This window comes from Eutrigla gurnardus (genome assembly GCF_963514095.1).
Source record: "Eutrigla gurnardus genome assembly, chromosome: 7".
NCBI lineage: Eukaryota > Metazoa > Chordata > Actinopteri > Perciformes > Triglidae > Eutrigla > Eutrigla gurnardus.
This window is the reverse complement of record NC_139921.1, coordinates 20,649,953-20,761,177: the sequence shown is the minus strand read 5'-3', so window position 1 is coordinate 20,761,177 and position 111,225 is coordinate 20,649,953. Positions and strand designations below refer to the sequence as shown.

The following is a 111,225-nucleotide window of genomic DNA, read 5'->3' as shown; positions in this document are numbered from 1 at the left end:
CCGTGCCTTCACTCTGTCCTCGGGCTGAGAGTACGGCTGGCTAAATGCAGTGGGGGGGGTGGTGCACCATTATGGCGAGTCCTCATCCTGTATGCACACATATCGTCGTGTGTTACGGCACGCTCGCACGCACACGTACACAAGCAAAGCGTTTCATTTTTACGTGCGCCTGCCTAATTCCACATGTATCCTAAAGAGCAAGACAATGCAACAAAAAGACATCTCGCATCTCTTCACCGACATAGCTTGGGGGACGGGTTCAGACACTGGGTCTGTTCAAGGATTGTCTGACGATGTGGTGCGGGAGGGAAAAGTTGCAGTTGGCAGCAGGGCGGAAAGACACTGCAAGGGGGGGGGGGGGGGGGGGGGGGGGGGGGCTCACAATAAAGGATTTCAAACCAAAGCCTCTTTGGTAAAGAGGAGGGAGGGAGGAAAAGAATGGGGCTGTGGGGGTGGGTGATAGATACAGGATGACACAAGGTCCAGATTAACCCTAATCTCAGGCCTGGTGGTTTAGGTGAGGCTGAGGGACTGGAGGAAGCTATCCCATGCCAGGTGGCCAGGAGGAGGTTAAAACTGGGAGAAGGTGGGGGTGCACTGGGAGGATGAGGGACGGGACAGGGTGTTGCTAGGGAAGACAGGGAGAGAGAAAGAGATGCCCGGAGACTAAAGTATCGCAGTATCTCCGTTTACAGCGTGCTTTATTCGGATAGAAATAAAAATGGAAAAATCTGAAATGGCTGACTGAAAAACAGAAATGAGGATGGTGTTAGGGATTGAGGCGGGGGAGGGGGGGGGGGGGGGTGCACAGCTAGCACAACAGCAGGCAGTGCGACGGTGGCTGCCGGGTGATTGGGTGGTTGGTGCATGGTGACAGTGGCACATGCCCTGGTGCATGGGATTAGAGGGACAGTCAGTAATCTGCTGTTTAGGCTGTATGTAGGGCAAGAGTGGCTTAGCCCAGCCACTCTTAGCACGGGTGGAGCACTAGAGCGAGAGGGAGAGGAAGTGGACCGGCGTTATATAGCTGCACTCAGCTCGCTCGAATCACCTCCTTTCTTTGTGCCCATCTTTGTCTCTCCCTCTACTTGTATCTAGAGCTTCCTACGCTCTAAAAAAGTTGTACTCGGCATTCTGAAATGTATAAAAATGCAACAACTGAGAGATGATGATGATTCGGAAGGACAGCCAAGGAGAAGTCAGACTAAGGTTATTTAGAAATCACTTAAAAGTTTAGGGGACGGGATATATTTCTACTATATACAATGATACAACCTTCTGTCAGTGGTGCAGTGTAACTATGTACTCAGGTACTGTGCAGTATTTTATTTGAGAATTTCCATCGTATGTATCCTTGTACTTCTTCTCCATTTCAGAGGGAAACGACTTTTCACGCAAACCTATAATCAGTGTCAGATAATTGAGGGTTGTACCCAACGGCAATATAATGTAAAGCTGTTAACATTGCCCCCATCATAACCAAATAAAACTTCAAATGAAAGCATATACCTGTAAACGAGTTGATGATTACGATCTTATAACATGGTATTATAATAATGACGGGGCAATAAAGCAAGTACATTATGTCGCTAATACAGTTACATGAGTTAAGGGCTTTTATTGATTTCACAGTAAATAATCAAAAATACTTCTTCCGCTTTCGCCTGCTGTTTACTGTTTAGAATATCTTCAGAGTTTCTGTTGGAAGAAAAAAAAAAGTAGTTTGAAAGCGAACGCTCCCAGAGAAAATGTGTCTGACATTTGAGTAAATTAGACAAAATTGGGTAATACAAAAAAATGGTGTAATTTTCCCATCTAACTCTATGGGGAGCTGGAAAGTAGGACTCTAAAAAGTTTATTACATTTTAATGAAGGGGCAAACATCCAGTAGAGATCTAATATAATACAGTCTGAAGAGTGCAGGTGAGGATTCGTGAGAAAGACTCCCAAACAATTCGTGTAAAAGCAGAGCTTCTATTATTCTGGGAAAAAAGAGCTATTACACTTGAAACTTAGTCCCTAACAATCCCTGCGATAGAAGCCCTCAGGAGTGAGAGCAGATTTACAACATAAGCACCCCTCGCAAACATCGTACAATGAACCAAAATCACTGAACAAATTAAATCTAATTATTTGAACCGCTGAAATAACGAACCAGAAGACCCACAGAAAACGATGCGCTATAAAGCTCTGAGGAGAGACTACAAATTGGCAGACGTTGTCTTCAGAAGCAGAGGTGAATGCAGACTCGCCGATCATCAAAAAGAAATGGCTACACAAACCGAACATGCATAAAATGTGTAATTGCTGCTGAAAAGGAAAGGCTTGAGACAGAGATGCACTTCTTCCATTGAAAGAACACAATTTACTGTCGTCCAGCATGACTGAGAATATTGATTATGATCGTGGGTTATAAGATGAGGTGCATATTTAGGCTACTAGAGCTTAAAGGATTAATCAACAGAAAATTCATCTGCAACATTTTTTAATAATCGCATGGTCAGTTTGGAGCAAAAAGGCCCAAAAATGCATAAGGTTCAGATTTCAAATATGAATATTTGTTGATTTATTTGGTCTTCTAGGATAGAAAACGGAATATCTTTGGACAGATTTGGCCAGCTGGTCGGACACACACACACACACACACATACACACACACACACACACACACACACACACACACACACACACACACAAATACAGTATGTGTGTGTGCCATTAAAGCTGATTCCGATGGTCTAAGCAGAACGTGTATTTATTTCTCTGCAGAAATCAACTGAAAGACACAACCATCTCAGAGAGGTATGCAATCTCGCCTCGGCCTTTCATGTCATTCAAACAACCCCCCCCCCCCCCCCCCCCACCATCTCCTCTCTCCATTTACCAATGAGCCAAGTGATTTATGTCAAGTGAAGTCAAGCATGGGCCAGCATATGAATCAAAATTTGTCAAGTTGGCTTTTCCTACTCAGGCCTATGAATTGATACGGCTTAGTTTGGAATACCAATCCCCCGGAGAGCGGCCGCCGTTGCTTTTAACTGACTGTAGCTTCAGCCGAGCAATCAAACCCTTTTGTTTTTTTTTTTTCTTCACACCATCCCACAATCCCACCTGCTTCGGCGAGACGATGGAGGGCCCTTTTGAAAACAACGAGGCGGCATGATTTATTATTCTAATTAGGCGAAGTGAGACTTTAGCGAAGCCACAATTACACTAAATCACCAAAACAGTTTTCTGGTTGGCCGGCTCCTGTTTTGTTCAGATGTTAATCAGATGCCGCTATTGAGTCAAGGTGCAAACTGCTTGTGAGTCACACTATTGCCTCGGTATTATCTTCCGCTAACAAACAAACACAAACAAACAAACGCCTGTATTGAATTACAAATAGATGTTTTGGCTCATTAAATGAAACTGCATTTAACCGCCTAAACCAACATAAACACGCGGTCGTTTTCCAACTGCGTCTCGATCGCACAGAGGGGGCTTAACGTGCTGCGATTTCCCCGGTTCAAATCCACTGCGGTGTTTAATTCCAGGTCATTTCATAATCTCTTTGATACTCACTCACATCTGCACATCTCTTCGCTCTCACTCACTGACAATCAAGCAGCTGCTGGCTGGCATACTCACTAAATCCTCCGCTACAGCACACCACACACACACGCACACATTCCATCGCCCTGCCACGTGCACACCGCGTACACACCCCATGCACATGTGCCCATTAGAGAGCACGCACACAATGGCGCGCACAAGTTCATGTACCCACATGCCTACGTGCACACGGGCGCAAACGCTTAATGCATGCAAGTGCACGCACACTCAAACTGCTACTGCAAAAAAAAAAAGGGTTTACTTGGCGCTGATAGTCTCCTGAATAAAAATCCTCGGTCACAGTGTACGCCGAAGACTCTGGGAAAATACTATGTATTGATTATGTTTTAAAGGAAGGCACACATTCATTCACACACACACACACACGGGGAAACGAACGCACACCGTGTAGCTATCCATCACCTTTTTGTCCCCTCCTCTCTCCCCTTTCCTCTTCCTACATCCCCCCAAAACACCCCCAATCATCCTGCATCAACAGGCATGTGAACCCAGTGTTTGGTTCGTCTCTCTCTCTCTCTCTCTCTGGCTCTATTTTCATCCGTGTGCTTCCACTCTCCTAGCTTTCGGGTAATTACCTGGCATTTGCATTGCAAAGTCCCCCGTGCCGCCCTCAGCTCCTCCGCAGGTGATTGAGCTTCATTTCCCCGGCAGATAAGAGAGGGAGAAAAGGGGAAGAGAGGGGGGAGAAAGGAGGTATTGCAGCAGGGTGTGATGTTATTCTGGCTCGCATGGATATAGGAACAATGCCCTGGATTCTTTGTGACTGGTAAATTGGCTCTGCTCAAAGCATGCACAAGAAGTTCCCACACGTACATAATCGCCCCCGTTGCACTCGCGTCGCCGGTCCGGCTCACCTGTAACAGAATGTAAAAGCACATCTGGCTTTCTGACCACTGACTGATCAACATTCAGCGTTTGCACAGTCGTCCAGGTGACTGTATACGGACTCGCTTGAAAATCTCTGGGACTGCAATTTGCAACTTTTTTTTTGCACGTTCACAGCAAAGGTGACACAGCACAGTGTTGTGGTTATTGACCTTTATGCTGTTGGCGTGCCGTGAATGACGAGGTCAGTCGAGGGCAAATTTTATGTTATATTGTTTATTGAAGCAATAAGGTTTTATGACTTTGGCATTCGTCAACAAATAAGACTCATACTGGCAATCATTTGTATAAATGTACATATTATTATTATTATTATTATTATTATTATTATTATTATTATTATTATTATTATTATTATTTATCATCTGAGTTTAAGATTCAAAATGAATCCCCCATAAGGTAAAGAGACAAATGAAAATAAATGGTATATAGTCACTTTAAATGGAGAATACAGTTCAATCTTTCTAGAAATCCTAGTGATGCTCTTTAAAAAGAAAACATATGGTGAGTGTGAGCGAAAGCTAGAATCTACAGAGATGTTAGCCGTTTGTTTTGTTTGTTTGTACATTTGAACACCTTCGGGGGGGGGAGGCTGGTGGACTCCTGGAGATGGATGAACTACATTCCTTGGCGTACCCACACGTCCGCGCGCCCCACCTGACTCACCGCGAGCCCCTCCCACCGAGCGGGGAGGCTGATAATTGGCGCGAGCTCATTTGCATGCGGAACGGCCGTGGATATTTATTTCAATTTAATTTCGCCGCCGCACACGACGCAACCGTAGGCTTTTGTGCCAAAGTCATATTAACCCCTTGATTAGTTAATATGCAGTGCACGACGCTGCCCACGCACGATGAATATTCATATTGATGGCGCTTTCGCCGCTGCATGTCTCCCCCTCCATCCTCCACCCTGCTCCGCTCCCCTCCCTCCCTCCCGTCCCTATCGTAAAACCAAACGGTGTGTCGTTATGAAATCATCTGGGGAGATTCGGCCGTTTGTACAGTCGTCCTCACAAATACCTGCTTGGCTCCTTGCAGTTTGCGTGTCGCTCGCTGCCGTCGACGCAATGGCAGATAAGAGTCAGCTGCCGAGCAGAGAGCGCGCTCTGAGGGGAAGGGAGGAGAACATGGTCGTGGCAGGTAAATAACACGCGCTTCACAAGTTGTATCCAAAGTGACGTGAGTCCATAAACTAAGCTGTGCACGTGGCATGACGTGGACACACTGGCAAGAGCTGGTGAACCCCCAAAATTTTCAGTGTTATGGATATGGAAGGATATGAAATAGACTACTCATTACATGGAAACCACACACTGTACTAATCTACTTTCTGTGTGTGGGCTATTAAAATGTTTATACATCATATTTATTTTTATCATAATAATAATAATACACATAGAACATTAATTGCATTCATGACACTTTCTTCCAAAAGTGTTGGCTGCACATTCTGCATCTGCCCCTGTTTTCTTAAGCCCCTTTTACGCTGCCTTTTCCTTGCGGGATTAGCACTCCTTTTTTTTCTTTCTGCAATGTCACTAGTGTAAAAGTTTCAGAGACGGAATGGGGCGTTGGTGAAACGAGGCGAGGCGACCTCGGATAGAAATCCAGTAGTTGCGAGCAAAAGAAACTCTAATTTCACCAGGCATTCTTGTTGTGGTATGTTGGGGTCATCGTATTTCCGACGGTTATTTAATAGGTCACACGTGCCATCTCTGCTTCTGCAATGTGGCGTAAACCAAAGATTGAGGAATGAGGGGTCTTCTTTCTGTGATCTCTGTGTAAAAAACGCCTTTTAGAGTGTGTTTAACCCACAGACGATTCCATTCTGCATAAAAGACACACACAATAAAGCCTTTTTTCAAGTGTGTCTGCAGTTTTCAAGGGTTTTTTTCAAGGAGTCCTTGACATGAGATTTATTTAATATATTTATTTGCAAATCTGAGATTATATCTTTGTAGAACATTAGCCTTTTTTTATTGCATCACTACTGTTTCTTTGGCCTGGTGCTTGAGGGTCACTGTTCTGCTGAATGGTGAACATTCTCCAAAGCTTCAGTTTTTTTAGCAGACTGAAGCAGATTGTCTTGCTGCATCCATCCATCCTTCAATTCTAACAAGATGCCCTGTCCATTATAAGGAAACGCATGCCCACAGCCTAATGTGTCTACTATCATACTTCCCTCTGTGGAGGGTGCTTTTTGAAGCGTGGGCCACACATAGCATTTTAAATTGTGGCCCACAACCTTAATCTGACCACCAAGCCATATCCCATATCTAGCCGGTTCACTCTCATGCTTTCTGGAAAACTCCAAACATACTCTGATATAACTTTGTTTTGAGTAGTGGCTGCTCTCCAGCCACCCTCCCAGTCAGACCAGTTTTATGTTAAGCTGTCGACATGGTTGACTGGTGCATCTGCTCTCTGCTGAGCTCCTTCCTGTCGGCGGCTTCCTTCACCATTCTCCTTCTTAGTTGAATGCTGAGTTTTGAGGAAAGGCCTTGTCCAGGAGGTGACCGGTTGGTGTGATGCAGCATCCATTCCCTCTTACGTCCTTAGAATGCTCTTTGGCTTTCCTTTTCACACCTATTACTAATACTTTTGCAAGCTTGTTGCAAACTGCATCACTCATATTACAAAAAAAAATTAGTTATACAGTGCATGTGTCGTAACGTCTCCTGACTCTGTAGAAAAGTTGGTCGAAGCAACAAATAAAAGTGGAAACTGAGGGACATCCGCTAGCACACACATTTGGGTTTCGCAGTTAATATTTCTTTCAGTTTTCAGATCAAGTAACACATACTCTTTTGCAATTCTTGGCAGAACGTTTTCACACACTTCACTTCCTTTTTATGAACAGCCATTTCTCCCATTGAGTTATGGCCACGGGAACCTAATCAAGCGTACTTAACCTTTTTAAAGCAAGCATGCCCAAGGTAGTTCTCGGCGCTGTCAGAGACACATGGTGTTCCCAGGAAACATGATTCAGTAACTTGTGTTTCTGAAAGTTTTTATCACCATTTCCTTGGTTTTCGGTGAATGTGACATGTATGCCCTGTGACAACGTGCAAGGGGGGCTTGTCACATGTGACAATGGCGAAACATGGCGATTTGAACCGGGCCCCTGCCTCCACCTACTCGGACTGAGGCGTCCACAAAGTGCATTGGTGGAGCTGGGTGTGAGTTGCACGGGAGGAAACGGTGCCGCAGCGTCCAGGGGCCCATCTGGGCATTATGCGCATGAAGGCTCCGCCCCGTCGTAAGTTCCTGCTCCGTCTGTCGAAGCAGCTCGGAGACGCCGCATGGCAGAAATCTGTTCCTCCCCTTTCACCGTGGGGGGCAGCTTAGGTGGGGACAGGGTTGTTGGTGTGTGTGTGTGTGTGCGTGCGTGCTGGAATAAGCATGAGTAATTTAGGGATTGCAAGGACTGTCTCCACATATGCCCTGTACAATCCCAGCCGTGTGTGTGAGAGAGAGAGAGTGCACACACTTGTCCTCTCTCTACAGTGAAGACCTCTAATTTTTGAAAGTTGCTTCTGCCCCTCCAGCCTCTTTTAAAGAAGCTCCTTGTTGAGACTTTCTGGTGTCCTGCGTTCCCTCCCTCGCTCCACGCTGTATAATGTCCTCTGTGACCTTGGCGAGAATGATCCAGTGGCAGATTGCTACATGGTAGGGGCACAGTAGCTATTATTTTGAGTCAGTGCAGGATAGACTGCCAATATTTCTTCGAAACAGGATGGGGGAGGTCAGCTGACCAAAATCAATCTCTGTTACATGCTTCACTATAACTCTTCAAAGCAGGTTCATGGCAAAGATATATTTCTGGTATTAATGCGCCGTTGTTTTACCATCCCTGCCGTCTCCACATACCCTTGATTTTTTGGGGGGGAGGGGGGGATTTAGCAAAAACCTCAGAGGGGAAGAAAATAATATGTAAGTAATTTTAAAAGTATACAAATGGTAGATGAATAAATGAGTGATTTGCTCATGGGCAGAGCTGTGGCTCAATGATAGGACTGTTCAATGGAAGAGCATGACCCAACCTGAAACAAGGATCGTTCTGGGATTTGGTCCATGAACGTTCTTGCATCTCGCCTAGTGCGACACTGAAGAGTATAAGCAATATCAACCATTTGATCTATCTGCAGAGTGTTAAGACAGTTGTATGATTTCCCTTTTTCTAACTAAGTAGTTAAAAAGAATAAGCATTTCCACATTTGCGCCGACCACTTGGATGTCGTCCCACCTCTTTCCTGGATGTTTGTGCAAGGCCCCGACAGGATGTGCCTCCATCTTGCTGGAGGGGGTACTGGAGCCAGTGCTATAGTAGGTAGTCTTCTCCATAGCAACGGTTTGTGTTGCTAGGATACAGTATGTATGGAATGCGTGGACGGCTTCAAACTTCTACTCTTCAGAGTCTAGAAGGCTTCCCCACACTGAACACTGGCAGGGAACGTAACGGCTGCATTCCTGACTTGGGTTGATTGTTTTAGGCCACAGCAGAATCATTTATTGTAGTTACCTCCTTATTGTTTTTTGCTCTCTTTTTTTAAATCACCCACCAGTCTTGCCTCTTTCCTCCCCTCCCCTCCTTTGCCCCACTCGTTCTCGCCCCTACCCATCCTCCCATACAGCAGAGGGTAGTTGGCACCAGTATAAAGCTTCAGCCTCCTCCGACGACTCGTGCCTGACTCGCTGCCAACCTGTGTGAAGCTAGAAAGAGGAATAGCGAGAGGGAGGGAAGAGGGAGAGAGTGAGAGGGGGAAAGGGAGAAAATTGATTTTTTTTTTTTTTTTGGAAGGAAACAGAGCAGCCTGGAAATCGACCTTTCCGTTACCAGTTTTGGCATCCAGGGATAGTACCTCTCCTGCGTCTCTGCATGAGGGGGCAGCAGCGCTTGGACTTCAGTTTTACGGGTGAGACACACAGGACCACGGGTAGAATCGAAGGCTAACAAAGACTAAACGCCAATCCGAAACAACTCAGAGTGGATGTTATTATCTGCTAAACAGACAGATTGTTGCACCCTTGACTGATGGTAACCATGATACAAGCACAGGAGCAGCAGTGGTCCGATGTTTTGGTTCTGGTCCAGCTGCCTACTACCACCAAAGCAACAAAAGGTGGCCAAAGTCTGCTTCAGCCCCGCTGTACTGTATAGCCTGCACTGCGCTCTCCAGATATCCTTGAAAACGAAAGGTGCACAAAAGAAATTACGCCCATATCTCATCCAAGTTGGGGAGGAGAAAAAAATCCTTTCTTCATGAATCCTTCCCCCATATTCAGCCTGTTTTTCTTCCTTTTTAAAACTCAGTCAGTCACCCTCCCTGCTTGTTTTTGTCGTCCTCTGTTCTTTTTTTTGCTGGCATAGTGAGGCAGCGTAGTGAGGGTATTCAGCCAGTTCTTTCTCTGTAAGGTGGGGTAATTCTGGCAGAATGGGGTGTGGGCGCTGGGCTGGCAGGGAGGGGGGGATGCTAGGCTAGGGACAGTGAAAGGAACCAGCCTGGCACCACCTGGATCTCTGCCAGCTGCTCCATGGGAGAAATACCCACAGCAGAGGTTGGTGTGCGAGCGATTTGTGCGGCTGATCGCATGCTTATGTGCGCGCAGGAGGGTGTGCATGTGTTTGTAAGTGGAGAGAGTGAGGGATGATGGGAAGGTGTTGCGAGGAAGGGAGTGTGAAGCGAAGATGGAGAGCAGCTGAGATAGATGAGAGGGCGGGGTGGCGGGTGGGGGGGAGTTGGCTTCTCTGGACAGTGCTGTGTCGGCGTTCTTGGCCATCTTCGCGTTTACCTCTCTTTTGTTTGTTTGTTTATTTGTTTGCTTGTTTGTTTTCTCTGTGTCCTCTCTTGGATGGAGCGCCCAGTCTTTTTATGTAGCGCCCAAAGGCACGGTGGTCTGAAAGCCAAAAGAATTCTTCAAACTGCCTCTCTGCTCCCCTCATCTGTTGCTTCTCACTGGCTATTTACTCCTTTTTTATTGTTTTGGCCGTGCTGATCTCTCCTCCTCCCACTCCTCCTCCTCTATCGCACACTTGTCTTTCTCTCACATTCTCTCTCGCTCTCGCCGTCATTTGGCAACTTCAGTACTTTTTTTTATATCTGTGGTCAGATAATGCAGGACAAGAGGGCGAGAGCGAGCAGGGGATGGAGGATGAAGATCTCTTCTGTCCACCTTCCACCTTAAGTCACCCATATGGACTGAGCATAATAAGCCAGTGTTCTCACCGACACAGATTTGCTTTGATTGACCTGGCGGTGCCAAACAAACCTGGTGCTAAAAGACAGACGTGTCGCGCAGCAGGAGGGCAGGAAGGGAGTGCCTGAAGGCAGTGCGGGCCTCTGTGGCATCACAGAAGTCCTTCACGAGTCTGCGATCTTTTACTGCAAAGAAAAAACAGTTCTGTCTAATATCAAGAAAGTGCCCTTAAGGTGGCACTCCGAGACAGGTGTTATCAGCTCAAGTCTTTTTTTTTCTGCAAATGCTTCCGTACTATCGGGCTTTGTGGTAACACACTGCAGGTACCTGGTCTTTAGCCTGTTGTCACAGTAAGAGATCGTCCAGGGCCTGTTAGGGAAATGAACTCTCTCAGATTAGAGATAGTTTATACTCCGGTCGCTGTCACGCATCACATCTCTTGAGCGATCACACGTTGAAATTACAGCAAACGTCCATTATAAGTATGTGCCTAAGCTCTTAGTGTACCCTGTGACCTGTTTATCTGCAGACTAATATTAGTGGTTGCAGTACAAACCAGCCTTGCTTAGTGGAGATTTGTTCGGCTAAGTCACCTCAGTCTCCTTAAACCCTAATCCTCCTCACACATCTGTGGGCTACACACACACACACACACACTTCCTATTGAGCGCTCCACTTCCATGCAGCACAGTTGGCAGTAGAGTGCCGCCCCCTGCCAACCTCTCAGCACTCCAGTTTGTTTTACTTATCAGGTATTTTAGCGTGGCGGAGATTAGGACGGCGTCGCCTCTGCTTGTGAGGCCCTCCCCTGCCTGCGAGGTTATGCCCCCGAAGCGTCGTCATCGGTTCGCTTTGCGGTTCGCCCCGACGGTGCCAAGCCTAGCACTTAATACGCTCACATTTGGAGGCGCGTATAGCAGAGCGAGGGAGAGATCAGGAAATAACTGTGTGATAGTGTTTAATTGTGGGTATTGAGGAGAGGACAGCGGGGATAGAATTGCGGTCAAAGCCGTGTAATCTCTTAAATGTCTTCCAGCGCAGAAAGCCTCCGCGTCTGATCCGCTGGCTCGGGTCAGCCTGTAACGAAGTGTAGACATATGAGGCCCCTTTTACACACACACACTGCAATTTGTGCTGCTGAAACACGGTTTTATTTCATATCTGCACACTGTTCCACTTTCCAGACAAGCATGCAGTCAATGGGAATCCCACCGTGGAGCCTTTCCCAGAAGGCATGGAGACCATCATGTTTGGTGAGACTGCACAATCACACATTTTTGGTAATCAGAATTAAACCAATATGGAATCTTGTCTCCAGTTTGTAGTCATTGACACGTTTTGAATGAAATGTGTGAAGGGTATGGTAGCACAGAAGCACTAATGCGAGTGTGTGTGTGTGTGTGTGTGTGTGTGTGTGTGTGTGTGTGTTTTGTCTCTATATCCAGGTTTAGGCTGTTTCTGGGGAGCCGAGAGACTTTTCTGGCGCCTTCCAGGGGTCTTCTCCACACAGGTGGGCTACGCCAGCGGCTTTACGCCCAACCCCAATTACGAGGAGGTCTGCTCAGGTAATGCACTCGTGTTTGCACATTTCCACATATGCATGCGTCTATGCTTTGATGTATCTTACCTGATTGTAGGAGGAGGGTTGGCAGGAGACTTCTCCCTGCTAAAATCAAGTCAGGGTTCAAGAGACGGAAGAAATGCAAAGGGGGGAAAAGAAGAAGATACAGAGTCGTGTTTTAAGTACAGCGCTCTCATCCTCTCGCCGCCTTCCCTTCATCTGCAGTCAACTACTCAGAATGCACTGCTCCAGATGGGCTGCGCCCACCGTCCCCACCCCCCCATGACCTACTTGTAAGGATTGGGCTCTGTACTGTGCTGTACTGCGGCGTTTTTTGCCAACAGAGGTTACTGTGTATGAATCGCTATAAATGGGCTTCTTTTCCCAAGATATGTTGTCCAACATGCAAGTATGAATTCTGTGTTTTTTGATATGAAAGCCCCTTAAAAATCGTCCTGTTTTTCCTTATATGAGATTCACACGGATTCGTGTAGGGCGTGATATAATTCAAATGCAGATGTGGAGCTCCGTCTTCTTTCGTGTCCTTCTCTGGTGTTTTTGGAGTCATGAGCTGTTAGTTTGGTGCTCCTCCATCTCCGAGGGGTGCATCAACACAGGCATGGCATGGCGTCTAGGTGCAGGCGCAGCATGGGGGGGGACACGGAGAGGAGGGGAAAGAGACGCTCCGGGTTTGGCTGGCAGACTTTCTGAGCGGAGCCCTTCAAGGGATTGTATGTTTCCCATCTTTCTGCCTCTCCCAGTCTCCCTTCCTGCCAGCTTCCCAGCAACAAGATGGTCAGCTATGAAAGAGGCTGGAGATGGAGACAGATGACAGGGAAAAAAATCGAGAGAAACTGCGGCAAGTGAGGAAACGGGTAAAATAAACTTTTGAGAGGGGGGAAAAGAAAATTTGAGGAAACAAAGTGCAAGAGAGAATGGTTGCCTGTCCATCGGCTGAGAGAGTGCAGGCGTCGCTCCAGTGGCCATGACGGAGCAGAACACTGCGACGGCATGAGACCGAGGAGCTGTCAACACAGCCGGGGCGGGACAGACAGCTGGACGGACAGACAGGCGGACAGAAAGAAGGGGCTGATGGAACTGTCAGCTGAACCAGGGAAGGATGGAAGGACAGGCGGATGGACAGGTTGATGGTCTGACAGACGGAGACGGGAGAGGTGGAGGAGCAGTCAAATATGTCTTTTGGAGGACAGACAGCTGAGAGACGGCAGGAAGGGGATGGTTTTACCAATTAGCATTATTCTATCTCTACTAATTCACAGTGCCGGGTTTGCAATACAGAATACGCAACACCTTCTGCGCTTCAGCTCCACGGTGTTGCAAATCCGACAATCCTCACACCTCCATGACAAAACAGGATGCAGAGGGTCACGCCATCTTCCCGAAACGCTCCATAAAAGATCAATATTCTGGTCTGCCGAAGTTTATAGGCATCTAAAACTATTCTGTAAGATTAGGAAAAACATTGTGGTTGTTGTTAAAAGAAAGTAAAACAAATGTAGGACTATCCTTCAGCCAAACAAGGAATATAATGGTGTATATTCATGTTAATGCTTGTTTCCCCACGAAGGCGTGACGGCTCATCTTTCCGCATTTTCCTGTTTCACCATTTGCTACCGTTGTTGTTGACTTTCTTGACCGCAGGCCAACTGACTGTCGACTGTAAACACAGCAGAATGCATGCAAATGGTGAGAGTGTGTATGTTATTGTGAAGGCTGTCTTTGCCGACGTCACCTGGGCCTTCGGCTGTATGAAGTGGCACATGCTCTTCCTCTTGCCTCTCCCCCTCCTACAGCTGATGTCCACCCTGCAGCCTCCTTTTTTTTTGCACATTCTGCACCTCCACTGCACACGTGCAGAGGTTAACATTATGTTCATGCTAGGTTGCCGTTTTATTAGTAAAGAGTGGTTCAGAAAACACTGTATATTCCTTGCCAGCTGCTACAGACAGACTGCTTGTATCTGCTTGTAAAAATGTGTCCTCCCGTTCTTAATTTTAGGTTACGACTAAACAAGTGAAGTCTTCCGCGTTCATTTAGCATTAGATGATCCTTTTGTTGGTGCCAAGTGTTATTTAGAGACAGAAAGTGGTTCTCGGGGCCAGATGCATCCATTTGCAATACACCTGGTGCTTATGTGTGTGTGTGTCCGTGTGTAAAATACCGTATGTGTGTGTACACATGTCTGTGTAATGTGTGAGAAAAGGGAAATGGCTACTACTGATACAATGCTATTCTATCCCCTCTGTATTTACATTTAGCAAAGGTATGTTTGTGTTGAAGTGTGTGTGTGAGAATACCTTTTTTGCTGTGTGTGTGTGTGTGTGTACCTGCATGTGAGACCTTAAGCCTTCCCCAGTTTGAGAATGCCTGCAGGCAGCTTGTTCAAGCTTTGGGGTCTTGGCAGCTGCACACAAGAGCGAGTATCTGTGCTCTTTTTTTTTTTTTTTGCAACTTTCACCAAAAGCCTTAACCTTTGCTGTGCCCTCTCTCCCTCCCTCTATCTCTGTCTGCACCTCTCTTTATCAGTCTCTCTCATTCTCATCCATTGTGCCGTACGTGTGCATTCAACCTGGATGCCTTCTACCTGTGCCACTTGAACTCAATGACACGTACACAAAACACACAAAGATGTCTTTCACAACATCTCCATTTTGCAACATTTGTATTAACCCAACTTTGTGATCTCCCTTTAGGTCTGACGGGCCACACTGAGGTGGTGAGGGTGGTCTTCTCCCCGAAAGACGTCAGCCTCGAGGAACTGCTCAAGCCCTTCTGGGAACGCCACGATCCCACTCAAGGTACACTCGCATGCACACAAACCCAAAATTCACCCTGAAATAAGTCGTGTCCCGAGGGTCGCGGGGTGTATTAGAGCAGAAGGATGATGCCCAGACGTGTGATTGCGTGTACGTTGTAATGGGGGGGTGGGGGGGGGCGGTCTCATGGGTGTAAGTCAACGCCAGACAGTGTTAATGTGTCTGAAATCCAGCCATCCATGGAGGGACACACCAGTGTGGTGCACGTTCAAGCCCTAAAAAAAACCCTCTCTGCGCATGGCATCCACACAACGGCTTTTGACTGATGCAATACTAAATTTGGTCTTTTCTGAGTATTTGTGCATTTTTTGTGTTATTGTGCATAGTGTGTTTCAAATCACGAGTCATTTCCAAATGCTTTTTGACCAGGTTAAGTGAAGCACCACACACTCGGTTCCCATTAACTTCATATGAATCCTGGTCCCCTCACCTCTCTCCTCCTTTTAATGACACATGTCTCTTCCCCGCCCATCTCTCAAAACCCCCTTCCTCCCTCCAGTCGCGACACGAGCCCCATCCCCCCATAAACTCCTCTCTCCATCTCTTTCTTGCTCACCTTGTTTCCTCTGCTCACTGGAGGAGGTGATGTAAGAACATTAATGCATCAGGAGGGCCCAGGGAGTGCGTGTGTGTGTGTTCATGTGTGTGTGTGAAAGGACAGGCAAAGGAGGCACTCTGTTCACTCATATTGAATGAAGGGAGGGGCACGACAAGTTGGGAAGAGATGGATCAACCGACCTTCAGGTTTAAAAACGAGCTCACACATGCACACGCGTCCCGTCGTCTCTTTCGCAATCTGTCACAGTTTGTTTTCTCCCACGCCGTGTAACTTTTAATAAACTAAAATGTCCTCCGTGTTTGTGCATCTACCAGGAAGAGAGGGAAAAAAAAAAAACCGCTGACAGAACAGCTGTACGTTCTTCACATTCCACTTCACCCGGTCGACTAGAAGTGGGGTGACAACGGGAAAAAAAAGAAAGAGGCGGCGGGTGTGGAAGGAACCGCTGAGGTCCGTCTGAGAACCGCATCAATCCCGATCAGAGGAGATTCTCCAGTTGACCGTGGCCGAGGGCAGGGACGAGTCTCACTACGGGCGAAGGTACAGGACGGAGTCAAGCCGACACGCCACGGGGCAAAGGCAGTGAGGCCAGAAGAGTAGTCATGCATTTCCCCTGACTCACTCCCCTTGTCTCATCTCATGTTTTATTAATAGCATGCAGCTTACTGACTATGAACGGTAGTTTGTTTAGTTTTTTTTTTTTACATTTTTTGTTACATTTAAGACCAGGCGACATATTCTGAAATAACCACAAACTCAAATACACTTCTTTTTTATTTCTCCTCGCGTGACTTAAATGCGAATCCCTGCCGTTTTTTTTCCTCTCTCCTCCGATTCCGAGTTCACGTGTAGCAGAAATTCCTCTGATTTGACAAATGTGGCGTGGAAAGGGGCCCGCTGGCTGTGCCTTCACGCATGCTTAAGCTCCAATTTATTCTGTCCACCTTCAAGCCGGGCTTAAAAGAGAATGGAGAAATTAAGGAAGTTCGCCCTTTTCCCCCCCTTTCAACTGCACAGATTCACCAGAGATCATCCTATGTGGAGACGAGCCCGGCAACATTACGGATTCTGTTTTCTCCCGACGCCATCCACACACAGTCCCCGTCCTCGGTTTACATATGTTGGAGCGCATGTGGAATTATTATGTACGGATGCACATTCGCTCGCGTGTAACATTTCCTTTTTAATGCATGTGCGTGGGTGTGCGTCTGAAAGTGTGTACCCGCGTATGTGTGTGTGTGTGTGTGTTTTGTGATCTGTGCCTCTCTGCTTTGCCTCAGTTCAAAAGGGTTTAGTCCCGACAACGTGATGTCGGGCTGCGTCGGCTCCACCAATCCCAGCCTGGATAGCAACATTAGCAGCCAATCAGAAACTCCCAGCAGCCTTTGCTGTGTGCCCTCTTTTCATATTCACCAACGCTAGTCTCAATCTGCTGGCTTCCCTGGGATGTTGCATAAAGACCCCCCATACGACGCGCTCCCATATTCTAAGTTTCTCATGTGTGCAACTCTTTAGCAACATAGGGAAACGATTGGAACGCGGATGAAAACTCTCGACTCTCAAAGTCACGTCTCCGTGTCGGCGGGCGGCCGAGGCTCGCGTTTTCCTCCGTGGGGCTCGAACGCATGATTCGATGATGATCACTTGTGCGACGCCTTGTTGTTCTTTCATACGCTGCGGATGAGTTGTGCACGCAGACATACGCTTCACTTTGCATCACGCACGAGTGCTCGCATGCCTACTCATAGGCAGCTTTACTCCATTTGTGCGTGCATGCGGATAGGCAGAACACATTGCAACACATTGCGGAGCGTGCACACGACACCAGTGGCGCGTCGGTTAGTTTACTGGAATACTTCCTTGTTCGAGAATATAGGCCCTGATTCACTTCCTGGATCCCCTCATCTCCCAGTAGAGGAAGGAAGCATCTCATCCAACCGGCCAACTCATCCCTACATTTCACTCTACTGCTCCCGTATTCCAGCTACCATCCTTTCCCCCCCAAACATAAGGTCACCTCCGTCCCCTTTTTTTCCTATGATTTCTTACGCCTCTTTTCTCTTTCACCTTTCAGTTCTGCCCCCCCCCCCATCCATTTTGCACATTCTTTCCCAACCCCGCCGCCTCACCTGCAGCCCCACCCCCACCCCTTGTCCTCTTTGCAGCGTGCAGAGCGAGAAGGGGCGAGTGAGTGAGCAAACGGCCCCGGAGCCCGTCAGCACATCCGCAGAGCTGCGCAGTGAGTCGACCGCTCCCAGAGGCCATCCGCTCATCACACAAACACACTCGCATCCACTCACTCCACTTTTATCTCTTAGTCACTCCCCCCCCCCCTTTCCCCCCGTTCTCCCATCTCTTCCAGCATTCCCCTCCCCGCCGCCCTTCTTCTTAACAAGCTAGGCTTTTCTTCCCCCCCTCCTCCTCTTTGTTTCCTCATCATCTCTTTTTCCTCTCCTTACCTTCCTCCTTCCCAACGTTCCCTCCATCCCCTCTTATTTTTTGAGGCCATGCAGTATTTATGGTGTGGGCTGCCGATGCTGCGTCAGTGAACAGCGATAGACACAAATGCACAGCTAAGATGGCCGAGGCGGCTGTCCTCATTTGATAGCATCTGCACGTACACGCACGCTCGCCCTTGTAGGTAGACGGAGGAGTCACGCGGCAGAAAATAGATGTATTACAGGGTTTTTTTTTTAGTGCGATTCAAAAATGATACATTTTAGCTTTTGTGCGTTACTTTGTGTAGACGCTGCATAGGATATATACTCTGTATAATATGCATTTTTTGTAGCTTAAGTATAAAATGACTTATCACACACACACACACACACAGGTCTGGATAGGGTCCGATCACAAAATGGACATAAATCAAGCTGTCTTCCATCTGCCAAGTAACGCTGGTGGCAGTTACTTTCTGACGATTTGAATTAGCATGAATATTCCCCTTATATAATATCTTCACCCCAGCTGCTTTGCGACACACGCCAATTCCCAGTTGGGGTACCCCCATGTCCCCCCCCTGTGTCACCACATCCCTCAATTTAGGGATGCCCCAGCCATCTAAAGCCAAACCCCACAGGAGGGGACCTTGGACCCCTGACCTGTGACCTCTGCCACCCCCCACACTTCTTACGCAAACCCCTTCCCTCTTCACCGGTTGGCTGAAAATGGCGTGCTCATTACCAGGTGTCAGTTATTACACCCTCACACACACTGACAGCCCTAATTTATGGAAATTGCGGCACGTGTGTGTGTACAATGTGGGGGTCGAATTCTGTTTGTCTGTTTGATTATGCTGGCATATATTCCGTTTTATTGATGTAGGCCCATAAAACAAATCACACATTTACCTCCTGTCCCTCTTAAAAGGGAGTAAGTCTGTTTAGTTTTGTTGGACAATATACATTTTTTGTGCACTTGTGAAAATACTCTCATGAAAGAATAAAGGAAGGTGTGAAGAAATTGTCACTGGAGTGTTAGGCAAATTGATTTGACATGCAAAATCATATAAACTGTAATTAACTTGTGTGCTAAAATAAGATGTTTAGCACCTTTTTTGTTACCTACAGGGAAGGAAACTGACTCTGGACAGAAGTTATTGTATTATTATTATTATTACATTTGCACCAATGCTTGTTGGATAATTGTTGTTGTTAATTACATTAATTAAAATGTTTATATATTTATTTGATATAATATCAGAACATATTGATAAAAAAATGTAAGCACAATATATTTGCCTCGTTTGCTGAAACCGTTAAACCATTTTTTTTTTTTTTTCATGGCCAAACTTCAACATGCAGATTTAAAATCCGGGGAATTGTACTCGTGCTCTCATCTGGAGGGATACGAGTACAACAGCAGAACGAGTTCTACTTGTTAGATTGAGAACGGGCTAAAAATAAACAGCGTAAGGGCCGGAGTCACAGTGCACTGACAACATGCCCAGAACTAAGAAGTGATCACGTTAGAGAGCGCTGCTCCAGGAGGAATCAAATGGAAGAGATAGATAAGATGATTTAAAAGACATGGCGATAGTTACTGCGGTACAAGATGTACATGTGCACCTTGGAGCCATGTGTACACACACACACACACACACACACACACACATGCACATGAATTGTACTATTGCCAAGGCACACTCCTCTGTGTAGTCGCCATCTGACAGCCGACAGAGCATTGCTTTCTGTTTTGCTCTGTATGTTTTCATTTGTCACTATTCAATCCCCTTAGTGTGTGTGTGTGTGTGTGTCTGTGTGTGTGTGTGTGTGTTTAGGCATGTATGTGTGTGTATATATATATATATATATACACTTATTCTGTTTTTTTTGCACGTGCAGGCGTGTGTGTGTGTGTGTGTGTGTGTGTTCATGTATGTATATGTGTATATGCACATATTCTGTGTGTGTGACTGTGTGTTCTTTGCACGTGCAGGCGTGTGTGTGTGTGTGTGTGTGTGTGTGTGTCCACTGGGGATGCTCTCACCATCCCAACTCCGTACTCTGCCTCTGTCTCCAGCGCGTCAGGAGCGGCTTACATAAGAACAGGGCAAAAATAGCAGCTGAGAGGGGAGAGGAGGAGAGGGCTCTGCTGGCACGCACGCTAGTCGTAGCGGGACCGCAGGGCAAGGCACAACTCTGAGTACTAACACACACACACACACACACACACAGGGAAGACTGCAGTTTTCTGGGATTATAGTTCCTTTTTTTTTATTTGCGCTGTTTTTCCCAACAGAGCTGTAGAAATAATGATAGCATAATCCTCCAGGTTTCAGCTTGGGCAGTGTTTGGGGGTTCTCTCTCTAGACCTGAAGTGCGTGACCAAGCATTCCATTGTGTGACCGTGTAGGGAAGTGCAGGTATAGGGGAAGGCATAACGGGGTAAAAGACGGAGAAAAATGGAAACGGCATCACATTGTTCATTAGTGCTCACTCTGCCGCAGTCTAATTGGCACACGCTGCCAAGTGCAATAATTCCGAATTCACTTCAAATGTTTTTTTCCCCCTACACGCTCAGAAGGATGCAAAAGTCACCAATTACGCAGAAACATTTCTTAATTGCGGACACTGACAATAGCCTGACTGCTGAAATGTTTATTCTTTCGTCTCTCTAATTAAACGGTGCTTCTTCTTCTTCTTCTTCTTCTTCTTTTTTTGCGTGTGCCTCATTTGCAATCTTTTCTTGTTTTACATCTATTTGAGTGCTGCTGAAAATAGAGAGGGGCGGGAGGGGCCGGGCCATAAAGAGGTGGAGAGGTGAGGCTAATCTCAGCTCTTACAGTAGTTAACGGATGAAGGATCGTTGTGTAAAAAAGGGCCAGGGGAGAATAAGCCGGGGTCAGGCCACCGGTTCTGTAGAGGGACATTACACGCATCGCTACAGTAATTTCTACCACTGTCTCTTCATCGTCTCCTCCCTCCTCACCAGCTCTTCCCTAACAGCCTTTTTAATCTGATTACTGTTCCATCTCTTTTTTTTTAAAGCCTGCCACTTCTCACTCCTTGTGTCGCCATCGCACATAGGAGATATGAACTTGTGGTTGGAGAGAAAAGGGGAACGGAAGGTGGAGGAAAATAAAAAGGTGGGGGAAATACGGAAAATACAAAAGGTAAATGAGCACAATTTGCTGGAATTGGGAGAAATAGCTTTTATCCTCAAGCACCAGCAGGGACAAGCTGAGCGGTGCCATTTTTTTTTTTTTTTTTTTTTGCGAGGGTAAACACTGTGAGAGATTTTACAGAGTTGCCAGAAATCTCAGTGGGTTTAAACACAACAAGCACAAAAAAAAAGAAAAGAAAAGTGTACGCGTGTACGTTTGTGTGCGCAGGTTTGTGCATGAACGTCTGTTGGAGAGAGCAGCTGCTCCCTCCGAGACTTGAAATACACCACCATCCCTCTCATTTGTCTGATTTTTTTACCTTTTGTGTTGAAGGGGCTACTTTTGACATTTTCTTATTTAGGGGGGGGATATAGAGTATAATTAATATTTCTGGCTTCGTGGGCGTAGGTCAGTGACCCTGAGAGGCGGTGTGTATGTGTTTGTGCACGTGTGTGACCCGTAGCCCCTCCCCTTCTGTCCACCCCCCATTACCCTCTGCTTTCAGAGGCAAGGGTCTCATGCATAATGCAGAGAGAACAGGGAGGCTCTCATTAATAATTACTGCATCCTTTGATGGATGGAGAAAATAACGAAGGGGGCTGTTAAAAATGGAGAGAGCAAGAGTGAGACGGCAGAGGTGGGAGGGGGGGGAATCTGAATTATTTTTTTAATATATTTTTTGGGTGGTATTTGTTGCTGTTGTGGTTCTTTGAGGGCTCGATGCTTAGGGGGGCGAATTTGGACTTATCAAAAAGGACTCGTCGAAAAAGCGAGGCTGCTGTTTTGGATGGTGTTAATATTTTGATGAAGGAGTAACTCCTCATCTGATGGTGGAGGGATCTTTTGAAGGTGTGATGAGTCTTCATTGTCTTTGTGTTGGAAGCCGCTACTACCACTCAAGGGTGTTTGTCTCTTGACATTTCTTTGAGCGTTCTTTTGTCGTCTTTACTCTCTTAGATGAGATATTAAGCGTCTACCTTTCCTGCAAAAATAAAAAAAAATTGTTACAGCTGTAAAATTATTTTAATCAAAAAACAGCAATCAAACCAGGAGTTTGATGCTACTATCGTATGGGGTTTCCTCTTATTTTTAATATTTTTTTTGTCCATCCATATACACAAGATAGGCTGTGTGTGTGTCTGTCTCTCTCTCTGTGTGTGTGTGTGTGTGTGTGTGTGTGTGTGTGTGTGTGTGTGTGTGTGTGTGTGTGTGTGTGTGTGTGTGTGTGTGTGTGTGTGTGTGTGTGTGTGTGTGTGTGTGACCTCGGGGTCAACGGGGAAGGTCATAGAGAGCAGCAAAGCTACGAGACCCCTGCCAGCGAGCCAATCAGAGTAGAGGCTCTGGTAGTCAGCCAATGGGAGAGTGGCTCGGTGGCCTTTGATGGAGTGGCCACCATTAGTCTCGTCACTGAACAACAGCGCTGGGGGCAAGATGGCCGACATCCAACACTGCAGAGATGGAGAAAAGAGGGTGAGGGTGGAGATGGATGCAGAGGCAGAGGGAGACAAATGAGAGGGTGGGCTGGATTGTGAATGAAACAATGAAGATACAATTTATGGGAGTAAGTTACATTTAAAAATGTGTATGAAATGGTAGAATGTGGTATCAGATGGTTTGAGTATGTCCCTATAGATGGCCCTTTGGACCAGCTATTGCATGGATCATCATGAAAGTTTGTGCAGACACTCATAGCTTCAGCTTGCTGCCGCTCACTGAGCCTTCCATTGGTTCCAGTTCAATTTGGTTAACAAATTGCCAGTCTGACTCACCGGATTTAGACTGTGGGTATAAGCCGGCGCATATCTCGGGGCGTTCTCCTCCCCTTCGACTATCAGCGCTATCTGTTTTACAAGGACACAGTCGCTGCCTCCTGCGCTTGGCGCCGCCAAAGATGATTGTGATTGGTTTAAACAAATACAATCACGCCTTTAGTCTTCTTTATATTCTAGTGAAGATCTGTTAACGGGGCCACCAAGTCTAAACTTCTAGTCTGCAAAAAGGAAGTGTCATTTTGTGTGTTAACTTAAAAAAAACCATACATGTTATTTTATTGTAACAAGTTTAAATGCTGAGCTTCTTATAACTTATAATACCGGAGCTCTGGATTTCTCACGGAAAGTGAGCTATGTTTCCACTGCTGGTAATAGTGATGATGATGATGATTATGATGATGATGCCTAATCGATGACCTCTATAGTCAGGTTTTATACTTTCACAACTACTGCATGTCATTTCTGAATGACATGTATAAAAATGTCATGTCACGATAATCCTGGCAAAAAAAATGTGATTGTACAATATCATCCCGATAATCATCATCATCATAATAATAATACATTTTATTTCCAGAGGTACTCAGAGTCGCTTTACAGTTAAAATAGAAAAAAATCAGACAAAAACACAGCATGAGTCCCACGTTAAAACGGATCTAAAAAAATGTCTTTCTTTCTTCAACTAGGTAATCGCCCTAACACGCTGTTTGATCATATTGGAACCTTAATATTGTTGAGGAAATTTCCAGTGAGGCAAATTCTCTGAGGCATTGAGTGTGTGTCGGGGAGTGAGCAACGTCTGCTTGTCTACTCCGATTTGAACGAAGACCAGATGAATACTTATCGCCATTATATCTGAACAGACTGCGTCGCAGATAGATTGTGACACGCTATGATGTAAGGTAACATTTAATCTAAGCGGAACAAGATGTGCTGTGCCAGCATCTTGTGGCCCAGCTTGTCAGCACATTCAATGAAAATCGTCTTTTTCTCCCACGATACAAATAGAAAACAATAGGAGAGTTATTAACAGGCGTCACTCACAGGAGGTTGTTTGACAGTTTGTAAAACATGGACAACAGACCTTTCCTCCTGTGGAGAGTTTGTTATTGTGTTGTTTTGTTGTGCTGTTGGTGCACAATAAACATTTCATCGCACAAACCAACTACATTTTCCACACATTGCAATTTAGAGAGGCACTGTTTTACTACTGTAAGGCACTAAGGAGTTATCACTGCACCGCAACCCTTTTCCCAGTTGCAATAGACCGCTGTTTTCAATAACAGACATGCAACATTGTTAGCTTGAAAGTTGAAATTTGCGGTTTTGTATCCAAAGTAGGTCACCTACATGATTTTCCAAGCAAAAATGTAGCCTTCTAGCCGTACGCTATTAGCAAAATAGCTTAGCACAACAACCAAGCACTCGACCATCACACATAGGAGATATGAACTTGTGGTTGGAGAGAAAAGGGGAACGGAAGGTTGAGGAAAATAAAAAGGGTGTGCGTATACGCTATTAGCAACATAGCTTAGCACAACAATCCGATTTGCGTGAGAGTCACACCGTATCAGTATCCTGGGCAGGACGGTGTGCTAGCGTTGCTCCACTGCTGTAGGTGTGAAGGCTGGAAACCCATCCGGCATGCTAACACACAATCAACCGTGTCACCCGGATGTGACGATCACAAGGATGAGGGGGAAACAAAACCCGAGCCCAACTGCTTATCCCCGCTGCTTTCAAGCAGCATGTAGCCTCCTGGTGCACACGCTTTCTTTGTTATTATTCTATTTGTTATTTTCGATTTCCTGGCATAAGCTTTTCAGTTTTTCTAGCCCATTGTGACCCGTAGCCTCTTGGGAAAGCGTTTGCTCGGTGTTCGTACAGTGTAAGACACAAGTGATTGAAGTGTTCCTTATTTTTTTATTATGAAAATGATTTCCAAAGTTGCCAGTGGGGGGGATGCTGCCTCAGTCCCCAGCAGGAGGATAGACACAGTCTTTACACTGCCTGCCTAGCAGCAACAAAGTTAGCAACTAGGTGGTGAACACTGTGGAGCCTTCATCAGCTGAGCAGCCAGATATTTCCCTCAGGAATGGAGGAAGTGAATGACTCAAGCTTGTTGGAAGGACACAAACGCAACTCCCAATGAATGCTAACACGCTAATGTGTGTCCAGCAACTGTTTGCTAACATGTTTGCAATGTCATTGTTGTGTTAACTGCGTGTTTCGCTAGCCTCGATTAACTGAAAATAATGAGGTTACAGTGCTTTTAAAAGCAGGGGAAGAAGTAGACAAAAACGATAATTCTGCTACATGAATAAGACACTGCATACTTCATCAGAATCAGCTGCTCCACTAATCTAGCCTTTGCCAAAGATCAGTGATGTATATCAATCAATAAAGTTTGTTGGGGGGGGTCTGTTGATCAAAGCAACTAAGCAAATCAACCGTTGCTGTGTGAAGGCGGAAAGGCAAAGCTGTAAAAGCCTTGAAAGAAGAACACATCACTGGAGGCCAGCGATTGAGAATAGACAAGGATTTAGAAGTATAGGCAAGAAAAGACGGTCTCTTTTCAGTGAAGACAAAGAAACAAAGTTTGAGTGGGAGCGAGAGTGTAAGAGATCAAGACAGGCAGGAGCCTGCCATGGAGCGGTCCATGGATGCCAGAGCTGCTCAGGATTGTAGCCTCTGAAAAGCATGGGAGTATTGGCAGCTGTTCGGCCTCCTAATCAAGGTACACGAGATCTGGGCTTCCTCCAAACACACACGTGGATGACAAAGAAGAAGAGAATACACCCACGTACACACCCCGGGCCTATCTAATGAAAGCCCAAATTGTATTTTATTTTTTGATTTCATGAATTCAAGATTCAACATTTAAAAAAAACCTTTTACGTGCAAATTCCACTGTGTCCACGGTGATTGTGGTACTTATGGTTATTTGTGGGAGGTCTTATTTTCCCCTTTGTGTGTGTGTGTGTGTGTGTGTGTTTACCCAGGTATGAAGCAGCAGAACGACCATGGGACTCAGTATCGTTCAGCCATTTACACATCCAACCCTACTCAACAGGAGCTTGCATTGAAGAGCAAAGTGGCCTTCCAGCAGGTAAAAATACACACACACACATTTTTGAGACCTACACAAGCATGGTGTAACCAAACCACGTAGGAAATGAGGTCGAACAGTTTTTGTCATTTGGTGTTCAGCGTTGAGCTGCAACCAGGCAGCAGGTCTGAAAAGTGAAGCCAATGCATAAGTACCTTAAACTTGCGTTCTTTCAAATGACCAGCAGGAGGCGATTCCTTGTGTTGCATTAAGAAGTCTTTATTGGCCTTTAAGAAAATGAACCAACTTCAATACATGTTTATTTAGTAAAATATGGTCCCATTTAAAAGCAAAATACGAACGTCTTACGTCTTACGTCTTACGAACTTGTAATAGTTTGGTCACCTAAATATGCCTTTTTTTGCCTTTTCCATCCACTCCTTAGTCTATGTTTGTCACATTAGACACAATGCCCCGACTCCACATACATCATACAGGCCTTCGGTTGTGCAGTAACTTTCAGTAGATGTTTGTGTTTTGTATTAAGTCGGTAATACAATGAGAATTCTGAACCTTTTTGCCGTTAAGCAGGTGTTGTTTGGAGTCTTTCCACTTATTTGAATAAAAATGAAGGTCTCTGGAGTGGTGTCTTCTTGGAGTTTGACGCCGTTTAGTCAAGCGAGGCCACATCTGTTAAGTTGATCGCCATCTACATCCAGTCGGTGACACCCTCCCTCCTCGAACCGGAGGAGTGGCCGAGGGTTCGATAGGTCATCAAAACTCATTTCTAAAGCTCGTCACCGGCACACGCGTCCCCCTTTTGTTCCCTTTGTCCGTCCGTCCCACCATTAGTCCATCTATCCGTTGATCCCAGCACCACTTAGGTGTGTCCGTCCCTTCCCTTCTCCGAATGGTATTCATGGACAAGCTGGCATGGGCCAGAGGGGAGCAAATTATGATCGTCCTGGTTACTTAGGGGTCCCGGGGGGGGTCAGCGGTCAAGGGTCACAAGGGCTGTTCCATGTTGCCATGGCGACAACCTCCCAACCTTGGACTTGTGCTGAGGTCAGAGGTGAAAGAGGAGTGGCAGCTGAGACCAGGGAGGTGGTTAATGGGGGGGAGGGAAAGGGAAAAGAGGGAGACAATCAGATCAGAGGGCCACGACTGAGTGACAGGTTATCAACGGTTACAGAAGAGAGACTAAATGGGCCGTGAGGTGAAAGGCAAAATAGAAACAATGGTAGCAACAAAATCCATCAGCGTTGCTTGGTGTTTTCAGTAATCCATCAATAATATTTAGCCTCTGATGTTCAATTTAATCCCTGGTAAACCTTTTCTTTTGTTTATCGATGATTCCAGTATTTATAGCACCGCTGACATCTTAATTGATGGCATTTATCTATTTAAAAACCCAACTTTTTTTCTGAAAGTAACACAAGTCACGCTTAGCCAAGACATGTAATGACGACACTATCAGCTCAAGAAAACCAAGGTTCAGTGGGTTTTATGTCACAGCACAAAAAAAAAGGGCTATTACAACGAGCATTATCCTCTTTGTCACCTCCATGACGAGGGGGACTGGCAGAGAACCTGAACCTGGTTAACAGCAGACGCCGTTAAAACACACCCATTTACAAACATCCAGAGCAGAAACGGCACTCTAGACACTTCCCTCTCTCTCTCACTCGTTCTCCCCGTCTCCCCCCCCCCCCACCAACGCTGCTGACACCGCCGATCTGTCAACCACTTCAGTGGCACCAGTGGCACCCCGGTTTCATCTGAGGGCCACGGGGACACGCATCTTCTCAAGGCAGCTGACACGCTCTGAACCAAAATGGCAGCTTCCTGCCCTGAAATGGTTGCCTTGCCGCATTGATGCTGAATCTCAAGAACGCCCCAGCTTGAAAATGGCATCTCCACAGAGGAAGGGGCTCGTCGTGTGTACGTCTGCGCGTGTGAAGTTGTTGTTGTGTGTGTGTGTGTGTGTGTGTGTGTGTGTGTGTGTGTGTGTTTCATCCTTAAAAAAGGCCAGTGTGCTCTTATCGGGCAAATTGAGTGCATGTTGTCGGTAGAGTGACAAACGAGTGGGTGGAGGTGATCCAAGACGGATTGCAGATAAGACAGGCATCACAAAATCCAGATTCTACCCCGGCCCGTGACTCACGCACGCTCACACGTACGTGGAGACACACACACACACACACACACACACACACACACACACACACACACACACACCGAGACATACATTTGGCACATACACGCAGAGCCCAATGAATAATTAACCCATACGAAGAGTCTCTTCTGCAGGGCTTTCAGTTTCTTAACTTCTGGGGGGGGGGAGTGTGGGGTGAGGGAGAGTGAGGCAGAAAAGCTTGTTTAAGCGCGAGAGCAGAGAGGGAGGGGGGTGGGGGGAGGGAGGGAGGGGAAGCGAGAGGGGAGAGGAGAAGGGGGTTCTCTATAATGAAATTTGAAATTTGCAGAACATCAAAGGCTTCTGTAGCCAAGCCGCTGTGGCAGCAGAGCAGAGAGGAGGAGTTCATCTCTTTCTCTCCCTCTGCCTCCCCCCCCCCCCCCCCCTCTCTCTCTCTCTCCCCTTCTCCCTTTCTCTCTATCCCTCCCTCTCCGCTCAAATGTGTCTCCCCAGAGCTGGGCGAGCTGAGGGTGAGAGAGAAGGGATGGGAAGAGTTGATTAGGAGGAGAGAGTGCGGGGTTGGGGGGGTGGGGGTGGGTTTAAGATGGGTTAGGGTTTGGAGAGAGAAATGGAAGGGTGTGTGTGTGTGTGTGTGTGTGTGTGTGTGTGCGCGTGTGCATGTATGAACAATAGTTTTTTATCAAGCCAGCTTGAATATTGCGCGTGTGTGTGCACATGCATGTGTGTCGGGGCCTTGGAGGGCTGAGTGTGCCCTCTGATAAGGCATCCTAACTTAATGAGCTTGAGGGGGGGGGGGGGGGGGGTGCACAGGGGTTCAGATGATGGATGGGAAAAATAGGGGGGGATTGTTTGCGGCTAAAAAAAAAAAAAGAAATCTGGAGGAGAAGCCCGGGGGTTGTTAAAACGGGGCACAGCATCAGCAGGTTTTTAATCGGGCTTCAAGTCACACAAGCACACGTCTCCTCTTCATTTTTTTTGGAAAGTCTTCAAAAGTCAGATTTACCCTTCAAGCTATTCGCTTGAGTCTGACGTGGAAATCGTTTCTGCCGCGTGCCGAACCGATCGATCGCAAAACATGACATCTTTCTCACTATAAAAGATAAATAACCATTTATAGAAACGTGTAAGAGGTGTATTGTTCACAAATTACTTCCTTTTTTTTAATTGACAGAAGGTAAACGTTCCTCCCTCCGTGCGGATACTGATGTTCAGTACAGCTGAAATGTTTTCGAGGCGATCCCTTTTTCACAAGAACACAGGGATGATCTTCTGCTGGGGTTTTTTTTTTTTTTTCTTCCACTCTTCAGATGTTGAGCTACTTGTTGTCTGCCCTGGGAAAACCAAAGAAAAGGCAACAACAACAACAAACAACAACGTAGGAGCGTTGCGCCGCCCCGCTCCGACACAGAAGTGCGTTGCATCCTCTCACCCTCTCAAAATGTAGGAGTGTTGGCTTTCCACGCTCACAAAATGTAGGAGCGCTCGCTGGAGATTAGAGCCCAGCTAAAATGGATGCCTGACCCCGCGGAGGAAAGTGTAAGAGAGATGAGCGGAGCAGGGCAGGAAGGAAAACTCACACCGAGCGAATACAAATGCCTTCACTCATGTACAGGTTTTTACACATTTTAAAGAACCTTGCACGAAGCATAATGGACTCCTCTCTTTTTTTTCACTCTGTCAGCCTCTGGATAATCTCCCGAGCTCCCCTTCGTGTCTTTCTCTCCCTCCATGTCCGTCTTCCTCCCTCTCTCCCCCCGAGGTCATTGAGGGCGAGCCGAGGTGCCACGGAGTAGTCGACGAGTATCACGTCAGCCTGCTCCCAGTGTGTTTTTCTGTTTCCCGGGCCCGAGCCGCCGTCGATCCGTTAACCGGCATTGTGTCTGGCAGAGCCACTCAAAGTGTATTTACATTTTTGAGATGTTGAAGGGCTTTTTTTTCGGGCTCCGGCGTCGAGGTGTGCAGCTGCGGGGGAACGCCACCTCGTTTTTAGGGCCCGTGCAAACGAGATCAGGACTTTGTCGTCTTTTGTCTTGAATTAAGTACAAGTTTGAGGTACTGAGGTATTTTAGTTTTAGCTGTACTTTATACTCCTACGCCTCTGCATTTCACAGGGGATTTTTTTTTATTTTACCACATTTTTTTGCAGCATCAGAGCAGTATTTTACATAGCAAACGTGTGATCAGCTCGAACAATTCTGAAATATTATAAATTAGAAGAGGATAGAATGTAGTTACACCGGCTACAGCATTAAATGCTGGTTACACAGCAATGATGTTCCCTAATAATTCAGTAAAATGACACCTTTACAGGCATCGTTCCATTCCCTAATGAGGACATTTGTTCTTCTAATTATGTCAAATCATGAATGTAGGACTTAATATGCAATGATGCAATATTTCTACATTGATGCCTTGCAATTTTGCTTGCAATAAAAGATCAAAATCACTTCTTCCAGCACTGATAAATTATTATCTTATTATATTTATATACTGCAAACCATGCTTTGGCATTTCCCGTATTTAATTAGAGCAATGCCATTAATGTAAATCTGACTGAGGTGAGGACACCAAGAGAAATGAATAAAAATGATAGGCAGCCAGTCGGTATCCACACACCAGTGACAGGACTATCGGATGATTACATAAATCACTGAATTCAGGCCGTATCCCTCTTCAAATGTCTTCACTGTGAGTCATCGGGTGTCACAAACTCTATGTCAACGTGCGCCTCTTCCCCACCACTCTGCAGCCGTGGGCCTTCCGAGGGGGAAAAACACGAGGCAAGACAGTGGGGTCGGACGGAGAGGAGTACATTTTCCTCCTCCTCCTCCTCCTCCTCCTCTTGCTCCTCCACCTCCACCCTCTCTCGGGGTGTCACGTCCTATTTGTGTCCCGAGGCCGTCTCCCTGGCAGTGGTGATGGCGAGAGGGGGCTCTCTCGCTTGGCTGGAGAGCAGGGAGGACTTGGTAGCACGAAAGCGGTGGTCTGTGCTCAACATAGGGGGGAGAGAGAGGGAGAGAAAGGGAGGGGGGGGAGAGTCAACAGTGGAGGGGAGACGGAGAGAGAGTCAGAAAGGAGGAGAGAGAGAGAGAGATGCACCCGTTCAGCCATGCCTTTGACAGGGGAGTCTTTCCGACAGGCGTGAAGAAAGGAAGGGCTGACTGGGCTGAGTGGGCTCTCACACACACACACACACACACACACACACAAACATGTTTTTGTCACTTTGGAGGACTTGCATGCATTTCCTGGCAATTTAGCCATATAGTGCATGCCTCCTTCCGACCCTACAACAAACAAAGTCTGCCCAAAACGTAAAGGCTCACCTCGTGGGGACCTTTTTTTTTTTCACTAAATGGGAGGCGAGTCCCCATAATGTGATGATATAATTTGTGTCCCCACATATACACACACACACCCTGATCTATACCTGACATCTCCCCTTTAATGTCTCTCCCTCCGTGGCGCCGTTATTCAAACGCCATCATCAAAACGCTCAACTTATAGAGATATCTCGTCTTGCTCTTCCTCTCTAGAATGTTCTTTCCTCCATCTTTGGCGGGGTTTTTTTACACTCTACATCCTTCCCTCCATTCCTGTGCTGCTGCTGCAGTGAGAGAGAGAGATGGGGGGGGGGGGGAGAGTGTGCGAAGCCACATAAGGTTATACACAGTGGCGTGACGCCATGCATTCTGATTTATAGATCTAAAATGGCCGCCGTGTTGTGACTGCTGTAGAGGGCTGGATGGAGAGTGAGGGGGGGGTGTTGGGTGAGGGGGGGTATGTTTGCTGAGAATAGGAGACCTTTTCTTGGACATTGTGTTCTCCTCACATGGAGCGTCCTCTCGCCCCGGAGGGTTTGCTCGCCATGGCGTTTTTGTGCTGATGATGACTGATTAATTAGGCCACGGCGTACGAAGCCTCCACGCTCGTGTCGGTGCCGGTTCACTACAATGCAGTCGGACGTAAGGCAGGGGAGGAATGGGTGCTTCCGTGTCAGACTGCACACAGTGTGCATTTGGATTGGAAAAAAAAAAAAAAAAAAAAAAAAAACAAGGTAAACGTGTCCGTGCTCGCCAGGTTGGCGTTCCGGCTGCAGGTTCGGTTTGTGGACGTCGGGTCCTTCCTGCAGGGAGATTAGAGCCCTCACATTGTAGCGGCAGCCGCTGAGGACTTAGAGGTCAGCCGCTGCCTCAGCCTCTCTGTGGGGCGCAGGGCTTTGATTTACTGACTCCACTGCATCACCTCCAGCACACACACACACACACACACACACACACACACACACACACTGCTAGTACCACACTGCCTCCATGTGGACAAAAGAACGCACTACCTCGCTGCCCTTCACTGACATTATTCCCTCCTATAAAGTAGTAGTGATTGTTTATATAATATATTTTATACATGTCCGCAGTCATATATAAATAACATTCCAGGAATTTATTCACCTCAGTTGCAGCAGGAAACGATAAGTGGCCTCACATGTAACATGTCTATCGGTTTGGTTTTAATTCAAGAGCTAGAAACTATCTTTTTATTGTTTTAACTTGCAAATATCAGTGCGTATATTGGTTTGTCGATTAATTGTAAGTAAATCACGTTGAATTTTGATGATTGATTTGTCAATGAAGTCATTAATCAAGCTGGAATGCCAAACGTTCTCTGCTTCCAGCATTTCAAATAAGAGGAACTCATATTCACTATTTTATGACATTTTTATAGACTGACAACAATAGATTAATAGATAATGAGAATAATCATTTGTTGACCAATCAGGTTTGCTTTAAAGAATGGAAAGGTTCACAATAAATAGTCACAGCTGGGCGACAAATGTAAGTAAAACCCTGAATAAATGAGTGGAGAAGCATAAAAAGCAGGTGCAATAAGTCACTGAACGGCGTGATGAGTATGAAAATAAGCGTGAATACATTTTATTTGGATTATGATCTTTGCATTCATCACATCTCAATACAGGAAAACACTGATGGGAGTTTCTGGAGGCTTGTCTTGATCCAATCCCTTATAAAGACACGTATTTTTTTTCTTTAAAGCTCCATTAATTGACTTTTCATTCTATAAAGTTGCAAACATGTCAGCAAAGAAAAGCAGCCCAGCAGATACAGAACATTTGGTGTTATTAGGAGTTTCTGGCCAACTGACGGATACATCTTATATTTATACTCCCTTTTTTAAGGAAATATACGGGACACATTTCCACCATGTTCACTGACTTTGCCTGCCATCTGGTGCTGGGCATGTGGCATAAAGTGGCTTTATCAGTACTTTTTTTTTTTTTTTACTGGGAAAAAATAGCTGCCGCCTGCTGCTGCTGCTGGAAACGAGGTTAATGAGAGCAATGAGAGTGAACCAAAACGGTGACATTGTGCTTCATAAAACCAAAGCAATGAGCTTAAAGCTGCTCAGAAGGATCACATAATTGGCTGATAAATACACGCAGCACACACTTTACATTCCACACCATTTTGAGCCATTGAATAAACAGAAATATTGATCCGTGCAGCTTTAAAGTGACAACTCCACACCGACTGAGGATTAAAATACGGAAAGTTTTCAAGAGAATTACAGCTCAGCTGTCTTTGCAACAGTTTTAAAACTTTGAATTCCTCATCGGTCCATGAATTCAAGCCGACCACAGCCTCCATAAAGGGAGAAAGCTACACAGCAAGTCGTCGGACGGCATCTGTGACCGTGTCGTGCATGCAGTAGATGTTTCATGAAGAATCCGGCCGATTGAAGCCCCCATAAAGCAAAGCTCAGTTCTGCACAGCGTTCTGAGGTGTAGCCCGCTTCGCCGTGTCTCCCTCGGACTCTCCCGGTGCATCTCCAACTTGTTGTTTTGTCGACTCTCAGGAGCACTGATCTAGAGAGGGCTTGTATTATTAGATAGAGGAAAAACCACTCAGCTCAGCAGGTATTTGATATATCCGTAAGAGGCATTTTAGTGTGTGTGTGTGTAAGTGTGCTTTTTTGTGTGTATTTGAAGCCTTTTCTCAAGGTGTAAGTACGAAAGTGTCTTAAAAGAGTTCTCAAAGACGGCAGGTACTCTTTGATGCTTCGTCCCACAGCGAGAGCCACAGAGGCACGCTGCCCTACTGAAATAAAAAAAAAAATCTCTTCCTTTCTTCTGTCACTCAATCAGCCTGCTTTCTAGCGGCGGAGCAGAAACTCTTTACCGTATTAGCGAGAGATATCGAAAGTTCACATCCAACACACTACAGAGTAAGACAACAACTTGAGAAAGTAGTGCTCGGTGATGTCATGACTGAGGTGATGGGGAAACGGGCTGCGGAATCTGAGCACGCATCCTTTTTATGAGTAGTTCTGCATCTCTGAATTTAAGTGAACACACAAATGTGTATTGTGTGCATAGAAAAATAAGTTTAAAAGTGCTGTTGAATGTGTGTTTTGTCCCTAGGAGCTGGATAAAAAGGGCTACGGCCTCATCACCACGGAGATTCTGGAGGGGCAGGTGTTTTACTACGCTGAGGACTATCACCAGCAGTACCTGCACAAGGTACCCAACGGCTACTGTGGCCTCAAAGGAACCGGAGTGTCCTGTTCCATCGGAGCCGGGAAGGAGGAGCTGTGAGGGATGTGTGGTGAGAACGGAAAGGATGAGGATTTTTTTAAGGCTCTTATTTGATCAATTATCCTTCTTAAACAATCCTTTTTTAAAGTCTTTGATATACAGTACATTCTATTTTCTGTATACAATCTGCAAAAGACAAAGGCAATAGAAAGTGCTTTGCATAAGACATGCATTAAAACACTATTTAAATGAAATAAGCAAATGAGAAGTTGTAATTCAGCTGTAGCAGTGTCATGTTGCTCAGCTTCCACAAGGTGGCAATGTTTCTCAAAACAAACATACTGTAGTAGAGCCCCAGTAGTGTTTTTATTGCATCCCCTTTAATGTCACATATTTTAGCTTTCACCATATAATCTTCCAATGTTGGTTGATAAAAAGAAAATCAACCAAAGTTGATGGTTTTACTATCCAGCAACCTTTTCCACATTCATCTTAAAACCAGAACGCTGTGAAAGAGCTCCGACTTTACTGATTTGTTAAATGCAGATGTTAGTAAGACTAAAGACACAATGATGCCAGCTTGAATTTAAATGCAGATTTATTATTGTGATAATAACTGATGTGAATGGATTGACCCCAGTCGACACGGACTAAACGTTGCCTTTATTTTCTTAATGTCTCACTGTGAAAATAATAAATTTGACCTCATCCAGCCTTTTGTGTGTTCAAACATCTATGTCTCTGCCCATACAGTTTAGATTATTAGATTATTTCTCCCCTTTTCTGCCCCATTTGAGGAATTATTTTAATGAGGGACAAATGGTTATGACTCAGAGTGACCCACAAACGGATAATAATGCAAAATAACACTTTGAGGCACTCATGTATGCGATATGATACACCCTTTTTGCTTAAGCCCTCACCGCGCTTTACCCGCAAACCCATAATTATGTATAAAAGTCCTATTATACGTCATGTAATTACACCCAACGGAGGAATTACTGAATTGTTATTGCAGTGCAGTTTTGTTTTTGTTTTTCTGAAATGATCAACCACCTGAACGTCTATTTAAAAAATGAAAATCACACTCATCGTTAGGCTCCGAAATACAGAGATGATATCAAGAAAAAGCTTTATGGTCGACCGCAGCAGTGTGATTCACCCCGCTCTCGTTTCCCCCCTCCCTCTCTGTTATCTCTTGTCTGTGTGTATGTGTCACATCCTGACACCTGTGTGTAGGTGTGGACCAGGGCACAGGTGCAGGAGCAACCTCTCAGGGCCTATTTTAGTATCGGGACAGATATTTTTTTGCATGTGTCTGCATGTAGAACCCGTGTGTGTGTGTGTGTGTGTGTGTGTGAGTGTGTGTGTGTGTGTGTGTGTGTGTGTGAGTGTGTGTGTCAGGGCATGAAGCTGTGGCTTGCCGAACCTCGCTGAGTGCTATGTGGCTGGGCCCAGCGAGCTGTTTTCCAGCACCTGCCTATATTTTTGCATGTATTGTTATGTCGAGTGTGCGACGGGGAGATAACCTTTTTAATAAAGTCATCTTTATTTGCTCGTTTTTTTTGACGAGAGGGCGGCACGATCGCTCGAGTTGCACGGCGAACTCGGTTAAGGTGTTGACTCCGACGAGAGACGGCATCATTCTGTGTGTTTCTGCCACGTTGCAGATAAGGAGCATATGAGTGTATCGTGTGTAGTTGCTATGGAAAAATGTACCACATTTACACGTTAAAAATACATTTAGAAGGAGCAGCATGAGTAAGTGTGTGTTTTTGTGTGTATTCCTTTTGTAATAGATTAAAATGGGGCATGGAAATGCATGGTACTCTCATATACGCATCCATACACAAACACAGGCAGGGCAGGAACCAGGCTGTGTGTGCCCTTCAGACAGAGCCTATTGTCTGCAGATGGGCCTTTAATGGCCCCCACAGCTGGCCACAAAGAGCATACCGCTGCAGCTATGCCTCTCGCCGGCCTACACTCGGTCACCCTGAAGAGAGAGAGGGGGGGGGGAACGCCACCGTGTACATGCATCTCCTTCTGTCCATCCCCTTAAAAGCGTTCTCCTTGTCAAATTATTTCTGCTTTAAAACTCACAAAGAGGGCGATATTTGCCCAACCGTGTGAAGGAGAAGAATAGGTCTGAGAGAAATAAAACACTGTGTGAGTAAGCCTGCTGAAACGGAGGAAGAGGTGCTGGTTTGTTCATCAGAAGTTCCCTCTGCACTCTTACCCACACATGTACACACACATAAACACAAGGCGCAACCACTACCTCTATCTCCGTCCTGTACCGCCGCCTAATGCAAAAGGCATCGCCCACGCAAAAGGATACCTTGCAGAGACGTGCACCCACACAAATTTTCTTGCACTCTGATACGCTCTCTCTATTGTGTCCTCCTTTCAACCGCTTTTCATTTATCTTCCCCTTTGACAGCTTTAATAGATCTTCCCGTATGTATATAAAAAGTACAGGTATGTTTACATTCATTAGAGATGGCATTGTTTTACACGGCTTCCTCTATTATGTCTAGCTGCCGTGTCGCTAAGCGATTCGTCTCTTTAGACACCGCCGTGGCGTTTGTTTGGTGAGCTATATAAATAGAACAATAGCAGAGAGTGGTGTATTCTCGCGCTGTCCTACCAGCTGGAGAATTGCCGTGGCTTCTCGTTCTGTTCCTCACATAATTACTTTTCTAGAGGTAGTAGGCACACAGTCGGATGTGTGTGTGGGTGTTTGCTTCTTCTGTCGCCTGTGTGACAGCAGAGGGGTAGAAAACTCACTTTTTCTATATGGCCTGTACATTTCTCATCATGATATGTGGTGTGCAGGGGTTGGTTGTTTTTTTTTTTTTTGCAGATGCCAGATGTGTTCGCATCCCCTCCCTTGCTCGCCCCTTCCCCTCCCTCTGGTTCCTGCATGGGCGCAGGGTCTCAATCAGAGCATCAGGGCTCCAGGAACCGGAGCACAGCAGTCTCTCTGTGCTGCCCAGAGAAGTGCAGCCTTGTCTGGGTCGGTGCATCTGCAGCCCCGGGGGGCGAGCCGTGGGGGAAGAGGGCGATAACCCTGGTGCCCCCTGCATTGCTGGTTTTCACTTGAGGTCTTGAGCGTGACCCCTGAACTCTGAGGGCAAAGACGCAATCTTTCCTCCCAATACAGTGGATCTGCACACAACTGGAGTGTCATCACTTTGACAGGTTGACGACACATTCAATCTTTTAAACCAACTGTATATCCTCAAACCGGTTAGTCTGGTGCTGCAATACCCTCATAAATAAAATACAAAACGGGGAGGAAAAAAAAGGGCAAGCTCGCACACGCTCACATACACAGACGTGCGTTCTTTCCTATAGAGAAAATAGCTAGAAGCCCGTTCCTCCTTTCCACTGGGAATAGCAATGGGTTAAGGGGTGGGGGTGGGTGGGGGGTGGAGGGCAGCACGTGCTGCAGGGCCTAGTTGGCTTGCTCACTGGCCCACTGGCTTTCTGGCTGACAGCCCACACTGTGACACTCTGCACCTGGGAGCCTGTGTGTTGTCAGCCATGCTAGCTAGCTCGGGCTACCACCACATGACACACAGGAAACACCGAAATAACTGCTTAGTGTTTTCAGCACAGTAACCACTTAACTGGGGGTGTGCTGCTGACAGAAAGGGGCTGAGGAGCGGGGTTCAGGGCGAGTAGAAGACAGAGGAATACTGGGACGCCGGCGATAGGCATGAGGGTGTAAGAATAGAAAGAAAGGAAAGGGAAACGCAGAGATGCTAAGGGAACTTGCACCTGTGCAGTCTCGTGTTGGAGGGGCCGACTCCGCCGGCCGCGAATCAGACGCTCGGTTCAACAACATGATAAATATACGCGTTCACTGACAGATGCAGCACGTCCTGTTTTATCGTCTTGTTTTTTTCCGTAATCGAGCCCCTACAAAGACGATTGCGCCACAATGAAAGTGTGAGATTTTGCAACCGAGGCTCTGATGTAACAGTAACATTTCCAAGACATCTCTTTCATATGTTCATTTTCTGGCTTTATCAGCTGTCCATCTACGCATTCACCTCGCACAGGTGTGAGAGTGGCATCAGAATTTAACGGTAAACAAGCCTCTCGATCGCAACTCAACACAGGAAGGTTAAGTTTTTGGTTAATTTGTGTGTGTATATATATATATATATATATATATAATTAAGGGAACGACTAAATAGAGGGAGAGAAAATGAGAAGAGATGCTGGCGGCACCAGGAAGAAGCTGGGTCTGATGCTTCTCCATGCAGCTGCTCCCAAACACCCACACGCTTCCTGTTGGAGTGTGTGCGTGTGTGTGTGTGTGTGTCTACTTTTTGCAAATAGATGTAGTGTCTCATTATTTACTTTTTACGAATGTACTCATGGATGTTATTTTAAAGTTCTGACCATTTTCCAGTCGTGTTTCTCTTTTAAGGACGCATCTTTAACTTGCGCCGTGAAGACGGGTCAATCATCTGTGGATCAAACAGGAAGCTGGCTCAGAGCAAAGAGTTTGGCGCCGCATCTTGAAAAGTAGAGCTTCAGGTATCCCGCCGAAGATGCGGTCTAAAATAGCTGGTGTAGGTCTCACCTGTCTTGCTAAGGGCCTCTTGTGTCTTTTTCAATGTAACAGTGGCCTCAAAAAACATCCGCTGGTGGAAACTCTGGCCTGACAGTCAGTGAATGGAAAGGTTTGAGGTGAGAATGTGGCCATGGTGAGGTGACAGCAGGTCTTATGATCGTGTGTGTGTGTGTGTGTGTGTGTGTGTGTGTGTGTGTGTGTGTGTGTGTGTGTGTGTGTGTGTGTGTGTGTGTGTGTGTGTGTGTGTGTGTGTGTGTGTCACAGCCTTTCATAGGTTTCCGTCACAATGAAAGGCTTTTTTCATCTGGTGTACCTTCGTATCTATTCAGGTTGACCTCATCCTTTACGCATTTTTAACTTCCATTGGTGTCACATACACCCTTTAAGTTTCATAACATTTTTATTTTTATTTTTATTTTATTTTTTAGCTGGAATGTTGTAGATTGTTAATGATATCACACTTTGCTCGTGTGAAGTAATTGAATTAACAAATAACAAGCTAAAAGCCAGTTGAAATCGGTTTTGTTTGATCCGTGATGTCATTTAACAGCGAAATGAAACTGTGCTCCACAGTCAGATCGACATAAAGTCAACATATTGAATTGAACTCAACACATTTATGTCAATAAGATAACATAATCAGCTCAGCCAAATATTTAGCCCGTAGCCAGCATGTCAACTTGATGGAATGTTGCCCAATTGTTGAGACATCAAACCGTATCAGGATGCTGAGATGTCGTTTCGTTCATAAGCGAGTGCTGCTGAGGACTGAAGTAGGATACAGTACATCTGCTTCCCGCTCCGTAATGATGGGGGGAGCAGCACATGTTCAGCACCAAAACTGCGTGAGAGACTATTACACTACAGTGATGCCAGTTCAAAGTAGATTGCTATTATTGAAGGGAATTAGCGTTTTTGGCAGGAATACAGAACAGGGTTCCAAAATGTTTGGGGAGGGGGGAGAGGATTTTAGACAAAGATCACGCAGAGTAACGCAGTTCCAGAAGAAACGCGTGAAAAAAGCATTTCCACTCAGTATTGATGAAATATTTGGATTCCATTCTGAACCTCATCGATCTATTCGTTGCCAGGGCGATGTCAAAAATGGAGCTGGAAATAAAATGAGTTGCCGGACAGAAAATGAATAGTTTTGATGATGGATGAATTTAGTTTCAAGTTCCAGCCTCTCATATTGTGGGTTTGTTGTTTTTCTTTGTCTTATATAAAGCACATTTTTCACTGTTGGTCGGACGAACAAGCAGTTTAAAGATGTCACCCTTGCATTTTCACCTACTTCAATAATTACCATATGTGTTGTTGTCGCAGGGCTAGTCACATCCGTGTCACTGCTGATGATGTTTGTAAGGATTAAAGTACTTCTGAACTTCCCCGACATTCAAATGTGAGAATGAATGTTAAGCTACCGATGACAACCGACTGACTCACGACACGAAACTCATTTATTGCCGCAACATTTTGATGACGGGGCCCTCTTCGGCCTCCACTCATCCTCCTCCTCCACTATTACTTATCTGTCTTGTTCACCTGCTTCTCACTCCGCCACTCTCTTTTCTCCCCTTCTTCTCTTGGGACCGTGTGAGATGAGTACACACCAGGGGAGAGTGTGAGCTGTGGTGAGCCACAGACTAAAATAACGTTACTTTTTTTTCTCTCTCTCTCTCTCTTTTTTTTAATCACATGTGCATCCACCCACACATCGAGTCACACATGTGTGCACAGTCGCAGACACGCTTGCACAGACAGAGGTCCTTTTTACTTGAGGATCCCTGGAGAGAGGTGTAGTTGGAATATATTTTGGCCGTGCATGGAGAGATTGTGTTGATATCCAGCGCTGGAAACGGAGAGACCTCCGAGTGGGGGCCAAATAGGCCACGTGTAGATTTTATGAGTTAAAAAAAATCATACTTTTTATCAACTGTCTGGAACTAGAGCGTGGTGTTCAGACATAAAGTAACAGTTTCATTCATTCCGTTTCCCAATGAGCTGAGAGATCCTCTCCGTCTCTGTCTCAGTTTCTCTCTGGTGACAGATCCTGCAGCCTCCCTGTCAAGCTGGCATAGTGGCATCATTCTAAAACTGGTATTAGGCATTTCCTGCTGCGTCCGTTGGTGTGTGTGTGTGTGTGTGTGTGTGTCGGGGCGGAACGCACCTGGTCCGCGCAGCTGTGGGGATCCTAGCAGGGGGGATAGAGAAAGAGAGAGAGATAGAGGAAGGAGAGAAAGAGAGGGATGGGAGGAGACGAAAAGGGGGCCCTGTGTGCTGTACTAGGGACCCGACGGGTTCAGATAGAAAGAAGGATGTGGGGAGAAATCGAGGGACACGATTTCCACGGCACAGTAGCTTAGCATGCACGGGCTTTCACACTGTAGCCACAAAGTTGCTGGAACCGGCCCTTTAAGAAGGAGACGTCGCAGTTTTTCGTTAAAGATTTGTCAGGTGAAGTTTCTGTATCGGCCACGTGTGGAAATCGGTCTCGTTTCTTTTTTTCTGGTGAAAGTACAAGCATATATATTATTATATAAGACCCAAACAAAAGTCATCCTCCTGTGGTTTGAATGTGACTTAGTTATAAAATCTCCTGACCACTGTGGTTTGTCAGCCCTGTCGTCTCCTTCCATAATACATGATTGGAAATTGTGTCGGTCCAATCCAAGGATGCAGTTCCTCTGTCCTTCTGCAGAGGGGGCAAGGAATCTGGGGGACGTACAGAATGGAAGGGCAGTGATGGAAAGCTGTTTTCACTGTGCACATTTAAGTGTGAGCAAATAGGCCGAGAGGAAACCACGTAGGATCCCACACGACGAGGAAACAAACAAAATGTGTCTATCAGGCAATTTTCACTCAAAGTGCACAGAGCTCCTCCAGGATGTAACGAGAGCACAGATGTGCACACACACACACACACACACAGAGAGACTCTATTTCACAGCTGGATGACCACGGAACGGTCAGCACCAGGAAGGTCAGGTGACCGGGTCAAAGGTCAGGCCACAGAGAACTGCAATAGAGGAAAGGGGGGAAGCACGAGGGCATCAAGCACGCCATGCACACGCATTTATTAAAGTCTCAGACACTGTTGCAACTCCGGAGCCGTTGCTCCAGATGGGCAACGGAGGCAGAAATGCCTGTCTGTCTGCACATAGAGGCGGTTTGGTCTGATGTAAAAGGCTGGACAGACTTGTGGAGATTTGATAAGAAGCCAGTAGAGTTCCCAATACGCATCCCCTCATTGTTTGGAGGTTAGGTGTTTAATGTCCAGTAGCTCATGGTGGCTAACGTTAGCAAACATTCCAGCAGTCGTCACCGTGGAACGCTGCTCACCCAAAAGTTTCACTTTAACAAGTGTGCAAAGTTCTTTGGAGCTGCACTACCAACCGTGGCCTTATTCTGTGTTTCCCCAATTCTCTCAGGAAATCCAGAATAGCTGCTTCTTAATTATATTCAGGAGATGTCGGGTCACCGCAGCTGAAAATGAAACGAGTCTTCGCTTCCTAGAAGTGACCGAACTAATGCGCGTTAGTGAAGTGTTCTAATTACAGTGGATTTAACAGCTATTTAAAACAAAATGCCCCAATCGCTACCCAATGTGACCTTTTAGTAGAACAGGATTTGTGCGTGTGTGTGAGTGCAGATTGAGTTTGGTTATTGGTGTTTCTTCATGTGGCTGTAAAGATAATGTGGACAGTCTATTTTGAGAGTGACAGAGTATGAAATTGAGTTACACAGGATTTGTGGTTTCTTATGTGAGGAAAACAGTCAAGACATCATTTCATGTGGGTTTGTCTAGCTTCTATGTTTATTCCTATATGTGACAAGGCCTTATTAACATTTGTATGTGTGTGATTTGTTTAAGCTACAGTTTCATTGAATAACAATCAACATGTTTCAGTTTGTCTTTTCAAGGCAGCAAACTGTGAAAGCGCCGCTCTCTTCCCGTAACAAGCAATCACACTTGCAACCACTAAACTCTTCTTTCCTTCCCTTATCCGTTAACAGCTACCTCATTGTTTCGTTTATTTGTTACTTCAAATTAGCTCTCTCACACACACACACACACAGGATCTTATCAGCACATTAAGATATGCTAAGTAGCGCGCATGGTCAACGATGCGCGTTAGTGACCCCTGAGTTCAAATAGGCCCCGGCATGCAGCCTCATTTCACAGCGTGACCCCTGCTGCTGCGCGGACACACTCTCACACAGAGTGCAACTCCCTTAAATGTCTATCTGTGTCCGCCGGTGATCAATGTGCACTTTGAAGGGGAAGAGCCAGCGAGTCGGCCGAGGGGAGGGGGACCCGGGTGAGTGAACGCAGGACCCCGGACGGCTGACAGCGAGTGGGGGGGGGGGGGGGGGGGAGGAGGAGCGCTGCAGTACGGGACAAGAGGTGAGGAAGGTGACGTTGGACCCGCTGTGATGGATGGACATTCATACGGAGAGATGGTATCTTTAGAGGAGAGATGACCTTTAACCCAACCTATATAGCCTTATGTAAGGACAACAACTTAGCCATTTGTTTTGAAAGAGAGAGAGAGAGAGAGAGAGAGAGAGCATAGGAGAGAGGTGTGTTTGTGAAGGAGAATAGACCAGAGAGAGACCTTTCCCAGTATCCCTGTTCAGTTAATAGTTTCTGATCTTTATTGTCCCACAAGAGGGTGTCCTGACTTGTCGGGGGTTATAGCTCCTGACAAACATACAGTGTGTTGTTATTTTAGACTTTCATTTTATCACATCATGTGGTTGTACTGATTTTACGGACCCCTGGAGGCGTATCTTGTGCTGGTGATGCAGATCCAAACAAATCTTCCCAGTGAAAATGATGACGCTGGTGTTATTGGTGTTCTGGAGTAAGGTGATGGTGGGATGTTCCTCAGTTTTAGCTCATATGGAGTTAATATGAACACAACCAATTGCAGTAGTTTTGCTAACTGATTTGTATTTAAACCTTTTTGTATCCTCAGACACCAAAAAAGCAGGTAAGCTTGGAGGAGAAGGATGTGTGGGGAAGCCCTCTGCCCTTTCTTGTCTCCAGCCAGTCTACTTCAACATCTGGAGCTCACTTCGGCCTTCCCCAGAGCCTGGTACTGCTGGATAGGGGGGGGGGGAGTGACAGAGTGACAGAGAAAATAAAAAAGAAGAGGAGAATGGCATCGTGAAAAGGAGGTGAGAGATGTCTAATAAATGAAATGAGATGGGTGTAAAAAAAAGATGAGAGAGAAAAAAAAGGATAATGATCAGTGCAAAATAGAGCTGAGCAGTAACTGTGTTTGTGATCTTGCATCTGTGTTTGTGGTAGGCGGTGTGTGTGTTTTTGTGCTGATGATTTTCCATTGATCATCTTCGATGCAGAGCACAGGTTAGCTTCTGTGGCGAAACGCTGTGCGGCAGGAAACCGAAAATACGTGTGATCTCTGCAAAAACACTAATGGAAAATCTCACTCACATGGTAAAGGTGGGTTCGTGTGCATTAAAAGGCACAAGTGCATTCGTGTGCGTGCATTAAAATAAACCGAGGTATGCGCTAGCTTTTCTTAAGAGACGACTAAATGCAACTCGCGCCTGTGTTTTGCAGCAATTAGCACGAGAACCACTTTCCTTTCCGAGATAACAAGTGAGACTTCCCTTAGCAGTGTGCAAACAAAACAGACAAGACAAACCATACAGAACCTTCTGTAACAGCTTTTTTTTTTTTTTCCGGTTCTCTAACTTCTGATTTTTATATTTTTTAAGCCTCGTTCGCAGCTCCATTGTTTGCAGTTTTGTTGAGGCGATAATGAATTCAAAACCTGGGTTTGTGTTTGAGCGTGTGCAGCTTGTATTCGCTATTTTGGGAGCAAATTGGTGACACATAAGGCAATCGAGCAAGAGCATGAAGACAATCACAGGAAATACTTTGTGTAACGATCAACAAATTCCCCGAGTGGTGCTTTTGAAATAAACACCATTCATCTGGTCTTCCTAGCAGGTAAGAAGAATTCTCGGGATTATTTGGAAATCCAAAAAAAAATCCTGGTTTCTTGTAATTGGCTGCAGTAGGTATTACCCAGAAGCACCCTATCTAGCTATTCTCGGAGACGATAGGGCTGATTTGACTGTTAACTTGAAGAAGCCATGATGGCCTGTAACATTTCTGAGAATTGAGAGTAAATGTTTTGCACGGTCACGTTCCTGTTTCAACCGGCTCGACTCGACAGAGAAGAGACGCTTCAACTGGGTCAACAGTTGGGAAATCAGGTTGAAACCAAACAATGCAAGAGGTGTCCGTGTCTGTGTCCGTGTCTGTGTGTGTGTGTGTGTGTGCAGGGGTGTTGGGTCACAGGGATGTTCTTGACTGTGTCATCTCCAGCAGCTGTTTCCCTCAAACTCTGCCTCGCCGCCCCCTCCTCCCCCTCCCACCCCCATCGCTCACAATGAGACTGATACAAAAGAACAGGAAGTGCCTCCCGTTAACTGGGGCCCAATCAAAGCCATCATTATTCCCATGTCAGATTTTTTACAGGAAATAGCTTCTCAGAAAATATGCCAGCTGTGCAGGGAGTGTGGTATTATTGTCTCCTAGGTCTTGTCTGTTTTTTCTTTTCTTTTTTTCTCTCTCCTTTCTTTCTTTTTTTTTTTTTCCACTTATCAGTCGCTGCTAACAAAAGGACACATAGACCCGTCTCGACCACGTGCGCGGCACACTGTCACTGCTGTGCGTTCACAAGGCAAGCCAGGCACTGTGTTCTCTGTGGGCCGGGTGCTTATTGTGTGTGCCGTGAAGAGGGCTCCCCTGCTGCGCCCGCACCGGCTTATTTGGTTCCCATCCTGAACCGAGCAATTGTCTTTTTTTTTTTCTCTTTTTTTTTTTAAACCGAGAGGAGCGGGGGGGCCCAGAGAGCACACACAGATGCAAAAGGGCACATACATGATCGCACACACACGCCCGGCTTTGCCCGGGCCGAAGCCGCATCTGTAAGAACGCTGCTCGGATTACACCATAAACGGTGGGTTCAGGTGAAGCCTAACGTTTGCCAGATGCTGCGATAAAGTCACCAGGAGGTTAGCCTAACATTGGAGTGTTGTTGTTGGTCGGGGAGGGTGGAATCATCTGCCTCCTGAACGAGAGCGAGGGGGGGGGGGGCACGCACACACATCTGGCACGAACAGAATAAGTCATTTGTGAGCATTATCTTAAACGAGCGTGAACATCTGCACCGGCGCCTTTGCTTATCTGTGATATTTAAACAGCCCAGTGTGACTTTAGGTTTTGGAGATCGATGAGGCCGAAAAGAGAGGTAGCTTCTCCGTTTATCTGATCTTCAGTTTGTCCTCTGTAATCTTCACTGTCTCTGAGGCTTTACAGACGTCTGGAGGACAATAATTAACTCAGTCACTCGACGCGTTGACACAGGTGAGCGCTACTCAGGTTGTTAAACAGTCATTACGGGGCTGCTGGGATTTCAAATGGACACACACACACACACATTTGATAGACCACTAACATTGTCATAGCTTGTCTGTCACATTAGGCCGAAGCCTATTCGGTTACAAAATACCACTGTTGACTGGATTAATACTGATTAGATAAAGGCAACGCCCCGTGTGACCGAATCCTCCACGCTCTTATCCTCTGCTGACACCCGCCAGAAAACCTGCAGCGGATAAAATATCTTTTACACTTGCCTTTTGCGAATACAATGCAGAGAGACGGCGATTCCTATCAGTTTACCAACTAATTCTCACCTCTCGCGAGCTGGGCTTTGTCAGGCCTATCTCTTGTTTTGGCCAAAGGAGCTGCTCTGCGTCCTTCACTGTGGAGCTTATCAGTCGGTGTTTGAAGTGCTCATCTTTATCTGAGCTCACTATGTTAAGGTCATCAGCCTGACCCTCGATCTATCTATGGTTCACTATTTCGCTGTCCCTTCTGCTAGTAAAAGGTTGATTCAGCCAAACTACAAAAAGAAAACCCAACGTATTTTCTCACTTATAAACCACAAGGATTCCTCTCAGGCAGATACTTACTTTTTAGTATAGGGTGATCTGATCCAGTGTCTAAGCAGGCGCCCCGATTGAACAAAAAAAAAAGTGTTTCTACAAGTTTGATAGCTTATCAGACACTGTATGACGTGGTTAGTGGTGCAACAAAAGGGTTGAACCATGTTCAATTTCTGCTTTTTTCCCATCTGGATTAATTGGTGTCCCCAGTATGTTAATGTAGTGGTAAAAATAATTTAACTTTTCACCATATCTTTTCATTATGTATGAGTTTTGTTTGAATTTCTCAGTCTGTAATAGATTTTTTTTTTTACAGGCCATGTTCCTCTTTTTAGCCATTCTGGGGAATTTGAGGAAGCAACATTTTTAGAAATCTTGAGTGGCTTTGACCCTCCGCTTTGGCCAGACTCTTAACTTAGTGGTGCCACGATATTTTCAGTAAATTACAGAGTAGCCAGAGAATGTTAGCAGGAAATGTCCATAAAACAATAGACACAGACCAGACACAGCTAAGCAGATATAAGCATTTCCTGGTAGTGTTAATGTCTTTCGGAGTGACTCATGGTTGTGTTACTTACGGCCTTTTCTCTCGCCAACAATACATATATTTACAATATTTTGTTGTTGCTTAGAGCTGTTAATAACCAGCGAAAGCATTGGTGACAGTGGGTCTCAGAGTGGGATGATGGTCTCTTTCCCCCCGTGTCATGGCCTAAAATAGTTTAGAACACAGAAATAAGTTTAAAAAAAACAAACAGTGGACCATTTATTTTAGTGACAAGATGTATTTTTGATGGTGTCACACACACACACTCCCCATAATCCCCTGCTGAATATGGCAATGCATAGCAGGCCAGCTGGCAGAGTGTCCTTATGTCCGTCTCATGATGCCCTGCACGTCCCACCGCCATCATTAAAGCCACTTCGGAGGAAGAGGGTATATGAGGGGGGGGGGGGGGGTCGGCAGTGAACAGTGAAATTATTATAAGAGGCTATACATCACTCTAAACGGAGAACGCATATAGGGAGACGAGTGTGTGACAGCCAGACAGGGTGCGAGACGGTCCAGTAGCAAGGCTCGGGGTGTGTGCTGTGTTTGATTGGTTACGGAGCTCACTAGTCTGTGTAAGAGCTTTTAATCAGGTCATCGAGAGCCCAGACCTCTCTGCTCCCACTCTGCCCCCTCTGTCTGGAGGGCTCCGACAGGGGTGACCAAGAGGGACACCGCTGACCCAGATTAGGAAAGGGTAAGAGTGTGTGTGTGTGTGTGTGTGTGTGTGTGTGTGTGTGTGTGTGTGTGTGTGTGTGTGTGTGTGTGTGTGTGTGTGTGTGTGTGTGTGTGTGTGGGAGCGGTGGGAATCAGCTGTGTATCATGACTCAGTCCCCACTGTTTCAATTCATTAGCAGCGCAAGGAAGAGACGAGAGAGACGAGGAGGTGTGGCAAGTGTGTGTGTTCATGCATGTGTGCTTCCATACATTACATATGTACGTTTGTGTGTGTGTGTGTGTGTGTGTGTGTGTGTGTGTGTGTGTGTGTGTGTGTGTGTGTGTGTGTGTGCATGAACGCGTATGTTTAATAGGGGGTGGGGAACAGATGAAAGACAAAGTGTTAAGAATACAAAGACAGTGACAGAAGGAGAAAGTCACTGCTGCCACACATCTAAGATGTCAGGAACCCTCTTGACCTAGAAACACACACACACACACACACACACACACACACAGGTGCAGAGATACCCACCAGGGGCCTAATGGCCTGTGTGTCTCTGTGAAGCCTGACCAGCTGAACCCCTGCAGCAGCAGCAGCCAGAGTGAGGCTTCTCCACGTCTTACTTTCTCTCAATCTGTCTCTGGCTGTGTTCAAAACCGCCTACGAACGTACTGCATACTAAAGTACTGCATACTAAAGTACTCTCTACTAACGTACTGCATACTAAAGTACTGCCTACTAAAGTACTGCCTACTAACGTACTGCATACTAAAGTACTGCATACTTACGTACTGCATACTAACGTACCGCCTACTAACGTACCGCCTACTAACGTAACGTCTACTAATGTACCGTCTACTAATGTACCGTCTACTAATGTACTGCATACTAACGTACTGCATACTAAAGTACTGTATACTAAAGCACTGCATACTAAAGTACTGCCTACTTACGTACTGCATACTAACGTACCGCATACTAACGTACCGCATACTAACGTACCGTCTACTAATGTACCGTCTACTAATGTACCGCATACTAACGTACTGCATACTAAAGTACTGTATACTAAAGCACTGCATACTAAAGTACTGCCTACTTACGTACTGCATACTAACGTACCGCATACTAACGTACTGCATACTAACGTACCGTCTACTAATGTACCGTCTACTAATGTATTGCATACTAACGTACTGTATACTAAAGTACTGTATACTAAAGTACTGCATACTAAAGCACTGCATACTAACATACTGCATACCAAAGCACTGCATACTAAAGTACTGTACACTAAAGCACTGCATACTAACGTACTGCATGCTAAAGTACTGCCTACTAATGTACTGCATACTAACGTATTGCATACTAACGTATTGCATACAATAGTACTGTATACTTCATACTCAATCAGTATGCACTGCATACTAAATGAAGGATTACCAGCAGGCTGAATTATACTAAAGCAGTAAGTCTTCTCTGCATCACATAACTACTGATAATGTTACCAGTCAGAGTTACTGTTGAATGAAGGTTATCACATGTAAAACAATGCATCTACATGATCTCTTACACTCAATGTTCTCTGCCTCTCTCAGCTCGTTCTCTTCATTGGACTTCCTGTTTGTATCTCTCCATCTTGCTCCCCAGCCCCATGTCATCTTCTCACCAACAAAAAAAACACAGCACACACGTGAACTTGCGTTGCGTGAGGTCTGTGAACTAATTGAAAAGCTGTATTTGACCTCGGCGAGAACAGGCTGGCCTACTGAACCCGTCACTCCAACTTAATACACCGTCGGAGGCTAATTGGTCAGAAATGCTGGAGTTGCTTTATTTCCGTTTCAGTCAGATCCTTCCATCACAACTTGCAGGCTTTCCCTGCATCTAGCTTGGGTGTCTTTAAACCAACATATCAAGCTGCACTCTGGGTACTTGTAGTGTCTCCCAGCATGATATTCAAGTAAGGTTTAGCAGACAAAATGGACCTTGTTTGGAGTAGACTGGAGGAGGGAGTGTAGGAATGGATTTGGATCCCGCTCTCGGACACGTTTTGCGTGTTTACCTACAAGCCATACTCTGTGTGGGGTCCCACAAAAAAAATTGACCTCGACCGGCCGTAATTACAAGGACGAAATACTAGTTCCAGCGACTTTAAAGCGCATTTTCTAAACTTGCAAAACAACCTTTAGAACGGCAATTACACAGAAGTATTTTGTAATTATTATGGCCATCATCTGGATGTGATTTGGAAATTGTTGCATAGGTCTTGATTTGGGTTTAACAATTAAAGATGTAGCTCCGCACTGGGAGAGAGCCCAGGACTGGATGTGGATCAGACTCATTCTTCCCTGGCAATGTGGCGACGACTAGCAGACACACGTTGTCTCTGTGCTGTCTGCACACACTCACGCTGGTGTTTATTTGCTGGTTTTGAAAACAGAGGAATGGTTTTAGAAGAGAAGATTAGGGGCTTGCAGTGTTTCCATCAATGGTCATCCAGTGGGAGGCTACAGCGGCAAGTTCCCTGTCAGCCAGAGTGGCTGTAAATAATCATTCTGAGTCCGACTGCTTGACAGTAGACCAAAGACTGCAGTGATGTCTCTGCTAAATAAGTCGATCCATTCATCACAAATGGTCATATCAAATTCAGATTCCCAACCTGTTCCAAGTTGTTGAAGAGGAGTGACAGAAGGTGTTATGACCGCCGCCGCCACCTACACCGACTGGCCCCAACTGCGATCTATGCTTACACAAAGCCAGATGTTTATCCTCATTGGATGGCTGCAGAATAAACTGACTGTTCCAGTCAGGGACGATGAAAACGACAAAACAATAGTGTGACCAACAGCTGGCAGCCTCTCCGCCCGCCCCAGCCACGCTGAACATTGCAGTCAGCTTGTTTGGGCCCTATTTGGCGGCCATGGGTTTTTATGGCCTTCTGTGGCTTGTATTCCACCTGCAATACAGTTGTATGGCCTCCACGCAGGGATAAACGGAGGTCATACAACTGTAAAATATTCACACCCAAGGCCATAGACGGGGCCACCTGACAACATGATAAACACAAGTTCCCACAAAGGGCAGCCACAGGAGTGTGAAACTATTGCCCTTACTGACCCCCTTATCATGTAATATTATGGTTATAATGCTGATTTTTACTCCTTAGTTTGGGTCAAGCTCCGGATCCTACATTTCCCACAATGCAACCACCATGCAACATCTTTCTCATACGCTCCATGTCCGGGAAATACTCCACACCCACAGATTATAATGCAACATTTCTGTCAAAATAAGGTGTAGTCCCAAAGCCCAGACGAAGATAACCTTGATGACATCACTCTTCAGACTTGACGAAGCTCCTCCACAGCCACGGAGGACTTAATGTTTTTACTGTTTTTAAAGGCTATGACAAGTAAAGTGACCTATACGTGTTTACCATATGTGAAGGGGTTTTCCTACAGCCGCAAAGAAAAAAAATGTTTTTCTCAAATGCTATAAAGACAGCTTGCAGTGATCTATCCGGTTATTATTCGCATTTTATAAACAACTAGTTTTTGTCTGATTGGTTTGATCCCCATAGCTCAAATGTGTTTAAATACAACTTCACCTGACTCAACTAATATACAGTATATTTAAGTGTTAACCAAACAGCCACAGTGGCATATACATACAGTTGCTTGATCCTTGTATATAGCGTTTGCCTGAATGGGCGTTTAGTGGCTGCGTGAATCAACCAATGAATGAAATACGTGGGCGAGTTTCTGCCTTATACGCCGCGTATCTTCTCATCTAAAAAACCCCAAGCAGGAACATTATGCACAAGCTTGAACAAGAGGCTCAAACACGAATAACAAGTGACCAGTACAAATCAACAATGTGCATAAAATGTCATGTCACCGCCTGGGTCACTAGGGACAAAAGCTGCGGATCTGTAGGCCGTTCAAAGCCGATGGCGAGCACTGTAGCGTCTTTGATGGAGGACACAGTGAAAACAGGGAGCAGAGTAGGTGGAGGAATGACACATGCCGGAGACGCAAAGAATTAACTTCCAGTGTGTTTTCTTGCCACTTAATTATCCCTCCCAAAGATGGGCCTGCTCTCGTAGCTGAAAGAGATACCCTTCTGTATACAAGCCTCTCCATATGACAGCACGGTGGTTTCCCTCTCCACCTTCTGTCTCGACTCACGAGATGACCCCCATTACTCCACACCCTGTGGAAGTAGCAAGAGACCCCTTTTGTTTATGTTGAGAGAAGGTGCTTTGAGGGGTAAAGATGAGTGGAGGCTTAGATCCTGTAAAAGAGGGGGGGGGGGGGGGGGGGGGGGGAACACATTCGGTCATACAAGTGGAACAGATGTTTTGGCTTATTATTATGAGATAATATTTCTTTCTTTGGCTGTCAATAAAATATACCGGTTTGAAAATTTTGATAGAGAAAGTGGAGAGAAGTGGAGAGAAGAGGAGAGAGGAGGGGCGCTGCTAATTATGCATGGCGATTGTTGATGGCTTGATTGTCTGCGTCCAGCTGCACGGAGGAGCGGGGAGAGGGAGGGAGGGAGGGGGAGGGAGGGAGAGGGAGGGCGGGGAGAGAGGCAGACTCACTGACGCCAGGCTCGGAATTCTCCCATCCATTGAAAGAGAGACCCGATTGTGTCCGGGGCCTTTCCGACAAGCACCTGATCCTTGCCCAGACACACTACCGCGTGTGTGTGTGTGTGTGTGTGTGTGTGTGTGTGTGTGTGTGTGTGTGTGTGTGTGTGTGTGTGTGTGTGTGTTTTGCAAAGATTTTACGCACTGAGAACTCTGGAATCTGCAGACAAGCGCTGTCATGGGAGGAAAATACTCTGTTGGCATTTTCCTAGAAATATAGCCCCTAGTTCCTAGAAATAACTGCGCATTCAGTGCTTTCTGCGGATCATCAACATGGGATCATGTTTTACGTACACTCCCTTTAATCTATTTCGCCATTCAGTTTGGCTAAAGCAAGTTCTACTTTTCCCACCAGACCTGGGAAATGTAGTGAAATATTCGACTCCCCCTTGACATGTTTAAGAAAAAAAAATATTTGAGGTCAAAGTCTTGTTTGGATATTGCGCGCCGCTCACACAATATATCTCTAAAATAGCACTGGGCTGAAGTCCTGTCTCACGGTTCAATTTTGTGGCTCGCTCTAAAAGTGAGGCTGCTGAGTGACTCGTCATGCAGGGTCACGAGGAGGAGGGGGTGGGGGGGGGGGGGGGGGGGTGATTGCCAGGAGGAAAGCAGTGCCTTGAACATCTGTTAAACCTCTGCATAATGGGGAGGATATCTCCAGCCGTGCGCATTTAGGCACAAATGTGCCCGAAAATAAGGGAGAAGCGTAATGTGCTTCTGATTCCTCGTCATCCTAAAACAGTGTGTTTTATTCCACCCGCTTGTTGTTGCGTGTGAGGAAGCATATCACAATTTGACAACAACAAAATATGATAATTGCCTACCATTTAACCTAAAATTGATAGTTCCTCGGATCTCAGATGGTGAGACAGTGGTTGCAACATGTCTGGCGAACACACGGCTAAGGCTAAGCACTTTGTGACTACTGTACACTGAAAACGACTGGACAGTGTAAAGTTAGACTTTGTCCAGGCTTTAATAATGATCGCATGTCGACTGTTTTCCTGTCACTTTGAATAAAGGCATTCGTCTCCAGGCCATGTTGGCGCATTCATCATTACACAATTACGGAGTATTTGGAGAGGTTTTCCTCCAACTTTCCCGGAGTGCAACTGCAGACTGGAGGAGGGGGGTGGGGGGTGGAGGTGGACCGTCGATCCGTGTCCGTGAGTGACGGACTCGCTCGTCCAATCGGATCTCCGAGCGCCTCCGCTGCTCTCCCCTCTGGTGGTAGACGGGGGAGGGCGGGCCGTCTGCCAAAGAGGGGAGTGCGCGTCGGGGTGAATGGATGACGTCGGGAGGCTGGCGCCAGCATGTCTGGGACTGGCGCGTTAGATCAACACAGCTGGGCCGGGATAGGACACACAGCTGGCTCAGGCCTGCATTCCTCCACAAAACAGGATTGTGAGAAAAGGGGAAAATAAGACCCAAATAGGAGCAGAACGGGACGCGCTTTGATGTAAACTAGAACTGAGTAACATTTGGAACTATTGAAATGTATTTTTGTGAAAACAGTTTCACCCAAAAGAGGGTTCGATGTTGGCAGTAAGTGGCTGGATGGATGAAGCGCACAGTTAATATGTTTGTGCAAGTTTGAACCATTGTTGACTAAATACAATAGGGCTATAAGTGAAGGACTGTAAGCTACCAAAACATAAATCAATGAACCCCCATTCAATGATTGATCATCACAATAACACTTTTTTAGCTATTTTACTAATGTAGAAAATAGGCTGGCCTTCCACTGACCTTTTACCTATATTATATAAATATCCTATTGTCAACTATTTTATTTTTGAAGTAGTGTGTCCAAGCACATACCCTACACTGATTGAATACTTATACAGATAATTAGCTATTACAATAACTGTCTATAGTTTTGAATATATTCTGTTTGATTGTAAACATGTAAAAGTTTTTTCAAGGTATTAACTCTCAGACATAAAGCACATTTCCATGAAGGATTTACAATAATCAATACAAATAGGACACCGTAAGCTTTCACGTGTATCTCTTTTTCAGGAGTATTTGTCTGGAATTGTAACTGTCTAAATGTGAGGTAAAAACTGTGATACATATCTAGAAATGCTCCTATAGAGAGTTCAGTAAGCTAGTTGTGAACTAAAAACATCCCCCTTTTAACTAGATCATTAGAAACTTGTGATGCTGAGATGTTTCTTTTCTATTTCAAATGAGCAGCACCACCTGGAAGAGGTGACTAATTGATTGACAATCCCCTTCAGGCATCCCAGCCCCTAATTTCCTCATTCTTTCCAAACCCTTCCACAAGGTGATACCAGCCAATCAGAACGAGCTTGCTCTTCACACTGGCCAATCAGAGCGCGATGCGAAAAAGGGGCCGTCCGCGGGGCGCGCAGCGTATAAAGACCTAAATGTACTTCGCCGTCGGAGCACTGTAGCTTTTCAGGAGGACGATACAGGAAGTCCACGCGAGGAAGAAAAACACACGACAACGTCGCTTCTACTTCAACCTCAAGACGAATCACGTCGGTGTGTGTTTTTATTTTTAGTTTCTGTTTCTCGTCATGAAAGCCATCAGTCCCGTCCGCTCGATGAGGAGCTGCTACAAGGCCGTGTGCTGCATTTCGGAGCAGAGTCTCGCCATCAGTCGGAGTAAACACTCGTGCCTGGAGGAGCCGGTGGGCGCCCTGTGCGACATGAACGACTGCTACTCCAAGCTGAAGGAGCTGGTGCCGAGCATCCCGCAGAACAAGTCGGTCAGCCAGGTGGAGATCCTGCAGCACGTCATCGACTACATCTTCGACCTGCAGATCGCGTTGGAGGCGGAGGACACGGCCACGCCGGAGATGGTCTTATCGATAAAGGTCAGTAGAGAATGGGGATGCAAAACGGTGGAGGGGGGGTGGACCGATGCTTTTCCTTTAACACCACCAGACGCTGACACGACTGTATTGATTTACCAAAGATAATAGCCTCGTTTAATTTAAATCAATCAATCTGGATTTTTGGAAAGTTCACTTTGCAACACATTTTTTTTGCACTATTATTCCCGACTCGTGATAACAGATGCTTGTTCTCTGATTATGTGGCAAACATGTTTACACCCCCGCAGTTATTCTTGTTTCCATGCGATCCGACTAAAGTGCTTGTCAGCCTCCTAACACTGCTTCTTGTTGCTCCCCATTCAGACTGCCGACCTCGCTCGCAATTTCTCCAAAGAGGAAGGGCGGTTGTGCCATTAAGGACGAGGATGGCAGATCACGGTATGTATTTATTGCTTAACAATCCCTCTCCTAATGTCTCCCCGTGAGTTACTGCAATCACAAGATTAATGCGCGAAGGGAACTCCTTCGTCTGGGGGCCACTCGTATAGAATTCCACCAGTGTGTTGTCTTGACTTTGAAAAAATGAAATAACTGTAGAATAAATCTTTTAATAGCAGTGAGAATAGTGTGGGCATTGTGGAGGCGAAGGTCTCCTTGCCCTCCGCATTAACCACGGTTGCCAATTAGACAGGCCAGTGAATGTGTAGCGGATTCATTGCTATCTGCCTGGGGTTAATGAAAGTTCCATGCTAGGCGCCAGTCTGTCTGCTCTCCTCTGCAGGGAGGGGAGGGAGGGAGGGCGAGAGGGAGAGATCTGACTTCACTTTTCTTCCTTTCTCTCCATGCAGGTGCAGGGAAACACATGTCTCCACTTCACTCCGGGCAAGAGGACAAGAGGGGCAGAAAGGGTGGGATAGGTATTTGGGAGAGAAGAAGAAGGAGGAGGAGGAGGGAAGTGGAGGGTTTAAAAAGAAGAAAAGACAGAAAAAAGTGGACTGTTTCCTAGATGAGTGGGGATCAACGGTGGTGCATGAGCAAGAAAACAGAGACTCATTCTTTGGCCCGTGGACAGACAAATCAACACACCAAAGCAGAAGCCCGGATTGAAAATTGAAAGTGACCGGCTTTGTATGCCCTTCTCCAAAAAAACAACCTGGGATCCCCTATAGGTAGAAGTAGAAACATTGGTACATTGTTGTTTTATTTTCCTTTTTTTTTTAAATGTGTGTTACATTCCAAAACAACGTAATGTGGGTCGAACTCCACACGCAACCTGAACCCCTTTCCACACCAAGTCTCACATCGTCTCACATCATTATTCCTGTATTATTTCACCGCCCCCCTCTAATCTGATTTTTTTTTAATGATCCGGAGACTGTTACAACTTCATACGAATGTGTACATATCTGCTGTGGATATGTATGGATGTGAGTCAATTTGGTTGTTTTTTTTCTGAATGGGAGTTTGGGTTTCCTTAGGTATAATCAGAACTCTATACTAGAGTTAATTGTAAATGTTTGTAGGGATGTGTTATTTCTACAGACAAAAATGTGCGGTGAGTTTCATAAACTCTTTATTATAAAGTTTGCTTTGTATGTATGTTGTATGTATGTTCTTATGTAATTAAATAAAAAAAATAATAATTGAAACCGTTTGGCCTTTATGGTATTTGTGGAATAACGAATAAGTACGAATGCTAGATATGTTGTTTCGGAAAATAAAGGTAACACTGACATGACTTTTCAACTCTGGATGACAATATAATGCTGATAAAACAGGATGTGCTCATCTTGAGGTCGAGTGGTTGGAAATCAAACGAAGGGAGTTTCCTGTAAGTACTTCTAATTTTCCAAAGAATGAGTTCCCACCAGTTATACGTAGTTGAATTTCCGAAATGGTGTAAGAAGAGAGGATGTTGCGTGGTGAGAAAACAACCATTCCGATCATTCATGAATCTCAAAGGCACTGAACGTTCATGACGCCAGATCAGCATGTGTTAAATGTGTTGTCTTGACCTTTGAGGATGAGGAGCATCACCTGTAATGTAGCATGTATTCAAATCTATGAACACTTATGCAATACCTTTTACAGGCCTATGATGTGAGAGTAGAAGCTTCTCTCATGTAATGTATTGACTGTTTAATGATACATGGGCAGTTTGCTAAATGAATGGCTTGTCTGAAAAGCTGAGCAAACCACTCCACCTTGTGGGGTCATTTGGAATTGCAGGCGTTACATGTTGGCACATACGACCAGTGCCTCACCTGGATCTCCAGCAACAATAAAGAATCTTGTTGGGATTTTTTTTAACCAAACTTTTAAAAAAGACACGAAACAAAACAATCTCAATCTCTAATATGTTGGAAGAAGTGTACAAGCGACCCAGTTTTCACCTTCATGCTGCGAATAATGAGGTTGCTACTCCATCTAGTGGTAAAAATGTGTTATTGACACAGAATTTTAAAGCTAAGGGAGCACTTCAGACATGGTATGAATATTATAGAGATTGCATTTAATTCCACGTCGCTTTGCAATAAATAACTAATTTGTGAACTTGTTTAAAAAAATGATTTATTAATGTATCTCTCCAACTGCTGAAGGAGCGTTGAACTGTGTGAATTGTTAACTTACAACTGTATATACACTTACCTGAACTATATATGTTCTTACAGCCTTTACATTTAAACTTAAACTTTAAACCATACTGTCACCAATAGCGTATTCATATTTATACTACTATATTATTCACAATTTTACTCTTGCACTATGTATTTGGGCTTCTTCCTGTACAAGTTCAATCAAGCATATTCATGTCACTTACTGTATATTATTTTTTAATAATATCTATATATTAGCACAATGCATACAGTATGTGCATTGCCCTGTGTTTTACTGCTTTTTGCCTTTCTGGTAAGATTCTAAACTGCATTCCATTGTCTCAGTATGCAATGACAATACAGTTGAATCTAAGCTCATTTAATTCAACAACAAAGGGCATAATTCTGTTAGACTGCGTTAGACCCCTGTTCATGATATTGTATCTGCTTCATTCATTTTAGTTAGAATCTATTGGATATTTTAACCAATGGTGTCCTTTTAATTGAAAGATCCAGAGAACCAGTTAGAAGATAAACCAGAAACAATGCTTTAGGCTTCAGTACTGAAGAACAGATACCAGTTCACACCACAAGATGGGAGTGTTGAGTCGCACATCTCAGGATTGTAAGTACTCGCTGTGACCACAGGAGCAGCTTGTTGCTTTGGATCTGAAAATGAACTCCTGCAGGTCAAATGCTGCTTTGATACATAAATGCAACCCTTTGACCTTGCAACAAATCCAGATCAGTTTGATACAAAACAGATTACTGAGTACATTTTGTTTTGTGTCATGAACAAATTTCGGAATATGTCAGAAGCCCATTGTCATTGCTGTTTATGTTTATGTTTGTCTGGCAGTCGGTGAGCCCCTAGTGGTATTTTGTGGACTTTAATCAGGAAATGTTTTGCACTATTGGATTCCCATATGACCTTTAGTCAGGTCATTTTATGTGCAAATTCTATCTATATTCTATCATATGACTGTTGGCGATGCATCACCTCGAATGAGTTGTACTACATTTTGTAAAAAGAGGAAATTCTGCTGGTATTTTTTGTCTCTGACATCTGTTAAATGTTGCAATATCATGTGATATTCAAGGAAAATGTCTCAACCACCAGACCATTAAGAATGATCTTATCCATTGTAATAAGTAAACAATGAGTATGTTTTTCCCCCCTCACCCATGATCCATATTGTATATGAAGTCATTCTGGGCTTTATTGAGCATCTACGTTATCTTGCATTCAGAAAATTAATATAGTTCAATGATTTTAAACTAAATGGAGGCATGACAATAGTGATTTCTTTGGATGGGAGTCCGCTCTGCCTTAGCCAATGGGGGTCAAGTCATATGGCTTGGGTCTGGTAGCTATGGGTGGGGGAGGGGTTGTTTTCTTTCAATATCTCCTCTGAGCCAATAAGCAAGAGTGGTGCTGAATGAATCCAATTATCATCTACAAACCATCCCCAGTGACACCTTGCATCAACCAGTCCACAATACGCTTTTAGCAAGTTTGTCTATGGTTCCCATGCACAATGAGATTGTTCTTTTATGTAGAAATGATGTATAATAATATTTTTTTGTATGATTTATTATCCAAAAGCCCCCTTTAATTTAAATGGGAATGTTTCCAAAGTAACATAAAGATAACAGTTCCACACTATTTGAAAAATGCATGCACTGTATCTGGTTGCTCCACTTCTTCCCTGAGGCTAGACCTAACTCATGATTAGATTCAAGATTAGGTTTCAGACATATTTCAAATTAATATTAAGTTATTTTTTTAATTTTAAAACAGGAATTTAAAATTGATCTGCACATGACATATATATATATGTAATTATCCATATTTGAAAGGAAGCTTATGCAATATGTGCGTTAATTGTTGCTTATCATGGCCATTGATATCCACTAAAAAGTGTGTTAGTTACAACTCTTATTATATTGTCTGATTATAAGGACTTGTCTCGTTCAATTCAAAATACTAAGTGGCCATTGTCTCCAGCTACAAAGCCTTGTGGAACATTATGTCCCGAAATTGTGCTACTGTCTCTTTAAGAATACCAGCCCTATCCGTCTACAACTGTTTTATGCAAATATGACAAGCCGAACGTGCCGTCAGCCAATCACAGGCGGGTTCTAACCGCGGGAGATCTGAATTTCGCGGGACGAAGTTTGGCGGTAAAAAAAAAAGAGAAGCCGTTCTTCTCCTGCTCTTGTCCTGTTGTATGGAGAGCGGAGCTCGGAGGTGGACGGACAGGAGTCACAGACCGGGTCGGATTCCGCATCAAGAGGGAGTCACAATAAATCTCAAAATCTCGCGGTGGAACCTTGATCTCAATGAGAGCTGAACTCCTTGTGGTACCGGACTTTAAAATACGATATGTCTTAAGTAGATTATTTATTTAACCGGCAGTTTCTTTTTCGTAACTTGTAGAGCAAGTTACCTCCGCACTCTTGTTACCGGACAAAGGATAACAAAAACACGGACGAGTCTAGCTGTGTTTACTGGCGGATATTTAAGGAAATACGTCTCTTCCACGCAGTCTTGAATGCGATAGGTTGATTTCAGTTGCTATTGACTCATTTTGTTATTATACTGGCCGGTTTGACACGTATGTTCATACGAAACACACAACAGCAGCAGCAACGTATAGTAACAAGGGGGGCGATTTAGCAGCGTTGTGTGTGTGTGTGTGATTAGCTTCCAGCTTGACCAATCCGGTTAAATTTAGTTTACTCAGGGAAAAATGATGCGGATGCCTAAAGGCGTCTCTCCGGCGTCGGGTCGGCCGGTAGTGGGGCTGCCTTGCCCCCAGCAGAAGATGAGGGTTTTGCCCAGCGGAGCGGTGAAGACCGAGTTCTTCAGCACCGGACTGTCCAGCCCGCCGATGAGCACGGTACCGGCCGGCTACTTCACCCAGATCTGCAACACCGCCGCGGCCGAACAAAGAGCCAACAGCCTGTATTCAACCCCCCACGGGCCAGAGGCTAAACCCATCAGATCATCCTCCGGGCGGATGCCGGTAAGGAATCAAGCGCACACCACGGGCCTGCACAAAGTGTGTGTCCAGTAACAATATGTGGGTCATGTGGGCGAAATGCTTGGTGATTTCCATTGGTATGCGTGTGGAGCAGCGTTCGGGGGCACGTTCAAATATGTTTTGACGTGATAAGCCACAGAGGAGCCTCTGTGACTGCGTGTGAATGCTGTCTGTCCCCTTTTGCCTGCCATGTTGAGTGTGACGTCTTCCCCCCCCCCCCCCCCCCCCCCACCGCAGTCCAGCTGTAGCTAGACAAGACCAGACGGTGTGTGTGTGTGTGTATAAACGTGTTTTTTTGGGAGGGTGGGTATAGTTGATAGTGTTTGGAGAGTGTTTGGGGCCCCTGGCTTGTGAAAAGGAAGGATGAGTGGCTTCCACAGTGGCTGGGAGAGGGGCAGCTTTTACACGGTCAAACAATGACTAGGCCGGTGGCAGACATTAATGTAAACACAGCGTTTTACTGTTCTGTTAACCCTTGGGAACTAAAAAAAAAAAAGTCCAGAGTCATTAGTTGCATTTGGACAGGTTTCCTTTTTTGTGTGGTTACACCCGTATAACAGCTGGTCCGACTGCAACTGTCATCGAGGCGACACAGGACGTAAACCTGTTCACGTCACTGTGGGAAGGAGGTGGAGGTCAGAGGTCAGAGCTGGACGACCGGTGGGGAAAAAGAGCTCTTTGACACGCTGAAATGTGATTTGGTGAATATATTGTGCTATTCCTGTTGGTGTGGCAAACCGTAGGCTTCCTATTGTTGAAGGATTATTTGAGAGGCTCTATAATCTGAGAGGATTGGATCACACCTGCTTTTTGTTTTTTCTTATATGGTCTGTTTTGTTTTCCATCCTGCTGGCCCGGCAGTCTTTTTTAGAGTTGATGAACTGCAGCAGAGCTAAAGGGGTTACAGGCCAGGGTCTCCAAATCTCATGTTAACCCCCTGCCCTTTGAGCCTGTGCTCACTAATAGGCCTGTCGAGAGGATAAGCCGGACATAAGTAAAGTGAGAAATAGGCTACCACCTGGCTTATCATATGCCAAGGTGAACTTGATTACAGTTATAGTCTGTATGTATTCTCGGATTCGTACGTCACGTGTCTAGAATTCCCCATTTTGTTCAGTGACAGGGAAATGTGTATTTCCCCTTTTTTTTTTTTAATCCAGCATTAAGACCAGTTCATGTGACAGATTGTTGGTCCATAACTGGCCCGGGCTAATGTAGAGTGTCTTGGATGCGGGGTGATGGGGTTTAATACGCACATCGTAACCATGCAATAATCCTCATATGGGCACATGTTGCTGATAGGGAGCCAGGGTGCTGAGTGTGTTTTCTCACTGACAATGTTGTCTACTATTTGCTGTCGTTAACCCTTGTTTTAATTTGAAGAAAATCAAGTGTTCTTAGTTATTGCACATGATCACAGAGGACGCAGGAAATCTCTGTTGAAGTGGGAAAGGGCCGATGCACTTTTGAAATAGCAGAGCGTGTTTCAAAAGTCCCACGGTCATGAAACTTCCTCGGCACATTTCAATACGTAACGTACATTTTTTTTCTTGCAAACAAATAACGCCATGAGTAGGCGACGAGGCTCAACGTGTATCTAGTCCCTGCCCTAAACAAATAAAAGATAACAGCCTAGTTATCCCATTGGTCTTCAAACACTTTCATTCCTTCTACCCTGCCTCAAAACATTTAAGTGACCTCCTTTTTATTCTTATTTTTTTTTACTTAAGAACACTTGTTTTGATGCTTTTCTTCTGAGGGCATTCTCGTCTCTGACATGAACATCATTTTCTAAATTACCGACGGCTGCATGCGCAGTATTTTATGACCCAAATGCTGCAAAAATTAAATTCTCTGCTTTCGGTTGTCACTTTTACATTAATGGTACATAACGCAACAATAGCTGCAAAGATGCCATTATTATGATTTATGTTTAAAGTTCAATAGTAGTGACTACGGTGTCCTCTTCATGGGCTTGCTGACACAGCAGCTTTGTAGCTTGTTCTGTCATGTTTACAGGAAGTGTTGCTTCTTTCTGTACAGCTCACTTCCTTCAACTTAAACAACAACACAACAACCACTGTCTTCTTTTTTAAAAAGCTGTAACAAGGATGCTTGGCTCAGCATAAAAAGCATGAGTCCCCTTGAAGTACAAACAAATCTAGACAACAATCATGCTGCATAATCCCACGCTTGAACGCTCACTCGTGGGTTGCTTGCTGTCAAAAACCCTGAGAAAAAGTTAACGTTTGACTGAATGAAGATCTTGTCTTCACTTATTAATCATCCCGACTGCAGTAAAAAGAGACGCATCGGTGATTATCATGTGACTTTAAACCAGGGTGTGTAGACTCCTGATAATAATGTGTCATTTTAGTTTCCTTTTCGAAATGATAGGCATGTAAATGTGTTACAGGGTTCATGCCTCCCTACAAAGTCCAGGGAAGCCCTCTCCGCCACTTTCGAATCAAAATCTCGTCTTCAAAGCAAACTGGTGACCTTTTTTACTAAAGGTGACCTTTTTACTAAAGCCAAATGGCAACAAGACGCATCGGCATAATGTCCACCGGGAACAATGGCCCACTTATTCCCTGCTTATGTCACATGTGTGTCCCCAGATTTACATGGAATGTCTGCAATCTGCAAAAGCTGCATCAGCAATGACATCTTTATGAATGACTTTACTCCTCTTTCTTATAACTACTAGTGTCGCCTAGAATCCCCATGTGGTTCTTCATGGTTCCCCTCTGGTGAGCCCCCATTCAGACTGTGATGACACCCGGGTGTGACACTGGCCAACTTTATGCACTCACCCAGTATCTACCTCTCTGTCTGCCTCTCATTCACCTTGTTTTACCCCGGCCCCAGACCACCCTCTGGCCCTGAAGCACGATGTCCTCAATGGGGGGAAGTTTTGCATTTCAAAGCAGTCTGCTCCCCCTCTCTCTCTCCACCACCAACCCAAATGGGCAGATCCACCCTTTCTTTCACCTCGGGAGCCACGTTGACACTTGCATCCTCAATGCAGGCATTGCTTTTCACTCATGGGTGTGGTGGTCGAGGGGTTTTGTGTGCAGAGGAGTAGATGTCCGCAGGCATACTGTAACCATCCGCCATCGGCTTGGATGGAATCTGTTTCCCATGCAGCCGGACAGACCAGGTCTGTTGGTTTGCACAGAGGACTGCAGAAGTCCTTCACGTGACTGTGACTTTGTGTGTGTGTGAAACGCCGCGGTGGAGATTTCACCACGGCAGCGGCAGGAGTCGTCCAAAGAATGCGGAGCACACAGAAGGAGCCACGTGTGGTTCTTTGGGTGTAACTGAGCAGGCGAGGCTTGGAGATAAAGAGCTAATGGGAGTGTGTTTGGCTCGGGCCTTTCCCATTTCCTCTCACAGCAGTCGGCCTAAACGGTGGCTTGCTGCACGGCAACCACACAGGAACTTGAGTTTAAATCGATAACATACCCCCGACTACGAAAATTGCTGGGCACATAATGTCCAGCTTGCCTAGTAGTTGAAAGACAACAGCTCATCTTTCCACCACATGAAACTGTGTTTGCGTAATACAGTTGACTCACCAGAGAAATCCCTCATGCCGAAAAAAAAGGAGCACCCAAGCCCCCACCCTCACCCATACAGCTGCAGGGCGAAACCGTTGGTTCCCCTCTTACGACATGTCAGCATGCTTGGGTTGCAACTCTCAAACTACAAGCCTGAGAAATGTAGACACAGTGTGACTTTATTTGCACATTTAGGCCATAAAAGTTGACCTTATTTTGTCAAGGCTGCTCTTTTTGTGCATTTCTTATCCTGGGCCTGAAGGAATCGGACAATCCAGTAAAACCAGACAGATCCCCTCTCTGTTTTAACTACAGCTGTCACCGACTGCTTGTTGACACTCTACCACCGCTATCTTGTTCCTCCATGTGACCCCTGGTGTCTGGCCGCTCCTGTCAGGCCACCGAGCCAGCAAAAACACAGCTTTTAATCCCAACAAATAAATGCTTAAGCATGTCACAAGTTTGTAGCCGGGCCACTGCCCTGACCGATGTATTTCTCAGTAATAATGAAGTCGCCAGCAGCTCGTACACTTGCTGTGACGCCCCAGATGTCACCAGTCAACAGGTGGACGTGTCAGGGAGGCACACTGGGACAATAGCAGCTTTCACTATCCCCCCCTCATTCACACAGGCGCATCCACACGTGGTAAAGTCAATTCAGGACCCCCCCACACCCCCCCTCCCGTCTCTGGAAAAGTCAGTTGCCTAAACCTGTTGGCAAAAATCGCCGTGGTGACAACAAGGGAATACTGTTGCCAAGTATTTTTGAAAGCGTATGAAGGAAAGTTGAAAGGATAAGAAGGGGACATGATCATAGATGACTGAGGTCTTGAGAAGATCTGGCAAATTACCCAGCACCCTCGGTAACGCCTGGCTGTGGAGGAAAGGGGACTGATTCCAGGGATTTCCTCACATTTTGCAGGTAGTGGGGTTGAGAGACGATGGCCTCGTTTCTCTATCCACCCCCATGACCACGCACAAGACCGCCCCCTCTTGAAGTGTGACGGGGGTGCTTTGTTCCTGCACTTGGGGGCTGTTGGCACATTTACAACACTTTCAACAACCCCCCATTTAGCACTTTTACCAGCATTGTTTCACCACTTGGCGGGACGTGCCCTACACACTTCTTTCTCATGGTTTTAACTTGTCAAGTAGGATGAATGCTTGTTTCCAGCAGGCCACAGGAAAGAACTCAGATGGGGAACATATATATTCACTCTGTATATTCTTATGACAGAATGATTATGTCATTGTGAATGCTGCAGCTATAAGAAACTCGCTTATATTTCATTTTGACTAATGTACAATATACTCTCTTGGCTTCTCTAGGCTAAAAGGAAGCTGGATCTAGAGGACCCTCTTTACCTGCCAGAGTTCCGCACACCAAAAGGCAAAGGCAGCATCGCAGCAAGGATACCAAGTCCAAGGAGTGAGTACATCTACTAAAACACAGATCAGGATGGATAGATGAGAAAAAGAATGAAGTCTAATATAGTTCTTCTATTCAAGTCAAATCAAGTTCACAGTACAAAAAAGGAGAAACAAAAGAGTGGCCCTGCATCCACGGGGAGCAGGATCCACACAGTTATAACTTAAGCAGGATAAGGCCGGGTAATATAAGTAGGTAACTTGTTAACTTACCATATCCATATATGATATGTGATTTTCTCCATATCACCCAGCCCTATCGTAGAATTTGGTCAACAGAAGTATCCAATTTAATTATGAAAAAGAGCATAAATATACTGTATGTACAAAGAGATACGTCTTAGGAAGTTGCGCAAAGAATGCAGATCAGGTGAGTGGACGGAGTTGTATAGTTGTGGGGTAAAAAAGGCTAATTATTAAACCAATAACAATGAAAACATTTTTTAAAAACATTGCACCTTTTTTAGCATGTTTATCTTCTCACACCTGTTGAGTTCTTGGGAGGAGACCCAGCTGTGGTAGCTTATATTTTCAGTTAAATATCTACATATCTTTGTCTCTTGATCCGGATCTCTTATGTCTAACCGTCTGCGTCTTTGCTCTCAGCTCCAAAGTCTCCAGGGGAGCGGACACGTTACGACACCTCCTTGGGCCTGCTGACGAAGAAGTTTGTGGGTCTGATCGCAGAGTCTCCTGATGGAGTTCTTGACCTGAACTGGGCCACTGAGGTCCTGGAGGTCCAGAAGAGGCGTATCTATGACATCACCAATGTCCTGGAGGGAGTCCAGCTCATCCGAAAGAAGTCCAAGAACAACATCCAGTGGTTGTAAGTACCAGTGCAACGTTAGCTTTTTTTTTACCAACATTCGATTCTTGGTGGGAGTTCCAGACACGAGAGTGACGCCCAAAACATTTTTTCTTTGTGGTTGTCGACCACAGTTCATCCGATAAACACTTCTCTCAACACAGATACAGTTTATTTGCTTCTCTCAAAACTGCTCAGACAAGTCCTTTGATATGTTCCAAGCCAACTGCCAAACATATTTACTCTCTGTGAATTGCAGAATAACAGGCGCTTCTCATGTTTAGAAGTGATCAGAGGTTCCCTCAAGGCGACTCCAGGCGGTAGTAAAAATACACCCAATTCTTTGAGACTGCGACTTAAATTTTAAGATATAGAATAAGAATATATAAACAAGATGTAAGAGATTTTCAAATCCAGTACAACACCATCACCTACCAGTTAAACTGACCATTGAGTGAATCATGAAAATCAATTTCAAAAGGTTTGTTGAATATCTGTTGAGTGGCTACAACTCAATGTCATTATTCCTGCTCACACTGACGTTATCTGCCCTCTAGTGGCTGTTTGGAGGCATTGTCCCCAACTGAACCTCCACTGAACCATGCGGGCTACTTTCTACCTATTACATTGTGTTTCTTTGCTTTTGAGTTGTAATGACATCACAGTTCTTGCTGGAATCAGATGATCACATGTTTTTATTTTTTTATTTTTTTTATTTAGGGTTGGAGATGTATTTGAGGGTGGTGCTGGTGGAGGAGAAAAGGCTTGCGCTCTGAGGAAGGAGCTCGGAGACCTGGAGAGAGTAGAGCGGTCTCTGGATGAACTGATCCACTCCAGTACGGCGCAGCTCAAACAGCTCACTGAATACGAAGACAATAAAAGATATCCTTTACATCTCGGCGTGCGAGTGTGCATCATTCTGTGGAGTCCGGTTACATATGCAATCTGTCCACTTCATTCCTGCTGCCGTTATCACCCTTGACCACACACTGTACGTTGGGCTATGTGACCTATCAGGACATCCGCTCCATCGGCAGCCTTCGAGATCAGACGGTCATTGCGGTCAAGGCCCCCGCTGACACCAAACTGGAGGTGCCGGACACGGCAGCGGTAAGAAAACACATATTTAAGCAAACAGAAACTCTCCTAAAGACGGAAACGATACATTCAATGAAACTATGAGCGTTTTACTGTATATTTTTATTTAAAAATGATCTTTTTTCCCCTTTCGACTTGCAGCAGGGGTCATTACAGATCTATTTAAAGAGTAAGAACGGCCCCATTGAAGTCTACCTGTGTCCAGAGGAAGGTCTTGAAGATGCAAGTCCAGTCAAAAGCGCTGTCACCCCGAAACAGGAGTTCCCTCTGCCCCTAGGCCCTCCAACTGCCGCCTCGATGGCGCCACCAAGCTACAGCATCAAAGAGGAGCCTGCAGAATGTAAGCTGGGCTTTCTGTCGGGTCATGTACAGTCGGATTGTCCTCGACCCCACAGAGTTGAATCCCCTGGGCAGACTCTGCGGACCCCTCTCGTTGAGGAGTGTGAAAGTATTTTCGGTCCAACATTTTAGATGCCATAGGCTTAGACATAATCACCAGCTTTCCATGACTGTAATACCTGGTTAAGCATTACCTCTTTATTGATATAATAAAGAGAAGTTGGAGAAGTTGCAGTTTAAAGTGCCAAACCAATAAAGATTAGATTGAAAATACTAAAATAAGAAGGAAGAAATTAAAACAATGTGTCCAATAAAATGTTATGATACATTCTGAAAGTCATAAAAAGGAATGCAAATCACAATGATGACATCGACTACAAGTACAACTTGTAGAAGGATGAAAAAGTGCTAAATCTATTGATAATAATTACACATTTCATTAACATTCAAGAGACTTATGTTCTGTCTTTTTTTTTTCTTAATTACAGCCAACATATCTGCAGCAGCTGCAGCCACCTCCTCAGCTGCCGTCTCCACTTCCTCTCTGCTGGATGTGGAGGGTCTGCTGGGTTTGCCCCCCAGCCTGCTCCAGATGACGGAGGACCAGCTCCCTTGCACCTCATTCGCCCCAGACCCCAACACCCCCTTTGTCAGTTTCTCTCCCCCTTTGGACCACGACGATTACCTGTGGAGCCTGGAGGATAGCGAGGGAGTGTCCGATTTCTTCGACACCTACGATCTTGGTGAACTGTTGAAGAGCTGAGATGAAGGTGAAGGAGTTGTGAGGAGATTAGGGGAGGGGGCATTGTTAAATTGAATGCCTTGAGGTAGGAAATATTACACTATAAAGCCATAACTCTTTGTTTTTACTGCGTCTGTTTTAATGTCAATGATTCCAAAGGAGGAGTTACCCCCTTTGTTTATTTTAACAAAGTAAAAAAAAAAATCATTTGTACATGAAAAATGATCAGATCAGATGTGTAATCTCCATTAGGAATTGCTGTTTAAAAAAGCAGGGATGTTTTGGGATTTTCTGTCACATTTTCAGATCGTGCTCCAAATATGAAACGTGTATTAACTCTTACAGACACAGGAGGTCTTGTGCATATCAGATTCCCAGCAACACAATCCGTTGCATTCGGCTTTCAGGCAGTGTTTACAGTGTGATAACTCAGGAATTTTTTTTTTGCTTCTTCCTCGTTTTCCAAAGTAAATATTTTGTGCCACTCTTTGGCCCGTAGGGGGCAGCCTTGTATTATATCAGCTTTAACTGCCATGCAGCTTTATGTGACTCAATCACTGGATGAGAGTATGTTAACGCCACCGAGAACCTCACACAGGGTGTGTTTTTAAGAGTCTATCTTCAACACTGACCAAATTTTAAGCTGTGAATAATACCGGTCCTTGTAGATCCACAAGCATCTACAGCTTCCCAGAACCGTATGAATACTGATGTGGAGCTCATGTTGCTTCTGTCGGATCAGGTTTTTCTCTTGGCTGCCTTAAGCTTTATGTCGGGTCTCGTACCCGTTTGGTGCTGAATTGTGTGCCAAATTGTGAAAGGCGGCTTCTCCCAGATCCAGAGTTAATGACTGATATTACAAACTTTGTGAACATATACAATCTCCGACTTGGCAAGAACACTCACTCTTGCTGGTTTGGCAGCTTTATTTCAAATGTGCTCCTCTATTGATACGCATTTGCTGATTTTAATAGTGATATTTTGATATTTCGATTCAGTAGTGTGAAACTACTGTTGTATTTCTGAGGAAATAACTTAAAATAAATTAAATGCAGCATCTGGGTTACAGATGTGGTCGAACGGGGGGGGGGGGGGGGGGGGGGTAATTGATGTAATTGAGGTTTAATTAGAGTAGCGATTTTGCTTTTTCTTCTTGTTCAGAAATGGATGAAGTCTGTTGATTTAACAGCAACGGAAAACAAGAAGGAATTTATACCTTTTACTGTTCAAGTTTCAAGCCCATGAATGCTTTGTCACATGTAGTGGTGCAACCCTTTTTGAATGTCAAAGATGTGCACCCGAGGTCAGAGCAGCTGCAACTTTTATCTGTTTTGTTTCCTTTTTTCGAATCGTTCTTGATATTTGGAAATTTCAGTTTCATGCTTGTTGTTGTTTTTTTTTTTGGCTTTCCTCTACACTGCAGAGATAAGCTAATTGTCCTGTCCTAACAAAACTTGAAAATGTGTGTTTGTGTGCGTGTGACAGTTTGGGAAACGGGTGTCGTGGTGTGTTTGTGTGCGAGTTTTTACATTGTAGATTAGAGAATGTAAATTCAGAATTTGTAGGGGTTTTCTTTATTATTTTATTTTCAATTATCGTTATTTTTCTGGTATTTGTACATAATTTGTTTTGTATTTATACCTATTTTTTCTGACTTTTTCTGAAAGTCGGAACAGACCTTTTTACAGAAGGCACGACTGTTTTGTATGACATGCGGCACTTAATATTTTGTAATATTGTGTGGTCTGTTTGAAATTATTAAATAAATATTGAAGCCATGGTTTACAATTGGAACTGTGCTCCATTTAAGTCATGTCAGCAACCTGTAGAAAATGTTGAAATGTAGTTATTCCCACATTTTTCTTCCAACAACACTGCAGTGGAAATACATCCGGCAACGCACCATCCATCATGCATCACTGCATACCTTTTCTCCCCCCAAGCCTCTTCCTTAATCTGATGTGACTCTGTCTGGTAAATTCACTAACAAGGGATTTTGTTTTCAAAATCTGTAGTAAATTGGACTATTTTCTGTCTAAAACCAGCCAGGGCCACTGAAGATACAGGGATGTGGAGGTCCTAATAAGATGTGACATTCCCAGAGGAGAGAGAATAGAGTGACAATCGCAGTGAATGAGCTATAATCACATTCAGACAGGTAGACAAAAAACACTGATCTTTCTTTGTGAGTCGGTTGCTTTGGAAACGAGATCACAAAAGGGAGCGGACGCCCAAGAGGTCAAAGGTCAGTGGGTCACTGTGGAATTGTGCTAATGTGTTCTGGTGGGAAAGACATTTGCAAGGAGATAGACTATATAACAAGCTCAACTAAAAAAAACAGTTGAGCTTGTGTTTTAACCCTCACAAAGAAAATCTTTCATTCAACAGGTTTCTGCTCTTTAACCAACATCAGGTGTCTATTAGCGCCATAGTGACCATTAACAGATGTTGTGCACAACAGCTTGTGTATTTAACAAGAGATGATAAATGTCGGCGACCGCGGACACATAAGTTGCCTTTGACCGTGTGGTTTACGTGCTATCTAAACAGCAGGCCACCTCTGTCCCGTCACATTGCACCTTGAGACCAGTTGCTGTGACAACAAGGCAGGAGTCAATATTATTAGGTGAACGCTTTAATTGGCAAAATCTAAAAGGCCTCTTTGTGTGCTGGCAAGCGGCGGCTCGTCAATGAGCAACAACCTGAGGCCAAAACGCTGCGTGTCATTGCTGAGGGCCACGGCTGCTAGAGGGGGACACATAATGGTAGCATTATGTTCATTACTGAAAGTCTTGAACTGACTCTGGTGCACAATATGACTGTAGATGTTTGTATCGGACTTTAACTTTTTGCATTTTGTTCATCCCAGGGGTATAAAATGAGTTTATTAATGTAGTAATGTATATTTAATGGATACATAGAAGTTACTGGTATTCAATGACTCTTAAGTTGTTGTCAGACTTCCTAGTAAGTGTCTCGAATGACACTGTGACGTTGTTGTGATTATAACACAACACTGCATTTCGATTTATGAATCACAGACGAGCTTGACTACCTGCAACCCGTCTGGAAAAGACGTGATGACGTGACAAACATGCCGATGAGGGTGTCTGAGGGTGTGGTTGCTGGATAGGTACGGCACGTTGCCAGCTGCCATGTCACACAGGACATGCACGGCTGTACTGACGCCGAGACAAAGTGTCACAACACTTTTCGTGGTAGGGTTATTCCCCACTACTTCTTCATAGTGCAGTTGTGCAGGTTCCTGAAGCAGATTGTTGACAGCAGGGGCCCCGGCTTGTTCAAGACACTCCGTATGCTTATTCCAGGGGGAGACGGCTTCAAACAATAAATCAGACCCCTCTCTCTCTCTCTCGCTCTCCAGTCCTCCCATTTTCAGTCATCCATGTCGACCAGAAAAGGGGGTATTTTACGGTAAGCCTGGGTCTCCTGGCTCGACAGAGGTTGTAAATTGATAGCAGGACGAGCGGAGCTGAGTCAGTGGAGAGGGAGATTTTTCAGGGGGGGGAGGTTGGAGGACCTCGTGCTGCATCTGGGCTGCTGGGAAACAGCAAGGAAATCCTGGCAGCTGCAATCTTTACTGGAAGATGTCACTACGACCTCTGTGCTGCCGCTGCTTCGTGTGCGTCAGAGAGAGAGAGAGAGAGAGAGAGAGAAGCTGCATTTGGTGTGCCTCACTTCCTCAAAACCGAAGCGAGAAACGATGTGGAGGAAAAAAGAAAGGGAGCACTTGTTGATGATGAAGTAAAGAGTGAAATCACAATTAGCGGCGGTGGGAGAGAGAGTGTGTGTTGAGGACGTGACGACGAACAGGCGTGTGGTGTTTAGGAAGGAAAAGGGTGGAGACAAGGAGGGAAAGTCACTCCAGACAATGAAGTTTCTATCTATCTCCTTTCCTCTGTCATTCCACCTCACTGTACGGCCCATCTCCTCCTCACCCTCCACCTTCCAAAACTTATTTTCCTCTGTCGATTCCCCATTTCTCCTCCTCCTCCCCCCCTCCCTGTCCTTGTGTTCTCCACTATATGTTAGCTGAGCAAACCAGTTTGCTCGGTTTTACAATAGCACCCAGGCTGGAAGGCTGGCAGGCGCACAAAGGCTCTGCTTCTTTACAAGGGGCCGCAAAGAAACTGAAGGAGGCTATTGTTGGGACACAGCGAGCCTCTGCATTACATCAGCCCAGACATCCATGCAAAAAAAAAAAAAAAAATGCCTGCAACACATATGTTGCACACATATAATAGACATCTAGATACAACAAGCGAGCTCCATCTGCGCGTCTTCTTCTCTCCCCCTCGCTGATGATCTCACACATGCAAAAGAAACAATGGGTGAATGAGGCCCTGGTAAACTGGGTCAGCAAACCTTTTTATGTGGCTCGGCATTGTTTGAAGTTTGTCGCGTGCCCACACTTCCTTACAAGAGCGGACATTTTTTCTTAATGACCAAAAAGGTTAAAGAGAGTTTTCCCAGCTTTCCCCCCGTGGAGCTGCTCGAGTATGGGAGTGTGAGACACAGATATCGAATGCTGTGCACGTGCACGTTGGCGTCATCTGAGTTATTTGCCAAGCAAAGACACACAAAAAGAAGTTTGTCTATCTTGGTGAATATAAACACAGCACCACTGTGAGCTCACGCAGTAAAGACACGGCATCTATTCTGCGCTCTTTGCCCATGTGACAGTAAGTAGCTACAGAGAACAGAAAGAAAAAACCTTCACCACAAAGTGAGTCCGTTTTTTTCACAGGGGTTAAAATGACCTCAAGTTGCCTATAGAGCTGGGACAAATTTCCCCTTTATAAAGCTTATGTAGGCAAATATGTGGCGAGCCACTGAATTTGATGCCGCTTAAATCACCCATCTGCACTTCATAGTGTATTGTATCACTGCTCTCCCAGAGGCGAGGTTCAATGAGACACCTTTTTTCTTTCTTTGAGTTGTCATGCTTGACAATGCCAGGCATGCAGGAGTTATGTTCCATACACAACTATCATATTTTTTCCCCTCCACCTCTCTGAGGCGCTCCTTCCTTTTCATTCACTCTTGTCGGATGATTTCAGAAGGTCAGAGGGGAGGGTCCACAGAAAATCCTCCCTCAATGAAAAATGTCTTTTCATGAGATGAAAAGGAAGAGGGAGAAGCTTTGGAGCCTAAAAGCCCAAAGGGATTGCCAAGAGGGCGTTATACCCCCAGACTCTTGATTAAAGGGCAGTTGCTCAGCTCTGGAAGCCATTGACATGTGATGGATGAGTGCAAAGTGCTGCATGTGTTTGAGTTGTGTTTTGGGCAAAAGCCACAAGCATGAAATATTCCTTTTAAAAAATCTTGGAGTTTTAAAGATATGATAAACTGTGCCTCACTGAGCTAAGCACCATCACCTCATCCACTGAAATTCCTCCCCTTCGGTTTAGCCTGTGAATGAGGTATTCTCCATAACCATGGCGACCACCACACTGCAGACTCTGGAGTTTGCATAGAAATGAGAAGTAAAGAATGAAAGAGACGAGCGCAGGGACACACACTCTCTTCTCAGTGCGCGGTGCCAGAAAGCACAAACATTCCCACGTGATGATGGAGTTTGCTCCCTCCCCTCCCTCACTGGGCGGACAATAGCGCGCGGCGCTGGCGCACCTCCACGCGCACACATTCGTAGAGTGCAGTCCAAAAAAAAAAGAAGAAAAATCTCGTCCAGGACGCAGGACAACTTTCCAGACGCGCTCACACAGATTAGCTCTCTTGGGGGAATACAGTGTATTTGGAGTCGCCTTTCTTGCACACGACGGAGGAGTAAACGATTTATTTCCTTCTTCAAATGGGAATTACATGCGCGCGTGAAACTTTGCCTCACTTTTCTCCCCAGTGATTGTTAGACCCCGTTGCGCTGGAAACATGCCGGAGCGAATAAGCATTTCGGACTTCGTGGTCCTGACGAACGAGGACTTGTCTTCGCCGGGGACTTCGAGCTTTCAGTCCAAAATAAGCGACTGCCGGAACACCGTTTCCACCGTGGAGGAGGTGAGAGAAGCGGTGCAGGGATATGCACCTTTTGTGTCTTGTTGTTTACCTGGCCATGTAGCCTAGCTACCTAGCATACGTAGCTATATCTGAAGACGCTACCTTGGCACTCACCTGGGGGCTAACTACCTTGCTTTTCTTTTTGTGGCAGCTGTAGAGGCTTTACAGCACTGTGAGTGGACCATTACGTCGTTAAAAAAAATTCTTTCAAGTTGTTCAGCCTTGTTTCCAGATGCGCACAGAGATAACGATTTAAGACTTTGCCCCATAGTTTTGACAAAACGGTAATTTAATTCCAAAAACTTTAATGGCTACCTAATTGGATACATGTACATAGGGACAGACCCAGTGTGTGTTTATGGGGCAACATAAAGATATATCTGTGGTGTGCTGGTTGTTGGCTGACCAGGTACTCTCTTAACCCCTGATGGGACATGGTTGAACTGGACAATTTGACAGTTCATACCTGCCCTGAAAATTGGAGACCCATCACTGGTAAATGGCTTATGTGGAAATGCTTTTGGAGTTCTCTCTGTGTTGTGTTTGGCGGTCATGTCTTAGGAAAAGGCTGGATGTGCACTGCAGACTGGCCTGGTTCAGCAGGGAAAGTCAGGGTAATATGAGGTAATAAAGCATACACACAGAGTTTACTAGGCCTTGTCTTCCGCCTCAGTGAGGTGGATTTAAACAGGACACATACCACGCAGCAGACATGCCAGGAACAAGTGTGGCCGCAGTGACAGAATAAGTTATTGTTTTTGCGGGTGTGAGCGTGCAGACACCTCCATGCTCTTTTGAAGGCCAGCCTGTTAATTTGTGTCTGTTTGAAATGGTACTTTGGCTCAAGGCCTATTTGAGGTTTTTGTGTGTGCGGTTTGTGTTTGTTTGAAATCTGGTTTCCCCAAAGCTCCCCGGCGAAGGAGGAAACAGATAGGCAGCCGTGAACTCTACCATAAAACAAATAATCCAAGTGTGTACACACAAATCGGTCCTTCCTTGTCCCGTGTCCCAAAACAGTTTGGTTCAGTGTACAGTAACTCAAGATGAATCTCATTCTTCATGTTGAATCACCATGGCATTGCTGTTACAAATTAGAAAACTGGGGATATTTGTTCTACAATTTGATATGCACCATGTTGGTAAAGATGATATAGTTTCCAATGTCGTATTTCAGTCTATAGTATAGTTTTACTGATATTGAATAATGGAATCCAGTTGATTAATTACTCTGTAATACACAGTCTTAAACAGTCTGTGAGAGATCTTCATTCAGGTCTTTAGAGGTCGTCATTCAGGTCTTCATGCTGCCTATAAACTGACAGCTGAGCAGAGATGCAGACAGCCGAGTCCAGGGTTTGTAAAGGATTTTACACAGCTGTCTTATCTATTTATTTTAGGATAATGTATTTATTCATTGCAATAGCATACTGGAAAATACATAGCTGGAATAGCTGCTCTGGGGAAGGGACATGTTGGAATCCTACACAAGTGCTCACAGACGGACAGACGGACGCACACAGAACCCAACAGTCCCTTTATAGATCGATGTTTAGTGTTTAATGTTTAGTCTGCTCAGCAGGGTGAAGCTTGATTAATGGCTAGGGTAATGTGTGGGCATGTGTGTGGTTTACGGCAGCAGGCAGGGAGACAGAAACACCATTTACCCCCAACGCACACTCTGCTGCTTGTTACTTATCACCCTTGATTAGAGGCAGCGATAAAGGAGAAAAAGAGGGATAAGGAATCGTTTCATTTTCTATAGCTGAAGAGCTATAATTGGCTCGCTGTCATTTCCCTTTAGATCTGTTCTTCAGAGAACAGATCTAGAGCTTTCTCTCCTGGTTCATATGGTTGTAGTTTTTCATGTGTCACTTTGCTATTTAATGCGGTAAATAAGGGTCTGATATCAGTTAGTCATGCACTGCTGTCGGCAGTTGCACACACACCCTGACAGCAGGTGAACACAACTTCGCATACGAGCACAACGAGGCTGAAAGTTTCTCAACATCGGTTCACAGAGGTGGAGTTCATTAGCCTCTCCCGAAGATATGTGTGTCAGTTTGTCTGTGTCAACCGAGGGGTGTGTTGTCGGTCTGTTGGTGTGTTTGTGTGCCCTGATTTATTTCACAAAATTCATCAAACACAACCTGTTTCATTAACCTGCGCCAGCTTGTTTCCACTGTTTACTTCCTGTCTGCCAACCAACTTACCAAGCAGAGGAAAACTGCAGCAACATCACCACCAAGTAACACCCATCTCCAGTCTCCACTAAATCACTTTCCCATTCATAGTCTGCGTGGTCCCATTACACAACACAGACACCACCTTTTAATTAGAGAACTAACACTTAGGGAGTGGAGTTGACCTGGAAATACTGAGCATGTAAACAACTCCCAACGAGGCAGAGTTAAGTCTAGGTTACTGGCTCATTAAAGCTATTTCTAGTGGAACGTAGGTGGAGTGGCGCATGTCTAGCTCAGTTAAACAAGTGGCCTGTGTGAGCAGATTAAACATGTCGTTTCAAAACCTTTTGCTTTGGAAGACATTGAATGTCCAGTTACAATGAAGCCAACTGACTTTAATGGGAAATAAACGCGCTGACATCATTCAGGGTTGCTCATGAAAACGCAAGACAGGTGATTATTTTGCTGGAAGTGCTGACTCACCTGTTCACCTTAGTCACGCCATGAGAAAATTAAGCATAAGTAATCGTACGTACGCACACACACACACACACACACACACACACACACACACACACACACACACACACACACACACACACACACACACACACACACACACACACACACACACACACACACACATGCCTTGAGAACAGTCAAGCAAATGCAAGTCATACACTGATTCGGCATCATTTTTACGTCCATGGAAGATTATTAACTCTAATCTGAAGAAATGGAAAAACTTGATTGAGGTTGGATTCAGTGATAAGACGACATACTATCATCAGATATTTTTCTGTATGCTTATGCTGAGGTGAGGTTGTTATTCTCTTGATATCTCTGGTTCTATTATGAGGCCATTTCAGGCATTTCATTCCAAATAAAGCCAAACACCTGGTTGGCATAATCCTGACATTGGATTAACAGTGTGTATATTGCTTAGACTTACACTCATTTAGTTAATCAGATTGGGCCAAAACAGACACTGTTTCTCAATTTGATGGATGTATTTTGCAAACATCTTTATTTAATTCATACTTTTTAAATGTCAGACCTATGTTCGTCTCATTGTTTTCTTGCAGTCTCTGGAGATGGACCACACAACTTTACAGAGGATGAAGAAGATGATCAAATCCATACACACTTCTGGAGTCTGTAAGTATCAATGGGTCACATAATATAATCTTATTCTTAAAAATCAGTTTCTAGTTCATCTCAAGACTCAATTACTAGCTTTTCACAGAACTTCCAACTTCTAGTGTTTGCTGAGTTGGCTCAGTAGCTGTTGTGATGTCATCCACAGCACTTGATCCAATCCATGTTGTCTTAAAGTTATGCATGCACGTTCAACCTTGACGTTGAAAAGGATGTCTGTCCCCGCGATGGAAGCATGTCAACCAGGCATTGGGTTTTTAAGTAAAGGTCAGCCTCTATTATGGCAGGATGAGCTGTTCAATGTGTTGGGGATCCTCCACATAATTCATTGTAAAAAAGTCATGGGATGACATCATGACGCTTGCGTGGGCAGTGGTGTTTATGAGTGAGGCCCCTTGTTATGGCACCAGAGTGTGTGGGATGTTGGGTGATTGTGTTTATATCCACACAGATTGTATGGTTTTGTGTGTGTGTGTGTTAAAGCGAATGGTATGTGCGGTTTCGGCAACAACGGGGTGCTATACACCTAAAAGTAACAGATCCACTGGGTCACCAAGTGAATGTTTTGTTAGTGTCTATGTGTCCCTACAGTCAAGGCACACTAGAGATGGACAAATGACATAACAAAACAATATATATTAAAAATAGATGAGAATTTGAGAAGCTAACAAACAATTAACAATTGGAACATGCTCATAATAATAGATACATTCGAAATAAAAACACTGCTTTAATGTTGCAAGAAAACAGGGGTAGGTGGCTAATAAGCAAAGCCGGCCCACACACTTGTCATCGGATGTATCGTCAGTGAACATGCACAAGATATGAGTGTTCACCTCAAAAACGCCCAAGAGAAACAGCAGGCACAGAAAAACAACTTGGGGATGTGTTGTATGGTTCCTCTAAGAAGCCTGCTTCCCATTTTGAGGCTTCATAGTTTTTAGTAAAAATGAGTCAGAGAGCCAGCTGCCCAGAATCAGGCAACCAGATATGGTTGACAGCAATATTGTAGCTGCATGGAAGTTTTCCATGATGACTCTCCATACATATTTACATGACTTATTTATTTCTTCTTCTTCTGTATCTTACGACAATCATGTGGGTTAGTTCCAGTAATATAGAACCCCCCCTCCACCCCCCCCGCATCTACTCTCGTTGTTGAACCCCTAATTAGTCCTGATGTTAGTTTACTGCCTGACTCACCATACATATGGACACAATCGCATGCCCACTCCTCCGTGATGCTTGTCTGATTACCGTCGCACTTGCAAACACACAGCTAGTACCTCTTCTTTCGATTCCCATAAACTCTTAAGTAACACTTTTCTGCCAAGATGCTGCGGCCTGCGAGTTTGTGTGTGTTCTGGCAGAGGAATGAAAGAGTTGAGTTGCTCCGCTGGTATCTGGTGGTTTAACGTCAGCTGTAAAATCATCTCTCAGCTCCTCTCTGACTCAGTGGTTCGTCGTTTGATCAGTGAATAAATCATGAATAAATGGTTTCATTTTTGCTTAAATGTTGGGTTTCCCAAAATCAGCATCAGACATGTTTCTATTACTGTGAACAGACATTAGGTTGTAATTATTTATCAGGTGGCCATCTTTGTTGATTGGAAATGATTATTTCCATAGGGTTAGAACTGGAACTTCTGTTTATTTGATGTCCTCATCTAAGCCTCACTTTAAAATAGCTGTAGGGTAAAGCCTCATTTAGCGAAATGTAAACCAATGTGGTGCCAGTCGGAGCTCAGATTCTTTTCCATCAGCTTTTTTTCCACATAAATTCAACAAACGGAGAGCCGACTAAGGTCATGACCCTTGGAAAGTGACCTTTAAATCCCAGAGAAGCAAGGGTCTCAATATGCTTGCCTGTCTCCAGCTCCAGTATGGGTGGAAACCAATACTAATTTATCCCACATGCTTGGCTTGTTAAAATACTCTCACTGCAACAAAGCAAGTCAATCTGCCTTCTTACAATTTTCCCGACATGAAACTGAAGTCTGAGTCAGCTTTAACTGTTGATGTTGGAGTCAATTTATGTGCCCATGTGTTGTTTTTTCAGCCCATGTGGACAACAAGGAGCAGTATGTTGAGGTGCTGGAGAACCTGGGGAATAGCCACCTGACGCAGGACAACAACGAAGTATCCACAGGGTTCCTCAACCTGGCTGTGTTTACCAGAGAGGTCACGGCCCTCTTCAAAAATCTGGTGAGGAAAGCGAGTATGGAGGAAAAGGGGAATTTGAGGCTACAGAGTTCAATCCATAAATGCAAAACCTAGAGGACCGAGGAAGCAGGTATTGAAATAAAGACTAAAATTTAGTTTCTGCTTATTTGAAATAGCCGCATGTGAAAGTAGCCGAAATCTCTCAACATAATATGCTGGCTGTATATGTGTGTTAATTATGGAAGAGTAAAAAGTGTGTGTGCACACCCAGTAGGAAAAGGGATTTTCAACAGCTGTGTGCTGGGGCCGTCCGGAACCCTCCCACTGATAGTTTCTATGGCGATGATAATTCATCCCAGACCTCCATGTGCGAGTCAACAACACACCGTCTTACACACTACCTCCAGTGTGTCAATCAAGGCCTCACAAGGGAGACTGGCTCTTACAGATATGAAGATCAAGTGGGTTCAAATGAGGGATTTAAGGAGTTGTACTGCAAAATAATTCTGAGAGTGCCCTTTAATGCCATGCATGGGTAATTGCGTGCTTGTCCCTAGGCTTGTCACAATAATTGAGTTTTCGACTTAACGTACCATATATGGACATGACCATGGTCACTTTTATGTGAGCGACACATTGTAAGATATATGGGCATGTCATTTATGCTGTCCTCTATGTTGCCCGTTCTGTTTCCATGCATGTTTCCATAGGAATGTCACCAACCACCATGATGCCAGAATAAACAGTACTTACTGCTGTTACAAGAAGGCATTGTGCAGACATTGTGCATTATTGTTGACAGAGCGAGTTGAGAGAGACCATTTTATCTATTGTTTTGGTCGTGTTGTTGTATTGTATTGTGACTGAGTTAGATTATATTCTGATGGGCAGGCGATGTATGAATGTGTGTGAATGTAGACATGTTAAGCACCTTGAGTGGTCGACTAGAAAAGCGCTATATAAATAAATGCAGGTCCATTTATATTTTGAATGTTTTTCTCATTCCATTATGTCTGAATATTAATTATTATTAAATTCAATTAAATTAAAAGTTCACTGCACATATTCTTGCATTGTTATGCTATTAAATTATATCAGAAGCATTAAATGGTCTTAATATGACAAGAATTCAGTTGATCGCCATTATTTCTGGAAAATTGTCATTCAAAAGAATCATCGTGACAGTCCTACTTCCTGTTCAAACAGGCCGGCATCGATCCGCGTCATACATGTGTTGACACTTTGGTAGTCGGTATTCCCCTGCGTAAGAACATGTATTATTTCCTCAGCTTTTGGATGCCAACCAAAACAATCTTACCAGTCTCCAGGCCTCTGTGTCAATATATGAAGGTCAACTCGGCAGTCCGCTCACGGAAGTGGTTGGCTGTTATTTATGTTAAGAGCAGGCTGCAGCTAATCCAGCAGGGTGTTGGGATGATGGCTAATGATCCCCATGCTGCATGCTTTCGTAAAGATGTGATGTATTTCAATGGTGCAAAGCGCACCCTTTTGGATTTTTGCTGGTTCTTTTGTGAGCCATTCACCCCAGATCCACAATGGACCACAAATAGTAATAAAAGTAATTGCGTCATGCTTCCCCTCGGATAAAATATGTTAATGGTTTAGATTATTGTCCAGTGTTTTCTTTTAATGAATCACCAGGTCACAGTGACTGACTCATCATGTTTTTGAGTTATCCACACTCCTTCCCAGAAATGAGGGTCCATGGGGAGTTAGGAGTGTGTAGAACGGTGTGCGGATGTGAGTGTTTGCACTCTTGTAATGCGGAATATTTTCAAACGTCTTTACTAATTTGCTTTTAACATGTTTCAGGTGCAAAACCTCAACAACATCATGGCATTTCCTTTGGAAAATGTACTGAAGTCAGAACTCCGGGACAGCAGACTCGTGAGTCTAGATTTTATTATACATGTATTCAAATTGGTCTTGTTTTAGAAGCGAGAGACTACATCTGCATAAAAGGGAAAAGACATCCTTACTTTTCTGTAATATTTTTGGTTATATTGCCCAGTTGTATGACATTTTACAGTTTTAATTTTAAACTTGAACAGCAGTTTGTATTGATGCTGTCACTTAGAGACAAATCCTTGGAAACACTTCTAAGTAATATGGATTTCAGGAACAAGCAGGCATTTTCCCTCCCATTCAGCCCAATAATTTAAGCAAATTATAAATGTTATCAATTATCTATAATGAAGACTATAGGACGAGAGGAGATAACATAAATCCCAGAATTAAAGCAAAATAACTAAACATATCCATACTTTTATTGAAAACTATATTATATTGAGGTAAAGTCAAGCCCTACAGTAAATTAGGACAACATCGATGCTGAATTTATCTGAATGTGGGCTTTTTTGTGGGGCTTTTTTGCAGCTCAGGAATGCAGATATGTGTTTGTAGGTGTAGACTATCCAAAATATTTTAAATATCACAATGTTAAATCATATTTAGGGTGGGTTACCTCGTTAAGCAGGTAATTCTCTCCGTCTCTCGTAGACGCACCTTAAGCCTGCTAAGATATTGGATAAGATGAAGCTATTCATGCAGTCTAATGAGTAAGACTTAGCTATGTTCCAATACTGAACTGATCCTGCTTGCTTAGTATTTGTCCTTTTGATTGGCTTCGCCAGCAGACTAGTGAGTAATAAAAGGCTAATGCTCCTGTAAGCTCCTGTCACTGCCCTGTCTTTGAGACAGCTGATTCCACTGCCTTCTTTCACAATAATGAAGAAATATTAAGTGCTACCGACATCTTGTTCAGCTACATAGCAGACTAGTTTGCATAATGTGAGTAATTATGTATTTGTGTGTGAACTGTCTGGCTCTATTCATGTCTACACATCTAATTAGCAGCACTGTATGTGAACTATTAACCATGTCATCTAAACACTCTGCCCTTCTGTTCACTTCTCTACAGGAGCTCAAGAAACAGATGGAGAAGAGTTGGAAGGAGTATGACATAAAAATGTATTTAACCATACGCAAACACTTAATTTGTTACCTCACATTCATAAGATGGCATATTGTGTGATTATAGACACTCTTATTCATATTCTTCCTCTTTAAGCCTCAATGCTTCTCGAGAGAAAAGAAACTGAAGCCTGAGACAGATGTTGTTGCCTAAGGAGAATCACGTTGCACTTTCACAGTTGTTGCTAGTGTTTTACTGGGTCATAGATGTTGATGTAACAGCAGAGGTTAATAGGATAATAGTTAATTCCCCACGGCCACTCTCCATTACATTTCTGTGAAATAAAACAGGCATTGCAACCATAATTTCATCTAATTCTGACAGTGATTTAAAGTGTTTTATAATGTTTTAATGTTTTTGCTCGGACCATGTAATCATCACCATAAGAGAGTTGATTGGACTGATTCAAGTATTGTGAAGTGCATTGTGCACATAAATGATTGTTTCTCTTGCTTTTTATCCGTTCCCTGCCCTCCCCCATCAGAGGGAAGCTGGAGAAGGAGAGGAAGGAGAAGACCAGGCAGCTGGGTCTGATCAAGACGGAGGGATCAGACGGAGGGGAGGATATGGAGAGAGAGAGAAGGACCTTTCAGCTGCAAATGTGTGAGGTGAGGGATTAGTGCCAGTCAAAATACCAGACCCAGACACCTTTCACATACCTGATGTGATGATTTACTTCACATGGGTGGTCTGCATTGTGAATTCCATATTCCATCCATGGTCGAATGGATGGCCAGGGATCCTTTTTCTGTCTCTCCCTATCATGGAAAAAACGTGTTTTAGGAAGTCATACACAAGTTGAATTGTTTGCGTATCGCAGTAGAACTCGGTGATGCACATTTGAAAGTGCAGTTTAACATAAGATGAAAGTGATTCACGGTCCACACCTGAGAGGCAAATTGGGTAAATTTCTTGTGAAAATGCTCTAGTAGTAGTGCACATGTAGCTGCAGAAAGACCCTGAGAATAAAAAGTGGTCTTAACCTGACAGAGACCAGCTGTTGAGACAAAGAGGAGAAGCAGGGAAAATGGAATTTCCACTTGTTGCAAACCCCTCCACCTCTCCGTCTCTCTGTCTGTTTGTCTTTCTCTCTTTCACACTGCATGCATAGAAACACTCACGAAAACACACACAAACGCACACAGGCCAGAACCCACTTCACTGAGCCTATCTCCACTTCAGCTACAAAGACACAGATGGATATAGACTTGGGTTTTATGGGGAAAAGAGAGCATAGTCATTCCTTCCACACAGAGGATGTGTGCAAGATGGAAATTATTCACATTAAAGCCTGCACTGTGTTTCTGTGTTGTTCGTTTTGGAACGATGACTTTTTCCAGTTTCAGTTTACACGTTTCACTAACTAGCTAGTCGGTTGAAGTAAGGCGAACAATGTGAAGAAGTGTCATAGAGAGCAAGGAGCTACACATTACAAACATGTGCTAAACAGGATGTTATAAATGTAAAGTCTAGGATCAGCCTTAAAATGGCAATCCGTAACATTTCTGTCTTGGTCGATTTGGCAACACTTTTTTCGCTGATGTGATTTAATACTTCCCAGAATACTGTCGGCAGCAAGACAAGCTATTGTTAGTTTAATAAAGAAATCAGGCATAGCCTTTTTCATCATACTTTGAACATGATTTTTTTGCTGCGCACTGCATCAGTCTGCACAAGTCAGCGAAAGTGCAAATAGTTGGTTGGTTACCTCGCTGAGAAGTTGGAGATGTGCAGCCTGTCGCCTGCAGCTCTTCATCTGAGCAACGTTGCTGCTCCTGACTTTTCCTTTATTTCCTGCAAGAGTTCAAACTGTTGTGTTGCCAAAATATCCCCAAAATTATGGTTCTCTTGTTTTGTAGACGCAAGCTCACTGACGAACACATTGTATTTCCTGTGACTAAGTAATAATAAGAGTCAGTGTTCTACCAGTTAAATGCTTTTAATGTGAATTTGCAGCAGAAACTAAATACAGAATTCTTCTGGGAATGTAGCCACAGAAACCCAGTTTGTAATACTAAAAACATCATTATTTCAATACTTTCATCAGTCGGCCATAGGCTCAATCACTATTGTGTTACCTCATTTGTCGACATATAATGACTTAATTTAAAAGAAAATCCTTGAGATTGCCGCTTAACATTATGGGTACTGAAACATATTCAAGTATCATGTTTCCGTGGATTCATCTGGCCTTTCCATGGAGAGCTGCCATTTCTGGAGTTGTTTTTAACAGACTGTGTTTATGATTTCAGTATCTTTTGAAGATCCAGGAGCTCAAGGTGCGTCAGGGCCCTGATCTTCTCCAGAGCCTCATCAAATATTTCCAGGCACAGCTCAGGTCAGTCACGGCTAGCATCACCTTCACTATTTTATGTCTTGTTGCTATTTTTTCTAGCCAGAAATACTTTTTGTCCACATTCCTGGCCGGAAAAACTTTTGGATTTGACTTGGTCCTTAGCTTTTCAGTGAGAGTTGTTGCCTAAAGGCACAGTGTGTAGGATTTGGAAACTTTTAGCGGTGTGGTTGCAGATTGCAACCAACTGAATGTGCACTCCTCCCTTACGATACTCGGTAATGTGAGCTGCTGCAACCCCATCATAACACCGTTCATCTCCCTCAGATGCTATCTTAACTATAACAACACTAGTTTAGAGCAATGGAAGTCAGACAGTGGCTGCTGAACCACATTTTTGCACTCTGCAGCTTGTGTTACCGCAGTTTCACAGGCTTGTTTGAGAAATATTGTGGCAAGCCAGAGTTATGAATATTGTATTCCATTTCTACTAATAGATCCCACAAAATGCTACGTGCCTTAGTTTAGGTTCTTTGATTTTCACTTTTTCTTTTTACACGCTATTATGACTGTTGGTAACCATTCACCCGTTTTAATCATACCAAGGGTCTTATGTGGGAATGAAGTTGCTTATTCAGCTTTAGCATATGATGTTTTAGTTGGTGTGCAAAAGAGGATGTTTGGTCTGAGGTTCCATCATGACTCAGCATTTGTTCTTTTTCTGTTCTCAGTTTCTTTCAGGATGGGCTGAAAGCTGCAGAGAATCTCACTCCCTTTATTGAGAAGCTTGCTGCTTCTGTTCACACGGTAATTACACTAAAGCTGCTGCTGGTTTGTCTGTCTACTTGCATCATATAAGCCAGCGTTTATATGGGTAAATGTTAGGCATTGAAAGTCTGCAAGCAGCGGCATTATCCAGCTTTGTTCTGATTTCAGATAAAGATCAAGATTATTTGTCATGATGAAGAGGTCAGGGGTCAGGTTGTGACTGTCCGGCTGACTCAAACTGATCATAATGAACAAAACATGTACACATACTGTACATATTGATGTTATCTTATATCTGATCGTCCCACACACACACACACTTCACTTGTTTTATTTATTTGTGAGCTGTTTCTCAGACACAGTAGGTAAAACTGGTCCAAGAAAGCAGTGAAGCTCTCATTGTAAATCACATAGAGTTTTAGTACCTCCTATAGCACTTTTTCCCCTGCTACGCTTCCACAAAAGCCAAAACCTCAGGTTCAGCTGGGGGGGGTTCAGAGACCCCCCCGGCTGAACCCACAGGCAGACACTTCACGATTGCAGTCTATTCCCAGAAATGCCTCCCCCTATTTCCAAACCATGAAACTGAAAGCATCCCTTATTTTCATTCAGTCCCTGGTGCACACCTATTTCTCCAACCACTCGGACTAGTTTCCAGTCCCTTTTCTGGATAGAGTTGTGGAAACAAACCGTTACTGTGATACGAGGAACGTTAGAGGTTTTTCTGGTTCTGCAAAGGCAGAACACAGCACAGACCCGCTCAGACATGCCAGACCTCAGCCTCAAGAAGGAAATCCAAACAGATTTTGTGTTTTTGCACCTCGGAAAAAAATGCTGTAATATTTGCACTTCAGCTTACTTGTATTGCATGGAAGACTTGTCACTGTGCTGTTACTTTAATACAAAATACACATCCTCCAAGGACGATACACACCAGTACTCAGTTCTGTTCTGCATTATTTAGGTCATTACACAAAGCTCTGATGTAATTCCACACCCAGTTCTTGGAACAAATAAAATAAACACTGCATGTGGTAAAACGAACACGCGAGGACACTAAAACATGTTCTTCCAATTCATTTTTTCATTTTTTTATTAATGCATTTGAATAAACTAACTTTTGTGGTGTGTGTGTGTGTTTTAGGTGCGTCTCGACCAGGACGAGGAGGTGAAACAACTCACTCAGTTGAGGGATTCTCTCAGATTACTTCTGCAAGTAGACGGGAAAGAGGTATGCTTAATTATGATGCGCCATTGTTATACTATCATACTTATTCAGTATATAAGCAAAATACAGATGGTTCTAATTGGTAGTTGATGATCAGATTACTTTGTCTTTCCACAGTTGTTTTACATTTTCAGAGCTGGGTTGAAATGTTTTGAAGTAAAGTCCTATATCTGTTTGTATCCCAGGAGTATCTGAACAGGAAGAACTCTGGCAATGGGTACAGCATCCACCAACCGCAGGGCAACAAGAAGTATGGGACAGAGAAATCTGGCTTCCTGCTCAAGAAGAGTGATGGGTGTGTAAAAGCACGAATTACAGCATCAAAAACACACGTATTATATCAGTATTGAAAACACATGGAGCAAGAATACAAGATGTCAACATCAAAAAGTGCTGTGAAGCGTAGCTCATTAACAGAAGTGATTTTTGCAAAAGAAAAATAAAAGTAGTGATCAGAGCTGGGAGGAGTAAGCAAGTAATTCATGGAGAGAGAAGGGGGAATTCTAACTTTTCTCTACCCCACCTGGTCCTCATTATTGTGAGATGAAGATTCAAGCAGGGGCCCCTCCGGTGGAACCTATTGGCAGACTCGCTAACTGAACGAATCCAGCTTTTGCATCATGCACACACATATACGCACACAGAGCTAGATTACTGTGCGATAAGGAGAGGGGATGTGGTTCAGTAGGGTGAAGATGGGGGAGTGCAAAATGTCCTCAGGCCGCTGACACAAAACAGAACACGTTCTCAGCAATTTTAACTGATTCAATCAAGATGATGAAAACAAGAGTGAAGTGCTGTGAATGGCAGTAAGCTGGGCCAACAGCATGGGTAGATCACCATTACTCAGTTCAAGGGCACATGGTAACACTTTTATCACTTAATACATTGCGCAGAAATCCTCCAGGTTGTTGTTGTGACGTCAGTAGTCTGATTTTTTTTTACCCTCAAATATGATTTTTGCATTTAATTCTTCAGGATCAGGAAGGTTTGGCAGAAGAGGAAGTGTGGAGTGAAATTTGGCTGCCTGACCATTTCCCACAGTACGGTGAGGACACATGGGCTAAACCGCCACCGAGCATTCGGATTAAGATTTAAGTGTCTTCTGAAATACGTCCACCTTCTCCTGTGCTTGCTGACATTAGCATCTGTGTCTATCTTCAGATCAATCGGCCGCCAGCCAAGTTGAACCTACTGACCTGTCAGGTGCGACCGAACCCAGAGGACAGGAGGACCTTTGACCTGGTCACTCGTAGGTTCATTCCTTACTTTTGACCCTTAACACTTAACCGTCTACATATCATCGTTATCGACTCTAAAGAGTCATGTGCAGTGCAGCTGTGTGGGAGCGTGCCTATTTGGTCCCCACATTAATTTCGATGTGACAAAGGGGGTGATTGTGTGCTTGTTGTATGCTTTCTAATCATGCAACCTTTATTTCCATAATCCTGCCAACTTTAAAACCCTCAGCACTCCATCTTCTGTTGATTCTTTTATTTTCTCAAGATGCGCTGACAATGTCTAACCACTGTTTTTTCATAGATAATCGGACATACCATTTCCAGGCAGAAGACGAGCAGGAATGTGTGATGTGAGTGTTAAACTGCTGTATGCTGTTACCTTTATTCACTTCCTTACCTCTACCATTGTTTTTAATCTTTGCTTAAGTTGTCACATGTAATGCATCTCTATTTGAGATATGTGGGAAATAAGCACTTAAATGGAAGAAAAGTGTTTTAAGATAAAAGATAAAGATTGTGCAGTAAAACGGATGAGTGTGTAATCTGATGAGGTGTGCAGTGAAGAACAAGTGGGACTCACGATACCTAAAAAGGGAGAGAAACTAAATGATGCAGAAAGTAAAACGCTGTCCTCTAGGAGCCCCCTGGCCCAGCTGGTTTTGGGTGGGACTTTTCTTTCCAGCCACAGACGGCAAGCAAGGGAACTTTTGTGTTTTGTACTGTGGTGATTGAAGGGAGTGCATGTGGGGTTTTCTGTCCCTTACACTTCCCCCTGTGTGTGGGCCTCTGGGCAGAGTCTTTGATGTGATTTGCTGTGTGAGTTTAGGGACAAAGGGAGATGGTTTGAAGGGAAAATAGTACCGGAGCTTCAGTAAGAACGTGAGGTTCAGTATGAGATTTGGTGAACTTGTGAAACTCAGAAAGAGTGATGACTTATCACTAGACAACTGAACAAAAAACTAATGCAAAACACATGGTGGACTACTTTTGATCTTCTGTGGAACTTAAATGATCAATCCTTTGGTTTCACTTGGTGCCATAAACTCTCTCCGCAAGTGAGCGTTCACAAAATGTGGAAACTGGAAAACAAATGCTTCTTTTATTAAGTTTTTCCTGTGTGTCTTTGCTCTGTACTTTAGTTGGGTGTCAGTGCTGCAGAACAGTAAGGAGGATGCCCTGAACACAGCGTTGGTAGGAGACCAGCTCCACCTCCAGGATAGCGGGCTCCAGGATCTCTCCCGAGCCATCATCGCCGAGCTTCGGCAAATGCCTGGCAACGAGGCCTGCACTGACTGTGGAGCACCTGGTCAGTCCTTGTTGATCGCTGCAGAATTAAATGTGAAAATACATCAGATTTAAAGATAATATTTTTGAACCAGTTTCATTTATTTTATGAGCATGACAATATTCGTAAGAACATTTATCAATTCAAGCTGTTTTTAGAGTCTTAATGGGTCTGTTGAATTATTTTGCTCTGTGTATCTCAGATCCAACATGGCTGTCGACCAATTTGGGCATCCTGACATGTATAGAGTGCTCTGGTATCCACAGAGAGCTCGGTGTCCACTACTCCAGGATCCAGTCACTCACGCTGGACGTTCTCAGTACCTCTGAGCTTCTGGTACTATATACACACATGGAGACACACAATTCACACAAAAACTCACACAGTCCGGATGGATATTGTATTATCTGTTCCTAATTAGACATTATACTGTCGGCCTTTCATTGCTTTTATGTGACATGTTTGTGGTGCATTGTGTGTCATTTCAGTTAGCCGTCAGTATTGGCAACACCAGATTCAACGACGTCATGGAGGCGGGCCTTCCAAATGACTCTGTGAAACCATTGCCACAAAGTGACATGTGAGTCCCTGATTTCTGTTAAACTGATTATTCAAAAAGGATTCAACATTAATTTGCTGATTTATATTTATTGTATTTCTTCATTAAAATGTGTTTGCTTAACCAGGAATGCCAGAAAGGAGTATATTGTGGCGAAGTACGCTGAGCGTCGGTATGTTCTACGTAGAGAAGAAGACGACCCAGGCCGCCTGTGTGACTCCGTCAGGAGTCGTGACCTCACTTCTCTCCTACAGCTCTACGCTGAGGGAGCGGACCTTTCCAAACCCCTCACACCGCCTGATGGACAGGTGAGGATTATTTACAGCCACGAGTGGATTTCCACGCCGGCATTTGGTCCTGAAATGTGTCCCGTTAGGGTGGGAATGCGTCATAAATCCATATACACTCCTGACAAATTTGAAATCCCCCAGATGTCCTGCATTTAGGATGAATGGCCGCTGCATCATGACAGGACCGCCCACCTAACTTTTTTTTTTTTTTACAGCTAGGCATACATTTGTTCAATGTTTCAAAAAGTCACAACAACTGTGACAGAAATGGCTAAAAATAGAATCAAGTCTTCCTAGTTTAAAAAATGCCCCACCATGCATGCATGTAGGAGGTGTGTGGATAGTTACAGTATGTGAAGTATGTGTTAATTGTCCTCTTGTGTGCATGGTTCATGTGGGTGGGTAAATTTGGGGCCCTCCCATCTCTTCTGGCCTATAATTCAATCTTTCTCCCCTTTCCTCGTCCGCTCATCTTGTTTTCCCCGTCTATTCTTCTTGCCTTTAATCACGTTCCAGCCTGGCTGTCTCACACTTCCTGCTCAACAGCAGTCTGTCGCACTGCTGACTTCACTGTGTGCATATATGTGTTTGTGTGTTTTGGTTGGCCCTCGTTTATTATTTCAGCTTTGAGGTCAGAGCTCACTTCTCTTGAGAACAAGTGAGACGAGCTCATTGAATTACACGGACACTTCTGCCCCTATTTTTGCACTCGGCACAACCAGATAATGCTTATGCTGAAGGGATGTTTTTTTTATTTTATTTTTTTACTTTGTAACACACACACATGGGTTGTTTGTTCCACAGTCAGCCTCTGGCGTTCTAGTTACATATCTTTAGACTTTCCAGAAATAAAATGCAGCTGTTTGAGGTATCGATTGAGTAAACTTGAGGGGGAAAGTTTTGAGGGTCAACAATTTAGCCTCATTTGTGCTCTTTATTTCCTTCTTTCAGGGGATCAAAGAAACAGCTCTCCATCTTGCTGTGCGTCTGGAGGAAAGGAGCTCTCTGGCACTGGTGGATTTCCTGTGCCAGAACAGGTCAGAGACTGACGAGTAGTAACGGATAATTCGTATCTCCTTTGCATGAAGGTGATTAAAGTAACCCCATCTGGCGACACTGTATGTTCCCTCTACAGCAACTGTCTGGAGAAGAGAACAACAGATGGAAACACAGCTCTTCACTACAGCGTTCTGCATCACAAGCCAGAGTCTCTGAAGTTACTGCTCAAAGCGAAGGCAGATCTGCACACAGGTACCTTTTAACTGCATTAACTCTTTTTTTTTTTCTCCCAGTGCATTCGGAAAATACCTAAACAATCTCTCTTTTTTTTTAAATCTCCTACAGTTAACTCTGCAGGAGAGATGGCCCTTGATGTTGCACGGAGGCTGCAGTACGGGCAGTGCATTGAGCTGGTGAGACCCCACTTCCTCTCTTTTAAAAAGGACTTTAAGCTTTAAATCATAAACTCTAAGAACACACACAGTCAGGAGTTAAATTCAACTGAGGAGTTGAGTTGCAAAATGCAAAAAAAACGATCTGAAATCCAACTCCAGAAACAAAACAAAACAACTTCCTAGAAATACTACCTTGAAATAACTCCCCGTGCAGCAAAGCTCCGCTCAGGACTCCCAGGACAAGGAATCTTATCCTCATCAGGTCCCAGTGTGTCTCATTATAAACTGGTTTTCTTTACTTACCGGCCATCTGCCCTGCTGAAACAGACCTGCCTTTTGAAATATCCTGTTTGATTACGCACAATCTTTTTTACTAGCCTGTTGTGTAGAGATTAAAAAGGGTTTCACAAATAGGCAGCTTTAAAATTCAACCTGTTATTAAGTGAATTAACTCTTTTTGAGAACTCCTCCAGCAAAGCTTTAGAGATGTAGCTGATTTGGGATGTGTATGTTTTGTCCTCCTGTGTGTTCTTCAGTTGGAGCTGGCTCAGAGTGGGAAATTTAACTCTCAGATCCACGTGGACTTCATGTGGGAGCAATCTCAGGAGTTTTATGACAGCGAGGATGACCTGGATGAGAGGGTAAACAACATACACAATGCTGATTAATTACTTTATTGTCTGTCTTTTTGGGGAAGAATATTATAAGGCTTTACCACTGCAAAAAAAGTAATCAATAAGATGAGAGAAAAACTGGAAATTAGCTTGTGCTCCTTTCTACTTTCTTTCAGGTGAGCCCATTACCCAAAAACCGCTCTCCTCTATCCTCCAATGGAAGTGGTGGATCTTCCTTTGCCCGCTGGAGTGTGGGTAATGGTGCCAATGGTACGACTGGAAGCAGGCCTTGTCAGACATATGAGAATATAGAGTTTCTGTACAGAAATCCTCCAGCCAACAGCGCCCCCTCTGGAACATCAATGCCACCACCACTGCCAGCTAAATCCATCCAGAGAGGTGAGTTCAAAATACAACATACAAAGTTTTAATTAAGTTAGGTCTTTTCATTTTAGGTCATTTGTTTTGGAATGAATGAACAACTTAATTAAATGTATGTTAAAATCTTTCACATTTTCTCCCCCTCTTCAGGTCGCTCAGACCCCCAGATTTCTGTCACAACACAGGAAGGCAACCTCCTCCCACGACGCTCCTCTAACGCGGCCTCCCACTCCTCCAGCCCCAAGACACAGGCGAGAAATAGGCCTCCTTCACCCGCCACAGAAAACCAAGGGGCGAGAGCACCTAGGTCTCCCCACGCACAGGGGGTTCTGCTCCGGGGACAGAGGCAGACCTGGGATGGCCAACCTGGTGCTAGTTCTGGGTCTCAAAGCAGTATCACGCCAACATCCTCTCAGAGTCACATAGGACCTGTCAGGTGAGACAGCACTGCTTTATTGTGTTAACACATTTCTGTCAAGCAAGATCATTACTTCTACACAGATGAATATGATTACCCAGTTGTTACTCCAGTTTTGACATAAAACAATTCAGTGTTAATTCATCCGGCTTTCCCACCCTCCAGTTCAGAGAAGACCACATCTTATCGTCGGACCAGCAGTGGCAGCCAAGGGAAATGTGGTGTGATGTCTCCGAGCTGTGTGGGCAGCCAGGAGGAGCTGTACTGCAGCTTAGTGGGGAGTGGTCCAGGCCTCACCCCAGCTCCTGCTCCGGCTCCACCAGCCTCGCCTGCCGTGACCTGCATCCCACGACCCCGCAGGAATGCTATGGTATTAATCACCTCTCCCTGTACATTAAGTCCTTCATATTGCAGTCTTCAATTCTACAGGATTTTTCTTCTGTGGAGAATTAGAAAAAAAAAAAATCCTGTGAGATTTCACAGTCAATACGTGTCTCCTTCAGGTTTCTGGCAGCAGGCCACATCAGAAGCGTGTCAAGGCTTTGGTGGACTGCAGAGCAGTCAGTTCTGAGCAGCTTGCCTTTTTCAAAGATGAGATCATTGTGGTCACGGCCACTAATGACCCCCACTGGTGGGTAAGTGCAACCACAACTTCTTGATTTTATTGTGCTGCCTTTGTCTTTTCTCCTTGCAATTTGACAGATTGAGTAATGTAATATTTATGACATTTTTCAGTTATCTTTGTTCCATTACTGCTCTAAAATTAGAGTTCATAATGTCATTTTGTCACTACTTACGCATGTATAGATGTACAGTAAAACCCTATTTATTGATATATTTTGTTCATTATTTGTATTGCAAACAAATGTTTGCTCATTATCTTTATTTATTTTTGCTCCTGCTGGAATGAATAAAGTACTCTTTCTGTCTATCTCCTACCAGGTTGGTCACATAGAGGGGGAGCCGTCCAGGAGTGGGACCTTTCCTGTCAACTATGTACACAAACTAACGGAGTGAAGGGATGTGGAAATATGAAAGTTATGTACTGTAACATAACAGAGGACTGAACCAGCATGGGATGTTTACTGGAGATTTATCGTCATCACACCAGGAATTTTAACCTCGAGAGGACAGTGGAATTCTCCTGGATCTAACTCAAACAAGGGGGAAGCCAAAAGATAACCGAGGATGGCACCGTTTAGGGATTTATACTTTTTAACATTAACTTGTTCTGGAAACCGACAAGGGAACTGAAGGCTTTCAGAGCCTCGTAAAACCCCTCATTCCAAGGACAATATTTCCCCTTCTGTCGGCCTATCCTTGCTTTTTAACTGCAGTTGTCTAAAACCATGAAACGCTATTAATAGGTACGGATGCATTTGTGGTTGGGGTAGAAACGGCTTTAATGTTCATCTATCTATTAATGATGCATTATATTGCAGATGTTTAAGTTGTCTATACTGATCTAGGATTTGTAGCTAGAGGCAAAACTTACCTGCAGGGCAAAACCCTTAAAGGCACTTTAAACTCATTGAGAATAAATCAGCTGGCAGAGCTGTAGATTTAAATACCCAGCCAGCTGCTTTTTGTTCCGAACGGAAACAGTTTTTAAATCACAGTATACTGTAGCTCGTATTTGAGGTTCAAACCTTCCCAGAGATTGTTGCAGCCTGCCCTGGGACACTAAAAGTGGCTTTGTGCCTGCCAGTCTGTCTCCAACAAAACGGCAGGCGTCTGGGCAGAGATCTGAAACTTTAGCACCGCCATCCTGACTCTGGGCACAATTCACTGCAAGGAGAGTGGGGGATCCAGTTTCTTCTGACTCCAGGCATCTGTCTCTGCAGAACCTGCAATAAACGACATGGTGTTATGAAAAAAAGACTCTCTGTTCTACCAGGAAATGGCACTTAAAGAGAGCTTGTTAGTAACAGCACCCTACTTCAGTCATCTGTTCAGTGAACACACACACACACACAGTGGACATGTGTGCATCACACAAGATAAACGGTACACAAGCACACTTGCACTTACATTACACACAGAGCAGCTTCCAAGATCTAGGATAGTTAAGGGAACAATAGAGTTCCAAGTGGTTGACTTGCTCTACTTTTTATACTAGTGACACATTTCATGGCTATTACAGATCATTTGTTGTACATAATTGTCTAAAATTGACCACCGGTGTATAGTATATATCACCGCTTTTTCATCTGTCATTATAAAGGATTATATTATTACAGATAGTGTTACTTCATGAACGAGAGCGTGAGAGAGAGAAAGAAGGTTAGAGACACAGTTCCATAATCAGTGTTAGGAGAGGATCCTGTCTCAGCGAACTGGAAAAACACACAGACAGTCAAAGGCAGGCAGGAAGCAGGCGTTCACTTCCTTTTAAATCATTCCTGAGTTTTATGGTACAGTGTGTAGCATTTTGGGGATCTATTTGCAGAAATGCGATATATAGCAGAGCTGGCCGTGAAGAGGGCCGTGTTTCTACATAACCTAGAACGGACAAACAAAGCACTGTCTCTAGACATTTGTGTTCCATCTGCAACCTCAACACTAGATGCCACCAGAACCTGGTGAGGCCTTTAATCAAACATGACTGTCTTGTCTCTCGATTGTCTTGTTATAGTTTTCATGATAAAGCAAAAAAAATGTATGTAAAATCTATGGATGCGTTGCAGTACGTAGGAACTCTGTCAAATGTAAACAATAGTAAAGAAAAAACCTGTATTTGTAAATACACATAAAACTTGTATAATGAAGTGCCATACAGTCTTTTATATTGTGGATTAGGTGATTTTTTTTCTGATTAAAAAGTCATAAAACCCTTGGTATTGTATGCCTGGTAAAGTCTGAGTGTCCATCCATCCAGCCATCCATCCATCGTCTACTGCTTATCCTATATTCAGGGTCGTTGGGGGGCTGGAGCCGATCCCAGCTGACATTGGGTGAAGGCGGGGTACACACTGGATAGGACGCCAGTCTATCACAGGGCCGACATGGAGAGACAGACGACCATTCATGCACACATTAACACCTACGGGCAATTTGGAGTCATCAATTAACCTAACACTGAGGTGACTGTGCTACCCACTACAGCACCGTGCAGCCCAAGTCTGTGTCTAATAATTCCAAACAGTCATAAAAAGCCAAAGTCATTTAAAATCAGTCAAACGAATTAATAAAATGTTTTCAAAGTCAGTCATGGAAACCCATGGTATCATATGCCTCTTCAAGTCTGGGTGCAATACGTCCAAAACAATCATAAAATGGCATAGTCAATTTTTTTCAATTTTTCAAAAAAGTCATACTATAGTATGTCGAAATTTCACGAAAAGTCAGTCAACAAAAAATGATAAAATGTCAAAATCTGCTTAAAAGGTTATAAAATCCCATGGTATCGTATGCCTCTTCAAGTCTGGGTGCAATACGTCCAAAACAATCATAAAATGGCATAGTCATTTTTTTTCAATTTTTCCAAAAAAGTCATACTATAGTATGTCGAAATTTCACGAAAAGTCAGTCAACAAAAAATGATAAAATGTCAAAATCTGCTTAAAAGGTTATAAAATCCCATGGTATCGTATGCCTCTTCAAGTCTGGGTGCAATACGTCCAAAACAATCATAAAATGGCATAGTAAATTTTTTTCAATTTTTCAAAAAAGTCATACTATAGTATGTCGAAATTTCACGAAAAAGTCAGTCAACAAAAAATGATAAAATGTCAAAATCTGCTTAAAAGGTTATAAAATCCCATGGTATCGTATGCCTCTTCAAGTCTGGGTGCAATACGTCCAAAACAATCATAAAATGGCATAGTCATTTTTTTTCAATTTTTCCAAAAAAGTCATACTATAGTATGTCGAAATTTCACGAAAAGTCAGTCAACAAAAAATGATAAAATGTCAAAATCTGCTTAAAAGGTTATAAAATCCCATGGTATCGTATGCCTCTTCAAGTCTGGGTGCAATACGTCCAAAACAATCATAAAATGGCATAGTCAATTTTTTTCAATTTTTCAAAAAAGTCATACTATAGTATGTCGAAATTTCACGAAAAAGTCAGTCAACAAAAAATGATAAAATGTCAAAATCTGCTGAAAAGGTTATAAAATCCCATGGTATCGTATGCCTCTTCAAGTCTGAGTGCAATACGTCCAAAACAATCATAAAATGGCATAGTCAATTTTTTTTCAATTTTTCCAAAAAAGTCATACTATAGTATGTCAAAATTTCACAAAAAAGTCAGTCAACAAAAAATGATAAAATGTCAAAATCTGCTTAAAAGGTTATAAAATCCCATGGTATCGTATGCCTCTTCACGTCTGAGTGCAATACGTCCAAAACAATCATAAAATGGCATAGTCAATTTTTTTCAATTTTTCAAAAAAGTCATACTATAGTATGTCGAAATTTCACGAAAAGTCAGTCAACAAAAAATGATAAAATGTCAAAATCTGCTTAAAAGGTTATAAAATCCCATGGTATCGTATGCCTCTTCAAGTCTGGGTGCAATACGTCCAAAACAATCATAAAATGGCATAGTCATTTTTTTTCAATTTTTCCAAAAAAGTCATACTATAGTATGTCGAAATTTCACGAAAAGTCAGTCAACAAAAAATGATAAAATGTCAAAATCTGCTTAAAAGGTTATAAAATCCCATGGTATCGTATGCCTCTTCAAGTCTGGGTGCAATACGTCCAAAACAATCATAAAATGGCATAGTAAATTTTTTTCAATTTTTCAAAAAAGTCATACTATAGTATGTCGAAATTTCACGAAAAAGTCAGTCAACAAAAAATGATAAAATGTCAAAATCTGCTTAAAAGGTTATAAAATCCCATGGTATCGTATGCCTCTTCAAGTCTGGGTGCAATACGTCCAAAACAATCATAAAATGGCATAGTCATTTTTTTTCAATTTTTCCAAAAAAGTCATACTATAGTATGTCGAAATTTCACGAAAAGTCAGTCAACAAAAAATGATAAAATGTCAAAATCTGCTTAAAAGGTTATAAAATCCCATGGTATCGTATGCCTCTTCAAGTCTGGGTGCAATACGTCCAAAACAATCATAAAATGGCATAGTCAATTTTTTTCAATTTTTCAAAAAAGTCATACTATAGTATGTCGAAATTTCACGAAAAAGTCAGTCAACAAAAAATGATAAAATGTCAAAATCTGCTGAAAAGGTTATAAAATCCCATGATATCGTATGCCTCTTCAAGTCTGAGTGCAATACGTCCAAAACAATCATAAAATGGCATAGTCAATTTTTTTTCAATTTTTCCAAAAAAGTCATACTATAGTATGTCAAAATTTCACAAAAAAGTCAGTCAACAAAAAATGATAAAATGTCAAAATCGGCTTAAAAGGTTATAAAATCCCATGGTATCGTATGCCTCTTCAAGTCTGAGTGCAATACGTCCAAAACAATCATAAAATGGCATAGTCAATTTTTTTCGATTTTTCAAAAAAGTCATACTATAGTATGTCAAAATTTCACGAAAAAGTCAGTCAACAAAAAATGATAAAATGTCAAAATCGGCTTAAAAGGTTATAAAATCCCATGGTATCGTATGCCTCTTCAAGTCTGAGTGCAATACGTCCAAAACAATCATAAAATGGCATAGTCAATTTTTTTCGATTTTTCAAAAAAGTCATACTATAGTATGTCAAAATTTCACGAAAAAGTCAGTCAACAAAAAATGATAAAATGTCAAAATCTGCTTAAAAGGTTATAAAATCCCATGGTATCGTATGCCTCTTCAAGTCTGAGTGCAATACGTCCAAAACAATCATAAAATGGCATAGTCAATTTTTTTCAATTTTTCAAAAAAGTCATACTATAGTATGTCGAAATTTCACGAAAAAGTCAGTCAACAAAAAATGATAAAATGTCAAAATCTGCTTAAAAGGTTATAAAATCCCATGGTATTGTATGCCTCTTCAAGTCTGGGTGCAATACGTCCAAAACAATCATAAAATGGCATAGTCAATTTTTTTCAATTTTTCAAAAAAGTCATACTATAGTATGTCAAAATTTCACGAAAAAGTCAGGCAACAAAAAATGATAAAATGTCAAAATCTGCTTAAAAGGTTATAAAATCCCATGGTATCGTATGCCTCTTCAAGTCTGGGTGCAATACGTCCAAAACAATCATAAAATGGCATAGTCAATTTTTTTCAATTTTTCAAAAAAGTCATACTATAGTATGTCGAAATTTCACGAAAAAGTCAGTCAACAAAAAATGATAAAATGTCAAAATCTGCTTAAAAGGTTATAAAATCCCATGGTATCGTATGCCTCTTCAAGTCTGGGTGCAATACGTCCAAAACAATCATAAAATGGCATAGTCATTTTTTTTCAATTTTTCCAAAAAAGTCATACTATAGTATGTCGAAATTTCACGAAAAGTCAGTCAACAAAAAATGATAAAATGTCAAAATCTGCTTAAAAGGTTATAAAATCCCATGGTATCGTATAGTCAAAATGTATGTCGAAATTTCACGAAAAAGTCAGTCAACAAAAAATGATAAAATGTCAAAATCTGCTTAAAAGGTTATAAAATCCCATGGTATCGTATGCCTCTTCACGTCTGAGTGCAATACGTCCAAAACAATCATAAAATGGCATAGTCAATTTTTTTCAATTTTTCAAAAAAGTCATACTATAGTATGTCAAAATTTCACAAAAAAGTCAGTCAACAAAAAATGATAAAATGTCAAAATCTGCTTAAAAGGTTATAAAATCCCATGGTATTGTATGCCTCTTCAAGTCTGAGTGCAATACGTTCAAAACAATCATAAAATGGCATAGTCATTTTTTTTCAATTTTTCCAAAAAAGTCATACTATAGTATGTCAAAATTTCACGAAAAAGTCAGTCAACAAAAAATGATAAAATGTCAAAATCTGCTTAAAAGGTTATAAAATCCCATGGTATCGTATGCCTCTTCAAGTCTGAGTGCAATACGTCCAAAACAATCATAAAATGGCATAGTCAATTTTTTTCAATTTTTCAAAAAAGTCATACTATAGTATGTCGAAATTTCACGAAAAAGTCAGTCAACAAAAAATGATAAAATGTCAAAATCTGCTGAAAAGGTTATAAAATCCCATGATATCGTATGCCTCTTCAAGTCTGAGTGCAATACGTCCAAAACAATCATAAAATGGCATAGTCAATTTTTTTTCAATTTTTCCAAAAAAGTCATACTATAGTATGTCAAAATTTCACAAAAAAGTCAGTCAACAAAAAATGATAAAATGTCAAAATCGGCTTAAAAGGTTATAAAATCCCATGGTATCGTATGCCTCTTCAAGTCTGAGTGCAATACGTCCAAAACAATCATAAAATGGCATAGTCAATTTTTTTCGATTTTTCAAAAAAGTCATACTATAGTATGTCAAAATTTCACGAAAAAGTCAGTCAACAAAAAATGATAAAATGTCAAAATCGGCTTAAAAGGTTATAAAATCCCATGGTATCGTATGCCTCTTCAAGTCTGAGTGCAATACGTCCAAAACAATCATAAAATGGCATAGTCAATTTTTTTCGATTTTTCAAAAAAGTCATACTATAGTATGTCAAAATTTCACGAAAAAGTCAGTCAACAAAAAATGATAAAATGTCAAAATCTGCTTAAAAGGTTATAAAATCCCATGGTATCGTATGCCTCTTCAAGTCTGAGTGCAATACGTCCAAAACAATCATAAAATGGCATAGTCAATTTTTTTCAATTTTTCAAAAAAGTCATACTATAGTATGTCGAAATTTCACGAAAAAGTCAGTCAACAAAAAATGATAAAATGTCAAAATCTGCTTAAAAGGTTATAAAATCCCATGGTATTGTATGCCTCTTCAAGTCTGGGTGCAATACGTCCAAAACAATCATAAAATGGCATAGTCAATTTTTTTCAATTTTTCAAAAAAGTCATACTATAGTATGTCAAAATTTCACGAAAAAGTCAGGCAACAAAAAATGATAAAATGTCAAAATCTGCTTAAAAGGTTATAAAATCCCATGGTATCGTATGCCTCTTCAAGTCTGGGTGCAATACGTCCAAAACAATCATAAAATGGCATAGTCAATTTTTTTCAATTTTTCAAAAAAGTCATACTATAGTATGTCGAAATTTCACGAAAAAGTCAGTCAACAAAAAATGATAAAATGTCAAAATCTGCTTAAAAGGTTATAAAATCCCATGGTATCGTATGCCTCTTCAAGTCTGGGTGCAATACGTCCAAAACAATCATAAAATGGCATAGTCATTTTTTTTCAATTTTTCCAAAAAAGTCATACTATAGTATGTCGAAATTTCACGAAAAGTCAGTCAACAAAAAATGATAAAATGTCAAAATCTGCTTAAAAGGTTATAAAATCCCATGGTATCGTATAGTCAAAATGTATGTCGAAATTTCACGAAAAAGTCAGTCAACAAAAAATGATAAAATGTCAAAATCTGCTTAAAAGGTTATAAAATCCCATGGTATCGTATGCCTCTTCACGTCTGAGTGCAATACGTCCAAAACAATCATAAAATGGCATAGTCAATTTTTTTCAATTTTTCAAAAAAGTCATACTATAGTATGTCAAAATTTCACAAAAAAGTCAGTCAACAAAAAATGATAAAATGTCAAAATCTGCTTAAAAGGTTATAAAATCCCATGGTATTGTATGCCTCTTCAAGTCTGAGTGCAATACGTTCAAAACAATCATAAAATGGCATAGTCATTTTTTTTCAATTTTTCCAAAAAAGTCATACTATAGTATGTCAAAATTTCACGAAAAAGTCAGTCAACAAAAAATGATAAAATGTCAAAATCTGCTTAAAAGGTTATAAAATCCCATGGTATCGTATGCCTCTTCAAGTCTGAGTGCAATACGTCCAAAACAATCATAAAATGGCATAGTCATTTTTTTTCAATTTTTCCAAAAAAGTCACACTATAGTATGTCGAAATTTCACGAAAAGTCAGTCAACAAAAAATGATAAAATGTCAAAATCTGCTTAAAAGGTTATAAAATCCCATGGTATCGTATGCCTCTTCAAGTCTGAGTGCAATACGTCCAAAACAATCATAAAATGGCATAGTCAATTTTTTTCGATTTTTCAAAAAAGTCATACTATAGTATGTCAAAATTTCACGAAAAAGTCAGTCAACAAAAAATGATAAAATGTCAAAATCTGCTTAAAAGGTTATAAAATCCCATGGTATCGTATGCCTCTTCAAGTCTGAGTGCAATACGTCCAAAACAATCATAAAATGGCATAGTCAATTTTTTTCAATTTTTCAAAAAAGTCATACTATAGTATGTCGAAATTTCACGAAAAAGTCAGTCAACAAAAAATGATAAAATGTCAAAATCTGCTTAAAAGGTTATAAAATCCCATGGTATTGTATGCCTCTTCAAGTCTGGGTGCAATACGTCCAAAACAATCATAAAATGGCATAGTCAATTTTTTTCAATTTTTCAAAAAAGTCATACTATAGTATGTCAAAATTTCACGAAAAAGTCAGGCAACAAAAAATGATAAAATGTCAAAATCTGCTTAAAAGGTTATAAAATCCCATGGTATCGTATGCCTCTTCAAGTCTGGGTGCAATACGTCCAAAACAATCATAAAATGGCATAGTCAATTTTTTTCAATTTTTCAAAAAAGTCATACTATAGTATGTCAAAATTTCACGAAAAAGTCAGGCAACAAAAAATGATAAAATGTCAAAATCTGCTTAAAAGGTTATAAAATCCCATGGTATCGTATGCCTCTTCAAGTCTGGGTGCAATACGTCCAAAACAATCATAAAATGGCATAGTCAATTTTTTTCAATTTTTCAAAAAAGTCATACTATAGTATGTCGAAATTTCACGAAAAAGTCAGTCAACAAAAAATGATAAAATGTCAAAATCTGCTTAAAAGGTTATAAAATCCCATGGTATCGTATGCCTCTTCAAGTCTGGGTGCAATACGTCCAAAACAATCATAAAATGGCATAGTCATTTTTTTTCAATTTTTCCAAAAAAGTCATACTATAGTATGTCGAAATTTCACGAAAAGTCAGTCAACAAAAAATGATAAAATGTCAAAATCTGCTTAAAAGGTTATAAAATCCCATGGTATTGTATGCCTCTTCAAGTCTGGGTGCAATACGTCCAAAACAATCATAAAATGGCATAGTCATTTTTTTTCAATTTTTCCAAAAAAGTCATACTATAGTATGTCGAAATTTCACGAAAAGTCAGTCAACAAAAAATGATAAAATGTCAAAATCTGCTTAAAAGGTTATAAAATCCCATGGTATCGTATAGTCAAAATGTATGTCGAAATTTCACGAAAAAGTCAGTCAACAAAAAATGATAAAATGTCAAAATCTGCTTAAAAGGTTATAAAATCCCATGGTATCGTATGCCTCTTCACGTCTGAGTGCAATACGTCCAAAACAATCATAAAATGGCATAGTCAATTTTTTTCAATTTTTCAAAAAAGTCATACTATAGTATGTCAAAATTTCACAAAAAAGTCAGTCAACAAAAAATGATAAAATGTCAAAATCTGCTTAAAAGGTTATAAAATCCCATGGTATCGTATGCCTCTTCAAGTCTGAGTGCAATACGTTCAAAACAATCATAAAATGGCATAGTCATTTTTTTTCAATTTTTCCAAAAAAGTCATACTATAGTATGTCAAAATTTCACGAAAAAGTCAGTCAACAAAAAATGATAAAATGTCAAAATCTGCTTAAAAGGTTATAAAATCCCATGGTATCGTATGCCTCTTCAAGTCTGAGTGCAATACGTCCAAAACAATCATAAAATGGCATAGTCATTTTTTTTCAATTTTTCCAAAAAAGTCACACTATAGTATGTCGAAATTTCACGAAAAGTCAGTCAACAAAAAATGATAAAATGTCAAAATCTGCTTAAAAGGTTATAAAATCCCATGATATCGTATGCCTCTTCAAGTCTGAGTGCAATACGTCCAAAACAATCATAAAATGGCATAGTCAATTTTTTTTCAATTTTTCCAAAAAAGTCATACTATAGTATGTCAAAATTTCACAAAAAAGTCAGTCAACAAAAAATGATAAAATGTCAAAATCGGCTTAAAAGGTTATAAAATCCCATGGTATCGTATGCCTCTTCAAGTCTGAGTGCAATACGTCCAAAACAATCATAAAATGGCATAGTCAATTTTTTTCGATTTTTCAAAAAAGTCATACTATAGTATGTCAAAATTTCACGAAAAAGTCAGTCAACAAAAAATGATAAAATGTCAAAATCGGCTTAAAAGGTTATAAAATCCCATGGTATCGTATGCCTCTTCAAGTCTGAGTGCAATACGTCCAAAACAATCATAAAATGGCATAGTCAATTTTTTTCGATTTTTCAAAAAAGTCATACTATAGTATGTCAAAATTTCACGAAAAAGTCAGTCAACAAAAAATGATAAAATGTCAAAATCTGCTTAAAAGGTTATAAAATCCCATGGTATCGTATGCCTCTTCAAGTCTGAGTGCAATACGTCCAAAACAATCATAAAATGGCATAGTCAATTTTTTTCAATTTTTCAAAAAAGTCATACTATAGTATGTCGAAATTTCACGAAAAAGTCAGTCAACAAAAAATGATAAAATGTCAAAATCTGCTTAAAAGGTTATAAAATCCCATGGTATTGTATGCCTCTTCAAGTCTGGGTGCAATACGTCCAAAACAATCATAAAATGGCATAGTCAATTTTTTTCAATTTTTCAAAAAAGTCATACTATAGTATGTCAAAATTTCACGAAAAAGTCAGGCAACAAAAAATGATAAAATGTCAAAATCTGCTTAAAAGGTTATAAAATCCCATGGTATCGTATGCCTCTTCAAGTCTGGGTGCAATACGTCCAAAACAATCATAAAATGGCATAGTCAATTTTTTTCAATTTTTCAAAAAAGTCATACTATAGTATGTCGAAATTTCACGAAAAAGTCAGTCAACAAAAAATGATAAAATGTCAAAATCTGCTTAAAAGGTTATAAAATCCCATGGTATCGTATGCCTCTTCAAGTCTGGGTGCAATACGTCCAAAACAATCATAAAATGGCATAGTCATTTTTTTTCAATTTTTCCAAAAAAGTCATACTATAGTATGTCGAAATTTCACGAAAAGTCAGTCAACAAAAAATGATAAAATGTCAAAATCTGCTTAAAAGGTTATAAAATCCCATGGTATCGTATAGTCAAAATGTATGTCGAAATTTCACGAAAAAGTCAGTCAACAAAAAATGATAAAATGTCAAAATCTGCTTAAAAGGTTATAAAATCCCATGGTATCGTATGCCTCTTCACGTCTGAGTGCAATACGTCCAAAACAATCATAAAATGGCATAGTCAATTTTTTTCAATTTTTCAAAAAAGTCATACTATAGTATGTCAAAATTTCACAAAAAAGTCAGTCAACAAAAAATGATAAAATGTCAAAATCTGCTTAAAAGGTTATAAAATCCCATGGTATTGTATGCCTCTTCAAGTCTGAGTGCAATACGTTCAAAACAATCATAAAATGGCATAGTCATTTTTTTTCAATTTTTCCAAAAAAGTCATACTATAGTATGTCAAAATTTCACGAAAAAGTCAGTCAACAAAAAATGATAAAATGTCAAAATCTGCTTAAAAGGTTATAAAATCCCATGGTATCGTATGCCTCTTCAAGTCTGAGTGCAATACGTCCAAAACAATCATAAAATGGCATAGTCATTTTTTTTCAATTTTTCCAAAAAAGTCACACTATAGTATGTCGAAATTTCACGAAAAGTCAGTCAACAAAAAATGATAAAATGTCAAAATCTGCTTAAAAGGTTATAAAATCCCATGGTATCGTATGCCTCTTCAAGTCTGAGTGCAATACGTCCAAAACAATCATAAAATGGCATAGTCAATTTTTTTCGATTTTTCAAAAAAGTCATACTATAGTATGTCAAAATTTCACGAAAAAGTCAGTCAACAAAAAATGATAAAATGTCAAAATCTGCTTAAAAGGTTATAAAATCCCATGGTATCGTATGCCTCTTCAAGTCTGAGTGCAATACGTCCAAAACAATCATAAAATGGCATAGTCAATTTTTTTCAATTTTTCAAAAAAGTCATACTATAGTATGTCGAAATTTCACGAAAAAGTCAGTCAACAAAAAATGATAAAATGTCAAAATCTGCTTAAAAGGTTATAAAATCCCATGGTATTGTATGCCTCTTCAAGTCTGGGTGCAATACGTCCAAAACAATCATAAAATGGCATAGTCAATTTTTTTCAATTTTTCAAAAAAGTCATACTATAGTATGTCAAAATTTCACGAAAAAGTCAGGCAACAAAAAATGATAAAATGTCAAAATCTGCTTAAAAGGTTATAAAATCCCATGGTATCGTATGCCTCTTCAAGTCTGGGTGCAATACGTCCAAAACAATCATAAAATGGCATAGTCAATTTTTTTCAATTTTTCAAAAAAGTCATACTATAGTATGTCAAAATTTCACGAAAAAGTCAGGCAACAAAAAATGATAAAATGTCAAAATCTGCTTAAAAGGTTATAAAATCCCATGGTATCGTATGCCTCTTCAAGTCTGGGTGCAATACGTCCAAAACAATCATAAAATGGCATAGTCAATTTTTTTCAATTTTTCAAAAAAGTCATACTATAGTATGTCGAAATTTCACGAAAAAGTCAGTCAACAAAAAATGATAAAATGTCAAAATCTGCTTAAAAGGTTATAAAATCCCATGGTATCGTATGCCTCTTCAAGTCTGGGTGCAATACGTCCAAAACAATCATAAAATGGCATAGTCATTTTTTTTCAATTTTTCCAAAAAAGTCATACTATAGTATGTCGAAATTTCACGAAAAGTCAGTCAACAAAAAATGATAAAATGTCAAAATCTGCTTAAAAGGTTATAAAATCCCATGGTATTGTATGCCTCTTCAAGTCTGGGTGCAATACGTCCAAAACAATCATAAAATGGCATAGTCATTTTTTTTCAATTTTTCCAAAAAAGTCATACTATAGTATGTCGAAATTTCACGAAAAGTCAGTCAACAAAAAATGATAAAATGTCAAAATCTGCTTAAAAGGTTATAAAATCCCATGGTATCGTATAGTCAAAATGTATGTCGAAATTTCACGAAAAAGTCAGTCAACAAAAAATGATAAAATGTCAAAATCTGCTTAAAAGGTTATAAAATCCCATGGTATCGTATGCCTCTTCACGTCTGAGTGCAATACGTCCAAAACAATCATAAAATGGCATAGTCAATTTTTTTCAATTTTTCAAAAAAGTCATACTATAGTATGTCAAAATTTCACAAAAAAGTCAGTCAACAAAAAATGATAAAATGTCAAAATCTGCTTAAAAGGTTATAAAATCCCATGGTATCGTATGCCTCTTCAAGTCTGAGTGCAATACGTTCAAAACAATCATAAAATGGCATAGTCATTTTTTTTCAATTTTTCCAAAAAAGTCATACTATAGTATGTCAAAATTTCACGAAAAAGTCAGTCAACAAAAAATGATAAAATGTCAAAATCTGCTTAAAAGGTTATAAAATCCCATGGTATCGTATGCCTCTTCAAGTCTGAGTGCAATACGTCCAAAACAATCATAAAATGGCATAGTCATTTTTTTTCAATTTTTCCAAAAAAGTCACACTATAGTATGTCGAAATTTCACGAAAAGTCAGTCAACAAAAAATGATAAAATGTCAAAATCTGCTTAAAAGGTTATAAAATCCCATGGTATCGTATGCCTCTTCAAGTCTGGGTGCAATACGTCCAAAACAATCATAAAATGGCATAGTCAATTTTTTTCAATTTTTCAAAAAAGTCATACTATAGTATGTCGAAATTTCACGAAAAAGTCAGTCAACAAAAAATGATAAAATGTCAAAATCTGCTTAAAAGGTTATAAAATCCCATGGTATCGTATGCCTCTTCAAGTCTGGGTGCAATACGTCCAAAACAATCATAAAATGGCATAGTCATTTTTTTTCAATTTTTCCAAAAAAGTCATACTATAGTATGTCGAAATTTCACGAAAAGTCAGTCAACAAAAAATGATAAAATGTCAAAATCTGCTTAAAAGGTTATAAAATCCCATGGTATCGTATGCCTCTTCAAGTCTGGGTGCAATACGTCCAAAACAATCATAAAATGGCATAGTCAATTTTTTTCAATTTTTCAAAAAAGTCATACTATAGTATGTCGAAATTTCACGAAAAAGTCAGTCAACAAAAAATGATAAAATGTCAAAATCTGCTGAAAAGGTTATAAAATCCCATGGTATCGTATGCCTCTTCAAGTCTGAGTGCAATACGTCCAAAACAATCATAAAATGGCATAGTCAATTTTTTTTCAATTTTTCCAAAAAAGTCATACTATAGTATGTCAAAATTTCACAAAAAAGTCAGTCAACAAAAAATGATAAAATGTCAAAATCGGCTTAAAAGGTTATAAAATCCCATGGTATCGTATGCCTCTTCAAGTCTGAGTGCAATACGTCCAAAACAATCATAAAATGGCATAGTCAATTTTTTTCGATTTTTCAAAAAAGTCATACTATAGTATGTCAAAATTTCACGAAAAAGTCAGTCAACAAAAAATGATAAAATGTCAAAATCGGCTTAAAAGGTTATAAAATCCCATGGTATCGTATGCCTCTTCAAGTCTGAGTGCAATACGTCCAAAACAATCATAAAATGGCATAGTCAATTTTTTTCGATTTTTCAAAAAAGTCATACTATAGTATGTCAAAATTTCACGAAAAAGTCAGTCAACAAAAAATGATAAAATGTCAAAATCTGCTTAAAAGGTTATAAAATCCCATGGTATCGTATGCCTCTTCAAGTCTGAGTGCAATACGTCCAAAACAATCATAAAATGGCATAGTCAATTTTTTTCAATTTTTCAAAAAAGTCATACTATAGTATGTCGAAATTTCACGAAAAAGTCAGTCAACAAAAAATGATAAAATGTCAAAATCTGCTTAAAAGGTTATAAAATCCCATGGTATTGTATGCCTCTTCAAGTCTGGGTGCAATACGTCCAAAACAATCATAAAATGGCATAGTCAATTTTTTTCAATTTTTCAAAAAAGTCATACTATAGTATGTCAAAATTTCACGAAAAAGTCAGGCAACAAAAAATGATAAAATGTCAAAATCTGCTTAAAAGGTTATAAAATCCCATGGTATCGTATGCCTCTTCAAGTCTGGGTGCAATACGTCCAAAACAATCATAAAATGGCATAGTCAATTTTTTTCAATTTTTCAAAAAAGTCATACTATAGTATGTCGAAATTTCACGAAAAAGTCAGTCAACAAAAAATGATAAAATGTCAAAATCTGCTTAAAAGGTTATAAAATCCCATGGTATCGTATGCCTCTTCAAGTCTGGGTGCAATACGTCCAAAACAATCATAAAATGGCATAGTCATTTTTTTTCAATTTTTCCAAAAAAGTCATACTATAGTATGTCGAAATTTCACGAAAAGTCAGTCAACAAAAAATGA

The 111,225-nt window shown here is 42.9% G+C and overlaps 4 protein-coding genes across 6 annotated transcripts; all 4 read left to right on the top strand.

Moving 5' to 3' along the window:
* Positions 1-5,454: 5,454 nt before the first annotated feature.
* msrab (methionine sulfoxide reductase Ab) lies at positions 5,455-35,506 on the top strand. 2 transcript variants are annotated; one of them, XM_084012746.1, is made up of 6 exons: positions 5,455-5,642; positions 11,885-11,953; positions 12,146-12,265; positions 14,976-15,080; positions 26,037-26,143; positions 34,678-35,506. In XM_084012746.1, exons 1-6 carry the CDS (start codon positions 5,471-5,473, stop codon positions 34,849-34,851), a joined length of 747 nt encoding a protein of 248 aa, XP_083868872.1. In that variant the 5' UTR covers positions 5,455-5,470; the 3' UTR covers positions 34,852-35,506. The 2 variants fall into 2 exon arrangements, with proteins under 2 accessions (XP_083868872.1, XP_083868873.1); XM_084012747.1 differs by lacking the exon at positions 5,455-5,642 and adding an exon at positions 9,147-9,418.
* Positions 35,507-55,650: 20,144 nt separating this feature from the next.
* Positions 55,651-57,701, top strand: id3 (inhibitor of DNA binding 3). The gene is made up of 3 exons (XM_084013678.1): positions 55,651-56,091; positions 56,416-56,490; positions 56,901-57,701. The coding sequence occupies exons 1-2, from the start codon at positions 55,792-55,794 to the stop codon at positions 56,467-56,469; spliced, it is 354 nt and encodes a 117-aa protein (XP_083869804.1). The 5' UTR covers positions 55,651-55,791; the 3' UTR covers positions 56,470-56,490; positions 56,901-57,701.
* A 3,193-nt stretch (positions 57,702-60,894) lies between these two features.
* Positions 60,895-71,450, top strand: e2f2 (E2F transcription factor 2). Its single transcript, XM_084012734.1, has 7 exons — positions 60,895-61,678; positions 66,586-66,685; positions 67,291-67,510; positions 68,210-68,371; positions 68,485-68,599; positions 68,729-68,927; positions 69,415-71,450. Exons 1-7 carry the CDS (start codon positions 61,403-61,405, stop codon positions 69,687-69,689), a joined length of 1,347 nt encoding a protein of 448 aa, XP_083868860.1. The 5' UTR covers positions 60,895-61,402; the 3' UTR covers positions 69,690-71,450.
* A 3,920-nt stretch (positions 71,451-75,370) lies between these two features.
* asap3 (ArfGAP with SH3 domain, ankyrin repeat and PH domain 3) lies at positions 75,371-97,507 on the top strand. 2 transcript variants are annotated; one of them, XM_084013673.1, is made up of 26 exons: positions 75,371-75,704; positions 78,973-79,045; positions 81,105-81,250; positions 83,042-83,116; positions 84,150-84,199; positions 84,688-84,811; positions 86,456-86,541; positions 87,228-87,303; positions 88,409-88,495; positions 88,678-88,787; positions 89,471-89,540; positions 89,657-89,744; positions 90,035-90,083; positions 90,873-91,039; positions 91,221-91,354; positions 91,507-91,598; positions 91,705-91,885; positions 92,819-92,904; positions 93,003-93,118; positions 93,212-93,279; positions 93,798-93,902; positions 94,052-94,274; positions 94,407-94,692; positions 94,840-95,044; positions 95,178-95,305; positions 95,617-97,507. In XM_084013673.1, exons 1-26 carry the CDS (start codon positions 75,579-75,581, stop codon positions 95,627-95,629), a joined length of 2,964 nt encoding a protein of 987 aa, XP_083869799.1. In that variant the 5' UTR covers positions 75,371-75,578; the 3' UTR covers positions 95,630-97,507. The 2 variants fall into 2 exon arrangements, with proteins under 2 accessions (XP_083869799.1, XP_083869798.1); XM_084013672.1 differs by having other exon boundaries at positions 95,178-95,309.
* The last annotated feature ends 13,718 nt before the right edge of the window (positions 97,508-111,225 follow it).

What these genes read in the sequence shown, in the direction of transcription:
- msrab (XM_084012746.1), top strand. Translation starts at nt 5,471, where the DNA reads ATGAAATCATCTGGGGAGATTCGGCCGTTTGTACAGTCGTCCTCACAA. An exon ending in TTACGAGGAGGTCTGCTCAG is followed by an intron (nt 12,266 to 14,975) that starts GTAATGCACTCG and finishes ATCTCCCTTTAG; the next exon opens with GTCTGACGGGCCACACTGAG. An exon ending in ACGCCACGATCCCACTCAAG is followed by an intron (nt 15,081 to 26,036) that starts GTACACTCGCAT and finishes GTGTTTACCCAG; the next exon opens with GTATGAAGCAGCAGAACGAC.
- id3 (XM_084013678.1), top strand. Translation starts at nt 55,792, where the DNA reads ATGAAAGCCATCAGTCCCGTCCGCTCGATGAGGAGCTGCTACAAGGCC. An exon ending in AGATGGTCTTATCGATAAAG is followed by an intron (nt 56,092 to 56,415) that starts GTCAGTAGAGAA and finishes CTCCCCATTCAG; the next exon opens with ACTGCCGACCTCGCTCGCAA.
- e2f2 (XM_084012734.1), top strand. Translation starts at nt 61,403, where the DNA reads ATGATGCGGATGCCTAAAGGCGTCTCTCCGGCGTCGGGTCGGCCGGTA. An exon ending in GAATACGAAGACAATAAAAG is followed by an intron (nt 68,372 to 68,484) that starts ATATCCTTTACA and finishes CACACACTGTAC; the next exon opens with GTTGGGCTATGTGACCTATC. An exon ending in CAAAGAGGAGCCTGCAGAAT is followed by an intron (nt 68,928 to 69,414) that starts GTAAGCTGGGCT and finishes TCTTAATTACAG; the next exon opens with CCAACATATCTGCAGCAGCT.
- asap3 (XM_084013672.1), top strand. Translation starts at nt 75,579, where the DNA reads ATGCCGGAGCGAATAAGCATTTCGGACTTCGTGGTCCTGACGAACGAG. An exon ending in TCAGTACCTCTGAGCTTCTG is followed by an intron (nt 91,355 to 91,506) that starts GTACTATATACA and finishes GTGTCATTTCAG; the next exon opens with TTAGCCGTCAGTATTGGCAA. An exon ending in GATTTCCTGTGCCAGAACAG is followed by an intron (nt 92,905 to 93,002) that starts GTCAGAGACTGA and finishes TTCCCTCTACAG; the next exon opens with CAACTGTCTGGAGAAGAGAA.